Source organism: Plecotus auritus, assembly GCF_963455305.1.
Source record: "Plecotus auritus genome assembly, chromosome: 3".
Lineage (NCBI taxonomy): Eukaryota > Metazoa > Chordata > Mammalia > Chiroptera > Vespertilionidae > Plecotus > Plecotus auritus.
The window spans coordinates 156,049,208-156,172,658 of record NC_137772.1 but is presented as its reverse complement, the minus strand read 5'-3'; the positions used below and the strand labels follow the sequence as shown (position 1 = coordinate 156,172,658).

The 123,451-nt window shown below is 43.0% G+C and overlaps 1 protein-coding gene across 1 annotated transcript; it reads left to right on the top strand.

The window, feature by feature from the left end:
- Nucleotides 1-10,691: 10,691 nt before the first annotated feature.
- Nucleotides 10,692-115,941, top strand: TPH2 (tryptophan hydroxylase 2). Its single transcript, XM_080662702.1, has 11 exons — nt 10,692-10,855; nt 13,453-13,605; nt 16,439-16,622; nt 16,733-16,833; nt 21,721-21,788; nt 44,372-44,568; nt 47,829-47,964; nt 69,084-69,210; nt 105,288-105,383; nt 114,282-114,415; nt 114,561-115,941. Exons 1-11 carry the CDS (start codon nt 10,751-10,753, stop codon nt 114,733-114,735), a joined length of 1,476 nt encoding a protein of 491 aa, XP_080518828.1. The 5' UTR covers nt 10,692-10,750; the 3' UTR covers nt 114,736-115,941.
- The last annotated feature ends 7,510 nt before the right edge of the window (nt 115,942-123,451 follow it).

Sequence of the window (123,451 nt, the reverse complement as noted above, 5' to 3'; positions counted from 1 at the left end):
TACTCCCCTTCACCCTTTTGGCCTTTCCCTCCCTTCTGGCAACCATAAGTTTGTCTGACATTTTAGCATAATACCTTCTTGGTTCATACATGTTGTCACAATGGCAAGATTTCATTATTTTTTTATGGCTAATATTCCATTGTGTATATGTGTATAGTGTGTGTGTGTGTGTGTGTGTGTGTGTGTGTGTATAGTGTGTGTGTACACACACCACCTCTTTATTCGTTTGTCAGTGACAGTTTGTTTCCATATCATAGTTATTGCAAATAATGCTGCAGTGAACATAGGGACGCATATATCTTACTGAATTAGTGTTACTATTTTCAGATAGATATCCAGAAGTGGAGTTGTTGAGTCATATAATAGATCTATTTTTAATTTATTGAGGAACCTCTATAATGTTTTTCATAATGGCTGTACCAATTTGCTATCCCAACAGTGCATGAGGGTTCCCTTTTCTCCACATCCTTACCATCATTTATTATTTGTTGTATTTTAGATAATAGCCAGTATGACAGGTATTACGTGATACCTTATTTTGGTTTTAATTCGTATTTCCCTGATGATTAGTAATGTCCAGCATCTTTTTATGTGTCCGTTGGCCATCTGTATGTCTTCTTTGGAAAAGTGTCTATTCACATACTCTGTCCATTTTTTTAATCCCTGTTTGTTGTATATTTTATTATTTTTAATCGTCACCCGAGGATATTTTTCCATTGATTAGAGTGGAAGAGAGGGGAAGAGAAATATCGATTGGTTGCCTCCTGCATGAGCCCCCAACCAGGGCCTAGTCCAGGGAGGAGCCTGCAACTGGGGTATGTACCCTTGACTGGAATTGAACCCGGGACTCTTTGGTCTGCAGGCCGACATTCTATCCAGTGAGCCAAACTGGCTAGAGCTGTTGTATTTTTTTTGTTTGTTTTCTTTTGATGTTGACTAGTATGAGTTCTCTATATATATGGTGGTTCCCCAAAAATGTATACACACTGAATAATTATTAATTTCAGTGGGTTAAATCTGAAAAAATGAAAATAATTATTTGAAGTGTGTACACATTTTTGGGGAACACCCTTTTTTTGGATATTAACCCCTCATCTCATATGTCATTTGCAAATATCTTCTCCCATTTGGTGGGTTACCTTTTTCTTTTGTTGTTGGTTTCTTTCACCGTGCAAAGCTTTTTAGTTTGATGTAGTCCCATTTGTTTCTTTTTGCTTTTGTTGTCGAGATTGCTTGATAAAATCTTAATCAGGGTTCACAAAATCCAGTTAGCAAATATTTTGTAAACTTTATCTGAAATAGTTCAGATAAATTTGTTAGTCTTTTTTTTTTTTTAAATATATTTTATTGATATTTTACAGAGAGGAAGGGAGAGGTTTAGAGAGCTAGAAACATCGAGAGAGAAACATCGATCAGCTGCCTCCTGCACACCTCCTACTGGGGATGTGCCTGCAACCAAGGTACATGCCCTTGACCGGAATCGAACCTGGGACCCTTCAGTCCGCAGGCCGACGCTCTATCCACTGAGCCAAACCGGTTTCGGCTTGTTAGTCTTTTTAAAGATTTGTTTTTTAGTTTTAACAAGATGCTCTGTTCATACCTTGACAACATGTAAAATATATGCTGTATTATGTGATATTTAAAGTTGTTAAAATTCAGGTAATGTCTAATTTTAAAAAGTCTCTTCTGATATAAATCTATGGGAAACCTTTTTGCATTTTAGAATATCCCTAGTTTGATTATGTGTCTAGGATTCTTCATCTCTGTACATTAGGAACTTCAGCCTTGGTGATGACTGAAGTTTTATTGAGTAAGGAAAACATTCTTTTGGGTTAGATAGTGATTTTTGCTGAACCTGACTTTTCCAAGGGTTTTAATGGATGCCAACTAACTTTTATGGGAAATTCATGTAATTATGACCATTATTAAAGATAGTTTATATAAAGTAACCCAAAATGTTTATTGAAGAACCTAGAATTTCACCTGATCTGCTTGCAACTTTATAACAAGGTAATGCTATTCTAGCTTGGATTCCTGTACTTGGGGTTTCCAGAAGATGCGTGAACTTCTTACCGGATGTGAAGTCTTGTGTGTATGCATGCATATTTTGGGGGAAAGGCCACATAATTTCTTAAAAGGTTCTCTGGTTTTCCCAAAAGTTGAGAACCAGTGTTATAAGTAATGTGAGAATAACATGGCGGGTGCTAATAATTTTATGTGCTAAACCTCCATTAATTAAAATACCTTCTGAGTGCTCATTTCCAAACCCTTGGTTTGTATTATCAAAATTCATGCCCAGGCTCTACTTCAGGTCTATGGAATCAGAATCTGGCAGGTCAAGGGATCTGCATTTTAACAGGCATCCAAGTGGTTCCCGAGCCTCCTGAATGAGAACTGCCATTATGTATTGTATTTTATAGGTTAGTGTTTTGGCTATGGTCAGGTAGTCAAGTCCCTAAGTTTTTAAAAAGTAGTTCCTTGATTTTCTAAGGTGAATTTGCCCTAGTTCTGGTTTTTAGCGAAAAGTGATGTTAGTCATCTTAACCTGTTGTTTTATGTAGATTTCCCCTTTTCACATTGTGAAGATGAATTTTCAAGGTCTCTTCTAAACATGAAATGATTAAATTGAAATGATTCTGAAAGGTTTTCATCAGTACCTAATGTCATTACGTGATACTAAATATCCGTGCTTTTATGTGAGTACACTGCTATTTGAACGATGCAGTGTATTTGGCCTGTTCTCCCCTTGGGTCCTTATAATATGGGGATTTTCAATTGTAGTTTTTTGAAGATTGTTGGTTACAAATACTTTTCACGCTGTTTTATTATTAGACTTTTATTTTTCAGGCTATCCATCTTGTCGTGGAGAAAAACTGTGTGTTGCCCTTAGATGCAAAGGTAGGGTCGGGTAGGGCAGTTAGACTGGACTGACTTCTGTAACTTTTTGGCTATCCAAAGCACTCTTACAGCCCATGGAAAATTATACTATTTATGAACTCGCTGTAAAAAAATTATAATCAAAATCCTTTGCTAAGAACTGCCAGGAATCAGAAATACCATATTTGCATAATGTAGTTAAGTCCCTAAAGTTAGAATTAGAATGTAATAGTTCAGCTATTACATACACTCCTCTTCCTCAAATATCTATGTAGTATACTGCTCCTCACACATCTCTCTCTCTGTAAAAGGAGACAGAATGAAAAGACCAATTTCAGTCAGCTTAGCTATGATCAATGAGCAGTCCAGTTCTGGTTCAGTTTTTTTTTTTAAATTAAAAAGACTTACTAACCTCAGGGATGGGCTTTTGCTGTGATACCACACTAGTCTTACTGGACGTATACGACCCAGTGGGTTGTGGACTGCTGTAAAAACACAAATAGGGCCCTAACCGGTTTGGCTCAGTGGATAGAGCGTCAGCCTGCGGACTGAAGGGTCCCCGGTTCGATTGCGGTCAAGGGCATGTACCTTGGTTGCGGGCACATCCTCAGTAGGAGGTGTGCAGGAGACAGCTGATCGATGTTTCTCTCTCATTGATGTTTCTCTCTATCCCTCTCCCTTCCTCTTTGTAAAAAAATCAATAAAATATATTAAAAAACACACAAATAGGGCTGTGTTTACATTGCTTTAGATGTCTGGCCTAGAATGTCTTCAGTGGTGAGTCACAGGCTCACTTTGCAAAGCAGTTTGCTCTAGAAACCACTGACGTCCTTCTGAGTGCTCAGCAGTTACACTGCAAGCAGTTGTCAGTGTTGGACACAGTATGCAGGATGCACCCAAAGAAAACTGGGGCCACATGCTTTTTGTTAGCTGAGTCAAGTGCTAAATGTGCCAAAAGGAGTATTTGTGGATTAAAAAGTCAATAGTTAATAGTATCTAACCCAAGTAGATGATATAAAGACAAATCATTCAGTTTTCTGAGTGAAATTGTACTCAATAGAAGTAATGCTATTAAAATACATAGATGGTCCTATAGCCTCACCACCTTTCTCCCCCCAAATGACAAAATTCAAGATATGTTGTTCTTGAGCATATGTCAAGGTGTCAAGAAAGCAAGTTAGAAAACTGATTTTTTATTAAATTGCTCAGTTTAAATTCAATTTCTGGATAACTTTGAGGCAGATACCCTCTTTTGATTTACAAAGCTTTTAAGGATTCTATATACAAGCTACTGGACTTTCCAAAGGAGGAGACACCCAGCCTTGTGGTTCTCACTAGCTTCTTTCACATCCTATTAGCTAATAGTGTTTTCTAAACTAGCCTTTAACCGTTTCAGTGTAGTATGAGGTGCTGAAGTTTCAGTTGGTGAAGGTAGGGAGGAAAAGAAACCCTTCCATTGACATTTTATACCTAAGAGGGGTAACAAAAGAAACCCTAGCTTCGTAAACTATAACTTATGGAATGGATGGGTTAGTCCTGCCAGAGGCACATCTTAGGAAGGAAATTTAAGGAATAAGAATGCATCAACTGCCTGGCTGGCGTGGCTCAATGGTTGAGCTTCAATCTATAAAACAGGAGGTCACAGTTAAATTCCCGGTCAGGGCATATGCCCGGGTTTGAGATCAATAGAAAAAAAAACCCACTTTTTTTTTTTTTTTTTTTTTTTTTTAAAGAATACATCAACTGAGGTCCAGAGGTTTGAATTAGATGGCAGAATCCTGGAGCCGTTACTTGCCTTCAGCAGAATCCTTTTTCCTAATCTATTCGTGTGATCCTAACAGGACTATAACTGAATCATTCCAGATTTGAGAACCTACCTACCCTCTCCTTTAAAAAAAAAAAAAAGATTCTTTACCACAGAAATTGCCGACCACTGGTCTGGGGGATCCCTCTTATTCTCTTTTCTAAATTTATAATAAGGACTCTCACATCATCTGAGAGCATCACCATAGATTTAAAAAAATTTATCCTTTGTTAAACTTTTTAAAATCTTAAGAAGCTTGGCATACTTTTTCTCCCCATTTACCTGCCATCACTGCCTCAAAGTTTCTTGGTAACAGTTTAGAGCTCCATACCTATGTAAACATACATAATATGAGTTATGCTGATAGTGTAGCAGAGTGAAGTGCTTTATTCAAGCCTGCTTTGTTCCCACTGCCTTCAGGCTAATAGCTTCTGCTTTAGACATGCTAATCACTAGAGGAATTCTGCTTGGGGCTTGAGGTTTTAAAAGACAGCTCCTCCATATCCCCTCTTGACATAAAAGAAGCCTGAACTTGGTACTTTCTTTTTTTTCCTCCCAATATATCTTCAATGATTTTAGAGAGGAAGGGAGAGGGAGAGATAGAAACATCAATGATGACAGAGAAACATTGATTGGCTGCCTCCTCAACAGCCCCTACTGGGGATCGAGCTTGCAACCCAGGCATGTGCCCTTGACCGGAATTGAACCCAGGACCCTTCAGTCCATAGGCAGTTGCTCTGTCCACTGAGTCAAACTGGCTAGGGCCCCTGTACTTTCTTAAGATGTATTTTAGGAACTACTAGGGCTCCCAGCTTCATGGTTAGTGCCTTCTTGATCAATAAACCTTACCTTGTTCCAAATTCTGAGGTTCCTTTGAAGCCTCAGGCACACAAACTTTGGACTGGTAACAAGACGTGGTACTTCTGGGTAAATAGTAATGGTAACTGGTAATAGTAACCATTAACAAGAGGTGTTATTTTTGAACTAAAAATAATTTTTAAAAATTGTTTCCTCAAGGAGTTTGAGGTGGCTTAAGGTGGAGTGTGGATGCTTGGATCACTTTATGCTTTATGTTCTTGGCATAGAAGGAGAGTTTATTCTATGAGTTCCAGGAGTCAGATGTTGTTATGCCCAGATTTCGTGATCCCCAAATACCACCAGGGAGCCGAGTCCGATGCAAAAGCAAAGAGCCTTTAATCGAGCTAGCTCGAGCTCAGTCCCACACACACACACCAGCGCAGCAGCAAGGTGGAGAGAGAGAGAGCCCCAGACCCCAAACGCGCTGATTTATAGGGGGCCTGGGCGAGGTAGGAGGGGTGAGGTAGTGTGGCCTCTGCTGATTGGTCGGGGTCAGGTTGCACATGGAGGCAGGGTGCGACTTACTTTCCTCTTGCATTTCTATTGGCTAATTAAAAAGTGTGGGTTGGGCTCTTGGAGAGGTTCTAGGGCGGGAACCTGACTCCACGAGGTGGAGGACATGGAACAAAAGGAACATGGAGTCAGTCTCTCCCCGCCCTTTCAATGTCAGGGGTGGGGAGGGGGGAATTCAGTCGAATTGATGGAATTGTTTATGCCAGAAAATGTCTACTGTACTTATAAATGTGAAACAGAAGGGATAAATTATTTGGGTAAGGACACAGGTTATGGAGTCAGCTAGTCATGGATTTGACTAAGTTGCTTCTTAGTTTTGTGATCATAACCATTCCCTGAGCCCCTGGTTTCTCATGTGTAGGTGGGAATAATACTACCCTAGTTGTGAGGACTACTGGAGTACATATAAAATGTTTAATACGGGATGCCTGGCATGATTAAGCCTTAATAAATGCTATCATTATCTGATGGCAACCAAATAGATACTGCCACAGGCCATCTTTTTTAATCTAAAGCTCTGTGGTTTGTTTTTCTTCCCCAAACATTCTATCCTACAGAAACAGCCTTGGGGCACCATTTGGTTTGTTTCCTGTTGAAGGAGGTAATTTTGATTTCAAATCTGAACTGTGTATTCTGGTTTCATCTGAGCTTCTGGCTCACTGATCCCAAAATACATCATTATCCTTTTTGTGCTTCAGTTTTATATTCTTCAAATTGGGCTTAAATATGCTGGCCTTTTATCTCCCTTTATGAAAGTTGTTATAAAGACAATGACAGCACTAGTAGAAGATACCATATTTTGCTTATAAATGAAGTCTGATCATTCTCAAGTCAATTCTCTTGGTCAGTATAGCAAATAATCATAAAAATTAAAATAATCACAAGGCATGTCTGCATTGAGCATTTTTAGTAGCATGGAAAATTATAGTGACTATTAGTCAGTGGACATTTAATCCCATTACCTGGCTGGAGTCTAAATAGATGGCTTTTCTAAACACGTGGCCAGGCCATCTTCTCCTAGATGGACTACTTCAAGTCCTAAATGGTTTATGCCTTTCAATCTTGTAGTCCTCCTCCAGGCTGCTACTTTTAAAAAATACCAATATGGTTATGCTGTTGTCTTGCAGAAAACCCTTTCAATCATTCTTTTTCACTTAAAGGATGAGGCGAGTGCAAAGCCCACCGATGCCATTCAAGGTTTATCAGTATATGGACCCTGCTTTCCTCTTCAGCCTTATCTCTCACTGGACACCCCTGCCTCCAAACCATTCTCTACCATCGTTGAGCAAAAGCTGTGCTCTCCATATTTTCTTTTTTTTTCATAATTGAGATTTTATTGTCTGTTTTGAGGATCAGTACACAGACATTTCAATTTGTACACAATTCTTAACATATACACCAAAATTGTAGTCACCTGAGCTATTCATTTCTAAACAGTTACTCCAGTGACTTTCCAGCTTAAAACTTTTGAGGCTAATTTTCCTTAATAGAATATTAAGTACCAATATCTTTAAATGTTGATACACTGTTACATTAAAGCCCCACTAATTTACAATTTAATATATATACTACATTATCAAATTTTCAATCTTTCACAGCACATTAACAAAGTTACTAGGAAAATGACTACCACATCAAAGATGCACAAAATTCTGGAAGGGAGAACCAAGATCAAGAAGTGGTTTTCTTTAGGAAACAATTCTACCCAAAACATGTGACTAGAAGTAATTTAAAAATGTTCAAGACATAGCAAATGCACGATTGATTCTAAATTGCCATTTAGTATGCTTTGTAGTATAGGATATAGAACTGCCCCCATCTATGGAATGTTAAGCTGACACCCAAGACAATCAAAGCCTCCCATGTTCAATATCCCACTATTTTCTGGTTGTAGCAAAAAATAACCAGCAAATGATCTCACCTCTTTAAAAAAAAAAAAAAAAAAGCATTTACACTTAAAAAAATAGGATGAGGTAGAATTTCCTCCTTAAAAATGTTTCTAGAGCTACTAAAAAATTTGCATTTATAAAATAATTGATAAAAATATTCTTCTGGATTGTACAAGAAGGGAGACAGGGACCACTGATAAGACATGGTCTATGACATTAATCAGACTTGGCTTCTGCTTCATTTGAGGCTGAACTATCCTCGTATTTAGTTTCTCCGTTATCCGCAGGTAGATCTCCTTTTAGGTTCCTAGTCAGTCACTCCAGCCTGCTTTCCCTTTGTCTGCAGATTTATCCTTTCCTGCCACCTTTTTTTGGTTATGTTTCCACTTTTGTAGGAGCAGGTTTGGCTGACCACCTCATCAACCTCCTCTTGGGCTCCTCCTTGGCCGACCCTTTGGCAGAGCTGACCTTCCTCGTGGGCACTGTAGCAGAGTGGGGGCATGTGCTGGGTGCCTGAGGGCTGCAGCGTACCTAGTGACTTCTCAAACCTGGGCTGCCTGGCCGCTGCCACTTCTCCAGCTGCCCAAGCTGCTCAGACCCCCATATTTTCTTACATTATTTTCTGTAGATGAAATATGTCTCTGACCATTTCCCGTTCTCTTCTGACAACACTCACTTTTATTTTTATTTTTTAAAATATATTTATTGATTTCAGAGAGGAAGGGAGAGGAAGAGAGAGAGAGAAACATCAATGATGAGAGGGAATCATTGATTGGCTGCCTCCTGCATGTTGGACCGAGCCCGCAACCCAGGCATGTGCCCTTGACCAGAATCTAACCTGGGACCCTTGAGTCCGCAGGCCGACACTCTATCCACTGAGCCAAACTGGCTAGGGCACAAACTCAACATTTAAATATTCAGCTCAGGCACACCTCCTACAAGTCTCTTCTGACTCCCCTAAAATAGCATTAAGCACTCTCTCGTTCTTTAATGTCTTCCTATGAAGTCAGTATATTTTGTTCACTTACTTATTTGCATGTATGCTTTTTCAGCTAGTCTGTGATATTCTTGAAGGTAGGCACTGTTTTCATTCATCTTGCATCCTAGGATTCAGTTTCAATGCCTAACATAAAGTGAGTGCTTAACAAATCTTTGTTGAATTACACATCTTCCCAAACCCTGTTTTGCTGAAATAATCTATGTATGGTTTCTTGAGTGTAGTTTTTTTGTTTTGTTGTTAAGATGTTTTTCCTTGTTTGAAATATTCAAGAAGCTATATAATGTAATAGTTGAGAGCATGGATTTTGGAGCCAGACCGCATGAATTTATACACTGCCTCAATTACTCTTTAATTGTGTGAACCTATATTCTTTGTGCCTTAGTTTCTTCATATGTAAAATGTAAATAATAGTTTCTGTCTTGTAGGTGCTTTTGTGATGGTGAATCTCTATTTTACCTAAAAAATATGCTTAGAATAGAAATAAAAAAATTCTAAGCATTCAGGAATGTTAGCTAATGTTAACATTATTTCAGTCAATGTATTTAAACTTGACTTTCCTCTTAGCTGGTCAGAAGTGATTTTTAGAGAAAATGCAAGTCAAATAATATTTCCAAAGTTAGATAAAATAATAATGACTGTCCCTCAAGACTCCAGGAACAATGAAAATTCAGTTAATATTAGTCCATCTATTTCTGTTTTGAAATTTTTAATCTTCTTTTCTATGTTGACAAGCAGTGTCAGCCCCAGGCTTTGGTTAGTTTTGCAGTCAAACAACTGCATTTAGTCAAGAGTCTTTCATCCACCCCTCAAGAGCTTGGCAATAATTTTCTGTGACGTGAATTTTATGATTTCTGAAAGTTTGAATAAGTGTATCAATTGATAACATTTCAAACTGAATTGTTGGATTTGATCTAGTTACAAGTGGAGAGGAAAAATTCACTAACCATAGGTAATACCTTAATCAATAAAGAAAAAAATTAAAAAAATTCACTAACCATCAATAGCATCAAAAGAATGACTGAATGGGCATTTTGTTTCCTTCCCTTCCCACTGTGTGAGAAAGATTCTAGGGTTAGTGTCTCAACTATATCTATTTGGTTAGTCAAACATATGGCTAATCTATGTATGTGTGGCTAAATCAAAGCCTCACATTTTCTTTACAATTGCTTGACTATTACCACAAAACGGCATCACACAGTTGCAAAGCAGTGCCTTTATGAAAGCCATCACACATGCACATGTCTACACACAACACATCAGATCAGAAAAAGCTTATTCATATAAAATAAAATGGCTTTGGGATTCAGCAGTGCTGATTTTTCTCAAAAAAATTGTCCTTCTTTTGAAAAGAAAGCACAAAATCTTTGAATTCATAGTCACCTAAAGACTGAGGTTAACTTGCCAGTAGTGGGTTTGAGAAATGAGAGCTAACATCAGGGACAGATATTTTCTTTTACAAATAACACCCTATTATGTATTGTTCTCCATCACCCATGTCCAAACGGCTACTCGACCTATGAAACAAATCGCATCATGAGCACAGATAACCCCAGGCTTCAGGTCTGTAATCTGACTGTGGCCATCAACAGCCAGAAATGAGTTTCTTTCTTATCGGCCTTCCATCAGTCCCCAGTCACTCATATAAAGGAGCCCTGGGAGGGGAGGATTCACATTGCTCTTCAGCACCAGGGTTCTGGACAGCGCCCCGAGCGGGCTGCTGTTCTCACGCTCCTTTCTCAATCTCCACCAGCGCAGCTACTACCCCTCTAGTCCCCCCTGCTGCAGAGAAAGAAAATTACATCGGGATCGATGCAGCCGGCAATGATGATGTTTTCCAGTAAATACTGGGCAAGGAGAGGGTTTTCTCTGGATTCAGCGGTGCCTGAAGAGCATCAGCCACTTGGCAGCTTAACAGTGAGTACTGAGTATCTGGAACTAGTCTAGAGAGTATTTTCTAGGGTAGCAATTGTCTCATCCTGCCATATTGTCATATGGACACCTGGTGTAGAGTAAGCACACACACCTCAACTCCTTCCTCTATCTGTGTACCCTGCCTCCCTCCTGTCTGCCTCCAGTCTTCCTTCTCTCTCCATAAAGTAAAGCAGGTGTACTGATTGCTACATGCTAAACTTCTTTTCCTCAGAATGTATAAGTAGAAAGCAAAGAAGGTCCTGAACATCAACAAAAGGTTATATAGGCCAATGTGGTACATCCACACCCCCAAAAGTGTGTAGAATTTTGAAAGGCCATTTATTATGAGAAGGAACAGGGAGAAGAAATGAAATAGATTTTCAGGGTTCCTGCAAGATTACTGCTTCTCCTATACCCCATTCCATCTATAAAGACTGACCTTCAAACACAGAAGTTATCTTTTCTACTTTACTCTATGGGTGTTGGTTATTGGAATAAAAGAAAGATTGAGTTCCTTTCAACAGTTTCCTGCATTGCTCAGTACTCCATTTTATTCAGTTTAATTGATGGAATATGAAAGCAATGCACCACTTGTTTCAATATTTAAGATAGTTTTTATATTTAAAGATTAAGAGAATAAAAAAGTAACATTTTGCAGGATTTTAGATTCTGATTTGAGGTAACAGTCATGGGATTTAATAAAAAAAAGACACTGAAAGAAAAATGTATTCATATTTCTAGTCATTAAAAATATTAAATGTGCCCTGACCGGTTTGGCTCAGTGGATAGAGCATTGGCCTGTGGACTCAAGGGTCCCGGGTTCGATTCTGGTCAAGGGCATGTACCTTGGTTGCGGGCACATACCCAGTAGGGAGTGTGCAGGAGGCAGCTGATCGATGTTTCTCTCTCAACGATTTTTCTAACTCTCTATCCCTCTTCCTTCCTCTCTGTAAAAAAATCAATAAAATATAAAAAAATGTTATTTCATTATTGTACTATCAGACTTTATCAACCAATAATAATTCAGGCTGTATCATAGAAAAATCTGTTTTAATATTGTAGCTCCAACTCTGTGCTGGAGGGTTGTATTGTACTGGTATATTATTACTGCTAAAAATGTTGAAAAGTAATCAGGGCAAGTTTTGTAGAACTATTTAAATCAATATGCAAAAATAAGACCAAAAAACTTAAACATGGATTTTCTAACATTTAAATATCATGAATATTTGGATGAGATATTCCATGGAGAAATTTTGAAGTTATAATGTATTGCTAGAAGGAAAACTCAGAGTTATGCTACTTAAATATGTAAGATCTCTGTGTTAGGTGGTGAGGAGGAGGCAGATGGTGAGAGTACTACAACATTTGAACTTTTAATGACTAAACATACTATCAAACTCCAATATCTGCATAAACATTTTTTTCCTCAAGTCATAAGTAATAAAATATTTGTACTGATATACAAATCCAGTGAGTGAGACAATACTAACATGTGAAGATAAAGCCAGTAGAAAAACCAGAGGAAGACATGGCAAATTACTATCCACTGGGTCCCATGTCTAACGTACTTTCCTCAGTTTCATGAGGAACTAATAGATGGGTGAGATTGTATTGAATCCCTATTTGTCAGGGATAAAGTTCTCTGCTTACCCAGTTCCTCATTTGCATGTACAAAAGAGTACACCCTAGGTTTGCTTTGTCAAATTAAAGTTTCCAGCTTTTTTATTCTGCATTTCTGACAATGTGACTGAGTTTCTGGAAGCTGCCATTTGTATCTTTAGTCAAAAGGACTAATAGTCATTACTTAGTCATATATATAGTCTCTTGAATGGCTAATAAAGTGTTAGTCTTTTTCAGTTTCTCAGATTCTACTCTTTGTGCCTAATTATTAGGTAGTTCTCTCTCTCTCTCTCTCTCTCTCTCTCTCTCTCTCTCTCTCTCTCTTTCTCTCTCTCCTTTTCTTTTCTCTGTGGCTGAATTTTAGCAGCTACTTTTTAGATGTCATCTGCTGACACAGATGGCCTTGTATGAATACATACCTTCGTGCTGAACTTCTGTAGATAGATACCCATTGGCCATGTGGACCTAACTGCAGAAAGTGAGTTTATCAATGTCAGTGCATGTCTACACATATTTCAGAATGAAATGAATATTTTGTTTTTAAGATTTAATCGAAACTAAAATTATTGTGAAAAATATACATTTGGTCTCCTTTGTGTTGTATTTAGTAATAATATAGTTTCCATATGAGTCAACTAGGCTAACAGTTCAAATTTTATGCTGAAAAGTAAACTTAGAAAGGCAGGTATTATTCATATATGAGATTTTTTTACTTTATGATCGTCAGATGTTTGTTGCTCTTAAAGTGAATCAAATCTGGTCCCCCTTTAATTTCAACCACTGGATGATGTTTTAGAGCAGTGGAAAATAGTTTCCAAGAGTAAATTAGACCAACATTTAGGATCAAAAGTTATGAACTGACATAGCACCTTCTTGAGTTTATATGATTACTGGGCTTCCAGCATATGAATGGAATCTCTGAAAAAATATAGTGAAAGAGAACTCCTAACTAATATGTGTGTGTTTCTACCTTCTTAAAGCTAAATAAAGCAAACTCTGGCAAAAATGATGATAAGAAAGGCAACAAGGGAAGCAGCAAAAGTGAAACTGCTACTGAAAGTGGCAAGACGGCGGTTGTATTCTCTTTGAAAAATGAAGTTGGTGGATTAGTCAAAGCGCTGAAACTCTTTCAGGTGAATGTACACTATCATTACATACCTTTAAAAGTGACTGTGTGCCTGGTTACACATCTGTCGTCTGTTACAAAACATCACTGAGTCATTTCTGGATAATGTGTTGAAAGGTTCAAAGAAAACAAACTTCATCAGGCTTTACAAGGGGAGTTGGTCTGCCAAGCAATGAGATGAGCAAATATAAGTGGGAACTATGTTTTATGAATTCAGAGTTAGCCTACTAGTAATTCTGCAGACTGTTGTCAGATGAAGCAGTTAGTGATTAAAAAAATGTGAGCCTCACACCTGGAAATACAAACACAAAAAGAGCCAGGATCTCTTTAAATATTAAGAGCCTGCAGCCCGATTTGATTTAACATTTGAATCATGCCCATGTCTTGGAAGCACATTTACTGCATAAAATGAGATGCCTGAGTATAGGCATTTGGTATTCCCCTAAGCCTCCTTGTTTCATGAACTTGCCATTTGTAAAGATGAGTCACTCTCCTTATATCTAAGTTTTCTCTTTTGCTTAAGGAAATACAGTAGCTTTTTTTTTTTTTTTTTTTTTCTTCAGGCCCAAATGGGTGGTTTAAACACTGAAGAAAGAGCCTGGTTGAGAGTGAGGTTAGAAAAATCCAGAAAAACTACTGCCTGCTTGTCAGGGCATACCCGATGGTTCCTCTACTCTTCAGAAGGCACCCTCCTTTACAAATGCATTTTGGGGGGAGGCAATGGCTGCTAATTAGATAAGAGAGGGTGCCGATCTCTTTGAGGTGCCTGGGGCTCCTAGTGCAGTGAAAAGATGGAATTACAGTCAGAGGATTCAGACCTGTTCTCCTGGCTTGGCTAAATCATAGCTGCTTCCTACGTTCAATTTCTCCAATTGTGAAATAGCAATAATTCTTCTTACCTAACAAGGTTGTTGTGATGAAATAATATGAGTGAAAATGCTTGGTCAGGTGTACAGATATGAGGCATTATTGTAATGTCTCTTTGATGACTGTAGAGGGGGAATTAGCAGCCCGATTTGGCAAATATTTCCTTGTTCTCTTTTGACCTTGGAGAAAGGATCAGGCACCATAAACAGTTGTAATGGAAATCTGGGGAAATATTTTACACATAATTATATCATCCAGCGCTGTCTGCATACAGTGCCCAACGGCAGGGCAATTCAATTAGACAGCTGGGTGCAGTGGAGAAAACCCTGGAGAAGGAGTTAGCAACCCTGCGTTTTCACTTGGCCATCAGCTAGTCATGGGGTCTTAGCTAAACCACTTAATCCACATGGACCTCAGTTCCCTTGTTTAAAAATACATGCTCCGCTTCAAGCGGAGGACATTAAAAGTCCAAAGGGACACGATCCGCGGGAAGACTCTTGAACTTTGAACTTCATATTAGTCTCACCTTTATCATCGGCCAGTTTAGAAAATGTGGCATTAGCGCAAAGGTTAATCGAAACAGAATCATGGCATTTCGTTTCCTAGTCGCAGGACTAGTTTCTTTCTTCTTTTTTTTTTTTAATATATATTTTTTTATTGTTAAAGTATTACATGTATTAGTACATATATAGGACTAGTTTCTTTATACCGAGGAGGATGATGTTTGACTGGCCCTGGAAACCACCTCTCCTGCTCCTGTGCTGAGGATTCTGAGACCGCCCAGGACCGTGCCAGGAATCGTGCTGATAATCAGAGTGTGCCATCCAGAGCGATGCGGAGGGGCCTGCTTATTTGGGGGTGGGTTAGGGTGAGAGGAGAACTTAAGTCTTCAGTTAACTCAGGGGAAAGGAAGACTACATCCCCGGGGAAATTTAAACCTGAGGTTCAAGTATTAAATTGCTGCCATCACTCAAACACCTTATTGTAAGGAGACTTTTACTCCTGAAATCCATCATGGGGTGGTGATTTCGACAAAACATTCTTGTATGAAGCTAGCCTGGAGGTTGCTGAGAGAACAGTTCCTAAGTGGTCCCAGTTAGGGTATTTGTTTGTTTGCGGTTTGGTTTCTCTTGGCCTTCAGGGATCCACACTTGGCTGCCTTTCTTCCTTTTCTTTCCCTACAATATGGGCTACACTTTGGCCCATGTTTCCCAGACTTCAGTCATTTCATAACACCGTCCCCGTTTCTGCCTCTTGTACTATTTACTCATTTTTTTCAAAGATTATTTTATCTCTAGACGTTATAAAGTTTATTTTTAAACTTTAAATTACAATGGAAACTTCATACCACTATAAAACGAGGGTTTTGAGTTTTAGTCATGTTTTTTGGAAGCATATGAAAATAGAAATATAAATCTGGGTATTATATAACTTAATTCCCCTCCCGCTCCCCAAATAACCAGTGGGATGTGGACTGCTCTGGGAAATGCTGATGTTTGTAATTTTATAGGGCCCTTTATATTAATGTCCCCCTCTTTATTATTGATTTCAGAGAGGAGGGAGAGGGAGAGAGAGAGAGAAACATCAATGATGAGAGAGAATCATTGATTGGCTGCCTCCTGCACGCCCCAGACTGGGGATCGAGCCTGCAACCTTGACCGGGAATCGAACTGTGACCTCCCAGGTCATAGGTCGACCTTCAACCACTGAGTCATGCCAGCTAGGCCCCTCTTTTTTTTTTTTTTTTTTTTTTTTTTAATGAGACAGGAAAACTGATTACAGTCTCTAGTCCTATTAATAGAAACACTGGAGGAAAACATTCCCATGTTTTCATTAACCAAAGAGGGAGGAGAATGTCTTTTCTTCTTTTGTGGGCAGTGGGTGCCTTGTTTAAGAGTTGAAGGAGAGTAGCTGGTGGCATTCCTTTCATTATGCCTGGAGGTGATTCAGAGGTGCTGCTTATATCCCCACAGGAAAAACATGTCAACATGGTTCATATTGAGTCCAGAAAATCCCGGCGAAGAAGTTCAGAGGTGGAGATCTTTGTGGACTTCGAGTGTGGCAAAACAGAATTCAATGAGCTCATTCAGTCGCTGAAATTTCAGACTACAATCCTGACGCTGAATCCGCCGGAGAACATTTGGACAGAGGAAGAAGGCAAGACCAGTGTTTGCTTGTCGGGTGATTTTGCAATCTGACAAATGTTGCAAAGGGGAGCACACAATCTGTGAGCTAACATTTTTGATCCTGCACTGTGTTTTCAACAGAGCTAGAGGATGTGCCCTGGTTCCCCCGGAAGATCTCTGAATTAGACAAATGCTCTCACAGAGTGCTCATGTATGGTTCTGAGCTCGATGCTGATCACCCAGTAAGTGTCCAGTAAAATCCATTCCGCACGCGCTCTCCCAGTTCCATCCATGTGCCAGGCACTGTGCCATGTTCTGTGCTGTCAATGCTGTATTGTAGAGCAATTTATTATTTATTCCCCATAACTGTGAGCAGACTTTTAGATGAGAAAGCTTCCCTGTAAATATGTGTTGGCTGGAAGCAGGTTAGAAAGATGGCATTTCCACAAAGCATTCATTTTTTAGAGGGTTGGACAGAGGCGGAGATTCTAAACCTGAGAGATTATTTCTGTAGAATTAGACAGCCTGAAATATACTTGCAGATGGTGACCCTTGGAAGAATGACGAACTGAAATTGATCACTCTTTGGGGAAACTAGGGAGGACTTGGCATTATGGGGCTCAGTGAGAGCATAAAATTCTCCTTGCTATTTTCCTTGACTGGAGGTAGTTAGGAGTAGAGCAATGGAGTGGACTTCAGTCTCAATGGAAAGGCAGAGGGCATTAGAATAAAGCTGTGATGGAAGACGCATCTCTTTCCGCATCCGCCCAGAATCTATTTACCACCATCTCTCCCCTACGCCAATAAAAATGACCACCTTGAAAGAAATATGATACGTAGGTAAGCATTTCCCATTATTCCCTCCCTCCTCCTTTACATTCGTTTTTATTTAACACAAGAGACCGGGAACTTCTTTATGGCCAGAATGAAGTACAGTTAATAGTCTGGGAGAAATAAGCAATGTCCTCATTCATTACAAGCATGTTTCCCCCCGGTGCCCCTTGTCTATAAACAGGCAGATAAAGGGGGAAACCCAAGCAGATAGATTGTGCTTACTAGAGTGTTTGTGGTCTGAGGGTAATGTCTTATAGATACTCATTTTACTGAAGTGGAAGAAGTCTGGAGATCTGATAGTGGGACTACATGCAGAGGTTCTCGTGTGGTCCCGGGACCAGCTGCATCAGGAGCTGGTGGTAACAAGCCCACACTCAAGTCTGAGTGCTCTGCTTTGAAGAAAACGATGACAACTTCAACAAGAGGAAGATTTTCAATCAAACCAGTTTGAGTTACTGTAGACCAATTCAAACTAAACCATAACATATCATTCAGACAAATGGTCAAACAGATCTAATTCAATGGCATTATTTGCATTTTCCCCCCCAAAAAGTTGAATTCACTCAGACACAGAGTGTCATATTTGCCATCATAGCCTGATGTTTCAGGATAATTCACAGTAATTCACGGGTAAGACTCCTGAACATTAGAAAAACACTCAAAAGTGCCTTCAGCCATCATCCATTTGTCATCTTCCCCTTCCCCACCTCCAGAGAGTCAGAATTAGCACAGAGGTTTGATTTAAGAGGTTAGCAGTGAGATCACTGCCCAGACACCAGCTGTTAACTTGCAGGATGACCTTGGGCAAGTCTCCTGACCTCTGTGTCTCAAATTCCTTATGTAAAAGTGGAAATAAAATTCTTATTGACCTCAAAGGGGCATTTGAAAAGCATAGTTAATAAAATAAGTGGAAAGCATTTTGGCGAGTAAATACCCAATTCCAGGAATGGAAGTGCCGTATTAAATCATCCAGATCAACGCCTGGACAGTAAAGGATTTCTTGGTAACCTCTCTCCAAATGCTCCCCTCAGTCTAGTTTGAAAATTACTTACCTGGAGAAAGGGGGTCAATCCTTTTGATGGAACAACCACAGGAACCACTGACCTTGCTGTGAAAAAATGTATTCAATACTCAGTGTACATTGTCTTGTGCTTAATTTTGTTCCATTATCCCTAATTACACCCACCTTATGATGTCTTTTCTTATTTTCTTTACAGCCACTTTAAATAATTGCAAGTAGTTAGCAACCTCCTACCTCACTCATTTTTTTAAACCATACATGTTTCTTTTATAAGCACACCAAATGTTCATTGTGCACAATTTGATATTGGTAAGTTGGTGTTTTTTATGTCATTATTTGAGGAGGACAGAAATGTTGTCCAAGGCCTTTTTGTGCTTCAGAAGAATCCCGGTTCTGAGAGGGTTATTGCACAAGGATGGGCCTCCTAGAGCTGGGATGGCTCAGAAGGGGCTGGGGATGTAAGAGTCAGCCGTGGAGGCACCCCGGAAAGGGTTAACTATCTATCTAGGCCAGGGCCTCCCAAACGCTAATGGACAAACAAGTCACCTGGAATATCTTCTCAAAATGCAGATGGGGGTCCTGAGATTCTAGAGAGCGTCCTAGCATTTCCAGTGAGCTCCCATTCAAGGCTTCCGCCAAAGGTTTGGGACCACATTCTGAGTAGCAAGGATCTATCAGGGGTGGGCAAACTTTTTGACTCGAGGGCCACAATGGGTTCTTAAACTGGACCGGAGGGCCGGAACAAAAGCATGGATGGAGTGTTTGTGTGAACTAATATAAATTCAAAGTAAAGGAGCGGAGGGGAGAGCAAGAGAACCCTCCGCTCTTTCGGCTCCGCGGGCCAGATAGAACAGCTGAACGGGCTGGATCCGGCCTGCGGGCCATAGTTTGCCCACGGCTGATAGATTCTAGACTGGTTCAAGGTCCACCCATAAGGTGCTTGTTCATGAGCGCTAATGTTTGAGAACGAATGTCCCAGCTCTGTGCTTCTCAGCCTAGCTTTCCATTCAAATCATCTGTAGGGAATTAAAAAATAGACTCAAGCCAGAGCCTCATTTCAGGGTGCTTAAATCAGAACACCTGGGAATGCGCCTGGGGTTTGCGTAGTATTTAAAGCTCCCCGGTGACTCTGAAATCCCACCAGGGCTGACTTATGTGGGACAGCTCCTTGAGTGCCAGCGTACGGTGAGCTGAGCTCTTCGGCTGCCCGCCTGGCTTCAGTTTCCCTTGGCTGAAACTGAGAGAGGAAGGGTGGGTTGTCCAGCAGCTACTTGCTGGGTGCTAGGGTTGCCAGATTTAGCAAATACGTATACATAGGCTGCTCATTTACATTTTCATTTCAAGTAAACAACAAATAATTGTTTCTTAGAAGAATGCCCCAAATATTGTATGTGTCCTGTATCTGTATTTTATCTGGTACCCTTACCCCTGGCCTCAGTCCCGGGTGATGGAATGCTGTGTCTCTGATCCCCAGGGTAGCCAACATCCCCGTTTTATTTTGCGGGCCCAGGATTCAGTCCTGGAAGTTGTGGATTGCCCCCACGTTCATGTAATCACCGCCACCCGGGGCTAATGAGGCGTGATGAGTGAATCACTCTCCGCATGCCTGGAAAAGGTGCAGGTGTTCGCTGAGGAGAGACCATTGAGAGTCTTCAGGAAGCCCAGCAGATTATGATGCTGTTACCATGGTGTCCGGTTTGGCAGGAACTGGGGAACAGATGCTGTGCTTTTCACACGACTCTTTTCCTTTTGTCCCGGCCTGCTTTCCTTTTGAGTAACAAAGGTGCTTGGGTCTCTTCAGTTTTGCCCTCCCAGGTGGCCTGGCGTTCCCAGTGAGGGCTGAAACTCACACTCTCTCGCAGGGTCACACATCCCCTCTGCAGCAGAGGCCCCAGACCCCTTTGTGAATGTGGTAACGCTGGTCACGAAATTTTGTATACACTCATTTAAGGCTTCCCACGCCTGCCTATGAGCCCCAGTTTAAAAACTCCCAATTCATAGCAAAAGGAAAAAAGTGCTGGCTTCCAGGGCAGGAAGCTTCATGGCTGCAGGGTGTCTGGGGGATCTCAGGGCCCTCATCTCCCTCCCCATCAGTAACTCTCTTGTGCTTCCCGAGAGAAAGGCTGTTGGTGATTGAAGCTCTTCATTTCTGCCCAGTAGAGTCCTGGGAAGGTTTCTGGCTTGAAGGCCAGTTCTTCAGCCAGGAGAGAGAATGCAACGGTTTTCTATGAGTTTGAGTTACTGTTGAACAGCCCATTTTGAAGAAGTTGCAGCAGAGGGCGGCTGGGCCTGTGTGGGCCATGTGGGCTGTGTGGGCCTGTGTGGGCCCGTGTGGGCCTGTGGCAGCTCCCCTCTCAGACCCGTGATCTCAGTGGCCTGTCCTCTTTCCTGGCCTCCCTTCTCAGAGTGGCCACTGCTTCCTGCTTATCTTTTGGGGCTGCATCAATAGAAAGTTAAATAGAAATAATTCCTTCTGGGCTCCCAGAACTTTGAAGAAACACCCTCTGAAGAGAAAGAAAATGGAAAGCCTGTTGACAAGAGGAGAGATTTTTGAGTAAAACCAGAAGCCCTCTCAGAAGGATTCCATTTGACTGAAGAATGACAGACAGGCTGTTTAATTTCCCAGGTGTTATGACAATGAATAAAAGTCTTGAAGTTGCTAAAAACTCATCAGACTCATGGGGACTCAGGGTGGAATGGAGCGGACTTGCTATCCTGTGCATGAATCCCTTAAAATTGGTTTTGCATCGTGTGGCTGTACTCATAAGATACAGCAAAACCTCTTTAATTCATGCTAATTTGGGGATTTGATAATTATTGTGAATGAATGAGTTTTAAGTAAATGAACATTTATTGATCATTTATACAAAGAAATTAAATTTAGGTTAACTTACTGAATAATCAGGTTAAAGGGACCTGTTTTAATGGAAAGGATAATATTAATTTATGATGAAGATCAATTACATGCAAATGAAAACCAAAAGATATAGTCCACAGTATCAATTTGCTTAACTAAGCCATTCTGCCCACTTAGTGGAAAGGTAAACTTTAGCCTGAATTCCCACACATCCCAAATTAGTACAGTCCCGGTTTAATGAGGTTTTACTGTTGTAAGCACAGTTTGCCTCTGCCTATGTCATAAAGATGTCATGCAAGGATACAAATTTACATTTGAATTGAGTAGTCAGTCAACACCACAGCAATTTTCTTTGAGGCCTTCTGCAGCTCACTTTTTGGCTCTCTGTTCTATAACGTCATCTCTCTTCTGTTTAAGGGATTTAAGGACAATGTCTATCGACAGAGAAGAAAGTATTTTGTGGATGTGGCCATGAGTTATAAATAGTAAGTACCTGTGTAACTGTTTTCTGCAACTTGTCACTGGCTAGTTAGAAAAGCACATGCTGTGTTAAACAGACACACCTTCTCTTCGCTTTGACTTTTCTGAAGGCAGATATGAACCATTTTAAACACTCACCAACTCTGTGGGCATTAAATACCAACACTGATGTTTGACATCTGGGCACAACTGTGAAAGAATGAGACTGTTGGGCCTCATGCCAAGTGCTACATTTTCACCATTGTGTTCGCAGCTCCATGAAGGAGCCACTTTTGTCCACTCTGCAGGGCCCAGAAACAGTGTTTTTCATTTTGCTTTTGATTTGAGTTTTTTGTAACCTCCCTCAATGTCTAGCGTCCCCAATGAAAGTAGGGAATTCAGCAAGAATGGCGAAAGGGCTCATGTGAGCAGCTGTAATAGAAAGAGATGTGTTTGCTTTGTGTGGAAAGGGAAACTTCCTGGAAATTGGAGAGTTTCAGACCCAATCTTGGCTCAGGGTGGGGAGGAAATGAAAGAACCTAAGGATTGGGGTGAGGACCTTGCATTGTGCATGGTATTAGATGGCCGTGACAGGGTACTGCCACAGGCGATGATGTAGTGTGTTGACTGCAGGCCATGTCTAGAAAAATGGAGTAAACGTTAGGCCTCTATGTATTCTGCTCACACAATAAAACTTGTAGCCCATCATGGTGCTGCCTTTACTTTGTCTGGTATGTGATCAGCTACATAAATCTTGTCATCAGGACAAAATATAAATCCATACCTGGCAGGAAAGATTCTTTCTTATTTTAGTTGAGACTAGGTGAGAAACTCAACTGTCCTGTGGGGCAAGTTTGTCCTTGGTGAGAATTTAGGACATTACATGTGTTGTACAAGGTATCAGTATTTCCTTCCCACCCTCCCTCCCTACCTGCCTCCCTGCCATCCTCCTCCCTGCCATCCTCCTCCCTCCCTCCCTCCCTCCCTTCCTCCCTTCCTCCCTCCCTTCCTCCCTTCCTCCCTTCCTTCCTTCCTCCCTCCCTCCCTCCCTCCTTCCCTCCCTTCCTCCCTCCCTCCCTCCCTCCCTTCCTCCCTTCCTCCCTCCCTCCCTCCCTTCCTTCCTTCCTCCCTCCCTCCCTCCCTCCCTCCCTCCCTCCCTCCCTCCCTTCCTCCCTCCCTCCCTTCTTTCCTCCCTCCCTCCCTCCCTCCCTCCTTCCCTCCCTCCCTCCCTTCCTTCCTTCCTTCCTTCCTTCCTTCCTTCCTTCCTTCCTTCCTTCCCTTCCTTTCTTTTTAAGAAATATGACACACAGGTGCTTAGGCAAAAATGAGAGGATATCATATCACACCTGTGATTTGCTCATTTGTAATTTCCCTGGATGCTCTGGTGCTCTTCCTTCCCTCCTACCAAACCCCCTGCATCCTTCATTCTTCCTTTACTATGTTTTTAATCCTGAAAACCAGGACTACTTGGCACATGCTTTTCCACATGTGTCTTCTCCATTCTCATCTCTTGTGTTCCACGCAGCTCCTTGACCCTTTTTAAACTACTGTGACCTTCTACCCCCTCGCAATGTCAGTGTGCTGATGGCTTGTCCAGGCTCAAGCCCAACCTCCTGCCCCCTTAAGCCCTCAGCACTGTCACTCTCTAACCTTGTCTTCCAGTGTTTCCCCGTCAGGTTGCCAAGACAGCACTCTGATGGCCATGCTCACTTTTTCACATCAGGATCTGATCAGTGGTCCTGAGTGTTAAGATGAGCTCCCCTGCCAGCTGGCATGGCTCAGTGGTTGAGCATTGACTTGTGAACCAGGAGGTCACCAGGTTCGATTCCCAGTAGGGGCACATGTCTAGATTTCGGGCTGGATCCCCAGTGTGGGGTGTGCAGGAGGCAGTCGATCAATGATTCTCCTCATCACTGATGTTTCTATCTCTCCCTCTTCCTTCCTCTCTGAAATTGATAAAAAAATATTAAAAAAAAAGAAAAAGATGAACTCCCCTTGGTTCACAGACCCTGCCTGTGGAATCAGGCCATGCCTGCGGAGGTGGGTCCTTAGAAAGGGGTGGGCAGCCCTGACCGGTTTGGCTCAGTGGATAGAGCGTCGGCTTGCGAACTGAAAGGTCCCAGGTTTGGTTCCGGTCAAGGGAATGTACCTTGGTTGCGGGCACATCCCCAGTAGGAGGTGTGCAGGAGGCAGGTGATTGATGTTTCTCTCTCATCGATGTTTCTAATTCTCTATCCCTCTCCCTCCCTCTCTCTGTACAAAATCAATAAAATATATTTAAAAAAAAATAAAAAAAAAATAAAGGGGTGGGCAGGACATGCCTTTGGGACCTGTGGGGACATGGTCAAAGCTCAGGGCTTGGCAGAGCCTTTTCCTTTAGATAAAAGATAGATACAAATGTATTTCATATGCAGTATATTATATATACTGTGGTATATAAAGGATTTTGATAGCATAGTGATCAAGGAGCTAGCTCAGATGTCATTTATTTCTTCTTGACAGAGCCCAAGCTGGACAAAGGCAAGCTGTATGGTGATAACACTAATAGAATTGATATATATGAGTCAACCAGGCTTAAGAAGCATTGCTATGGGGCGTCCTTTGGTGTTAAAGGAAACATGTTTATATAGAGAGGAGAGGAAATGGTACATAGTAGAAACGATGGAGGGTGAGGCTCTCAAAGTATTCACAAGTTTGCATTTGCCAGTTTCCCTTAGCGCAAGAGGGACACGGAGATGTGGTGTCTATGGAAAACAAGTCAAAATTGGAGGCTGGAAATGGTGGAGATTTTATACAAAGGTGGGCTGGCTGGGGCTGTTCCAGGGTCCCAGTTTACAGAGTGGGGCTGTGCTCAGGGTCCAGGCCTGATTCTCCGTAACTGAAGATTCAGGAGGCCGAGGTAGGCAGGAGACCAGCAAGTCATCATTTTATAGGGAGAAACTACTCTCATAGGTCTCACGCATGCTCCCTGTTGTCATGACGCCAGAGAGGCCAAATTATAACCTGAAGGCTATTTTGTGGAGATACAGTCAAAACAGAAAACATTTAAGAGAGTTTGGGATCCAAGACCATTGCAGCCCTCTCCCCTGGGCAATGCTGAGTCAGGCTGAGTGCCCAGAATAACATGATGAAAAACTGGGCCATCGGAGCCAGACTATCTGGGGCTTGAGTCCCGACTCCACTGCTTCCTCCTGGGGTGACCAGCATCACCGTGCCCCAGTTTCTTCATCGGGGAAGAGTATCTAACAATAGAACCCATCTCTCGGGGCTGTTGTAAGGACTATGAAAGAGAACCCATGGCTGTGCTTTGCACAGTGCCCAGCACGTGATCTGTGATCATAACTGTCAGTTATTATGACAGCCTCCCCTGTCCCTGTGCACAGACTGTCTTCCATTTCCTGGTGACCTATTGTTTAATTCTTTAGCTGTATTAACACCATTGTTTTTGCTGCCACCTTAACAAACACTGCAGTTCAAGTGTCCCTAGAAGTAATCTCGGGAATAAAACTCCTTCGGTTTCCCACTTAAAGACTGTTGTATATACCGATGCATTTTGTGCTGATCAACATCCTTCTCTGTGGAGAGATTTCATAGAGAGCAATTACGTTCCCATTTGTGTGTGTGTGGGAAGCTGCAAATACTGATAACAATCGCCAGTTGCCTCGGGTGCTTCTTGCAGTGGACAGAGTGAGGAAGGTGCCCAGGGAGGGCTTCAATCAGGGACTTGCGGGACGGAGAGAAAGAGGTCATTGCTTAGTGTCCATCACGCCATCACTGCTGTGGATTCTACGGGTATGAATTTGAGGATGGATAAGGGCTAGCCATTTTTTTGTGTGTAAATACATGTGTGTTTCTGTGCAAATACATGTGTGTTTGCAAGCTGAGGGCAGGGCTCAGGCTTGTGTTCTGGTGCTGGTGGGGGTGGGGCAGAGGTACTCGCGAGTCCCTAGCGGGGCCTGGGTCATCGTCTCCAGCTTGCCACGCGGTAAGCAAGGTTTGCTTTTATTGGACAAAAAATAAAGCTCCAGTTTCTGGCTGAAATAGATCTTTTTCTAGTGCTAATGGCTTTCTGAATGAGCAAAGGAAAAAGATGTCAATACAATAATTACTTAAAATAAGCGCGTTTGAGTGGCTTCTGGCCGAGTGCTGTGATCTGATTTCCAAGCCAAAGCTTGAACCACAGGTCTGAGAAGCAGATCATTTGAAACTGGGTGGTGCTGAAAACACCCAGTGCGTGGGGTCCCTGCAAACATAGTTTGGTGATAAAATTAGAGACCATTCTGACATGGGGAGACGAATTCAATTTCCTGTTGATAGTTTGTTAAGGCTTTCAGGACACGGAGAATAAGTCAAATATATGGTCGGAAATATAGACAAAGATGGAGCAGAGATGGTTTGGGGGTGCTGCAGGGATTGGCAGGATGTCGTCTGAAGGGTGTACAGGGAAGGGGAAGAAAAGATATAAAGTACCGAATAATATCTATTGAAACATGGCCAGGAAGCCCTCTGGGGCATTTGTGTTGAATACTATATTTTCTGTGATAGTCTTGAAAGGATAAAGCAGGGGGGAAGAATCAACACATGCAGAGGAAAATGAAACAATTCCACTCTATGATGAGAAAACAGCAGGCTCGAAGCCTGTATAACCATGAGCCTGAGAGAGGAGAGGGCCCGGGGACCGTGTCAGCACACTGAGAATTGTCGATAGGTGCCACTCAGGTGCCTTCCTGATTGACAGCGCTGCCGAGAAACATGATTGATTACCCAGAGGCCCGCTGCCGCCTGCAGACATGCCTGAGCGCTGTGGCCACGAGTGTCAGGAAGACCTAACTGCCTCACCAATAACAGCGGAGGAAGCATTCATTAGTGCAAATATCAGTCTCCATAGAAGACCTGAGAATGAAGGTCCTGGAATGACAGGGCACTGTTTTAACATCATGGGTAATGGATGAGGGTCACAGCCTGTCCTCCCCAACCCAAAGAAAAGAAATTCTAGTGTAAACAAGCACAGAGGACCCCGGGTTGAGATATGTGAAGCGCGTGCAGACCTGCAGTCACTGGCAATGGAAGTGCGTGGGGGGCAGATGGCATGTGGAGGAAGGGAAAATGATGACTGTGCTGTTGTGGCTATAAGGTTTGTGTGATACTCTCCAGGTTTCTGTCATTGGCACCTTCATATTTTAAGCTTGACATTAGCTTTCCTGCATTTCTGTGGGTTTCACAATTGCTATATTGTTGGAGGAAAAATGAGTAATACCATTTTTTGTTTTTTTTTTTCCCGGTTGACTAGAAATAAACAGATTTTTCTTTGGGGGCTATTATAATGATTATTCCCCAACAATATGCATGCATATTTAATTTAATTATATTAGTGGTGTGTGTGTGTGGGGGGGGGCGGGGACGTGGTAGTTATTTCAATCTATCGTACTCTCCTGGAAAGAGGCCCCGAGCTCTGACTTTAATATGCCCTTCTGTTTGCTTAAGTTGATTTTGAATATTACTGTGATTGTGTTTGGTTACGAATGCACTTTCTCCTGGTTGAAATTAAGGTGGTACATGAACCTCATATTCTTCTCATTTGGCTGCCTCCTTTGTGCTTTCCTTATTTATTTATTTTTAGTCCATGGAATCTGAAATGCAAATAAGTAAAAGCAAATGTCAGTGGGTAAGGTAAACAAGGGCGTTTCAACATGTCATAATTTGCTTTAATTAAAATTGGAAAATTCCCCAATTTTCCAAGGAAACTCATTTGATTTCAGTCCCAGGGGTCCAAACCCTAGCTGGTTTGGCTCAGTGGATAGAGCATCAGTCCACAGACTAAAGGGTCCTGGGTTCAATTCTGGTGGGGGCATGGACCTCAGTTACAGGCTCGATCCTCAGCACTGGTTGGACACATGCGGGAGGCAACCAATTGATGTGTCTTTCACATCGATGTTTCTCTCTCTCTCTCTCTCTCTCTCTCTTCCACTCTCTCTAAAAGTCAATGGAGCCCAATGGCATGGTTCAGTGGTTGAGTGTCGACCTATGAACCTGGAGGTCATGGTTCGATTCCTGGTCAGGACACATGCCTGGGTTGGGGGCTCTACCCCCAGTGTGGGTGTGCAGGAGGCAGCCAATCAATGATTCTCTCTCATCATTAATGTTTCTATCTCTTTCTCCTCTTCCCTTCCTTTCTGAAATCAATAAAAAAATATTTTTTTAAAAAAAGGTCAATGGAAAAATATCCTTGGGTGAGGATTAACAAAAAAACAAAACAGAACAAAAAACAAATTCAGGGATCCAGATGGTTCCTTGACATCTCTCAGCCTCAGCGTTCTCCTCTGTAAAATAAAGATAGCAGTATCTCTCTGCCTCTCCCCTGGGAATATTTTAAGAATTAAATGAAATCAGTGGAGCATTGCCATGCAATGCACTTTACTATTAACTTTATCAAAACAATAATCAACACCTCCAGACCAAAAGTCTGGGTTTACTCAGACCCCTGACCTGCTTGTAAGGCTTCAGTTAGTTTCTCCAATTTCCCTTTCAATCTGAGAGGCTGTGTGTGGACTAATTAAGAATTGTAGAAGTTACAGCTGAACTGCCTGGGTGAACTCCAGCTTTATCACTACCAGCCAAGGGTCACCTGCAAGTTATTTGTCTTCTGTGCCTCAGTTTCCTTATATGTAAAATAGGGATAACCCTACTTCTGCTTTAGAGGATTATTATAAGGGTTAAATGAGCTAATATACTAACAACACTTAGAATATTGCACAGGAAATGCTACTTTAAGTATTTGCTAATCTGGAATAATAAAAGTGTAATATGCTAATTAGACCAGACTGCTGAATGACCTTCCAGTCATCACTCCAGACGTCCTTCCGGATGAAGCCACCGTGCTGCGGCTGAGGCAGAGGCAGAGGCAGAGGCAGTTAGGGGCAATCAGGCAGGCAGGCAGAGTGGTTAGGGGCGATCAGGCAGGCAGAGTGGTTAGGGGTGATCAGGCAAGCAGGCGAGTGGTTAGGGGAGATCAGGCAGGCAGGTGAGTGGTTAGGGGTGATCAGGCAGGCAGGCAGGCAAGTGGTTAGGGGTGATCAGGCAGGCAGGCAAGTGGTTAGGGGAGATCAGGCAGGCAAGCAGAGTGGTTAGGGGCGATCAGGCAGGCAGGCAGGCGAGCGGTTAGGAGCCAGCGGTCCCGGATTGAGAAAGGGATGTCTGACTGCCAGGTTAGGCCCAATCCCACGACATCCCTCGAGGGGTCCCGGATTGCTAGAGGGTGCAGGCCGGGCTGAGGGCCCCCACCCCCGTGCATGAATTTCGTGCACCAGGCATCTAATATTTTTATAACATTCGTTGTCTCATGTCAACTGATCTCGCCTTTTTCTCTACCATCTCCCAATCTTTTTATTACCTTTAATACCCTTCTCCACCACCTTGGCCAACACTTTCTATAAGCCCTGAAGTCCGTCTGATTATTATACTAATATTATTTATCACTGTGTAACAAACTACCCCTACACTGAGCAGTTTAAAACAGCAAATACTTATTATCTCACAAAGTTTCTCAGGGTCAGGAATCAGGGAGCAGCTTGGCTGGGTGGCTCTGGGTCAGGGTTTTCCAGGAGGCTGGAGTCAGAGTGTTGACCAGAGAAGCAGTCATGTGAGGGCTGGACTGGGGCTGGGAGATGTTTCCAACTTGGGCATGCACATGGCTGTGGCAGAGGCCACAGTTTCTGGCAACGTGGGCTTCTCCACAGGGCTGCCTGAGTGCCCTCAAATCAGGTGATCCAAAGAGATCAAGGAAGAATCCATCTAACCTCAGAAGTGATGTACCATCACTCCTGATGAATTCTATTGGTTTCATAGCCCAGCCCTGATATACTGTGTGAGGGGACTACACCTGGGCATGAATACCAGCAGGTGGGGCTCACTGGGAACTGTCTTGGAAACTGGTGAAGAAATACATTTAATTTGTGTTCGATATTGTTTCTTTAAGACCCTCCCTAATTGCTCTTCCACAATGGGTGCTCATGCACTGTCTACAGAACTAATCTACAGAAGGCAGGGGTAGCATGGTGTAGCAGAAGGTGGAGCAGAATGTATAGGCGTTGGAGCTAGACAGAACTGGGTTTGAATTTCTGCCCCCCTCACAAACTCTGTGGCCCTGAGCATTGACCTAGCTCTCTGAGTCTCAGCGCTCTCATCTTAATGTGTACCTGGTATCATTGGGAGGATTAGCAATGATTACAGAGCCCAGATGCGGACTGGTGCAAGCTGGTGTGGAATCTATGATAATGTGATTATTATCATCACGGTTAAGTTGCTAATGGTTCCTTAGTTCCATATAACCATTTGTTAAGCTCATTTAAACTGAGTAAAGGACTTTAAGGAGTGAATGCATTAAGGAATTTTTGACTCCATGGTGGGCTGGGTTAAAAAGGAGCTTTTCAAAAAATCTGTGTGTGTGTGCACACTTTCATTTTCACGTAACTCACGTACACAGCTTGCTTCTTCAGCCTGACAAAGAGACCGTCTGCAAGGCCTTCCCAGGTCAGTGAGTCTCAGCTACGGTTAGAGGGTCCAGGTGGGGGCTGCGCTGTGTGGGCAGTATCCATGAATGGCTGATGGTGGTAGAAATGTTCACCATACGTGGACCTCTTAGCTGGCTTATTTGGGTAGCTTCCTTTAGTTAAATTCTGGCCCCATGCTGGACCTGTGTTAAACACATTGCTTATGTTCTCTCACTTACCCTCACAGTAAGCCTCAGAGACAGGTGGCATTATCGCATTTGGTTTGAAGGTGAGGAAACTGAGGTTTAGCGACATTAAGAGACTTGCAAAAGGTGACACAGCTGATTGTCATCCACATAAACACCAGTTCTTATTGCTTTAATTTCTCCGAAACTGAGCAGTAAATTGAACACTAGAACCAAAGCAAATATCTATAGTCCTAGGTTTATTTCCCAGATGACCAGAACAGTTTCGGAATAAGGTCCCTCTCAGGGGTTTCCAGTGTGCCTCTCTGATGGAATCTAAACCTCTCCTTCGCGCAAGAAGCCAGATTGTTTCTTCCTTTTTTTTTTTTTTTTTTGGAAGTGGCTGTAACACTTCACTTGCATACGTGTTTTCATACACAAGTTGAAAATAACACTGAAACAACTAAGTAAGTGACTTGAAATTTTAAAAAGTCATTCGCTACACAGAATTCTCAGCATATTTGAGATGCATCATTCTTGTATGTATTTGATACACTTCAGATTTTATGCAGCCAGGACGCAAACCAGCCCTGTCTGGCTCCAAGGCTACGTGCTGTTTCTCGTGGAGTGTGTGGGACATCTGCCTGGTGCTGGCCGGCGGCCCCACCTCCTTGCCCTGCGCAGCAATTGCGCTCCCCTCTCAGGCCCTGTGCTCCCCTCCTGCGGGAAGCCTGACCCTCGTGGGGTATATCATGGATGGAAATAAACACAGCTGGGCTGAGGCTTGAAAAACAATGTTAGAGATTTGTCTTTCTCTGGCTTTTTTCCTAGTTGCTAGCCTATTTATTTCTTGATTTTTTGATTGACAAAATTGCACCCTTTGAGATTCATTTGCTCTGAGGGTAGGTACACAGCTAAACAGAGACTAAAACAAAACAGCCCCAAATGGAGACTAGCGTATTGAAAAGTGCAATCACCAGCCCAGCAGGCACATTCAATTTGAGTGAGCTTGTGAATATTCCACTCAGCGCCATTACGGAGCGCCAATATTCCACTCAGCGCCATTCTCTCGTTCAACAGGGAACGGTGATGAGATTCTAGCCTCCTCTCCCCATCAAAGCAGAGAAGGGCATTTCCCCCCTGTTACCCTCCTTCTTCTACCCACAGCCCCAAATACCACATGCTGTCATAACAAAGCCCTCCGGGACTGAGATTCAGTAATATGCCATGCATTTTAAGATGCTGGATAGACACAAATTATGGAACGGATGAGCCTTGGAATAAACGTATTGGGCTTCTAAGCCAGCACCTCACTTCTCAGCAGATATTCTCAGTTTCCTCTTTTCCTTAGATGACTCGGCAGGAGTCAGCCATAGGTTGACAAATAAAAGGAAGGAGGTGGGTGATCAGAGACAAAGGTAGGCTCCCTCGAGTAGAAGTGTTGGGCAGATATTGGGTAGAGCTGTTTGCTGCTCTGCCTCTAACTTCCCCATGCCCAGCGTTAAAACAACTCTCACAGCCGAAAGGTTTTCTGAGGGAAAGGGGGTCTGGAGCCCTATGCTGGCCAGAAAAGGACCAGGTGCTGGGGCCTGTGGACTGAACCAGCAGCCGCAGGGCACCACGGACAGGCAACGCGTGCCCTGTGCTGGAGCTGACGGGCGCTTTCACACGTTAGGTTTTCGGGAAGAAAGTTCTGAAAGAATTTACATTGGCTACAGATGAGGAGGGTGGGCGGGAAAAAGTGAAGCGGGGCAGTTCTAGGCTAGATGCATGGTCTGTAACAAGGAAATATTTGCTACTTTTGATCGGTGGTAGGCAGCAGTCCTGACCGTTCACCCGCAAGCAGGGTCTGGCGTCTAGTGGGCGGCTAATAGATGGCCTGGAGGGTGATAAAGAACTCCCACAGACATTCAGGAGTGTGAGCAGTCTTTTGTTAGTTGTTCCACAGCTACTAACTGGTTAACAATTCTTGTCTGTTTCTCCTACTCTTGGCCTTTGCTGTAATTTAATGTAGGACGCCTCAGAATTTTCTCTTGTTACCAGTTCTGTGCATATTGGGGCTTCCCAACTCCCAGGTAGCTGTGACCATTTAGCTTTTGTTTGGGCTGCAGGATTACCATTCATTGCAGAGTTTTTCCTAGGAGGCATTTGCAATTATTGCAACTTGCAGAAAAATAACGGGGGTGGCTCCACCTCTGCACCTTTCCAGAAATTTTCGTTGACCTTAGCATTTCTCATTTCATGCGAGAAGAGGCATGATTTATGGGTCCTGCTTGGTTTCAGAATGTAGCTTAAAGGAATACATTACTAACAGGAGTCCTGAGTGCTACATTACCTATTTTTAGATAGGCGAATCTTAATTGGAAACAAAACAAATATAAGGCAGAGGAAGAACGAAAGGGAAAAGTTATGCTTTCTTAACAGGGGAAGAAAACAACTTAATGGGGGGTGGGGGGTGGTTGCAAGTTTTTATCCTAACGACACGTTCCTCATCAGTTTCATTGGCAGTTGGTCACTTTGATGAATTGTGGGCTCTATTGTGTTGTGGGTCCAAGGTTTAATTTTTTATCTTCTCTGTCTTTTTGAGAAGAGGCACCTTAGAAGGCAAATATGTTTTCTTCTCGACCGAGCTAATTTTATCCCGTTTCATTATCCTCCATTGATTTGCTTTCCCAGGTTTTGAATGAAGCTGAGATATATGTGGCTGTTTGGGTACTTTGTGACTCCTGCGTAAACACTAGCTGTTGGTACTTTAATTTCTTTGAAATGGAGCGGTAAATTGAAAAGTAGAACAAAACCAAATAGTTGTAGTACTGGGGTCATTTCCCAGACGACTAGAATAGTTTCCGAAGAAGGTCACATTAGGGGTTCTAAGAGAATCTAAATATCGCTCTCTGCCCAAGGCCACACCCTTTCTTTCTTAAAAAAATAAAATCGGCATAGCAACTTCTGTTTGACACAGGTGGAATCAATCAAGGTGAAACAAGAGTAACAGAATTAAATGGCTTGGGTTTTTAAAAAGTTATTCCGCTCCACAGAATTCTCAGTGTACATGAGTTCTTGTCAGTATTTAAGAGATCAGGCTTTATGGGAGAACCATTTTCATGCCAAGTGTTTCTCTCTACCCGAGGTTCAGCTCGATGGTGGAAAGGAAGGGCGCCTGAGAGTCACAGAGAAAAACAAAAGGGAAAATTGGTTTGGAAAAGGTTTCTCCTTTTCATGTTGGGGGCTTGATGGGTTTGTTAGATGTGCACAAATGCCTCCGTGGGATGTTGTCTGATGACAGCATGGCTCCCACAGCTGTGAGAAACGTGAACGCAGGAAGGCCGGGTATTACTGGCAAGGCCAGAAGCTGCACCAAATTCTAACGTTTCACGGGGAACAAGGTATGAGTATTTTTACGGTAGAATGATTTCCACGAACTTGAAAGATTAAAATTACTTCCACAAGTCCTGTCCAAGAGCTGAGTGGATTTACCCGAAAGACCGCTGCTTTGTCATCTCCAGACCTATTTCTGGCCCTGCAGGGAAGTGATGAAATTTTATTCATTTCTGTACACCCGGAGAAAGAGACCCAACTGTACTGAGTACCCATTAGCTACTAGGCATTGGCCCAGGCGCTTTACGGATGACATGTCTTTGGATTGTGCAGTTGTCTTATTCCCCTCTGTTTCAAATGAGGAGGCCGAGGCCAAACTCAGTGCAGGATACTGTTAGGTACTCAGTCCCTTGCAGTGAGGTGTATTGGTTGAGTGGGATCTCTAGAGCTAGCCTTCCTGAATCTGAGTCCTTGCTATGCCAGTTACTGGCTGATTGATCTTGGGAAGATCACCAAGCCTCAGTTTCCCAACCATAAAATGGGGATGCAGACAGTCATTTAATCAGCCTACAGGCATCCTCAAACTACGGCCCGCGGGCCACATGCGGCCCGCCGAGGACATTTATCCGGCCCGCTGGGCGTCGCTGCCTGTCCTGCTTAGCAGCTGACTCGTCCCGGGCCTGCAGTGCGCATAGGAATTTGTTCATAGTTTTTTTTTTTTTTTAAACTATAGTTCGGCCCTCCAACGGTCTGAGGGACAGTGAACTGGCCCCCTGTTTAAAAAGTTTGAGGACCCCTGGTAGGAGGTGAGCAGCATATGACATAATCCATGTCATGTGCTATTATATTATTGTTATAGTTATAGTTAAATGGATGAATGAATGAGTGAGTGGATGCTATTATTAGGCCATGAACTGTAGAATAACTGCATTCCCACATCCACCCTTAAAAGAGGTGGGGCCCGGTAGTTAGTAATATTCTGTCTCTGAGTGTCCAGATGCAAGGTGTATGGGATTGAAAGTGGCTCTGGGAGACCCTAGTCTGGGTCTCTTCATCCTAGTGGCCTGAGACTGTTGACTGCTATTGAATTTAAACTCTTTTCTGGATGGCCTTCTTTGAGGGTGTTGAGCATGCACATTTTAATGGCTGTTTGACCCATTGTTGTTGCTGTTGATGTTTAATTTCATGGTAGTTTTGGCAGGAGAAAATCACTCCTCTGGAATGTGCAGAGGGCTTTCTTCAAGGTGAGAAAATGGTGAGAAGCCCTATCCTGGGGCACAGGATAAATAAAAACAAATAATTTCCCGGAGTTAAAGCTCCTCTTTCCCTGAGGCTCCCTGGGTACAGTAGTTTGTTTTCATTATGTCTCTTACAAAGGCAGCACCGATATTAACAATAGGAACAAAACAGACGCACATTTTTTGCTTTCTAACATTGGAAAGTTCCTTAGGGCCCATAGACTCATTTAGGAAAATTCATGTGCACAAAACTCATTTGCAAAAGCAAATAAAATATGTGATCACAAATGCTCTTTTTCTGACTGGCCTAGGGGACCCGCTGAAAATGAGTATGTGCCTTGATGGTTACTCACATAGCTGAGCTGACGCAGGCCGCCAGTCTTCTCATCGAATGAACCCTATTGAGCCACTTTATGTCAGACAACTTGAATGACTGGAAAGCTTGGTACAGCTCAGCTGGTTGTTAAATCACTGTAGTGATTCGTGAGTTTCCTTTTTGAAAAATAATATTCAATCATCATGCCCTATGGCTTTGAAAATATCTTTGCAAGTTCATTCATTAAGATGTCCAGCCAGCCCTGACCGGTTTGGCTCAGTGGATAGAGCGTTGGCCTGCGGACTGAAGGGTCCCGGGTTCGATTCCGGTTAAGGGCATGTGCTTGGGTTGCGGGCACATCCCCAGTGGGAGGTGTGCAGGAGGCAGCTGATCGATGTCTCTCTCATCGATGTTTCTAACTATCTATCCTCTCCCTTTCCTCTCTGTAAGAAATCAATAAAATATATTAAAAAAAAAAAAAGGATGTCCAGCCAAGGAAACATGTCTGTGTTTAATCAGGCTTGGCTTTATGTCCCTTTGGATTGTGTATGCTGCTTTCTTTCCTGATAAAATTTTTGGCTGCAAGTGTGATGGGTGACAGTGCCTAGGAAACCTGAGTTGAGATCATTAGAAAAAAAGGAAACCTTACTTGTAAACTATGTAGTACATAAGGATAAATGAAGCTACCAGCAATCTGATTAAAATCTCAAAGTCTTTGAGCTGCTTTTTCCATAGCAATTAAAGTATATGAACAACTACAATTTTCTCAACCTTTAAATCTGTGGTTTGTTTTGGCCTAACTGGTTGATTTACTTATTCCACAAATATTATTTACTGAATAGCTATGTATTCTGGGCTCTTCTCTGGGTGGCAGAGATATAAAAATGAGAAAACAAACATCCCTGTCTTCAGGAAGCATATATTGTAATGGGGCAATAGATTTAGCAGAGTAATACTTTAAGAAATGTTACTTCTTTTTTTACCCTTGGGTATTACTGATAGTATTTTGTTATAAACTAGAGGCCCAGTGCACGGATTTGTGCACACTGAAAGGAAATTAATTAGAAGGTGGCCAGTGGGGTGGGACTGGGTGAGACGGGTCGGACACACCCTGGAGCCAACCTCCCACAATTCCTCCCTGGCTGGCCGCACCTGGGGTGGCTCCGGGGCTCAAAGGGCATTTGTGGAATGAATGGGATCTCTCTGGCAGGTGGGGTCCCTCGGCCTGGCCTGCAGGGATTGGGCTGAAACCAGCAGTCCGACATTCCCCGAGGGGTCCAGGAGTACGAGAGGGCACTCTGCAAAGTTGCTGTCACTCGGCAGCTCCTGTGTTGAGCGTCTGTCTCCTGGTGGTCAGTGTGCGTCATACCTACCGGCCGGTCGGCTGGTTGGCTGGACACTTAGCCTTTTATATATATAGATTGAGTGTCCATTATGGTCTGAATTCTGAAGTGTAATTTTATCAAATGTGGGAGCCTTGAGAGTTCTCCCATGGACTCTTAGAAATCAGTAGAAAAAAAAGGCATTTGCTTTATGGTATAACTATAATGGAATCCATCCATTCCACTTAGGATATACCGTATATATATTTTTCCTGGCTTGTGGCCACATTAAAAAAATATATTTTTATTGATTTTAGAAAGGAAAGGAGAGGGAGGGAGACATAGAAACATCGAAGAGAGAGAATCATTGATTGGCTGCCTCCTGCACGCCCCACACTGGGGATGGAGCCTGCAACTCAGGCATGAGCCCTTGATGGGTATTGAACCCAGGACCCTTGAGTCCGCAGGCTGACGCTCTATCCACTGAGCCAAACAGGCTAGGGCGTGGCCACATTTTTTCCAGTCTTAGGGACATAAGCCATCTTCCTGTTGAACACTCACTGACTACATGGCTCCAATCTGGAGACGCCTGGCTGCAGGTGGTACTAGTTCATGATGGTGGTACCAACCAGCAGAGTACTGGGTGGCATTATGGTTCCCAGCTAGAGTAAGAGTCATAAAAACTGACTGACATTTTTGCACACTGCTGTGTCACCTCAGTTGTGAGACATGTAACAAACAGCAAATTTTGTGAATGCTAAGTGTTTCTTTTAAATTAGGCCAAAATAAAGATTATTCTATAATAATGTTAGAATAATGTTGCTGTTCTATACTCCTCTGTGCTTTCTTGGATGAGCAGGAAAGACAATGAATTACAGATAGCTCCTTGGGGATGGTGCAGAATTCAGGGTATGCTCATTGAGGAGCGTGGCACATTCGTCTCATAGTTTAAGGAGCAACAAAGATAGACACCTCCTACCTTCGTTTCCCCATAATCTTTCTCCAAAGGCTCTAACAGGCTAGAGTCCTAGACCCTTAGAGGACCTGCTAATTGTTAATGAGTTGCAAAGTTGATGGAACTTTACATTCACCTCCTCTCCGTTGCCTGCTGCCATCCCCAGGGGAAAATGTCAATCAAGAGAGAAATGTCTAAGATGGGGAAGGAGAGAAAAGATGAGGCAGAGATGAGACAGTCTATTCCAGGCAGATGAGCAGCTCTTGAATAAGTGAGGCGTCTCCTGCCCCTAGGAACACCAAATGAAATAAAACAGAAAATGAGTTCATTCCTAACTATTTCTATCAGATTCACCCGTCCCCTTAACCAATTCTCTGTTTACCTTCTGCTGTTTGGTCCTTGCCGCCAAGGAAATCCAGCTGTTTTCAAAGAACACACTCCACGTTGTGTTTCAGCCAGTCTTATCATCTTGATGTAAATACTATCAATTGCAGCCTGTCACATCTTCCTCCACTGAATAAGTGCATTGCTTTCCGACACTGGAGCTTCTCTAAAGATAACACAAGCAGCGAAATTGCATCTCACATTAGGCATGCTCACAGCAAGGGCCCCAGGAGGTAGCTGGGACATACCCCATAATCAAATCTTTCCCAACCCCACCAAATTAAAAAAGATACATATAAGGAAAAGAGCTTGCCTGGACCTGCTGGGGGAGAAGATCAAACAAATAGTCAAATCAAATGAAAGCATTGTTGCTTATTCACCTGGCTGTATTCAGAACCCCAGCATTTCTGTCTCAGCTGGGTACGTGTCCCTGGATTCCAGTGTCAGAATGGATTTGTTGAACAACTCTGCTCTAACAAGCTCAGGGCTTCCATAGAACCAGCTGTACGTGCCCCCAATGAGGTTTGTCTGTGCACTTTCCACTCTCTCCTCTCTGCAGGGACAAGACAGGCGTTTCAGAATCACTCCCCTGCCTCTAGGAAGAGTGGGGTTTAACCTTCCAGGCAGAAAGAGGCCTCCCACGGCCTTCAGTGTTTTCTTAGAGAGTTCTTAGTCATCTCTGAGTAACATCCTGCACCAGGGAGTTTTCCCCATTGTCAAGCCTAAATCCCCACGTGACCGCCTTCGTCCTCCTCCTAGTACATGTCCTCTTCCTAGTACATCTTCGTGAGCACTGGTTCCCTGTGGTGTTTATAAGGCCTTCGCCTTCTTGGCCAGGGGGCAGAATCTGCCGTGAGCAGAAACCTCTGAGAGTGACATCTGTTTTTCTCCGGTGACTTAGAGATCTGTGACTAATAATTTTGGTAATTGTTGAGAATTCCAGATCCCAACGAATTCCACTTAAATGGAAGAACCCCCTAGGGACCTAATGATAATGTGTATGTATAATGAGTTTGTTGAAGACTCTCATCTTGTTGGGGTTTAAACCTACATCAAATGGTTTTATTTTCTCTGCTCACTGCGTTCAACTGTATTGTGTTGAATCCTGCTTTCCTGCTGGGAAGCTAGTTTCTTAGCAACGTCAAATTTCCTGTCATTTTCAATTATCAGTGCTGTCTCATTTGGGTATTTAAGATCTAGTCCCGTTCATTTAAAAAAAGATTAATATCAAACTTGATTCGATGTGTATCCTCTCTCCCCCTTGTTATCTGTAGTGTGGGTGTGTGCGCTCTGCTAGGGAGACACCTGTTCTTTTCTTCCAGGACCTAGTTCCTCTGGAGTGGGGGTTCAGGAGGAAGGGGGGAAGTTGAGGGGTTTTTATAGGATTGTTAGAATGTCATGGGCCGGCAGGCCTGAGTCCACACTCACCCTGGTTCAGACAGACTCTTTCTGATGGGGTGATCTCTGTTGAAATGGTCTCTGTACAGTGTTTCATGTAGTTTTCTTGGGGCAAGACCATTCCCTCCACCCCCTCCCACCCCTGCAGATATGCGCCCCCTTGACCTTGTCAGTGGTCACACCTCCAGCCCCTCTCCAAGGCGGGCACGCCACAGCTGGGCACTCCTCACACACCTGCCCTTCAATGCCTCTTCTTCAGGTGTGATGGGACCCCTGGCATTCTGCCTCCTAAGAACTCACAAACTGGAGGGGTGGATCTCAAGATTTCGCTGGGCAGCAGGCTCCATGTTTACAGGGACATCAAATTTCAGATGACACGCGGCAGGGATCCCTCCTCCTCCCCACAGCGTGCCAGACTCCCAGGCTTCCAGACACACCCCCAGGACGGGCTCTCTACTGCTCCCCTCCGCGGCAGCACCAGGGGCCGCCTGTGCCCCTGCCGCTCAGCAGGAGTCCAGTGGGCCATGTGACGCCAGACTCCACTTCTAGGGCATCCGCCGTCCTTATGAAGGATTCTTGTGGCGCAGCCCGCCCTTCTCACTCAGGGAAGGGGAAAGAACCGACTTGTCCCTCGACCCCTGGCCTCCTCACCATCTTACACATCCCTGGTTCTCTGTAAAGACTTGGGTGGGGTCTGATGTGGGCAGGGTGATCGAGAGGACTTGGTGGGTGGTAGGGCCATTTCTGCTGCTGCTTAACAAGCCCTCCAGGGAGATGGCTGGCTCCAGCTGCTGGGGGCTTTCTCTAGAACATGGAGTATTTAAGTGACTTTCGTTTTGGACCAGAGGAGTGTTTTAGGACATTGAAATATATGCATTATAATGTGTATCTGCAGACAGGTGCGTAATGATACATGGGCATGTGTCCTAGGCCCTAAAAGGATCAGGACACTGCTCTGTCATCCTTTTCACAGCCGAGTCACAAAACCCCATGAATCCAAAGTACAAGAAAGTGCAATAAATTCTGATTTTCCCCATGACTACAAATCTCAAAGTTTAGAGGAAAATAACACTGGTGTTCCTGCATTCCGTGTTCTCTAAGCACAGGTTTATTCTGCGAGGGAACTCAGCACTTCATCCCTGTCTTTTTTTTTTTCTTTTTAAATATATTTTATTGATTTTTTACAGAGAGGAAGAAAGAGGGATAGAAAGTTAGAAACATCGATGAGAGAGAGACATCGATCAGCTGCCTCCTGCACGCCCCCCACTGGGGATGTGCCCACAACCCAGGTACATGCCCTTGACCGGAATCGAACCTGGGACCCTTCAGTCCACAGGCCGACGCTCTATCCACTGAGCCAAACCAGTTAGGGCTTCATCCCTGTCTTACTGAGAAGGTTCAATGAGTGAATAAATAGGAAAGTATCTACAAAATTATGTGATCTACAAATATACCCGAGCATCATGATTACATATCATTGTATATACGATTTTTACACATGAACACACATACCCACAAACCTTGTTTTACTTTGGTATGAGAAAGTAAGTTGGTGCCCGGAAAGCCTTTTTTATTTCATTGGTATGTACTAGTTAATCAAGACTTTATTTCATTGGTATGTACTAGTTAATCAAGACTTTATTTCATTGGTATGTACTAGTTAATCAAGACTCCAGCTAGTCTCCAGCCAGCCTGACTGGGTGGTAAACCTGGCCCTGTGATCCCAGGCAAATAGCTTAATCTCTCTGAGTCTCAATTTTCTCATCCGCAGATAGAGATAATAATAGTGTCCACCTCACGGAGTTGCTGTGAGAGTCAAATGGGTTAATTCATATAAAAACACTTAGCCTTAAAAAATTGTCTGGCACCACAGTCAGTTCTCAAAGATGAGCTAATATTATATCCCTGTATTACCTCCATAGAAAAATGGGAAATATCTTATTTTCCCCCCTGTATTTTGGATGTTTTAAATAGAAATTAAATGGATAAAACTAGCCTTTACTTTGTGGTGAAGCTGATTTTTAAACATTTTCCTTAAAGGTGACCTGCGGGGAGGGTGGGTGAGCAATCTCGTGATGTGACGGGCAGTCCGACCTACCTTCGACTGATTCAGGTAGCAGTGCAATTCTGCGTCGTCCATTCACTCAGAAGAGCAGGCTAGTTAGTTACGCAGGCAGGACAAACAAGCAGCAGCAAATGAGAATATACATGACCATCTGTATTTCCAAGATTGCAACTCCAGGCATTCATTACTAAGTGACAGATCTGTATGCCTTTCTTTCTCCCGCAACTCACACTTGTTTTCCTTCTGCTGCTTCCTGTGGGACACAGCTCGCTCCCCTCTGACAGGCTGCGTGTTTGCAGATTGCTATCAAAGGGAAAAGTTTGACCTAACGATTCTTTTCAAATGGCTTCTCAATATTTCATTTATCGTTTCAGTCTCATAGCTTTCTTACCTTCCAACTGTGCACCACTCTGATTAGCTGTATTGGCTTACCCGACTCAAATTGATTTTGTTGAATTTTCTGGACCGTTTGTGTATTTATTTCCTATGTCCTTTCTATTTTTTTTTTATCTGTCCATTTCAAGCTTTCCTTCTGAACTCATCCAGATGCTAAGTCTTAGCAGTCTTGACCTTCTCAGCCAATATCCACCAGGTTGTAATTTATTTGCTATCAACAGCCAAATTTAAACAATGCTAATCTTGTTCTAATTTGGTTTGTATCAGCCCTCCTCTTGGTAGTCAGAAAAAGCAAATGTTAATGTCTGGTTCTTTCTTCTGTGTGTGTTATTCCCTCATCCTTCATGTACTGCAGTTAATAAAAAAGAGAAATTGGGGCCCTGGCTGGTGTGCTCAGTGGTTAGATCACCAGACTGCACACCAAAGGGTCTTGGGTTCGATTCCTGGTCAAGGGCACATACCTGGGTTACAGGTTTGCTCTCCTGCCCCTGGTCCAAGAGCATGCAGGAGTCAACCAATTGATGTGTCTCTCTCACATAGATTTTTTTCCTCTCTCTCTCCCCCTTCCTCCCTCCCTTCCACTCTCTCTAAAATGCAATGGAAAAAATATCCTCAGGTGAGGATTAAAAAAACATTGGGGCAGTGGGACCCACAATTTTACCTGAATTTTAAACAGAAAACATTTTGACAAGAACACTGAGTATGCAGAGGGTTGGGGGCAGGGGGCAGTTTGTGAGCCTACTCTGACTATGGTTCTGTTTCCCCATTTTACCTCTGGGGAGGGGCTGAAGTGGTGGGGAGGGACTGAAGTGGTGGGAAGTGGGGATGGGATGTGGGGGTGGTCTCAGCTGGTGGAAGATGCCTCACAGCATCCCTGAGTGCCTGCTGCTACCTGGGCACAGGCTCCTGTGGTGGCTGCTGCTACAGGCGGGATTATGTGGACTGCTGGGATAGGATTCCTAGTTTTCTGTGTATATATTTGGGCTTCCATACATTGTGTGCGTATATTTGCTGACTTCAGGGGCAGAATTTCTGAAAAGTGGCCAGGGTAGGCAGAGGGGAGCACTGCAGGTGGCTGTTGAGCATGTCGTGAGAGGTTTTCTCAAACCCTAATTTCACTTTACAAACAGGTATTTTAATCAGAGGCTAAATTCAGATTCTGGACCCTCAAGCAATAGTTTGCCAAAGCTCATGTCTGTGTTCCCTTCCAGGTTGCAACAGGAGCTAAGCTCCCTCCTCATGGCTGCTGGCTACTGTTAGAGCAGCATTTCTTTCTCTCCTTCCTTCCTGTCGTGAACTTGCAGATCATTCCTGGCCAACAAGGCTCAGCTTATGTTGTGCCTCCTCCAGGAAGCTCTCCCTGACCACTCCAGTCCAGGGCCACCTCTCGATAGTCTAAACCAGGCATCAGCACATGCTGTTTGTGGGCCAGGTCTAGCCCACTGCCTGTTTTTGTACAGAAAGTTTTATTAAAACATATAGCTATGTACCTGAGACTAATACAAACTAATATTAAATGTAAACTGCAACTGAAAAATAAAATGCAAAAAAATATGGATAATATGTAAAGAAAACATATAGCTACATTCATTTGTTTAGTACTGTCTATGGCTGCTCTCAAGATCCAATGGTAGAATTGAACAATCGTGACAGAGACTATATGGCTCACAAGCCTAAAATATTTACTTTCTGGCCCTTTACAGGAAGTTTGCTGACCCCTCTCCTCCACTGAGGGGCTTAATGTGCACATCTCTCAGCATGATGTGTAATAAATGCTCCTATTTTGCAGTTTGCAAAACTCTTTAGTTTTAAACTTAGCATAGTCTTTTAGTATTTCTCAGATATTTTTCTCACTGAACAAATAATCTTAAAATTACACTTGGAGATTGGGGTGAGTTCCCCACACGGGACAAAGAGAACCCACAGGCAATTTTATTTTCAAGTGACAACATTCATTTGTTATTGTTGTCAGGTGATTGCCGATAAGGCTCCCAGAGCATAGCTTTGTACCGAAACTGTTCCTTCCAACCCAGAACTCTTACTTGTTACTGATCTCAGAGTAAGAACATAAATCTTATCAAATTTCCATAAGAATATGTGAAGCTGTAACTTAATCAAACCATTCCTATGGAAGTCTGAAAGCACACACAATTTTAGAAGGTTAGCACTTAACTTTAAAAAATAATACTGATGGGCCCGGCTGGCATGGCTCAGTGGTTGAGCATTGACTTATGAACCAGGAGGCCATGGTTCGATTCCCGGTCAGGGCATATGCCTGGGTTGCAAGCTTGGTCCCCAGTGGGGGGTGTGCAGGAGGCAGCGGACTGATGATTCTTTCTCATCATTGATGTTTCTCCCTCCCACTTCCTCTCTGAGATCAATAAAAATATATTAAAAAATAATAATAATACTGATGGGATCCTTTTAGACACTCAGGCGTCCCACTTTGTAAGAATCTGACTTGCGATAGGAACGAAGGTGAGCATACACTTAACTCAGTGACCCAGAGCTAGATTCATTCATTCGTCTTCTCTCCTGCCTAGTGGCCAGCCCATTCCCAGGGTGGAGTACACGGAGGAAGAAACTAAAACTTGGGGCGTTGTATTCCGGGAGCTCTCCAAACTCTACCCCACCCATGCCTGCCGGGAGTACTTGAAAAACTTCCCTCTGCTGACTAAATACTGTGGCTACAGGGAGGACAACGTGCCACAGCTTGAGGATGTCTCCATGTTCCTGAAAGGTAAGGCGTCACACCGGCTTCCACCCCAGCCCGCATCCTCAGTTGCCTTCACGGACACCCAGGTCCCCCTCTGACTCTGACGCTCCTGCCTCCCTCTTAGAAGAAGGACCCTTGTAACTACATCAGCTTGGCCTGAATAACCCAGGGTCAGCTCTGCACGTCGGGGCCCTTCACTCATCACATCTGCCAAGCCCACTTGGCCACATAAGGAAACGTATTCACAGGTTCAGGCTATGGATATTTTTTGAGGGCCATTATCCAGCTTACCATGGTCTCTTAAGTATTGCCACTTGGAGCTTTCTGACCCACTGTGAACTTGTCTTTCCTTCCCACTCCAATGCCACCACTCAAGTTGAAGTCCCTTCACTTCATAAGCTTGACGCCGGTGTCCTCTCCCCTCTACTCTCCTGTTCACTGCTTCCAGATAAAGCTCCCTATCGCATGCCTTTCTGCCTGGCATCTCTGCCCAGAAGTATCAGGGCCTCTCCTTTGTTTTTATTGGGGTTGGCAAACCCTCCCCCCGCCCCACCTGTAAAAGGCCAGATGGTAAATATTTTAGGCTTTGTGGGCCGAGAGGCAAAATGAAGGCTACTATTTAGGTACTTATATAACCATTTAAATATGATGGTTAAAGAATGTAAGGACTATTCCTAGCTCATGGATGGACAGAAACAGGCTGCAAGCGGGATTTGGACTACAGGCCATAGTGTGCTGAGCTCTGATTTACACGGTCAAGTTCTGAACCGCTCAGCCTCTATTCAAGGCCCTGACCCAGCTTTCCGAGTTTGTCTCCTGCTATGACTGAGTTGCCCACAGCCCTCTGTTCCAGCTGTGGGCCCTCCACACCTTTGCTCAGGCTCTGCCCCTGGCTAGAAAAGTCAGCTCATTTTCACCTACTCAGATTCAACCTACTCTCTGAGGCTCAGGACAAATCCTGCTCCTCTGTGAATCCTGATCGTAACAGCCTTCCTGAGCTCTCCTAGATCACGTGAGTATCAGGAGGGAAGTGGGTGTGGTCTGACAGCTGGTCCGCTGAGCACCACACCCAGCACCAGGGAGGGTGAGCATCACACACGGTGTGTGACTAGGGACAGAGATGGAGAGTCAGATTTGTTATATTGTTTAGCTAGATTACATTTCCCCTCATAGCCCTGCCTCTGACATGCCCCTCTGTTTCCCGCAGAGCTCTGTGCATATGACATAGTTACCGTGGGCCTGATTGCTCATATAAGGGGATCGCTTCCTACTGCCTTGTTTCTCAAACCCCTGGAATTAGAACACCAGCCCATGAGTTTTGCCATATCTGTCTCCCAACTTAGCATTTTTCTTATGAGAGGTGGAATAGCATATAGCACGGATTCCGGAGGAGCCTGAGTGCTGCCAGCTCCTAGCTCTGTGGCCTTAGACGAGTCACTTACCCTCTCTGTGCCTCTGGGTTTCTTCTCTGTGAATGAACATAATACTTTTATCTGGTTCACGAGGGTTGGGAGGGGAAACAAACCAATATAACTTAAAGCCCTAACATTATTGCTTGACACACATTAAATGTAGTGGAGTCTTAGTTGTTATCACTATTATTGTTGTTTTTATTGCTGTTTCTCATGACCCTTGGTGAACTGGATACTGGGGGTGTGGTTTACATCAGTCATTGGTTCATAGCAAGCACAATGTCACTGTTTTTATTGTTCTTAGTTGACTGACTTTTAAAATATCTAATTTATTTTAAAAGAAAACTTTTTAAGCAATGGTATCCACAAATTCAAAGTTCTTGCTGTGATAGATACATCTTTTTAAAAATTTATATAAAAATAAAATACATAATTATTAAAATAAAGACTGTTCCTCTGTGTACCACACTCATGTCCCACATGTGGGACACACTGGCTTAATGGATACAAAATAGAAAAAGGAGAAAATACACTTATCTTTTTGCTCTCCAGTGGGGAACAACCCACAGCGAGAGCTTTGGAAGGAGCATAATACTGTGAGAATGATGGGTCTGAGGAAGCCCGGGGACAGGGCATGTCCACGTAGACACCAGAAACTCCACGGAGACTGGTTTTATAAGCTTAATTGCTTTTTGTCTTTATCAACCATTTCTGGACATTCTAAGGTGCTCTCCTGATGCAGGGAGGTTTACAGAACGGGAGCCTTTGGTGTGCTGGTGTCCGATGGAAGACGGGCCTTCCTGTGGTAAACGCTCTGGGCCTTTGCCAGGAGGAAGCAGGAAGTAGCCCTTAGACCGAGACGCTGATGATCCATCCACAGCCTAACTGAGTTAGCAGCATAGAGCAGTTTTATAGATTTTATTATATTCTGCTTATTTGATTCCCTCTTACTATAAACCAATAAAGCATGTAGGGCTTTCATGTCCCTCTTCAAATTGGAGTAATTGGTGTGACTGTTTTCATAATACCACAGAAACAATAATACAGAATGAAGGAGTTAGGTGGTATTGACAGTAGGAAGCTGGGATGTGAATTGATTCCATGAAGCTAGTGAAGGGAGTGAATGAGCTGTTAACCGACCACATACTCGAAGGAGGGATCCCTACCTGGGGATCCCTACCTGGGGGACGGTGTGGTGGTGGGGGGTGGTGGTGGTTTAGAAAGATACCAGGTAATATGTGGTAAGCATCACTTTAGATTGTAATCCTCTCCTGTGTATTTGAACGTTCTTGTCCTAAATTGGCTTCTGTATTTAAATCCTTAAGTCTTTTTTCACCTTTTCTTTCCATTTTCATAGATATCTTGTTCCCCTGGAAACCATCCCTCGACAGTGTAGTTTAGTAATCGGAAGCCACTGATGTGATAGCTGTTAGCACTACAGTTGACCCTTGAGCAATCCAGGGCCCCCTGCACAGCCGAAAATCACATGTGACTTGACTCTACAGTTGGCCCTTCCCATTCCGGATTCAAACAACTGTAGATCAAACAGGATTTTTGAACTGTGGTTGGGAAAATGCGGCTGGGACTGTGAAAATAGGTCTTTTGATCGCTGTTACTGGAATCTGTGAGTGTGAAACCTGCGGATAGAAAGGGCTGACTGTATTTATTGAAAAAAATCCATGTGTAAATGAACGCGGGCACTCAAGCCCGTGTTGTTCAAGGGTCAGCTGTGTATGTCATTCACTTGTCAGGAGGTGTAGGACCTTGATTACTTTGTTTCCAGGACATCCTTATAAATCACAGGAGGCTCTGCGTGGCCCAGCAAGTCCTGTTGGCTTAGTATTTAGCTGGCTCTTTCTGTTGCCTCTTTAGAAAGATCTGGCTTCACGGTGAGGCCGGTGGCTGGATACCTGAGTCCGAGAGACTTCCTGGCGGGACTGGCCTACAGGGTGTTCCACTGCACCCAGTACATCCGGCACAGCTCGGACCCCCTCTACACCCCGGAACCGTGAGTGCCACACGGGAAGCCTGGGCTGGCGGGAGACACCACACTGTGAAGTAACCAACGCTCCCTTTCCTTGAAAGTGAGGAGGCCCTCTTTGCCCCCTGACTTCACCCTTTGGCCAGTGAGGGGCGCAGCACTCACCCTGGGAAGGAAGAGCTTCCTGAACACTCAGGCTCCTCAGCTGGGCACACGGGGCCTCTGCGAGTCCTGTGTAGCTTTCATAAAGCCATGGTCCATATAGACAATGTTTCACTGAAAGAAGCAAGACTCACGCGGAAATTCCAAAAATCGGGATAAATCCTACCTTGCAGGCTCTGCTCTCATCAACGCATTTAAAAAAAATATATGTATATTTTTTAATTGATTTCAGAGAGGAAGGGAGTGGGAGAGAGCGATAGAAGCATCCATGATGGGAGAGAATCATTGATCGGCTGCCTCCTGCACCGCCCCCCCCCCCCCCCCCCCGGGGATTGAGCGTGACCTCCTGGTTGATAGGCTGATGCTCAACCACTGAGCCACACCAGTCGGGCTCATCCACTCATTTAATCCACATGGCAATCCTGTGGAGTAGGTAGGTTATTATCTCCATTTTTACTGATGAGGAGACACAGGCACGGGGGCAAAGCAAACGTTGACATGCGTGCCTCTCGCAGGAGCAGGCTCCTCTCACACCGAGGAGGTTACACACGCCATGGCAGCTCCCATTACTAACCTCTCTCCTGTGGTCCTCACATCACCCTCAAACTCAGAACTCTGTGCCATCCTCTCCCTGCCGTCCTAGTTTTCTGCATGCTCCTTGGCCCTATCCACCACCGCTAGATTCATATGGTTTGTGATTCTTCTTGGGCTCTGTCAGGTTTCCTCAAGGGAATTCATCTTTGGGACTTTTATCCTTTCTCTCCTGGACAGTAGGTGGGCTAGGCGTGCAGAGAGATGCGAGTGATGATGCTGTGCTGCTCTATCATGGGGACCCGAGGGCAAGCTGTGAACCCCTTCTTGTTAATGACTTGGCCTCATGACACATGGCGTTGCACCGTCTCTCAGTGTGAAACACCGTAGGCCCTTTCCTCGAACTTTCTGAAATTTCTACTGCCTTCAAGGTGGACAGTGATTGTCTTCTCTGGCAAACACTCTCTCGCCGTCCTGTGCACAATCACTCCTTCAGAAAATCTGTCGTTTATTCTCCTTATTACCCACCTGTGACATGTATTCAACCATGCTAGCTTTAACATGTTAAACTGTGTCTTACTGCTTCCCTGAAAGTGTAAAGTACTTGAGTGCTCTGAATTATATATTTTTTTGTGCTTCCAGCAAACATTTATCGGAAGACTACTCTGTGCTTGGGTAGTCTGGGGACAAGACAAGGTCCCTGCCCTCCTGGGAGAATGGGAGAGACAACGGTCAGCATATAAACAGAGCAGCGATTTTCCACCTTTCCCACCTCATGGCACATGTAAACTAATGACTAAAATTCCACGGCACACCAGAAAATGTATTTTTTGCTGATATGACAAAAAATAGGTATATTTTTGATTTGTTCACAGAGAATGGCAATTGTTGTAGTGGCTGTCATCATTTTTTAAATTTGACAATCAACGGGCAGAGAGGTTGGTGCCCTTGACTAAATAGTCAGGCATTGCATGTTTTAAAAGTTCTTGTAGCACACTGGTTGAAAATTGCTGAGACCGGTAGATATTATGGTAGCAGGTAAAAGTGCGGTGATGTGCTAAAAATGCTATGAAGACAAATAAAGCAGGTGGTGTGAGATGCTTTTTTGGATTGAGTCATTAGGGCAGCCTCTTGGGAGATGACATTTGAGTAGAGACCAGACTGTATCCCGGGGAACATTCCAGGTGGAAAGAGAAGAGCAAAAGCAAAGACTATGAGGTTGGGAGCGGTCACTGCCCCCCCCCCCCCCCCCCCCCCCGGTGCTCCATTCAAATGAGTGCCTGATCCTAATTTTAACCTCATTTGTTACCCATTTGTAATAATGTGATTTATAATAAGAAATACACATTTGGTCTTTGTGCCCATTTCTAGTACAGAGCTTCTAAAACCTTTGAAAATTTCCTTGGTGAGAGAGATAACGTCTCTTGCTATATTCATGAGGCAGCTTTTGGAAAGCCCTTAGGTCATCTAACAAAGTAAGCTGGTTGTCAGGGGAAGCAACCCTGTGATTGGAGGGTTGGAACTTTAAGACCCACCCTCCTGGCCTCTGGGAGTGAAGAGGGTTTGGAGATTGACTCTATTGCCAATGGCCAATGATTTAACTGGTCATACCTGTAATAACCGAACAGTATGGTGTTCAGAGAGCTTCTTGGAAGCTCTTCACCCCACCCACATACATGCCCCACATGTCTCTTCAACTGGATGCTCCTCTGTATTTTTTATCATACTTTAAAAAATAATAAACCAGTAATCTGGTAAATAAAATATTTCTCTGAGTTCTGTGAGCTTTTCTAGCAAATAAATCGAATCTGAGGAAGAGCTCATGGAAATTTCTGGTTTATAGCCAGTCAGTCAGAAGCTAAGTAACAATACGACTGGTGTCTGAGACCCAAGGCAGTGGTTGTTGGAGCCTCCAATCTAAAGCAGGTTGGGCTAGAGCATCAGCAACAAACTGCACTTGTGACTGGGGTCTGAAGTGGGTGGGGAGGGCAGGCTTGTAGGACTGAGCCTTTACCTGTGGAACCCGATGCTAACTCTGGGTAGACAGTGTCAGCATGGAGTTAAATTGTAGGACACCCAGCTGGTGCCTGAGAATTGCTCCTTGTCTGCGGGAGTGGCCCCTTTCCAATGTTGGAATTGGGGCCAGGAACCCAAACGACCACTGTTCTTGAGGCCACTGGGGTTATCACTTTACTTAGGATGCTGTTTTACTTCAGTAATCTTGTGATTAACGGGCTGCCATGGTCTTCACTGGGAGCAGAGAGCCCTTGGAGGTTTAAGCAGTTAAGTAGCTGATGGTGGAGCACGTGGGCAGAGATTGGAGCTCAGCCTACGAAGTCCCCTCCTCCTTTTAGGTGGGCATGGAGCTCACTGACCAGGTGGGTCTGTACAGAGTCTCTACATTGTTTTTTTTAAGCTCCTTTCAGCTTCCCTGAAAGTGTTTTCAGGGTAAACAAAGGTTACTTATAGGACTCCAGACACTTGGAAAAGAAATGCTTCTTAGAGTGGCGTGTGGAAAGGCAATCTCTAAATCTAGCCCAGAGGGTTTACAAATGGCCCTGTTTACAAATAGTAGGCACTTTGTTAGTTCCCTTTGAATACCTGGCCCTCCTGAGACCAGTGATAGTGTGCCAATTGGTCTGTGTGCAGAGTAAGAGGGCAAATAAATGAGATTTTAGCCACAGAGGTCTATAAAATTTTGGGATAATGTGTTACATTTTTATCGAAGTACTTTTAGCCAATTCATTCAGCAAACATTTATGTGCAATGCTAGCAGGGAGGTGCAGTGGATTCAGAGATGAATAAAATATAGCAGGTGTTTTTTAAAGCAGCACACATTCTGGCAGAGGAGATAGAAGCATAAATAATTATAAGAGAGTGTGGCTAGAGCTATAATGGGGCTGTGTACAAAGTCTTAGAGGAGCACAGAGGAGAGAGCAGTCCCGAAAGGCTTTTCATAAGAGATATAAACTGAGTGTGTGTATGAGTGTGTGTTGGGGGCGCGTTCTGGAAAGGGAGATAGGAAATTATTTTTTGGACAAGGCGGGGTGTGAAGGGAAGGGAAAACTTTCAAGTCAAGGGAACAGTAAGTGCAAAGTTGTAAAAGCACACAGAGGCATGAATGATTGAAGCTCGTTAGATCAGAGAGGCCAGAGCACAGGTTATATATGAGGGATGAAATGTTTCTTCAGTCCTCAGTGTAAATGGTCATTTGTCAAACTAGGACCTTTGGGTTTAATTATGTAGACAGTAGGGAGCTATCCAAGGTTCTTAGGCATGATTGGATAATCTTGTTTGAGAAGAATGAGGTGGTGGTGGTGGTGGTAGTGGTGAGATGGGGTGGGGGGTGGGGACTAAGGAAGTGTGGAGAATGAACTGGATGGAAAACAGACAGGGAACTCACATTCCACTGAAAGGATCTAGTTTATAAGGTGTTGAACTAGAAAGGGTCAGTAGGATAGGACAAGAGGGCACCTGTGTGCAAAGAATCACTGAGATGGAATGAACAATATTGGGTGACTATCATAGGGTTGAGGAGAGGGGAGGGTCCCTAAGGTAATGCTAAAGGTTTTGGATTGGGAAGCTAAGTGGGTAGTTATTGCTAATAGTGACTGAGAATATTAGAGGAGGATCCTACTTGGAGGGAAGAGGGAAGGAAGAGGGAAAAAAGGGAGTGGGATTGGGGCATGTTGTTTTTGGGGTGCCCATGGGTGGGACCTCCAGATGTTCTGAGAAGCTTCTGGCAGCTGGAAATACTGGTTGAAATTCAGAAGTAAATTTAAAGCTCTCACTATAGATTTCAGTGTTTTCCTCTTCCCTGACTCCTACTATGACACAGACGAGAGGAAATTTGGGATTTGCTAATTTAGGGCTGTTTTTTTGAATTGGTGGGTTCAAATACCATTCTTTAAAAAATGTTATTATTTTATGAATAGGTAACCCATGTAGATGATTCAGAATTCAAAGCTACAAAAGGGTACAAACTGTGAACACTGAGTTTCGTTCTCTCCTCTGCTCCCTGGACACCCACTTGCTCCTCCCTAGAGGAGCTGCCACCAGTTTCCAGTGCATCCTTCCAGAAACACGCTACACAGACAGAATTCTCAGTACAGATCCCTTTAATCCTTACGTGTTGCAGAGTCCTAAGTTCCTCACCAGCCAGTTTGCATCGATGGGACGCTATACTGGAAGCGCCATTTCCTGCCCAAGCACTTCCATAGGCATTGTTTTGCAATGAAATTCCATTTCCTCGATTGAAAACCAACAAGAGGGCAGATTCTCCAATTTGTGAAGTTCAGCTTGGCTAATGCGCTTGGTACTTGTACTCTGCTTCCAAATAACTGGCCTCAATTGCCGAGCTGTTGCCGTGGAGGCAGCGCTAATGAGACAAAGTTGCCCCCTGGAGACGCAGGTAGAAAGGAGAGCGAAAGCAACAAAAGACATTATCTGAAAAAGGAATTTTATTTTCCTTTTCAGTCTGTGTAGAATGCATTTTGGTGTCACAGCTTTTAACACACGTTGGGTTTTAAACAGGTCTTTGGCCTGCGTTTGCATTTTAGACTCTGGATTCTCTCAATCTGGCCAGAGAATGGGACTTGAAGTTAAGAAATGATGGCAGGTGGGGTTGGTTTCCTGGGGGAAAGTTTTCTGGCCGGGAGGGCAATAGAGAAAGCCCTGGAGAATCAGGGGCTCCTGGTTTTCTTGGCGGGAGGAGGGGCCTTCTGTGTGCTTCTCCCTGGATTGAAGGGGCTGCTGCTGGTGGGAGTGGGGACATACTCTTGCTATTTCTCTCTTTATGCAGCAACCGAGGCAGTGATTCTGCACTTGGCTGTTGCATAGCTGCATGCTTTGATCAGCTGTGATCACAAGCAACTTTGTCACTAATTGAGTATTGAAATTTGCAAATGATTTCCTTAAAAAAAAATCCATTGGGTCAAATTCAAGGTTATTCCAATAATAGCATCGCTCTCACTCAGTGGGATGAGAGGGGAAGATCTAGAGTTCCCAGTTGTATGGGTGTGTGAGCATCACCCAGCATGTGGGTAGTGGCAGAGCAAAAGTTTGAGAAGGCCCATTATCTTCTGGCTTCCTCTTTGCCTCTCTGTGCCATATTGCATCCTCTGGCCACCTCATCTTCCCTTAGGATACGGTTTCCCAACCTCAGCACTATTGATATTGTGGGCCAGACAATTCTTTGCTGTGGGGAGCTGTCCTCTAGGATGTTTGCCAGCATCCCTGGCTTCTACCCACTAGATGTCCTGCAGATATGACAACCAAAAATGTCTCCAGATATTGCCTAATGTCCCCTGAGCGTCAACATGGCTCCCAGTGAGAACCACTGTTCTAGAAGAAGAAATTTGACAGGTCACATTAACACTGCTGCTCTATCTGCTAATTATTACACTTCCTCCTCTTAGAAGCAATCTGTAGACATTGTTCCCTTCTAAAACACAAATCTGAATGTAGCGTTCCCTTGTTTAACCCCTGTTGGTTCCCTGTTAATACAGGGAAAACATCTGATCTCATTAAACCATGTATTCTGCTTCTCTTTCTGCCCCTTCTAAACCTTATGCTCCCGCCACACTGACTTCTCAACGTCCCCATGAGCCTGCTGATTCATGCCTCCATCCCTCGCACAGGTGGCTCATTCTGACTGAATGCTCTGGTAAAATCCTTTCATTCTCTAGGATTAAAGCGCAGCCTCAACCTTCTCTGTGAAGACTTTTGTAGGCACAGTTAGATATTCCTGTAGCACTTGGCCTTACTTCGATTTCAGTGCTTACAGCACTGCATGGTAATTGTTCATGCGTCAGTCTCCTTCCTAGGGCTGTCATTACTTCAAGGCCAGCTGGCCAAGGCAATACAGAAACAAGTAAAAGCTGAGTCCAACGTGGGCTGGAGTCACGAACAGCACCACCACCGGGATGTGCCAGGTTTGAGATATACTCAGATCCCAGATGCCCCTGAAATCTGTGGAGTGAGGGAGCGTGGGGAGTCCTGGGTACACACTATGGGGCAGTTGGGCCTCTTTCTGAAGGGCTACAGCCATCTATTGGCGAGGGTCCTCCACTCACCCCAACAGCTTTACTCTAACTTCAGGGATCGATGCTGGACATCCCTCTATGAATAAGGCATTTTTGCACTTCAGTGTCTTCGGGCAAAATCATGAACCACTAATGGTGGAAATGTAGACACCAGTTGAAGCTATGGACCGCTACTTGAAAAATAGCCTTCTTTTCAAATCATGCCCAGCAACGGGAAACCTGTTTTGCTCATCAATTTTGTTTTTGGGATAAAGTTAGTTCCGGAATAAAAAAGTTGTTATTCATTGCAAAGCTGTAAAAGAGTTGGGAAAAGCAATGGGAAGATTTCCCCTACCTCCTCTTATTAAAATGAGAGAAAGAAAAGGAGAGAGGGAGGGAGGTAAAGAAAAAAAGAAAGTCCCAACCACACCTCACATGGTGCTAAAAATTGTACATTTTCTTCTTTTTTGGGTAACTAACCTTGAATATTATCCCACCTGAAAGGCAGGAAAGCTCATTGCCTTTCCTTTAAAACTAATGCTACTCTGTGACATGATCTAAATTATATTCGAACTACTTAAAATCCTGTATCACGAGGTAATTCTATGAGATTGGCGACTTCTGCCCACCATTAGCGCAGGTCCCTACAGGACTGTCATGTGGATGGATGTGTTGTCCGTGTCTGACGTGGGTGGGTGCCCCTCCCTCAGGGAGGAGAGTGGGTCAGACAGGTGGGAACATGTCCCCATTTGTCTGTAGAAGCTTCTTGCTGGAGGGTGGTGATGCTTCAGTTTAGGAAAGTCTTGGGCATCCTGGGAAGAGAAGCAAGTTGTTGACTGGGCTCTTTCTCTCGTTCCCTGGTCTGTTTTGGCCTGGTCTGGTCTCTAACATCAGGCTCTGGTTATCTGGGGGTGCTTTGAATTTCAGATGTACCATTTATCCTACTCTTCCCAGCTCTGCTTTGGTTCATTTGCCTTTTCTTCCCGTGGCACTTCCTTCTAGGGCAGTGGTTCTCCACCTTTCTAATGCCGTGACCCTTTAATACAGTTCCTCATGTTGTGGTGACCCCCAACCATAACATTATTTTCGTTGCTATTTCATAACTGTAATTTTGCTACTGTTAATGAATCGTAATGTAAATATCTGTGTTTTCCGATGGTCTTAGGCTCTACAGAACCGCTAGCAGGGTCACCTAAGACCATCGGAAAACACAGATATTTACATTACGATTCATAACAGTAGCAAAATTACAGTTATGAAGTAGCAATGAAAATAATTTTATGGTTGGGGGTCACCACAACATGAGGAACTGTATTAAAGGGTCGCGGCATTAGAAAGGTTGAGAACCACTGTTCTAGGGGATCTGTGGTTTCTCATCTTTGTGGTTCCTACAGACTTGTGTTTTGTGTGAGGTGGATGTTAAATAATTGCTAACTTAATGTTCATGTGCACACATACTTGGGTATACTCTTTGCAATTATATCTGGAGTCCTGATGGTCAGTGGTATCTTAGCAATGCAGCTCTTTAATTAGAAACACAGTTTAATGAAACCATATTTTCGTAGGGCCAAATTTCATGCTTTCATTCAAAGCTTAATGGACTGACTGAGGTCTCTGAAATGAAGGAGGTAGGACAAGAAGACCCTATTTTTAACACATTACTCCTATATATATGTAGGAAACTCCAGACTTATTCTCTTCAATATAGGTCAAACCCACTCTGATCTAGATTTCTGGTTGGAGACCAGAGGTTACCAGATGCCTGTGATTCTCTACTGATGCCCTTTGGAACATAAAACATTGCCCAAGGCAGTGTTGAAATACACATCCATAGCACAACCCCTTACCCCTAGTCCATTGTTCAGGGAGAAGCAACTGGGAATTTAAATACAAAATATACTTTTTGACATCAATTCTCTGAGGTTGAGTCAGTACAATATTTGTCTTTCCAAAAGAGCTATTGCAATTTTGCAACAGAAATCCCTTTTAAAAATGCTTTAATGAAAACATTTTAAAATATTGATTCCAGTTTATATATCAGATGCTGAGCTCTACATACTAGTAACAAAAATATACTTGGCTCAACATAGCATAAACTTACTTCATTGAGGAGTTCTAGATTCAAGGCTGCGTGGGGATGGCTGGTTATTCAGCCCATCTGATGTGGGCGTATCTTCTGCTCATTCCTGGTGGGCCACTTTTCAAATCAAAGAGTAAACTTTCACCCTTAGGAAATAAGTTAGGACACTAGTGACTAATATTGCAATGTTTATTGCATAATGCAACTAAATGCCTTTGCATCAAGGAAAATCTTGCTGCAGTTAGTGTTTTTAGGGGCAATTAATGTTACTTTATTAAATATAACTTTTAAAGTTTAAAAAAGGTTTTGCAGTGAGGTGATTTTTCTTATAATTGCCACCATGTTTCAATTTTACAAGAAAAAGAAAAGTGAATTATTCCTGACACTATTTTTCATCTCTTTTTGAAATAAATTAGATGAGTTTTATGCCTAGCCCTGCTCATTAGAACAGAACCCTCTCTAAAACTGGCAGGAGGTGCCGTTTCCTTCCTTTTCTTGCGGCTCAGATATTAGTCCTCATTTGTTAACTAACAATATCAGCAGGTAAAGACACAGGCGTTCAAATTTATGAGGGTTAGCTGTTCCTCTGTTGATCGAACAGATGCCTCTCACTAGGTCTGTAATGAGAGGAAGACATAGGATCTTTCCTTTCCCAACGTTCCCTGCTTGTTGACATCTGAGACTGGGTCTGTGAACTTGTCTGATTTAAGCCCTGGCTGTCCTGGGTGTTTTTAGAATCAGGCCTGGCTGGCTGAAGTCAAGGCTGGGCAAGGTCTTATTGCAGAGCTGGGAAGATAAGCCAGAGCTTCGTAGACTTTAACCTTCATTCCTAGGAGCTCTGTTCAGCTTAAACCTGCTCCTTCCCGTGGGACACCCGAGCCCGAGCCAACCTTCCTGCCCAGCCAACTGGCTCCCTCCACAGCGCTACTTTCATTTTTGCTGCTCAGGATTGCAAGCAGCATTACTACCACGATTCTCAGAAAATGGCATGTTCCTTAAAAGCCGATCCCATCTGACCTCTCTTTCCTGCATTTTAGCCCAGAACTCACAACCCCAGCATCACAGCCATCTTCTCCCTCAGGAGAAGTTTGGTTGGGGCTACACCCAAGGTCAGTTAAGATGTTTCAGGCCCTAAGGCCTAAAAATACTGTCATCTCTTCTATCTTTCAACTTAGATAATTTCAACAACAGCAACAGCAGCAGCAATATATTTTTATTGATTTCAGAGAGGAAGGGAGAGGGAGAGAGAGAAACATCAATGATGAGAGAGAATCATTGATTGGCTGCCTCCTGCGTGCCCCACACTGGGGATAAGGCCTGCAACCCAGGCATGTGCCCCTACCAGGAATCAAACCATGGCCTCCTGACGCTCAACCTCTGAGTCAAGCCGGCCAGGCAGCAATATATATTTTTTATTATTAATAACAAACATGCATATATCAACTATTATGTACTAGGCACTATTTTAAGTGCTATATGTGGATGAACTCAATATAACAACCATTTGAATTGTTACTATTATTATTGTGGATAATATTATTGCTTATGGATGAGGAAACCGAGGCACAGAAAGGTGAAGTAACTTGCCCAAGGTCACACAGCTGGTCTGTGACGGAGTCAACATTTGAACTTAGGAGGCAGTGCCCACATCTGTGGGAATAAGCACTGTTGTATGTGACACAGTAGTACTAAACAGAAAAACTCAACACTTCTATGTGTGCTAAAGCTGAATAGCTCCTTTCTTGGTTTTCTAGTTACAAATTTTGTATAAGATAGTAAAGTGACACTTTCTTACTTTAATTTAGTGGCCCTGCCTTGCCAGAACCCCGAGTACTGCATGTGCCTATGCGGTGGTCTAGTGCTATGCTGCCCTGTCCAGTCTTTGGTCCAACTACTCGTCTTGTTAGACGCATACCCTCTCCTTTGATCTTCACAGAGCCCTGTTAACTTGCCCCGTTTACCAAGAGGGGGCATCTCCTATTTCACTGGGAAAAAGGAGGGGCAAGTGTGTCACTACCATGTAGTAATGCAGAGGGGAGGCTGCTGTGTTCTCGTCCTTGGGCAGAAGACCTACGACTTCATGCCCCCAAACCCAGGCCCCTCTGTATGACTGGCAGCAAACCGCTTAACCGCCCAGCATGAGAGATGATGAAAGAACGCTTTGATCTTTGGAGAGAAAAAGCTTTGCGTTAATACCAAGTAGGTCCACTCTTACTTGGCACGTCTAAATTCACGTGGAGGCTGATGTGCCTCATAAATTCCAGTGCATCCTCAGTTACAAGCCACGTTCCTAGCGCTGGACTCCCAAGTTTTCAGTCATAATATCGTGTCTAGTTTTGTGAAGTGCCTAAAAGCAAAAATAAGACTTTTTACAGAGACTTTTGTCTCAAGAGCTCCAAGCAATCTAACAATGGATATTCTATAAAAACAAAACAAAACAAACACCCTATACATTTTTAAAAACCTTTGCATTTTCAAACCAAATATGTGTCCTACGTGTCTGCTGGAGTCCTGTTTTTGTTCTTTTAGGACTGTTATTGGTAATGGCTTGGGATAAAGCTTTCAAATAATGTTTAAAATTTTTATTTTTTGACAGATTCAAAGCAGGTTTCCTTTTTCCCGCTGTTCCAAAGATTTGCCTTCCTTGTGTGATGCCTGTAATCCAAAATTAGCACTCATAAGCACCTGCACCTACCTCATAATCCACAGTCCCTCAGCGTTACGCTGTTGGGAGGAGCACACTTATGTACCTTCAGATGTGGGAGACGGAGATGACCTGGGAGAAATATTTTCAGGAATATTTGCATTTAAAAAAATCCTCATCCGAGGATATTTTTCCATTGATTTTTAGAGAGAGTGGAAGAGAGAGGGAAAGACAGAGAGAAACATCGATGTGAGAGAAACACACAGATCAGTTGCCTCCTGCATGCACCCCGACCAGGGCCTGGGCTGGGGAGGAGCCTGAAACCAAGGTACATGCCCTTGACCGGAAGTGAACCCGGGACCTTTCAGTCTGGAGGCCGATGCTCTATCCACTGAGCCAAACCAGCTAGCTCAGGAATATTTGCATTTTTAAATTGCGAGTTCAGAAGAAGCAATTAAAAATGATTGATTTTTTTTTAGGCGAGGAAGCGGTAACCACTGTTCATTCCCTTCACTACTGTGTAGAGAATGACATCTATTGACAGGCACAGGAGCCACCACAAGAGAGAAGGAAAAGGGACCTGACATTTCCCACACATGTTCTGTCCGTCTGGTGGGATTGTCACCATTTTACAGATGGCAACTCCAAGGTTCAAAGAAGTCAGGTGTTTTCCCTGTGGTCACACAACTAGGAGATGGCAAAACCAAGGTAGAGTCCAAAGCCCTATGCGACACTGAGAATTAGGAAAACTATACTTGGGTTTCATTTTACCTCTGTAGGGAGCAGCAGAGCCCCACCATCACTACTCTATTCAGTTGAGTTCAAAATGTAGCCCTTGGGCATCTATGATGTGCCAGGCTTTTCTGAGCACTGAGAACCCCAAGATGAACATGGCATGGCCTCTCTCCCAGAGAAGTTTACTGCTTCTTGTTCAAGCGATAGAATATCCCCCAAAAGAGCAAAACTATGGCAGTACTGTAGACTTCAGTGTAAGTATAATTGAATGTAATATGATGAATAATACATAACTTCTTGGGAGCTTATGTTTAATGCATTATCTTACTACACTGTTTAAGAACTCCAGGAGATAGGGACCCTTACAGTCTCCATTGTATAGCTGAGAAAACGGGACAGCTGTGGCTATTTGAAATGATTAATTAAAACGAAATCCTAATATATAAAAACCCTGGGTCTGTCACATCCACAACGACTGGAGGAAGTCAGTCCTGCAGTCAGCGCTGGGTTGCCGTGGTGACCCAGCACTGACTGCTATGACTGCAGGCACAGTGACCCTCGGGAGGGCAGTTGGGGGTGATCGGGCCAGCAGGGAAGCAATTAGGTGTTAATCAGGCCAGCAGGGGAGTGGTTAGGGGGTGATCAGGCAGGCAGGCTCGTGAGCAGTTAGGAGCCAGCAGTCCCAGATTGTGAGAGGGATGTCCATCAGCACTGACTAATGAGGGGGCTGCAAATCAGGCCCGGAGAGAGGTTTGAAGAGAGAAGCAGAGTCTGATCCGTAGCCTCTGTGGCAGCTGTTGATCAGCACTTGCCTCTCTCTTTCTCTCTGGGCCTGGCCAGCAGCCGCGTCTCCATTTCTCTCCAGGCCTCCACCGGGGCTGCTGATCAGCCCTGCCTTTCTGATCAGGCCCCGTTGTTAGGCCCAGAGATGCTGACTGGCATAGAAACCGGCCAATCAGAACCAAATCTTGGTGAAGTGTGAGGAGCCAATGGCTGCCAAGGAGACGGAGCTTTTGGTGCTGACTGGCATAGAAACTGACCAATCAGAACCAAATCTGGGTCAACTATGAGGAGCCAATGGCTGCCTAGGAGGCAGAGCTTTTGATGCTGACTGGCACAGAAACTGTCCAATCAGAACCAAATCCAGGTGAACTGTGAGGAGCCAATGGCTGCCTAAGAGGTGGAGCTTTTGAAACTGACTGGCATAGAAACTGACCAATCAGGACCAAATTGGCCGGCAGAGGAGGGCAGGAGAGCAGTTGGGGGCGAGATCAGGCCTGCAGGGAAGGGCAGTTGGGGGCGACCAGGCCAGCAGGGGCATGCAGTTGGGGGCGAGATCAGGCTGGCAGGGGAGGGAATTGGGGGTGAGATCAGGCCAGCAGGGGAGGGCAGTTGGGGGCGATCAGGCCAGCAGGGAAGCAGTTAGGTGTTAATCAGGCCAGCAGGGGAGTGGTTAGGGGGTGATCAGGCTGGCAGGCAGAAGCAGTTAGGGGCAATCAAGCAGGCAGGCAGGTGAGTGGTTAGGAGCCAGCAGTCCCAGATTGTGAGAGGGGTCCCAGACTGGAGAGGGTGCAGGCTGGACTGAAGGACACTCCCCGCCCCCCCCCCCCCCCCCCAGTGCATGAATTTTGTGCATCGGGCCTCTAAATGTAGTTACTCAGTAGTGCCAGCCACCTTTCAAGTGCTCGGTAGCCACCTTTGCCAAGTGGCTGCCATACTGGATGATGTAGGTACAGAACATTTCCATCAGAGAGGAGGCTGCTGTGCCCACGTCCTTGGCAGGAGGTCCTATTGCACAGCCACCCTTGAGTCATTTGCCTTGGGAGGGATGGACTTAAGTCTGACTCCAGGGTATTAGCTTTTAACCATTATGTTATATTGTCTTCTTAATAGAGAGTGTTCCCCCAAATGTATACACACTTTGAATAATTATTAATTCCAGTGGGTTAAATCTGAAAAGAAAGAAACATCAATTGAGCTATCAACTGTTACATGTGTTTACAGTTTTGGGGGATACCCTGTATGTTGTGAAATTTAGGAGGGGCAAGGAAACTATTAAAAGTCTCGTATTTAAGAAATAAGAAATAGCTGAGATGGTAGGGAACTAGAGACATTGAAAGTTTTCTTTACAGTGTTTGTGTGTGTGTGTGTGTGTGTGTGTGTGTGTGCGCGCGCGCGCTACTTGCAAGAACTGGTAACTTTCTTTCACTGGTCAGGAAAGTTAGGACTTGCTGTTTATGCTTTTATGGAAACACTAGAGGCCTGGTACACAAAAATTCATGCACTGGGGCAGGGGACGGGGGTGGGCGGGGTCCCTCAGCCCGGCCTGCACCCTCTCACAATCCGGGACCCCTCAGGTAGGGTCCCTAGGCCTGGCCTGAGATCAGGGCCTATCAGGGCTTTCCTTCCCCAGGCTGCAGGCAGCTGGCCCCACCCCCACTGCTGCCACTGCTTGCCATCTGTGCAGTGCTGGCCCCCCCCCCCCCCCCACCGGTGGCCTCCCTCTGTGGGGCGATTGCTGGCCAGATGCATACCTGCCACAGAGTTGCCGAGGGTGGCCTGGGCCTCCCCCTTTTTTTTGCTGGGGGGCAGGGCCAGCCCTGTGAGGGGCCGTTTGCCTACCTGATCACCTCTAGCTGCTGGCCTGCCTACCTGATCGCCCCTAACCACTTGCCTGTCTACCTGATCACCCTTAACTGCTGGCCTGCCTACCTGATTACCCCTAACCACTCTGCCTGCCTGTCTGATTGCCCCTAACCTCTTGCTTGGGGGTGGGGCCAGCCCGGTGAGGGGCTGTCTGCCTACCTGATGGCCGCTAACCACTGGCCTGCCTACCTGATCACCACACCTAACCACTCTGCCTGCCTACCTGATCACCCCTAACCACTCTGCCTGCCTGCCTGATCACCCCTAACCACTCTGCCTGCCTGCCTGATCACCCCTAACCACTTGATTGGGGGCGGGGCCAGCCTGGTGAGGTGCCGTGGTGGTTCTGGTCTCTGGTTGTTCCGGTCGTTATGCTTATGGTGGCTAGCCTTTTATTACATAGGATAAGGTGACTTTTGCTAAGAGTTACATTCAGAAATGCCTTATTTCCTGTTAAACCTCAGTTCCTAACATAGTACCTGGTCCATAATAGGCACATAGTATAAATGCTTCTCGAACTAAATTTCAAAAAAGATAACTATAGTATTTTCTGCCAGTCTCAAAAGAATTGTAGTGCAGAAGAGTAACATCAGTGGCCTTACTTACAATTCCTAAGGGGAAAAAAGTAAATAAGACTTTCTCCAGGGCAGAATCCAGGTGCTCGGATTCATAAAAAGAGGGTCACAAAGGTGTTTATCTACACTGTGGTAAGGATAAAAGAGGGAATGATCATAAGGGCTGCCTGTAAACTGGGCTGGATTATACAGTACGGTATTTTAAACCTAAGCTAAAGAATCTCTGTATATGGCTCCAAAGAGAACACTGAAAAATTTTTTTCTCAATACTAAATGAATTTCTGTTATCATCTCCTAGTGCAGTGAAAACAAACCAAGTCACCCCCTTTCCAATGCATCCGGGTGTGTTATCCCAGATGACTTGCATTTACCCACCAAATGTTGTGTGACAGCTGAAAAAAATACCCTATTTTGGCTCCCAGCTCGTCTACTTTCTTTTCATCAATGTGAACGCCCCACCCCTTCCACACCTCTTCCTTTCTTTCTCTTTGTGATGTAGCTACGTGTTGGCTTCTGTGTCATTTAGAACAAACAAAACCTGTAGAAATATGGCTTAAAAGACAGTTGTGCAGATTTGGGATTGGAAGCCAATGTTGGGTGCCCACTCACTGCTTCTTAAAGGTTTTAATTTACAGCAGGAATTGAAAGAAGTGTTCAACACATCCTTCGTATCCGGGGGAGTCAGCTTTGGAAACCGATAAGAGGGGGAAAATGCCAGACTCGTTTTGAATTTAACAAGCAGGACCCTTGTTTCCCGATGCAGCAAAATGATGGCAACTTTCTGAGAATGATTTAAGAATTCCCTGGAGGCATTTTGCCCAGGCCCCTTTGTAGGCCCATTTCAGCAGGCTTTAGAGTCCTTCTGAAGGGCTTATCAGAGAAGATTCCAATTTAGAGCAGCCAAAGTTTAGTGTCTGATATCAGCTCTAGCTTTTCGTTCTTTTTCTTTTCTTTTTTTTGGTCAAAAGGAGACATGATGTTTTACAGTGTTAACAGTTTTGAAAGGTCCGACATTTTCAGTGAACAGAGCGCTATTGTGTAAAGGGCTCTGACAAGCATTATTCAGGTGAAAATACATCAAAGGAATGTGAGTTAAAAAGAGAAAAAGTTTGCTGATGTAGAGATTGGAGGCAGCATGTGCTGACAGGTGCAATTATGGCCAAATAATTGGGTCTTTTAAGAAGGATCTGGTGAGATAAGGCAATAGCTGTGGACTCACATCAGAAACCTGTTCATAATTAGACACTCAGGGGTCCAGCAGTGGATGCCGTAACCGAGGCAGGGAACTACTTTACCTGCAGGACATGAAAGCTGTTGCACTTTGTAAAATAGGGTGAAATAGCATGATTCAGCCCAGTGCAACTAAACTGATGCAAAGACTGGAGAGAAGGCTTAGTCTCCCCCCTCAGGCTCCCGATAGTCTGCCACCTCTTTCAGCCGCGGAGAGTTGTAGTCAGCCTAGCGTTTAAGTCCTTCAGTCTCAAAGACATTCAAGAAAATGTCAACTTCTCAAAGTTAATGAATTGCTTTTATTAGTTAACATTAAAGATCTTTCCACTGCAGTTTCCCTGGTCTACACCCCGAAAATTATTGGAAGACACTGGGATAGAGAACAACCTGGTGTTTCTTTCTGAGAAAGTTCCACTCATGTCAGAACAGGTAACCACCTTCTTTCCAGTGTGAAAATACGGTGCTCACAGCCTGGCTCAAGGACAAGCTGGTTCCTATACCGCCTCTCCACTGGCTGGGGAATCTCAGCGGCATTTCCTCCCGGGGTCTCTGCCTGGACGCCAGGCTGAGAGAGGGCACAGAGTAGCCAAGTCCTGAGCGATCATTTCTGCTTCTAATGGGGCAGAGGGCACCCCTCACGTGCCATTAATCCTTCTGTTAGACATCTTGCTTCAGGCTTTCACTGTTTGTTTGTTTGTTTTTGGAGAGAAAGAGAGAAGCATGGATGTGAGAAACATTGATCCGTTGCTTCCCAAACCATGGCCAGGGATTGAATCTGAAACCTAGGCATGTGCCTGACTGGGAATCGAACCCATGACCTTTTGGTATAGGGGTTGATGCTCCTACCAACTGTGAGCCACACCACCCAGGGCCAGGCTCTCACTCTCAGTGAAACAATAGAACTTAAACTGCTGGATTGTATGATTTCTTTTTCTTTCAAATTTATAATTCCTCTTCTAGGTATAGTTGGATTACCTTGCCATTATAATGCTGTTAAAGATTCTTAAACTGGCTGTGAGGTACAGGTTTCTGATCATGGCATGTTCACTTAAAATCCAGGTGACAGCTCTCTTCCTACCACAGAGAACGGACTCCTTAATGTCTCGGGAGCTCTTGTATTTCCCTTGTTCTTGCCTTTCCAACCACCAGCTTTCCACTTTCCTTCCTACCCTTTAGACTCCATTAGGACCTAGGTAGATGGAAGGATGTCTGCTGCAGCAGCTTCCTCAAGTACATAAGCTCAAAAGTAAATCCCGTACTGCACCAAGCATTCACCGGCACAGTAGGCACAACTTCTCCTCTGCTCACATTATGAAGCACTTAGCTCTGTGCCTGACCCACAGCAAGCATTTAATGTGTGTTGGCCACAAAGTTAGTTTTGTTTCTGCTCACTTTGCTTATCTATACTGGGAGCTAATACCAGCATCAGTATTTCCCTGGAGTTTGATATCTGGTCTAATTTTGGAGTTATTGTCACATTTTTCTGCCTGGGTCACCGGGATGCTTTAGTATTTACAGTGGCGTATTCAGATTTACCCAGGGTGGGCCACTTGATCCTAATTCCAACAGTGGTGCAGACAGCATGACCTTTTAAAAAACTGATCACAGGCGTGAGTCTATGAGGTCCACTCCTAGCATGGAAGTATTAGACATTTAACTGAATCAAATACACACAAAGGAATAATTAGCTACCTGGTGACCTTTCTGTCACCTCCTTTCATTATTCTCCAGTATTAATGATGTGGTTCTAGTGAAATTAAATTTGAACAGCTCAAAAGTACATACTCACATTCAGCTTCAATTTCAGGTACTAGTTGCTTGAAGTTTGCTAGAAGAGCTCCTAGCATCATCAATTATGTATTGGGTCTCCACTCTGGCTGTGTCTCATTATCATCCAGAAAGTTTAAAAAAAATGTAGATGCTCAGCCCTGGCTGGTGTGGCTCAGGTGGTTTGAGTGTTGTCCTGTACACCAAAAGTTCGCAGGTTCAATTCCCAGTCAGGGCACATACCTAGGTTGTAGGTTTGACTCCCCATTGGGGTGCATATGGGAGGCAACTGATCCATGTTTCTCTCTCTCTTCCTCTTCATTCCTTTCTCTCTAAAGTCAATTAAAAAACATATCCTTGGGTGAGAATTTAAAAAAATACAGAGGCTCAGGTCCCAAAGAGTCAGCCTGAATTGGTGTTAGGTAGGACCCATTCACTGGTATCTTTAAAAAGGCTCCTCAAGTAATTGGGAGGATTGAAGACTACTGACTAGTTGGACAAGAGACTTTGGATATACTGAGCACATTTTTACTTGGGCTAACTAACTTGGTTGAACTCTCCTCCTCACAAACTAAGGCCTACCTCCCTTCTCATTTACTCTACAAATGCAAGTTAGAACAACAGAACAGAATGAGTATAGCTTTAAGGCAGAGGAATATTATTTCAAATCTTGTCTCTGTCTCTTATTAACAGAGTAACCTTGCAAAGATGCTTAAATTTACTGACGTTTAGCTTGCCCATTTGTTAGGTGGTAATAATAAGACTTCTTTGTAAGTGAAGGTTAAATTAACAATGTGATATGAAAACATTTTGTACAGTACCCAGGACACAGTAAGAACTCAATATATGCTATCTTTCCTTTTGTTTCTTTCTGTTTTTATTTTATTCATGGGTAAAATGAGAGGCTTGGTCCCCAATTCTTTGCCTTAAGCATTGTGATTAGAGAAAAAACACACAACACGTATTATTCTCCACAAATTCAGTTTATGTGCAAGAAGAAAGCTTTTGGCACACAGTTGACAGGGAACGAATTTGGAGTTTCTTTTAGTATCATGTCCACATATGTCATTTGGCTGCCCTTTCACTTGATGTGTCTCTGAAGTGGCTGGCCAGTGGGGATGTGGTTTCAGTTGTGGGAACAAGATTTTTTGATTGAGTAATGCCATCTGTTTTATGTGGGCATCAATCTTGTGTCTTTGACCACCATTCACCTGCTACAACCACATAACCATCCAACCTACTTTATATTTGTAATAGGTGGTTGCACCTGGCATTTATATTATAGCACCTGTTTGATGTGATACACTTCAGAGGAGCCCAGGTGAAATCAGGAAACATCTTTCAATTACAACCTGGCTAATTGGTTTTTGTAAAGAAAATAAAATATTGCTGCCTCTTGATCCATTTCCAGAGAGGCATAGGGGACTTCGTTCCAATATAGTGTGGTTTCAGGAAACAGTCTGTAATTCATGGAGATGACTCAGTAAGTCATCTGCCTTGATAAATTGTGACACATATTGCCTTTGCCTGATCATTTGGCTCCAAATGGAAGCTCAGGCAATGAGTGAGGCTCTAAGCTTCTTTTATTACTTAGTTCAGGCGAACCAAAGAAGAGGGCTAGGAGGGTCTTGCATTCTGCAGGCTCAGGGAATTGCTTGTGTTATAGGCAGATAAATTGTCTGTGGGAAAGCCACTTTGGCGACGACAATATGATCCTCTGCTGGTTCCCAGAGCCTGGCAAAGTGTAACATGAGATGCAGTGCAACTGAAGGAATGGTTAGGAGCAAGAATGTGGAAATCATAACAAGCTGGATAAAACCATATTTTGGGTTTATCACTACCTATAGCAAGAGTCAGCAAGCTTTTTTTTCTGTAAAGGGCCAGCTAGTAAATATTTCAGGCTTTGTGGGCCATATGATCTCAGTCACAACTACTCAACTCTGCTGTTTTAGTCAAAAGGGGTCACAGATAATACATAAATGAATGGGCACGGCTGTGTTCTAATAAAACTTTATTTATAAAAACAGGTAGTGGGCCAGATTTGGTCTATGGCTGTAGTTGGCTCACCTCTGAGCTACAGGATCTTGTACTAATAAGTTACTTTAATCCTCTAATCCTCTCAGTTTCTCTTGAGGATTGAATATATATATACACACATATACACTGAGTGACCAGATTATTATGATCTCTGAACGCATAATAATCTGGCAACTCAGTGTGTATATATATTAGGGGCCCGGTGCATGAATTCGTGCATGTGCATGGGTGGGGTCCAGCCAGCCTGACCAGGGGGAGGGGACATGGATGGTTGGCTGGCCTGCCTGCTGGTTGAACTCCTGGTTGAGGGGACAATTTGCATATTAGCCTTTTATTATATAGGATATACATGGAGTGGCCAGATTATTATGCGTTCAGAGATCATAATAATCTGGCCACTCAGTATATATATACATATATGTGTGTGTGTAATAAAACACTTATCATGTGCTTGGTATAAAGTAAGCACTTGTAAATAGTAGTCGCTATTATTTTACTAAAAATATTATATATCATAATTTAAGATGCCATTGACTGTAAGGTACATCTGGATTTCAGAGTTGTTAAAATGTGATAAAAGTCTTAGAATTGATGAAATTAACAGGAATTAATTAGAGTAAACATATCAAGGTTATGTTTAGGATTTTAAGTCTTATTCTACCAGTGATAGTTAAAGCTTCTAGCATAACATTTCTTTGTGATGTTTTTCTTGTCAGAGACACATGTCATGAACTTCTGGGACATGTTCCACTACTTGCGGACCCCAAATTTGCTCAATTTTCACAAGAAATAGGCCTGGCATCTCTGGGAGCATCAGATGAAGATGTTCAGAAACTAGCCACGGTCAGTTTATTTTCAACTTAAAAACCTATTCTACTTGTGTTCATTTGTAAGGTAAGGAAAGCTTTAGAATTATCAACTATGGATTTTAAGGCAAAGATGCTGGATAGGGCATGGTGACTTTATCTTCTCCCGTGTTGTGTTCTTTTGAAGCAGTGTGCTTTTGGCTTATTAACCACCCAAATACTTGTGTTTGATTCTTCTCATTCAGGCTTTGGCTAAGTAGTAAACCTTTTAGTTCTGCAGGTCATAAGGTCTCTGTCACAACTACTCAGCTCAACCACTATGGTGCAGAGGCAGCCACAGTTTGTCAATGAGCGAGTATGGCTATATTCCAAGAAAACTTCATTCACAAAATCTGGTGGTGGGCCAGGCTTGCTCTGTGTGCTGTAGTTTTCTGACTCTCATTTTCAATGTCGATTTCCTAGAAATATTAATAATAGTAAAAAGTACACATTTATGGTGAAGTAGGGGTTGTGCTTGGGATTATGTCTTTGGTTAGTTGCTATGGTTGTACTCAGACACAATTTGAGTCAGCAGTTAGAAGCTCAGGCTAAACAATTATTATATGTACAAAACCAGAAAATTTTTATAGATTCTATGGTCTCAGCAAGGTTCTTCTCAAAACATGCAGTATTAGAGGGAAGGTGTAGTATTGGCAGCTACCTTGAAGAAGCTGATGAGCCAGATCTGACAAGTTCATGTGACTTATTTTAGCCCCATTTCAAAGAGCCCATAAGAAAGAGCAGGCTTGGCAAACTCGCTTACCTACAGGGATTAGTCAGGTAGTCTAGATGAGCAAAGCTCCAAGAGAAAGAAAAAAACAGGATCTTAAGTTGTGTGTATTTGATACAGATACACATTTAGGGCATATTAGACATGCAAGAATATTCTTCACTTCCACTAAGAAGTAAGTTTTTTCTTAGACTTCTTAAGACACACAGCCCTTTCAGTATATCTTTTGTATCCTACTTTTGATAAAGATATGGGAGCTGGCAAACACTTCTCTACTAAAAGAGGAACAGCAACGCAAAAGCCACACTGTTGGTGTAGTGTGGGCATGAATAGGGGTTAGTGGGACTCCAGTGCACTTCGGGAGAGCACGCGTCTTCTCCAGCAGAAGGCTGGTCCTCTTCCCGCTCACGGCTGCCAGATGGAAATGCAGGCTTTGTGTGCCAGATCTCCACATTTTTGAGTGAGACTGGCAATCTAGATTTCTAAATAGAATTGAATGATTTTTAAAATTTGGCTCATAAAAAATCTACCATTTTGAGCTGAGAAAAATATATTTGTAGACATTTTTAGGTTCTTGACTTTCCAATTTGTCACCTTTGCCCTAGGGCCGTGGTCGGCAAACTGCGGCTCGCGAGCCACATGCGGCTCTTTGGCCCCTTGAGTGTGGCTCTTCCACAAAATACTACAGCCTGGGCGAGTCTATTTTGAAGAAGTGGCGTTAGAAGAAGTTTAAGTTTAAAAATTTTGGCTCTCAAAAGAAATTTCAATCGTTGTACTGTTGATATTTGGCTCTGTTGACTAATGAGTTTGCCGACCACTGCACTAGGGAATGTATCTCATTTATATTGACTATTTTACTGCATAATGAATAACCCCCAAACTTAGAGGCTTCAAACAATGAACATTTATTACCTCATTGTGTTTGTGGTTGGGACTTTGGGAACAGCTCAGCTGAGTGGTTCTGGCTCAGGGTCTCCCCTCTGGTTGCTGTCAAGATGTGGGCCTGCGAATGTCTGAAGGTTTGGGATCTTATCCCAAGATGGGTCACTCATGTGGCTAGGAAGTTGTAATGCCTTTTTTGACTTGATCTCATGCTGTTCACATCAGCCATATTCTATTCATTAGAAGGGACTCACTCCTGCCCACACTCAAGGGAGGGGAAATTAGGCTTCACTTTTTTGGAAAAGGAGTGTCAAAGTGTTTGTGGATATATTTTATTTATTTATTTATTTATTTATTTATTTATTTATTTATTTATTTAAATTTTCAAGTGTAGTGTTTATTAGTGTTATATTCACATTGTTGTTCAACCAATCTCCAGAACTTTTTCATTTTGCAAAACTAAAAATATAAAACCCATTAAAAAACAAACACCTCCTTGTTTCCTTCTTCCACAGTCCTGGGCAACCATTATTCTACTTTATGTTTCTTTTTTTTTTTTTTTTTTAATAAATCTTTATTCAGATTATTACAATTATTTCTCCTTTTTCCCCCCCATAGCTCCCCTCCACCCCTTTCCCACCCCACATTCTGCCCTTACCTCCCCCGCACTGTCCTCATCCATAGGTGTATGATTTTTGTCCATTCTCTTCATGAACCCCCCATACCCCTTTCCCCCTGAGAATTATCAGTCCACTCCCTTTCTATGCCCCTGATTCTATTATATTCACCAGATTATTCTGCTCCTCAGGTTTTTAATTCACTTGATTTTTAGGTTCGCTTGTTGATAGATATGTATTTGTTGTTCATAATTTTTATCTTTACTTTTTTCTTCTTCCTCTTCTTTAAGAATACCTTTCAGCATTTCATATAATACTGGTTTGGTGGTGATGAACTCCTTCAGCTTTTTCTTATCTGTGAAGCTCTTTATCTGCCCTTCAATTCTGAATGATAGCTTTGCTGGGTAGAGTAATCTTGGTTGTAGGTTCTTGCTATTCATCACATTGAAAATTTCTTGCCACTCCCATCTGGCCTGCATAGTTTCTGTTGAGAAGTCAGCTGACAGTCGTATGGGTGCTCCCTTGTAGGTAATTAACTGTTTTTCTCTTGCTGCTTTTAATATTCTCTCTTTGTCTTTTGCTCTTGGCATTTTAATTATGATGTGTCTTGGTGTGGTCCTCTTTGGATTCCTTTTGTTTGGGGTTCTGTGGGCTTCCTGGACTTGTAAGTCTATTTCTTTCACCAGGTGGGGGAAGTTTTCAGTCATTATTTCTTCAAATAGGTTTTCAGTATCTTGCTCTCTCTCTTCTTCTGGCACCCCCATAATTCTGATGTTGGTACGCTTGAAGTTTTCCCAGAGTCTTCTTACATTATCTTCAACTTTTTGGATTTTTTTTTTTGCTTTTTGCTTTTTCGGTTGAGTGTTTTTTGCTTCTTTGTATTTCAATTCTTTGACTTGATTCTTGTGTTCCTCTATTCTGTTTCTGGGTCTCTGTATAATATTTTTTATTTCAGTCAGTGTATGTTTAATTTCTAGTTGGTCCTTTTTCATATCTTCGAGGGTCTCGTTATATTTATCGGCCTTTTCTAGGATATTCTTAAAAAGTCTTTTAACGGTGGTTTTGAATTCTATATCCAGTCGTTTGTTTTCCTCCATTTCTTTCGTTTGTGATCTGATTCTTTGACCCCGCATTTTCATTGATTCCCTGAGTTGGTAAGGTAGATATTTGTGCTAGGTTTCCAATATGGCCCAGTGGGTCTGCTTCCCCAGTTAACCTGAGGTGGACACTCTTGGTGCACCCCTTTGTGGACTGTGTGTACAGCCTTGTTGTAATTAAGTCTTTATTGTTGTTGGTATCACTGGGAGGAATTGACCTCCAGGCCAGTTGGCTGTAAGGATCAGCTGTGTCTATGCTGGGAGAAGTTCGGTGCTGGAGACAGCCTTATAGGATTAGACTTGCCAAATTGCAATAGCCTCTGTGCTCAGCTTGGATGGGGTGGAGCCTCAGTCTTGGCTTCCTGTCAGCCCCGCCCCTGCGCGCACGTGCGCTTTCAGTCCTCCGCCTTCCCCGGCTCCCGAGTCTCCGCCTGAGAGTCCAGACTCCCCCCACAAGAGCGTGGGTCCCCAGGGGCTCGCCTGGAACCGGGGTTCACTGCAGTCAGAACTGGGGCACAGTGCCGTCAGGAGCCTCTGACTCCCCTCCACCAGGGAAAGCCCGCGGCAACCTCCGCAGCCCTTGTGCGCACTGGCGCGGGTGCACTTTCAGTCCTCCGCCTTCCCCGGCTCCCGAGTCTCCGCCTGAGAGTCCAGACTCCCCCCACAAGAGCGTGGGTCCCCAGGGGCTCGCCTGGAACTGGGGTTCACTGCAGTCAGAACTGGGGCTCAGTGCAGTCAGAATCCTCTGACTCCCTTCCACTAGGGAAAGCCTGTGGCAACCTCCGCAGCCTTTGTGCGCACTGGCCCGCGTGCGCCTTCAGACTTCTGCCTTTCCCAGCTCAAGTCTCCGCCCGAGAGTCCAGACTCCCCCCGTAAGAGCGTGGGTCCCCAGGGGTTCGCCCGGAACTGGGGTTCAGTGCAGTCAGAATTGGGGTTCAGTGCGGTCGGAGGCTTCCTTCCCCCTTCCGCCAGAGGAAGTCAGCCAGGCTCTCAGCCGCCCTTCCTCTCTGCACGCACAAAGCCCCTTTGCCGTACCTCCAATTCTCTGTGAGCTTTTCTCCTTCCTTCTAGTTGTAGAATTTTCACTCAGCCTGCTTTCCTGTGGTTCTGGATGGTGTCCGTTCTGTCTTTTAGTTGTAGTTTTGAAATTGTTGTGCGAGGCAGCAGTTTAGGTGTTTACCTATGCCGCCATCTTGGTTTTTTTTTTTGTTTGTGGATATATTTTAAAAACTATCACCGATGAGTCCTGTTATTTAATTCTCAAATCTTGGATCTGGGTTTAAACTCCACGTTTTGAAATCTTTTCCATGCCTTTCAAATTTTTCTTGAAATTTTCTGCTTTCAGCCTTTGACCTCCAACAGCTCTTTTTTTTAACAGCTCCTTTTTTTTAAAAAAAAATAATATATATTTTATTGATTTTTTACAGAGAGGAAGGGAGAGAGTTAGAAACATTGGTGAGAGAGAAACATCGATCAGCTGCCTCCTGCACGCCCCCTACTGGGGATGTGCCTGCAACCAAGGTACATGCTCTTGACCGGAATCGAACCAGGAACCCTTGAGTCCAAAGGCCGACGCTCTAGCCACTGAGCCAAACCAGTTAGGGCTACATTTTTTTTTTTTTTTTAATCAGGGATGAATGTATTGCTTACTTGTTTGACTCTGAACAGCCACCAACTGGGATTTAACTGCCAGGTTGGGTGTGTGTGTGTGTGTGTGTGTGTGTGTGTGTGTGTGTGTGTGTCTAAAGAGAGGAGGAGAAAGACTAAGGTAGGACTTGATGAATGTGAGTGAAAGTGGATCCTAGTGAGTGAGTGATCATTTTTCTTAAAAGCAGTGACAAGAAAGCAGTTTGATTGTTCCTTATTTTTTACACTCCATCAAATGATTAATTAATTCCATCTTTCAAACTAACATGAACAAAGAACACGACATGGTCCCCACTTTTCAGACCTTTATAGCCTATATAGAAAATAAAACAAAATTTTTCAGAGGAGAGAAAGTTTGTACTGAGTCTTGAAAGATGAGAAAAAGTCAGCCAAGTGGTAGAGAGGAAAAGGGGGCAATAGAAGGATAGTTTCAGCTGGAATAAGAAATCTCTCTGGTTTGGGGGCTCAGCAGGGAATGCCTGCTCCCCAGTTTTGAGGGCCATGCTGAAGGCCAGGGTTGCCTTTTGTGTTCACTTTCTGTTGCTGCTGTAACCAATTATGCATGGCTTAAAACGACCCAAGTTTGTCTTACAGTTTCATAAGGTTAGAATTCCAATAGAGTTTTCACTGGGCTGAAGTCAAGGTGTTGGCAGGACTGTGTTCCTTTTGAAGGCTCCAGGGGAGAATGTTTCCTTGCTTTTTCTGGCTTCTGGAGGTTGCCCACATTCCTTGGCTCATGGACCTCTTCTTCCACCTTCCAAGCCAGCATGTTGCACCTTTCTGCCTTTTCTTCCTTTGTCACCTCTCTCTCCCGCTGACTATTGCTGGGAATGGCCTTTTCCTTTTAAAGACTGATATGACACATTGAGCCCACTGGATAATTCATGCTGCCCTTATCATAGCTACAAAGTTAACGTATTTACAGATTCTGGGGATTAGGGCATGAACATCTGTGGGCGGCATTATTCTTCATTTCTATTTTGATATTTATAAGAAAAAAAGCTAATACATGTACCTTGAAAACTACTTATTAAGGCCAGTAAGTCTGTAGGATGACCAAGTTTCTTTTGGAACTTATATTTCTTAGCATGATTCCAATACCCTTGGCTGTGGATTGCCCTGGCTCTAATAGCTGAAAACACTTTCATTTGTTAGAGAGCATTAGGTCATTAATCATGTTTCTCTCTCTCTTTCTCTCTCCTTTTTCATTATCCTTTCCCTGGAATGTACCTACCTTTCTGAAATAGCCAATCAAGTCAACAGACATTCTTTAAGAGGCTAAAGAATCTCAGGTACCATGAAAAAGGGATAAAAAAAGACTAAAAGGTAGTAGTTGCTTCAAAGAACTAACACTCTAGTACACAGTAATACAGAACACTCCAAGTCAGTGTCAACTTTTATTGAGATACATGAGCAGATATGTAGAAGAAGTGGATTTAAGGTAAATCTTCTAAGTGTATGTGAGTTCTGAGATTGGAGACTGGAATTCACAATGGGAGCAGGGGCCAGCAGAGAGGTTCTTCTCTGTATAGAAAGTGACTGGTGACAGGTGAGGGAGGATCAAAGACCTCCCAAGGGAGCCAACCTGCCTGGAATCTTGCAGTTAAAAAAAAAAAAAGCAACCAGAGTGTAAACTTGCAAAAAACTTTCACCTGAAAGATTTTGGGTCTCTTCTAAATGCAGTGGAGATCTGGGGTGGAGAGGTGGTATCTCACCAGGGTTTTGCCTGATATTATTTCTTGTTTCCCCATATTGCATGAGCCCCACCCAACTCTCTTTGGTTTCCACTCTCACAAGCTTCACAGTTCTGATCCTTTCCAATTTTAGAGATTGCCCACTTACTTTGAACAGTGTTTTGCAGACCAAAGAGAAATTTGGAAAGCCTTTTTCGTGTGACGTGGAGGCTATGGAGGATAAACTCACAATGGAGGAGGTCAGGGCGATTTTTCCTGAAATGATGCTAAAACTTCCTTTGACTTCTCGAACCACATGCCATCCCTCAGTTAGAACCAAAGTGAATGAAAAACTGCTGGAACGTGGTCTTAAAAGAAAACACAGATTTCAGCCAGACAATTTCAAAGTAAACCCCGGAATAAATAACCTATCAAGTGACATGCATATTAATGACCCTCAAGCCAAGTGCGAAGCTAGAAGCTCAATTTAATGACCCAATTGCAAAGGCTAAGAGATTAGAGCAAAGGCCTCACTAGGAGGGGTGCAATGTCCAGTGGTGGGCGATAGTGGCGGCTAGCAAGTCCGCTTAGCTGTCTAGATGAGAAATGGAGGTATTATTAGCTGATTTCCTTAAAGTTGTTCCCATTAAGGCCCCTGAAGAAATCCTAGAATAAAATGAGATGAGATGTACCGAAGAAGAAAAATCCATTGAGAGGGCAAATGGAAAACCACGGAAATCACATTATGCAGGCCAATGAGACAGGCCGTATTACTCTCTTACTCTAGGTGAGATTTATATTATTAATGACTTTGTTTATATTGTGCCTGCTTGTCCTTGTTTCGTGAATTTAAGCACCGATGAAAAAGAGAGTCATGCCTGGTGAAAGCAGACACTTAATAACTTTCTGTGATGTGCTGTCAACGACGAATCTATCTAAGGAAGAAAACAACCCCCACTAGGACTAATTGGCACCGCCAAACTCTGTCTTGTTCCAGCTGCTTTTGAACTTCTGGGTCTGATTTCAGAGGGGCCAGGCTATTGTCTGGAGCTACTGCCTTCCGTTGCTATATTTCTGCCTGTTATTTATTTTGACATTTTAATAATGCTCAGTTTTGAGAATGAAGCTATCTCCGCTGTTTTATGTGGGCAATGGTTTCTACGCCCTGAGAACCATTTAAATGAAACTCTCTTGTATCTGAAGAAATTGATGCTGCTGCTTGGTAAATGTATTTCAAATGAATTGTTATACATGTAAATAATTTGCCCTCTGGTGGGTAATGAATAAGGCCACTGGTTTCGGCAGCTGCACTCTTTTCATGCTCATCATAGCAGTCCTGGGTCTGTGTGTGATAGATATGCAAAAATCCTCTCAATAAGGGCTGCGCAGAGTGTGCTATAATTTTGAGACCAGCCATTTCCCACTGTAGTGCCGGCTTAAGTGGATTTAATAGATTAGTGTCTTCTCTAAAGGTTGTAAACGTAAATGCCTTCAGGGACCAGATGGGTAGCAAACACGTGTGAAACAGCCTGATATAAGATGATAAGGAGTATTGGAGCCTGTGGAGAACTGAAGAAGGCACATTACACCTTCCAATTAAAAAATTAAAATAAGACTAAAGCTCTTTGGCTACACATTATGTCTGCAAGCTGAAACATATAGGCTCTCAGTTGCCAGCCCTTGTATCTAGAGCTAGATTATATGCTAGACTACCAGCCGGCACTAGATTCATCTTCATATCATATTGAACATTCTCAGTGCTTTTTTGCTGGACAATGGCTACTTTTTCTCTAAGAAAAGATGGCTATTACAGTGTTCACTAGAAATAAGTATCTCAGTGTTGTTTGAATTATAATTTATACTTTTAAGCAGCTATAAGCAAGACTGTCATACATATATGTTGAGCACGTGTCAAAGATTGATTTAACTCAATAATGAGAGAAAAGCAGGGTGGTCAATCCAGCTCTGAGAGGAATTGGGGGATTGAGACTATCTAGTCCAGCGGTGGGCAAACTACGGCCCGCGGGCCGGATCCGGCTGTTCTATCCGGTTCTCTTGCTCTCCCCTCCACTCCTTTACTTTGAATTTATATTAGTTCACACAAACACTCCATCCATGCTTTTGTTCCGGCCCTCCGGTCCAGTTTAAGAACCCATTGTGGCCCTCGAGTCAAAAAGTTTGCCCACCCCTGATAGTCGCTGAAAGAAGGAATAAGGTGCAAAATGGCTTCTGTTTTACAGGACAAGAAACTATAACCTTGAAGTTATCTTTTCTACCAGGCAGAGATCATTTATGCATCTAGTGAATAAAAATAACGTGCAACTTATCAATCTTCACAAGTAGCATCTAACTCAAAGCATGTGGGTCCTGATCATCAGTAAATAGGAAGTCAGACAAAGGTTATGTAGCTCCTCGATCAGTACTTTTTTTCTGTAATATAAAGTGACCAAGATCTCAGGTAATGCTGATGCTGCTGGTCCAAGAGAAACCAGAGACCTGTTAGGTGGGCCTGTGGGACAATGCTCAAGTATGTCTTTGAATAGGCACATGGTAATCTTTTATTTTTTTTAAAATATATTTTTATTGATTTCAGAAAGGAAGGAAGAGAGAGAGAGAGAGAGAGAGAGAGAAACATCAATGATGAAAGAGACTCATTGATTGGCTGCCTCCTGCACGCCCCCAATGGGGATCAAGCTGCAACCTAGGCATATACCCTGACCGGGAATTGAACCGTGACTTTCTGGTTCATAGGTTGACGCTCAACCACTGACCCACGCTGGCTGGGAAATCTTTTAAACTCATTTTCATGTTTGATACTTTCTTCTAAGAATTGGATTAATAAGGCATCAGCAGATAAATTCTGTGTGGCGTGAGATGAGTGTATGTAGGACTTATTCTGGGCCTGAAGATGGACCCTGGAATCTAGGAGTGCCGTGTCGTTGGTTCTGTTTTACATGTCTGCTCTTACACTCTCCTGCCTCCTGCTATTTTGCCATACGTCTTCTATCATGGAATTATTCAGGAATATAGAAACAGAAACTTGCTGATAAGGTAAATTTAGGAGCCAGTCCTAGGAAAATATTGATTTCTCTTCTCCCAAGTGTTAGGAAATGTAAGGGGCTCCTTTCACCAGACGGTGAATTCCATCCTATGATGCAGATGGCTTCAATTCAGTCTATTCATTTCTCACATCAGAAAGGCATTTGAACAGAAAAAACTGTGCATCACTCCTAGGAGAAAGCAATCAGTATGCATATACCACAGATGTTTCCCAAGCAGAACAAATCAGCTCGTGGCCCAGTTGGAATTTTCCCTGTACTGAGAGTTTCAGGTTATCCATTCAGTTCTGTTGACCCTGACACATGTTTCTGTTCACTTTCTGATGGGAGGAATTCTGTCACTGGGTCTTCCGAAGGTGGTGAGAGAGGTGTCTTGGCCAAGGGTAATGAAGGAGTAAGCAAACTTTCCCAGAATCTGTTCTCAGAACTGTAGTCTAATGAAATGATATTATGAGTTCTGTAAAAGGAGGGACCCATGGACAAATATATTTGGGATACACTGAGTTAAAGTGAAAAGCTTTGTTTATAAAGTACAGGACTTTTCAGAACCTTTAATAAGATAAGGTGCAGAACAAATCTCCACAAGTGAAAAAAAAATATTTTTCCAAGTTTACCATGCTTTCTCCATTTTAAGATGGAATTGGTTGTAAAACACACCCTTAATTTAATAGTTTTATTTTTTTAGGGGGAAAAAAGATTCAGCTAGTATGTATGTATGTATTGATTTCAGAAAGGAAGGGAAAGGGAGATAGAAATATCAATGATGAGAGAGAATCATTGATGGGCTGCCTCCTGCACTTCCCCTACTGGGGATCGAGCCTGCAACCCAGGCATGTGCCCTTGACTGGAATCAAACCCGGGACCATTCAGTCCGCAGGCTGATGCTCTATTCACTGAGCCAAACCATTGAGGGCCAGAATTTTTTTTTTTACATTGTAAAATGAGGCTCCATGTTGGAAATGTTAAAAAAAGGTTAAAAAGTAAAAAAAAAAAGTGAACTTGAGAATTGAGAAACTACATTATATGGTCATAGAAGTCTATTTTTTATGAATGTGTATTAGCATCCCAGACTATTAATATTTCAAGGAGCACAGTTTAGGAAATACAAGTCTAGAATATTTTTTGAAAGGGTTGAATTCATATGAGTAGAGACCAGCTAATTTTTATTTTATTTTTTTGCAGGGAAGAAATGTCATAAAATAAGTAATACAGGATTCTGTTTATACTTTATCAAAACAAATAATTTATCTGTTCCAAGTGAAGTTGTTTGCATTTATTGGGGCTTTTGATGGCCATGAATGAAGTGTGTTTGAATTTTCAGGTATAACTGGTACTTTCTCATGCTGAGAGTGGTAATAAAATGTACATTCAGTCTTAAACTAATAATCAACTGTAATTCATATTAGAAGTGTAATTGTAAAGGCAGCCTTAGTTTATGAATTGCCCATTAATGTTTTCCTGCCTGGCCGCCAAGGACATCAGTTTGTTTCCAGATCTCTCATGTCTTTGCCTACTTGGCTGGAGGTTGGGAAATTTCAGATGTTTTTAAAAGAAAGCTCTAGCCCTGGCCAGTGTGGCTCACTTGGTTGGAGTGTTGTCCTATACACCAAAAGGTGGCAGTTTTGATTTCTGGTCAGGGCACATACCCAGGTTTCAGGTTCGATCTCCAGTCAGGCCGTGTATAGGAGGCAAAAAAAAAAAAAAAAAAAAGAAAAAGAAAAAAATCAATTAAAATAAAAACCTGGGACTTCTTTCCAATCTAAAAAAATAAAAGTAAAAGAAAGCTCTAGCTCCTTCTGAAGATGGATGGCATTAGAAGTGATCATTTTAGTTTCTCTGCAGAAAGCTTGCGTTAATAAGCCTCAGGCTTACTTAGTGCATGTAGCACCTTTGAAGTAGTTCAAGTGTTTGGATCATTTGATACAAAGCTAACAAAAGGCTGGAAGGAATGTACTTATATATATTTTTAATTGAGATGTCTGGGTAGATGATCAGTTTGTGTGTTATTTCCAAGAGTAACTTAACTAAAAGTTAGTATCTATTCCGACTCATTGCTTTCACTTTTATGTCTTCTATGCATATAGAAAAGTAGTAACACGGGTAAAGAGCGCTGTATTTCTTTAGCTAGCTCCATAGAGCTTATTCAGGTCTTTTTCAGTTTTCCTCATTTGCTTCCCTTGGTCTCTTTCCACTAGGGTGCTCCAAGGCCACACCTCCTTCTGATGACAGCTGTCTTCTGAGAATTTTGATAGAGGAGCTAAGACTATTTTGCTCTGTCTGTTTGTGTATTTTTCATGTATGATATCCATTGTTGCCATTATGAGGTGTGTGCCATCTATTCACATCATGATAAGAACACCACCATTATTTGGAATTTAAAAAATGAGCTCTAGCCTGCCTGGCGTGGCTTAGTGGTTGAGCATCCACCCACGAACCAGGAGGTTACGGCTTGATTTCTGGTCAGGGCACATGCCTGGGTTCCAGGCTCAATCCCCAGTGAGGGGTGTGCAGGAGGCAGCTGATAGATGACTCTCTCTCATCATTGATGTTTCTCTTTCTCTCTCTCCCTTCTTCTCTGAAATCCATAAAAATATATATTTAAAAAGAGCTCTAGATTGCCCACTGTGTTTAGAAACAAATCCATTTGCAATCCAGAATAGTTGTATATTTTTGCAACTCAGATCTTTCTTCATCATTTATAACTATGTCCTAGGGGCTTCAGAGAGCTATTTTATAACTGCAGATAAAAAACAAACAAACAAAACAAAACCCCACAACCTACTTTAAGTATGTGGAAACTCATAAAAATGGAGCTTCTTTGGTAACTGTTCATTCTCTGTGTGCTGAATGAGCTCTGTGCCCACTTAATTTTATCCACATAAATGCCACAAGTCAGCAGTGGGGGTTCCCTCAGTACTTGATGAAGCTGCTATTCAGGATGTTTGATTGGCAGTGTGTGGTGTGATGTGGAAAGGGTCTGAATCTGAAGTTCGCTCAATGAGGCTCGAGTGCCAGATTTTTTATCCCCAGATTTATTGACATACTGGAGGCCCGGTGCACAGATTTGTGCACTGGTGGGGTTCCTCAGCCTGGCCTGCACCCTCTTGCAATCCAGGACCCCCGAGGGATGTAGTAGTGCTCAAAGTGGCAGGTGGCTGGGGAGGAGCCCGAGCCCGGGCCAGGTGCTGCTCCCGCTCATCCCAGCCCTGCTGTGCCTGCCACTACCACTCAGTAGCGCTGCCGCGGAGGCAGGAGAGGCTCACGCAGCCACAGCTGCGCTCACCAGCTGTGAGCCCAGCATCTGGCACCATCAGTCAACTGAGTGGAGCTCCTGCTGTGGGAGTGCACTGAACACGAGGGGGCAGCTCCTGTGTTGAGTGTCTGCCTCCTGGTGGTCAGTGCGTGTCATAGTGACCGGTCAAATGGTCTACCGGTTGCTTAGGGTTTTATATATATAGATAATGGACACATAACAATGTGTAAGTTTAAGGTAAACAACTTGATATAATACACTTATATATTACAAAATGATTAGTTAGCTAACACCTGCATTATGTCACATAATTGCCATTTCTTTTTCTCTGGTGAGACATATAAAATCTACTCTTTTAGAAACTTTCAAGTATATAATATAGTATTATAATCACCATGCTGTGCATTAGATTCCCGAGAACTTATTTATTTTATTACTGGAGACTTGTACCCTTTGACCAGTTCTTCCTTTTATGAGTTTGGCATTTTAGATTCTACATACAAGTAATATCATAAAGTAGTTGTCTAGTTGTCTTCCTCTGTCTGACTTATTTCACTTAGCATAATGCCCTCTAGATCCATTCTTGTTATTGCAAATGGCAGAATTTCCTTCTTATGACCGAATAACTAACACACACACACACACACACACACACACACACACACACACATCACTGATGGACACTTAGTTTGTTTCCATATCTTGACTATTTGAATAGTTCTGCAATAAACATGGAGTGCAGATATCTCTTCGAGATCCTGTTTTTATTTCCTTTGGATATATACTCAGAAGTGGGATTGCTAGATTGTATGGTAGTTCTATTTTTTATTTTTTTGGATAAACCTCCATATTGTTTTCCATAGTGGCTGTACCAATTTATATCCTTACCAACAGTGTAAAAGGGTTCCCTTTTCTCCACATCCTCATTAATATTTATTATCTCTCTTTTTTTTTGATGATGTAAGTGCCAGCTTTGTTACTTCCTAACCTTGTACTCAGGGACAAATTACATGATCTCTTTGTGCCTCAAATGTCTTCTTAAAATGGTGATGTTCTTCCATCCAGTGCTGAATGAAGAGAAAATGAGATGAAATACTTTAGTGATGTATGCCATGCCATTATCTACCTCATACCCAAGTACCATAGTACTTGATCTTACCTTACCCAAGAAATCCTAACCGCACCAAAGGAACTGTATTATAATTTAAGTAAATTTAAAGTCATTTTAAGACCTGAAATCCTCTAGGTCTTTATCTAGAGCTAACTTCTTCCTGTGATTTGAAAGCCTTGACATTGAGCCTTTCTTACTTTTTCTTCTCAAAGTATGCCAGAACACATTCATCAAGAACAGAAGACTTTTGCAATCATTTCAATTTCCATAAAGATGTACAAAAGAAGGAGTTTTCTGGTTTAACTACAATGGAGCAGGCTCTCAAAAATCTTACACTTGTATTAACAGAAATATCTGTGGTATAATTCCATTTCTAGCAAAAGCAGAGAGAAGATGGCTGGGATTTTTTTTATGAGCTAGAATAGCAGAGGTAACATTATATTAAACTATAGGAATTTAATTACCCTATTCCACAAATGTAGTTTTCATATAAAAGAGTCAAAAGGATTTTCAAAGCTATTCTTCTGAACTGTGATATAAAAACCCAGAATGCATTTAGCAGATGTAAAATGTATTACTGTCCATTATGAACCACCACAATGAATGGAAGCACAAAGGGGAACACGGCATGGCATTGAACACACAGAGATTAAAAATGTCTTTGCTCCCTTCTCAGAAATATTGTAAGTTGCTTAGAGTTTTATATGCTTGCCACTGCAAGGATGGCATTTTTGGGATATTTCTGATGGGTGGATTTCATACTGAGGTAAGGTTTCGCAGAAAATGGAAATGCTGTCATTTGAGGGCTTAAATCTAGGGTAGGTGTAAGTAAGAATGCTCGGAGGGTTGGGAGGAATCAGTCACCCGGGGGCCTCATCATTCTTCCCAGGGTCTGCAAGTCTGTCTTTATAGTGTCCATAAAAAACCATTCCCCGAGCACTGACGGAAGGCTGAGGCAGGGCGACTGGGGAACTCCTTTACTGAAAAGTCTGTACAAAAACCATTGTTTCTCCTCCTCATTACAAAAGTGACAGATGTTCATTGTAGAAAAAATATTAAAATGAATAAATAAGGAAAAGAACATAAAGATCATTTACAACATCATGGTGGTGATAACACTGTTAACGTTTTGGTCCATAGCCTTCTAGTTTTCCTGCAAAGTCATTTTGCCAAGTCAAGTAAGAACTAAGTAAAAGCGAGTCCTGGCTTTGGGAAAAGGAGCAACGAGGTGCTCTTCCACTTCCCAAAGACTGGTGCTGTCAGGAGAGGCTTTATCTTTTACATCAACAGAAGGAAGAACAAGTTGGAAGTTCTCTTAGGAATATGGGGTTTATGACTTTTCCTCACATAAGTTGCAGTGTTTTAGTGACCATCATATGTAGCTAATGAGTTTCATTTGCTTTTTCTTTTCTTTTTTATTTTTTGAGTTGTCCAATACAGCTTTTTTATTTTAAATTAAAATGTTGGTTTCCATACATATTTTAATCTTCGGTCTTGAAATGTTGCATTAGTCTTGTCACCATCAGTGAGGGCTACTTTAATCAATATTCACCTCCTTTTGTTCTCTTTTTGAGTAAGATCGTAAACAACTTTCCTCATAGCACTTGATCTCAGATAATCATACCACAGGGAGTAAAAGAGAAAACTGGAATAAAATAGAGTGAACCCTACGGTACACTACACTCTTGGTTTTCCTCGAGCCTGCGTATCTGAGGGAACTGCTAGTGAGGCAGTATGTGTAGTGGGTAATTCAGAGTGCAGACTTTATGGTCAAATGACCTAGGTTCACATTTAGGTTCTATCACTTACTGGCTGGGTAACCTTGGGTAAGTTAATTAACCTCTCTGTGCCCTAGTTTCTTCATCTTCAAAATGAGAGCAATGATGCTATCAGGTCTTACAGAACTGTTGGGGATTAACGAGATAATGCATTGTACAGCTGCCCAGCACAGCGTGAAGTGTCCAATAAATGCTAGCTAGTGCATATGACATGTCTGTGCTCTTCGGTATCTAGTGGCCACATCAGTGAGACTCAAGTACAGGAAAGGCGCCTGCAGAGAATTTCTCCTCTTCCGTGTGACCTTGGGTAATTCTCTAACTTTCAGGAACTCAGGTTTTCTCTTCTGAAATGCAGACTATGCAGTTGATAATACAAAGGGGTTTTAGATGGAGACAGCATGCTACCTTGCAATGGGAAGGGCTTTAACCATAAATAATAAAGGGAAGACCTCCTTTAAAAGATGTCAAGTTTTTCCCTGGAGATGGAGGAGGCCTCCCCTGACTTAATTAACACACCTCCCTTGAGTGAACATAAAGAAAGGCAAGTCGCAGAAAACAGCCTGGGAAAAACAAATGAATAAATATTGTTTGTGCCAGCGAAAGCCCATGAAATATGAAATGCTGACTTAACTTTTCAAGCAGATTAGGAGTGATGCTGTTCATTGATACATGCAACCCTCCCTTAATAACTAAAGAAAGCAATAAATTTGGGTTTTCAAACCTTGGCTGCCCCTCCTTATGAGTTTGTTTCTGAGACTTCAAGCCAGGTGTTTGCACTTTGGCTGTAAGATGGCTGCATCAACATAGAAGTATGCAAAGAAGCTATTGGAAGAGTTCCAAAAGATGTCGTTTGCTCTTGTTTCGATGCATTTTTTGGATGTGTCTCCGTCCATGTTGGTAACAGGGGTCCTATGTTGGTGTCTAATTAGCAAGGTTTAAGAATTCTCTGTAATAAAACAAGGGTATATACCTTAAAATGGCATGCTTTAGAAACATTTAAATGTTTTGCTTTCACAAAAACCTTTTTTGGGATGTTCACTTATTCCTCCCTCGAATATAATTGGGAAGACTTAGTTCTCCCAAGATAAAAGTCAAGACTATAATCGGTAGGAAAAGGAGCATTGGATTCTGCTTCTTTGCTAAGGTGATCTAGCAAAGGTATGACCTTGTTGGATTCCTGCTAAATATCGTTTTTACAACTCTGATAGAATCAATTATGGCCCATTCATTTACTCATTTGGTAATATTTACTGAGCCTCTACTATGTGTTGGGCATTGGTAATTCAACTGTGAAATAGGTAGACATGGTCCCACTTCTTGGGGACTTAGAGTCTAGTGAAGGATACTGATGGGGATTTAAATATAACTTGATAAATGCAAAGATAAGGGAAGGAGGGCACTTACATCTGTTTCAGGATGTGGGATGGATGATCAAAGGTAGTTTCCTAGGGGAATACTTTCTCAGCAGTCAAATTGGTAATTTTTAATTTGCTGTTATATATACTTACTGACAGAGCAGAGGTTAATAGTTTGGGAAAATTTTACATCTAAAAGAATTATCTGCATATTGGAGAGCTCCTTAGGTTGGGTTTCAGGGACTGTTGAGGTGTAATTAAGCCCATAATCTTCTACCCAGATGGAATTTCTCTATAGAATTTGAGCCAGAGATGAGATGAGTCAGCCACGAAGACAACTATGGTCTTAATCACCTCAGAGCAGGAAGTGAGTTAGCATTTGAGTCTCATAATGCCCCTTCAAGATAAGCAGGACTCTTTATGGTCCCCTAGCACAGTCCCTGGTATCCAGAGGGTGCTGGACACACAATTGGGGCTCAATAAACACTTGGCAAGGAAAGGGATCCTCATTTTATAAATGAATAAAGGGAGGCTTGGATAAGTGAAAAGACTTGCTCAAGTCCATACAGTAAATCATGGCAGGGACTGAGCGATTCGATTTTCTGAGTCCCAATCTATTATACCAAACCACTTCTCAGGAGTTTAAGATGTCAGGGCAAGGTGTGACCAGGCGAGGCAGCCAAGACAGGCGCTCAGTGTCCTGGAGGCAGGTTATGGTTACAGAAGTGGGATTCAGACTCTTTAAGTCTTGCTATCCCCTGGGATTACAAATCAGTGCCTTCTGTGCTCACTAATGTCTCTGGGGACAAAATAATTACATATTTAGCCTATGCTGTGTTACTTGGCTGATTCAGAGGCCACAAAGGCAATGAAGACACTTCCCCAGGGCAAGCTATAAAAGGATGGTTTCAGGCAAGCTAGACAGACCCCTGTCTTTTCTGACACACAGCTCAACTGTCAAGAACATGCCATGAATTCCAGGGGTCTGCAGTGTCCAAGTCACTGAGGGCTCTGAGAACAGAGGGAAAACCGTGTGGTATAGTACAAACAAGATAGATATTGGGGGTCAGGCACAACTGATTCCAATCCAGCTCTATCAGCCCTAAACTTGCCCGAGTTACTCAATCAAGTCTCAGTTACCCTATCTGTAAAATGGGGGATTTACATAGTGAGCATTTCATACATGTTAGTTATTCATTTTATTTTCTCCATTTTATGGACAAAGGCACCTAAGACTGAGAAAGGCTAAATAACTTTCCTAAGGTGAAGTAAATGGCAGAGCCTGCCCTTGAACCATTGTTCTTTCACTCCACGGTCAATGCGCTGAAACCACCATATTATATCACCTTCATAGCACCTGCCTCTCGAAGCGTGAGCATGAGGTAAAGTGCTTTGCACTGTGCAAGCATGTAGGTTTCAGTAACTGGCAGTGATTATTGTTAGAGACGGAAGCTCAACAGAGCTGAAATGCTGTCTAGTGGTTGAGTCACCCATGGACCCCCATTGTGACAGGGACCCCAGTTTATAGGGAAATCTTTCAGCTCCATTTATACATACAGACGGTAGTGTCGACTCTGAGTGTGAGAGATGATGATGGTAGTGGTGATGGTTAGTGACTAGAAAAGAAACATGACTTCATTAATAAAAACTTCAAATAGAAGAAGGCTCAGTGCAATGGAGCAGTGAGAATGGCTCTCCCCACTGAACATACCTTTCTTGTCAGTTTTTAGACATATGATCATCCTTTAGGATTCCAGGTCTTGCCTGGAAAGAAATAGTTGAGAACGTTCAAGCTCTGTAGCCCAAATGTTGAGGAGGGCGTTGCTTATCGTAATGCAGAGATAAAAATAAAACGACCCTCTAAAGGCAGTGGTGACTACCCACAGTTTACTAGGGAGTCAGTAAAAACCTCATTTCTCATACCAGCATTCAAGAGCTGACCTTTAAAATCACCACATCTGGGGAGAATGTGTGATTTGATGCAGAACATTTTAGGGCATGCCGAAAAATGAATGGCCAGGAATGCGCTCATCAGTTTTCTTCTCCTTCAAGGAGCTCAGAATTGCTTAGGTTATAAAAGTCAGTTCTTGGGCACTTCTGAATCTATAGCATTTGCTTAAGTAGGTCTTCTGTGCAAAGTAGATTAAGCACATATATAAATGGAATGCTAATCCATGTACCTGGTATGAAATGATGGGTGTGTGTGCGTGTGTGTCCTCAGAGGGAAGTTTAGCCATTTCAACGTACTTAATTATATAAGTTCAGCAAAGGGTCGTTTGGAAGAAGATAGAATTGCTTTTTTAAAAGAAGAGACACACTATGTGAATTGTTTTGTTATGGAGATGTCACATTGAGGCTCATGTACTACATCTATGGTCCAAGGAATAATACTGATGAATATAAAACCAGCTTTTGATTTGTGAAACTCAAAGTACCTGCAGGTCCAGAAGGCATTCGCAAGAAGCCTATTTGTATTCATAATACCCTTCTTAAAGAGCCACAGCATTATGTGGAAGACAATTGGAAGGATGGTCATCTCACACATTCATCTCCAGGTGAAATAGCGTTTGTCTGATCTTGTGTGTCATCATCTGCTCAGTGAAGGTCTGGGCAGTGATGCCGACAGAAATTCCTCGTAGCTGCTAATTCTGAGCAGCCTGGGCCGTGAGGCACTTCAGGGCCTGGATCTATCACAGTCAGACTCCGCTATACCCTGACCGAGCAGTGAGCGTTTTCCCCGGCTAGTCTCCAGCTGGCTCCCACGTTCAGAAACAGCAAACTGAAAAATTTCCCCCTGACATGTTCTGATGAGGATCCAGATATCGGAATCAGTGGGTTTTCAGAGTCGCAGCTTGTAGTAATGAAGGAGGCTAGAAGCCACTTAACCACAAGATGGTTGAGCTTCCGCAGGAGATACCTGCCAACCAACCTTCCTCCTGGCTCCTAACAGCCCGGGAGGAGGCCGGCTCCTGCCTTCCTCCTGCAGGGAGGGCATTGGCTGTTATTGAGGTGGCCAATGAGAGAGGAGTCAAGGAACAGATCTATTTCTGAAGCCATAAGTGAAAACTGATTTGATGGGTACAGTAGGAAGGTTTTCATCTTTTTAGAGCCTGTAATATTAGAAACTTTGCTGATGGTAATAACTACTGGCCTGGAATATCAGCACTGACCCTGTTGTCTTGGGCCACTGGGAAACTCTTCTTGTGTAACCATTTCCTCCCTTCCTTCAATATTTGCAGAGTATCTGCTACATGTCAGGCAGGGCGCTATCAACCAGACATTAAACGATAACAGAAAAACCAAGTCAAACACTGTCCCTGACCTCAGGGAGTTCAGAGTCTGGTGGAGAGAGAGGCAAGAAGACAGGCGATTTCAGTTTGGATTCATAGGCTACACCGAGGGCGAGAAGAGGACCACCTACCCCGGTGCACAGGCAGGGACTGGGCAAAGGTGATGGTCAGTGAAAGAGCACTCCAGGCAGAAGGAAGCTGTGTGCAAAGGCCTAGGCGGGAAGCTGGAGAGAGCGCCGTCAGCTGCACGGTGGCAAACAGTCCCCGAGTGGTGGGCAGAGGGAGGAAGGGGGCTGAGAGATGGGTCTGGAGGAGGCAGGGGCTAGGTCCTGGTGTTGCAGGCAGTGGGAATGGCACCAGGTGTCTGACTGGTGGGGTCAGACCAAACCGGGGTTCAGCAATCTTGGTACTTGGGTTCTGGCTAGGAAACCAAGTACCAAGACTCAAACTGTAAGAGAACATTTATTGGGTAAATTATGCAGGTAGAAAAAGTAATTCCTAGAAGAAATGGGCTTAGGACACAAGTGATAGAGGTAAAGGAAGAGTTCTTGGAGCTTGGGAGGGAGGAAGCTGATGGTAGTGGGTGGGGGAGGCGGGGAGAAGGGAGAGGGAGAAAGGCAAGGGACAGGCAAGGGTGTGCTTCTGGGAGGGAGAGCCCACTGGGTCCTCTGTCCTAAGGATTTTAAGGACAGAGATTTTAGGGGAGGGCCTAGGAAAATTCCTAACAGAATACTCAGCAGTTTTCCAGGTGTGTCTTTTCAGGGTTGTGATTGATTGGCCTGCACCAGAGCAGGGGGTCATTATTCAATGCACATAAGTTCTGACATCAGCAGAGGCTGTTTTTGTTGCTTATCTGGGCCTGGAGCTGAAATACAATTGAGGCATAGATGTTATTTCTAGGGAGGAAAGGTCAAGGGGTCCAAACCTCATGACCAGTGATATGCTAGGGGAGGAAAAGTCACCCTGGGGGGCAGGTTTTCTCACCCTACAATTGATTGTCCATTGCTAGGCCCCTGGGGCTTTCCACGCTGGTGACCTTCTGTACCTGGACCATCGTCCTTGCTCTGTCATGTCTGTCTATCTGCCTACAACAAGAGGGTCTTTTCTGCCATATAAAGAAGCTTGGACCTTTACTCTACGCATGGGTCCTCAAACTTTTTAAACAGGGGGCCAGTTCACTGTCCCTCAGAAGGTTGGAGGGCCGGACTATAGTTTAAAAAAAAAACTATGAACAAATTCCTATGCGCACTACGGGCCCAGGATGAGTCGGCTGCTAAGCAGGACAGGCAGTGGCACCCGGCGGGCCGGATAAATGTCCTTGGAGGGCCGCATGTGGCTCGCGGGCCGTAGTTTGAGGATGCCTGCTGTAGGGCATTGGGGACAGTGAAGTTTCGTGATTGGCATTGTGACCTGCCATTGAGCCCTGGGGATGAAGTGTCTTGCAGTGAGTCTTGTCAGGGTTTTAGAGGTGGACCAACTGCTGGGTGTCACTGATGGAAAGTGATAGTTTGTTACTCCTGTTAGTCCATAAGTGAGGAGGAGAATGAGGGATGTTTCTTTTTTTTTTTTTAGATAAAAAAATACCATAAAAAAACTAGTAAATGTTGAATGATAATAAGTCAGGTGGTCTCCTTTGAAACTGAAAATGCTCTCAGATAAGCTGAAGAAGGGGCAATAAAACTGAAATGGCCGGAGGGCATTTAAACAAAATCCATTTGTTCTTGAAAGCAACCTGAAAGATATAGGAAAGAGTATTAAGAACCACACAGAAAAACCTCGACTCACACAGTACTGCTGGAAATTGCCTATGCCGATGTATTCTTCAATAAAAGTTGTTTTCTGCTGACGCTTTTTTTTCTCCTATGGACGATCCTCTTATATTTGATGATCAATTTTCCACAAGGTTTGCCATAATGTTTCCTCAGAGCTTAGGTTTTTACATTTTAATTCATTTGATGGCTGTTCTTAACCTAAGACAATATTTGCTGTTTGCACAATTCAGGTCATTGTTTTCTAGCTGACAAGACAAGTTGCTCAAATCCCAGACCTCTTCTTTTTCTTTACTTGTTTTTGTCTGTCTTGCTTTGAGGAGAATCACTGTCCAAAGAGGCAGTCTCGACCAGTTCAAGTGGAGCTTGATGGGATATCCCATCACTTGACTTACCTCTACCACCAGATGATGTACACTTTGGGCTCTCTTATCTTACCTTTTCCCCCAACCCCTTGACCTTATTATTTCCAGTCACTTTCCCTCTTTCCAAAGCCCTCCCAACATTCCATTTATCTTTCAAAGTCCAACACAAGCTTCATCATCTTTGTGTTCTGAGACTGATAAGTACACTGTGATTTCAAGACAGAGAAGTTTGTGGCTGGGTGAAAAGAGCAGAGTTAAATGATTAGTGTTATATTAATAAGACTCTGGTCTTCCCATCCATAATGGCAGGTTTCTCGAGCATAGAACCGTATCTTTTGGTACTTCTGTAATCTTAACTAGAGCTTAGCACAGAATTTAATAAATACAAATTTAAAATGTATTTTGAATACGTTGTGACTTGGCAAGAGCTATGGTGATTTTTATTTAGAGGCTCATGGTAAAATATGAGTCTAGATATCTAGGTGTAGCTGCAGTGGCTCAAGGCATTCAGACGGTGGTGCCTGGAATCTATGCAGTGACTGGCCCCCATATCTGCGAACACGTGAGGAGTGGCTTCCTTGTGCCAAGGGGAGGCTCCGAGAGTGGGGTGAGTGGTCCGTGGTTACAGAGCGGCTGCAGCCCCAGGACTGCAGATGACTAGTGTCTTTCGGCATTTCTTACGCTCTTATTTCACACAGGACTGGCGCAGGGAAAAATCATGAAGCATGCAAAATCTTCCTTTCTGCTCCCTCTCAAAGCCCAGTCCCAGAGGGCTTTCCCGGCCAGGAGCCCTTCTTTTGCTGCAAATAAAGCGCGGAGGGTCGTCATTGTACCTATTGTGGTCTGGCTTCATGCGTGACTCTTGGGAGTATTTGCAGTTTACATAGTTAGTGTGCTGAAGGCCGGGGGAGGGGGACAGGTTGCATGACTCTCAGGAAGAGATTATATAGTTATTGCCTGGACTCAGGGAGTGGGGAGAAGTGGGAGGCAAAAGGTCCCTTTGAGAGGGAAATTGGAACAGTAAATTTCTTTTCCATCAAGCGTTCTTTGAAAAAAAAAATTGTTCATCTCTTTACCTGAAATATGTGTCTTAGCAAAAGCTTCAGGCACCTCACACCAAACATAAGAAGGATGTGGCATTGTGGGCTTCTGTTAGTCACCGTGTGGGACCAGTGGTATTGTGTTGGTGTGTTCAGTCTCTATGGACTGTGTTTGCCCAAGCTCTCTCTCACCACTGCCCGTTTGGCTCGCCAGAACTGCTGCAGAAGTGGTGTGCTACTGGCAGTGACCTGACGGTGGCAGCATTGGGCGACCTAGCTCAGTCCTGCAGCACCTGCTCTGTGGAAGCACGTCCTGCAGCCTGTTCCACAGCAGGGTTTGGATTTCAGACTGCCACTCAGACTTTCTTCTGCTTAATGACTCTGTGTATGCAAATGACTCTGCTTTCTTTTTGTGGAAGAGGTCCAGTCTATCATTCCTGTTTTGGTTTCCAGTTAATGATTATATGTAATTATATTCAAATGAAATATTTATAAATAATTACATATAATTAGTGGTATGTAAAACTTGGAATTCATGAACTTCAGGCTTTGATGAAAGGTAACCTTCAATTTGGGAGGTGCTACTCTTAGTATTATTATTTGTTTCTGTTTAAAAGACATTAGTGGCCGGGGGGAGGGAATAATGGCGGCGGAATAGACAGACGTGTTCCGAGCCTTGTCCCGGAGCAGAAAGAAAGAACAGCTGAGGGACGCACAAGGAGTGTTTGTTGGCTGGTTGGGAGACAGCTGAATTCCAGAAGGAGGTGGGGGACTGCTGAACGGGGTTCCCCTGACCTGGCAGCACCAACTGCGGCTGGGTCCCCTCCCGGAGCTGCGGGCTTGGACGCGGAGTCTGCGCCATCTTGATCCGGAAAGTGGAGCTTATCTGAAGCCTGAGAATCCACAACTGCGGCACCCCAGGAACAGCTGCGAGCCCCAGAACAACGCTCCCCAACTGGCGCAAGCACACGGGTTCAGAGGAGCTCTACACTCCACCAGGGAAAGGTCAGATTTCGCCTGGGATAAGGTGAGGTCTCTGGTCCCGGCGGGAGAGAGGAACGCGCGTTTTGCGGGAGCTGGAGGACCAGGGAAGTCTGTGCCTAGAAAAGTCCGTGGCTGTAGGGGCTGGCGTGATCTGTGATTGTGGAAAGGGGTCCTCAGAGCTGCTAAGAGAAGGGCACTCTAAAAAGCAACCCATTTTGATCTGAAGTGCAGGGACACCCTAAGAATTTCAGGCTGTCCAGACTTACGCGCAGCCCGTGCGCTCCCTTTGTGCCTGGGTTTACTCGCAGTCCTGGAGTTCGCACACTTGGGCTTTTTCCTCTTCAAATCCTTGCTTCTGATTACTAAGCCCAATACATAGGATCACCGAGTTGGGGACACCCTGGGAGACTGCAGGGGAAAGTTGTTTTTCTGGAACCTGGGGATCTGAGCGGGGAGTGACCATCAGAGAGTCAGCTCTGAGACAGACCACGCCCACAGGCCGGTGGCAGTGCCACAGGGAAAGAAGGCTCTAACACTGCCTAGAGAGGCCATAGATAGACCCGGAAGTCAATCCAGAAACACTGCCACCCAGGGGCTGAATCACAAATTGACTCTTGCGTAATCAAAAATAAAGGAATACGAGAAATTAAGACACACCGCCTGCTTAAAATCAGGACTGGCTTACAACACCGAAGAGCAGTGGATCGCAGGGAACTGCAATACTGTCTGGACTGAGAAACAGGCGTGCCAAACAGAAAAACAGAGGAAGTGAATGACCTTCACTACTTCACATTTTATTTTTACCTTTTATTTTTTTATTTTTTTATTTTTTTTTTATTTTCATTTTTTGCATCTTTTAATCAAGAAACTTTTTTTTCTTTTTTCATCACTTGATTTTACCTTTTTAATGATTACATTTTTATTTTCAATCCGTATTATTACTACTGCTATTTTATCTTTTTTTTTTTTTTTTTTAAAGTGTCATTTTATTTTCTCTTCATTTTATTTTGGGATTAGGGTTCTACATTATATTTTTTATCTTTCCTTTAGCATCGTTTTACTCTATCTCAACTCTACCTTTAGGCCATCACTCTCTTCCCAACCTCCCCCTTTTCAGTGTCCTGTTTGTCTTACCCTTTTACTGCTTTAGATTTTCACTATTCTTTCTGTTTACCCCTTGTTAAAATTTCACCCTACTTACATATCTAATCTCTAATCCCCTGCTCCAAGTCCACATACACCTCTCCCTTCGCTGTCTGAGCTATCCATAAACTTGTCCTTCTCTCTGTCCTTTTGTTGTTGTTTGCTTGAATGTAGATTATATCCAATTTTTATGCTGCTTTTGTGAGATTGTTTTGCTTATTCTTCTTTTGTTTATTTTTTTGTTTGTTTTGTGCTTCAGCTTTCCCTTGCCTCAATCCATATTAGTTGGTGTTGTAGTTTGTATTAATCCCCAGGCACTTGTTGCTGGCATTTGCTGGGATTAGTGATTGTTCTATTGGAGTTTTATCCCCAATATATATAGTCTGTTCCCCTTTCTCTCTTAGTCACTTTCTTGTCTCTCTTACTTTTTTTTTTCTCTTTACTTTCCCTTTTCCCAATTTCATTTTCACACTCCTTTTTTCTTTTTTTCTTTCTTTCTTTCTTTTTTCCTCTTCTTCTTTCTCTCCTATCACCTAATTTGCCTTTCTCTGGTGGTCACCTTTATTGGAGGTTATTAATATTGTGAATACATTCCTGTTCAGTGCCTTGTGAGTTGTACCTGGTAGTGCTGTATTTTGTGCCTTTAAATCATCCCAGGAGAGAGAGAACTACATAACCAGACACCCAGAAAAGAGAGACCATGGGGAGACAAAGAAGCAGCCCGCATATGAAAGAAAAGCAGGCATCACCAGAAAAGGAAGTAAACGAAATGGAGGCAAGCAACCTTCCAGAAAAAGAATTCAGAGAAATGGTCATAAGGTGGCTGAAAAGAATGGAAGACAAATTCGACAATATGAGCAAGAACCAAGAGGAAATGAAGAAGAACCAAGAAGAAATGAAAAATGACATCGCTGCTGTAAAGAACTCAATAGAAAGCATCAAGAGTAGACTAGAAGAAGCAGAGGACCGCATCAGTGAGCTAGAAGACAAGATGGAAAAAAATACCCAAGAAAAGCAACTTCTAGAAAAAAAAATTAAAAGGCAGGAGGAGAGTCTAAGGGAACTTTGGGACAACACGAAACAAAACAACATCCGCATAATAGGGGTTCCAGAAGGAAAGGAAGCTGAGCAAGGAATAGAAAACCTCTTTGAAGAAATAATGACAGAAAATTTCCCAGATATAGGGAAGAAAAAACCCACACAAATCCAAGAAGCTCACAGAGTCCCAAGCAAAATGAACCCCAAAAGACCGACGCCAAGGCACATTATAATTAAATTGGCAAACACCAACGACAAAGTAAGAATCTTAAAAGCAGCAAGAGAGAGACAGAAAGTTACGTACAAAGGAACCCCCATCAGACTAGCAACTGATTTCTCAACAGAAACTCATCAGGCCAGAAGGGAATGGAATGAAATATACAAAGTCATGCAAAGGAAGGGGCTGAATCCAAGAATACTGTACCCAGCAAGGCTGTCAATCAAAATTGAAGGTGAAATCAGGAGCTTCACAGACAAAAAAGGACTAAGGGAATTTATTACCACCAAACCAGCAATGCAAGAAATGCTAAAGGGTCTACTGTAAAAAAAAAAAAAAAAGAAAGAAAGAAACAGGAAGCGAAGAAGTAACACAGGGGTAAAGAATAGGAATGGCGACAAATAAGTACCTATCAATAATAACTTTAAATGTAAATGGATTAAATGCCCCAATCAAAAGACATAGGGTAACAGATTGGATAAGAAAACACGACCCATATATCTGCTGTCTACAAGAAACCCACCTCAGAAAAAAAGACGCACACAGACTGAGGGTGAAGGGATGGAAAAAGGTTTTCCAGGCAAATGGAACTGAAAAAAAAGCTGGGGTAGCAATACTTATTTCTGACAAATTAGATCTCAAACTGAAGGACATAACAAGAGATAAGGAAGGCCATTTCATAATACTAAAGGGAGCAATCCAACAAGAAGAAATAACTCTGGTAAACATATATGCACCCAATACAGGAGCACCCAAATACATAAAAAAACTCCTGGAGGATATTAAGGGAGACATTGACAGCAATACAATCATAGTAGGAGACTTTAATACCCCACTATCACCATTGGACAAATCCTCTAAACAAAACATCAGCAAAGAAACATCAATCCTAAATGACTCACTAGACCAGATGGAATTAATTGACATCTTCAGAACATTTCACCCCAAAGCCACAGAATATACATTCTTCTCAAGCGCACATGGGTCATTTTCAAAGATAGACCATATGTTGGGACATAGGCAAAGTCTCTTCAAATTCAAGAAGATAGAAATCATATCAAGCATCTTCTCAGACCACAGTGGCATAAAACTGGAAATCAACTACAATAAAAACAACCCAAAGAAATCAAACACATGGAGACTAAACAGCATGCTATTAAACCATGACTGGGTTACCAGAGAGATCAAAGAAGAAATAAAAAACATCATGACAACAAATGACAATGAAAACACTACAATCCAAAATCTATGGGACACAGCGAAAGCAGTCTTGAGAGGGAAGTTCATAGCTCTACAAGCCTACTGCAAAAAACAAGAAACAGGGGTAATAAATTACCTAACCCAACAACTCAAAGAGTTAGAAAAAGAGCAACAAGAAAAGCCCAGTGTAAGCAGAAGGAAGGAAATAATAAAGATCAGAGCACAGATAAACGACATAGAGACCAAAGAAACAATACAAAAGATCAACAAAACCAAGAGCTGGTTCTTTGAAAGGATAAACAAGATTGATGAACCTCTAGCCAGGCTCACCAAGAAGCAAAGGGAGAGGACCCAAATAAACAAGATCAGAAATGAAAGAGGTGAAATAACAACAGATCCCGCCGAAATACAAAGGATTGTTAAAAAATACTACGAACAACTCTATTCCAACAAACTGGACAACCTGGAGGAAATGGACATATTCCTAGAAAAATATAACCTTCCAAAACTCAATCAGGAAGAATCTAAACAGCTCAACATGCCAGTAACTATGGAAGAAATTGAAGCAGTCATCAAAGAGCTTCCGGCAAACAAAAGCCCGGGGCCAGACGGCTTCACAGGAGAGTTCTACCAAACATTCAAGGAAGAACTAAAACCTATCCTCCTCAGACTATTCCAAAAAATTCAAGAGGAAGGAACACTTCCCAGCTCCTTCTATGAAGCCAGCATCACCCTAATACAAAAACCAGATAAAGACAACACAATGAAGGAGAATTACAGGCCAATATCCCTCATGAATGTAGATGCCAAAATCCTCAATAAAATTCTAGCAAATCGGATCCAGCAGTACATCAGAAAGATCATACACCATGACCAAGTAGGATTTATCCCAGGAATGCAAGGATGGTTCAATATCCGCAAATCAATAAATGTGATACATCACATAAACAAATTGAGAGATAAAAATCACATAGTCATATCAATTGATGCAGAAAAAGCATTTGACAAAATCCAACACCCTTTCTTGATAAAAACTCTCAACAAGGTGGGAATAGAAGGATCATACCTCAACATCATAAAAGCTATATATGATAAACCCACAGCTAACATCATACTCAATGGGCAAAAACTAAAACCATTTCCCCTAAGAACAGGAACAAGACAGGGATGCCCACTCTCACCACTCCTGTTTGACATAGTACTGGAAGTATTAGCCACTGCAATTAGACAAGAAGAAGAAATAAAAGGCATCCAAATTGGAAAAGAAGAAGTAAAGCTGTCCTTATTTGCAGATGACATGATATTGTACATAAAAAACCCGAAAGACTCCATCAAAAAACTAACAGACTTAATAAATGAATTCGGCAATGTAGCAGGATACAAAATTAACACCAAGAAATCTATGGCATTTCTATACACCAACAATGAACTTACAGAAAGAGAGACTAAAAAAGCAATCCCATTTTCCATCGCACCAAAAAAATTAAGATACTTAGGAATAAACCTAACCAAGGAGGTAAAAGACCTATATGCGGAAAACTACAGGACACTGAAAAAAGAGATAGAGGAAGATGTAAACAGATGGAAGAACATACCATGTTCATGGATTGGTAGAATCAACATCATTAAAATGTCCATACTACCCAAAGCAATCTATAGATTCAATGCACTCCCCATTAAAATACCAACGGCGTATTTCACAGACCTAGAAAGAACTCTCCAAAAATTCATCTGGAATAAAAAAAGACCCCGAATAGCCACAGCAATCCTGAGAAAGAAGAATAAAGTAGGAGGGATCTCAATACCAGATTTCAAGCTGTATTACAAAGCCACTGTCATCAAAACAGCCTGGTACTGGCACAAGAACAGACATATAGATCAATGGAACAGAATAGAGAATCCAGATATCGACCCAAACCAATATGCGCATTTAATATTTGACAAAGGAGGCATGAGCATACAATGGAGTCAAGACAGTCTCTTTAATAAATGGTGTTGGGAAAATTGGACAGATACATGCAAAAAAATGAAACTAGATCACCAACTTACACCATACACAAAAATAAACTCAAAATGGGTACAGGACTTAAATATAAGACGGGAAACCATAAAAATACTAGAGGAATCCACAGGCAGCAAAATCTCAGACATATGCCAAAAGAACTTTTTCAGTGATACTGCCCCTAGGGTAATGGAAGCCAAACAGAAAATAAACAAATGGGACTACATCAAAATAAAAAGCTTTTGCACAGCAAAAGAAACCATCAACAAAACAACAAGAAACCCCACTGTATGGGAGAACATATTTGCAAATGGTATCACTGATAAAGGTTTAATTTCCAACATCTACAGGCAGCTTATACAACTTAATAAAAGGAAGATAAATGATCCAATAAAAAAATGGGCAACGGACCTAAATAGAAGCTTTTCGAAAGAAGACAGAAGGAAGGCCAAGAGACACATGAAAACATGCTCAAAGTCACTAATTATCCGAGAGATGCAAATCAAAACAACAATGCGATACCATCTCACACCTGTCAGAATGGCTATCATCAACAAATCAACAAACGACAAGTGTTGGCGAGGATGCGGAGAAAAAGGAACCCTCGTGCACTGCTGGTGGGAATGCAGACTGGTGCAGCCACTGTGGAGAACAGTATGGAGTTTCCTCAAAAAACTGAAAATGGAACTCCCATTTGACCCAGTAATCCCACTCCTAGGAATATATCCTAAGAAACCAGAAACACCAATCAGAAAGGATATATGCACCCCTATGTTCATAGCAGCACAATTTACAATAGCTAAGATTTGGAAACAGCCTAAATGCCCATCAGCAGATGACTGGATCAGAAAACTATGGTACATCTACACAATGGAATACTATGCTGCCGTAAAAAAGAAGGAATTACTACCATTTGTAGGCACTTGGATGGAATTAGAGAACATTATGCTAAGTGAAATAAGCCAGTCAATGAAAGAAAAATACCACATGATCCCACTCATTTGGGGATAATGAAAAACATTATAAACTGATGAACAAAAAGATAGTTACAGAGGCAGTAAAACATCAAACAGACTGTCAAATTACAGTGGTAAGGTTAGGGAGAGGTGGGGGAAATAAGAGATCAACTGAAGGACTTATATGCATGTATATAAGAGTAACCAACGGATGCAAAACATTGGGGGGTGAGGGCATATATGGGAGTGGGGTGGGGGTCGGGGGCAATGATAAGATATGTACACATATAATACCTTAATAAAAATTTGAAAAAAAAAAAAAATAAAATAAAATAAAATAAAATAAAATGAAAAAAAAAAAAAAAAAAATAAAAGACATTAGTGGCCAAGAATCTGTAATTCTCTTTTACTGTTTTTATAAGGTTCGAGGTTTTTTGTTTGTTTGTTTATTTGTCTTTTAAATAATAGGTAGGCTATTTATTTGGTAAATCTCTAGGGGATATATTATAGATCCACATCTGGAGAATTCTCTGAGGAAAACAAATGATAGTTTCTTAACCGTTTCAGAAGCAATTAGTTCTCCTTGAATTCTGAAAGGTCGTCACGGGGTCACCAAGTTCAGTGCTACACAGGCCTTGCATTTAACATCAGGAGAAAGAAATGTGCAGTCGCCCCTCTTCTCCATTAGTGACCATGCCCAACCAGGGCAGCTGGCATTTTGAGGGCTCTATTGCTGTTGAAAACAGAAAAAGAAAATTATTCTGAGCCAGTCCGTAATTGAAAATTGGCCAACACCAGAGGTTCAGGTACATTTTACCATTTCTCTTTACCTGGTAGCCACCTGTGGAGCTGAAAATGGAAAACTGTCTCAGAGCAAAAGGTCTTAATTTTACGGGGAGAGTGGGCTGTAGAAGCAGCATCTAGGTGCCTTTCATGGTTGAGGACAACAGGAAACCAAAGGGAAAGGTAGATAAAGGGAAAGAGCAGACGGAGCTGTGTAAGGTCAGAGTTTCTGGAAGGACTCCCAGATGAGGTATGGGGCCTGAGAGTACTCCTAGTGATGGGAAGGACACACTCTCTCCTCTGGGGTTGTCCTGATTCTAGAAGCACAAGGACTAAACACATACTGATAGGTATAGCTTTGAATCTTTAGTTGAGTTGATGCAGACCTTTTAATTTGTCTTAAAATTAGATGGGATGCCAAATCCACGTGAAGACTGTGTGCACAGTGCACCATATTTTCTGAGGGGCTCCCTCAGCCTGTTTTGGTTTAGGCCATAACCATGAACATGCATTATGTATGCAATGATGTAGCGTAAGGAAAACGGAAGATGCTCTTAATAGGCTGACCTAAAGCCTCCTGTTCCTGGCTCCATATATGTATTTTGGAGGCTTTAAAGCATGACAGCACATTTTCTTTCTTTCTTCTTCTTCTTCTTCTTCTTCTTTTTTTTCTTTTTTTTTTTTTTTTACAAACGCTTCTGTATGCAATGTTAAGGTTCCAAGGATTTCACATCATGTGCCATAAATGCAATATACATTGGACAAGTCATCTTAAAGACACGCTAAGAAGATGCTATGAGATTCTAATTTTCCTGTTTGACTTTTATTTCTCCATTTTTCGGTTGTAAGGGAAAATCATGCATTTATTAATCTTTTACCTGGAAACTTTAAAATACTGAGCTATAGATCTCTTAAATGTCACCATGTAGACTGGTCCTGGGTAAATCACTTAATCTCCTTAAACTTGAGTTTCCTTTTGATAAAATAGGAGGCTGAACTTTCAGTCTTCTTGTTTTATGAGTATACTAGAAGCCCATTGCACGAAGATTGGTGCAAGAATAGGCCTTCCTTCTCCTGGCTTCGCAAGTCCTCGCTCCCGGCCGGAGCACCACTCCTGTAGCTCCCTCCACCCCGCCTCCCCCTCATAGCAGGCATCCTGCCCTGCTCGGCTGCTCCGCACCTGCATATGCAAATTAACCCGCTATCTTTGTTGGGTTAATTTGCATACTCACTCCTGATTGGCTGTGGGTATAGCAGAGGTACAGTCAGTTTACATGTTTGTCTATTATTAGGTAAGAGACGATAGTTTTTCTTCATTGTATCCAGTATTGTGCAGTCTGACACAGTACATGGTTTTACTTATATAGCATATTCTACCTGAAATTATCCTGTGTATTTTCACTTTTCAAAACATATTCACATCTCTTATTTTGGTTCTTCTCATGAGAGGCCTATGTGATATTGCCTTCTCCCAACCCCCTGCTACCCCTCACCCAAGTAAGTCTATTCTAAGTCACTCAACTCCCTTGTCTCTTGGCTGCTGCTTCCTTCTAACCGGTCTCTTTGCTTTTACTCTTGCCCCCTGCAATCTATTCTTTACCCAGCACCAGCATGATCGTTTGAAAACTAAATTAGAACATCTCTCTCCAGGCCTAAAGCCTTTCAATGCCTTCCCATTGTCCTTGGAAATACAAGTCTATTCCTGCCACAGGGCCTTTGCACTTCCTCTGCTGGGAACACGCTTCCCTAGACCAGGAGTGGGAAACATTTTTCTGCCAAGGGCTATTTGGATATTTATAACATTGTTGGAGGGCCATACAAAATTCTCAGCTTAAAAATTAGCCTGCTATATTTGGTCAAACACTTAATTAACTCACCCCTAATGCCTTGGCAGGGCCAGACCAAGTGATTTTGCGGGCCTCATACAGCTTGTGGGCTGGATGCGCTCCATTCCTGCCCTAGATCTTTGCACAAAAGGCTGTTTTTCAAGCAGGTTGCAGTTTAAATATTTCTCCCTCAGAGCGGACTTCCCTGACCTCTCCATCTAAAATAGCCATGTCTTTTGCTTAATATCTGACACATCACATGGTTTTATTTATATAGCATATTCTACCTGAAATTATCCTGTGTATTGATTTTTGTTGTTGTTATTGTTGCCTGTCTCATCTCAGTATAGCATATATGCTTTATGGGGATGGGGACTTTGTTGCTTTGTTCATTGCATATTCTTAACAGCAAAAGCAGAGTCTGGCATATAGGTACTCAAGGAGTGTTTATAGAATAAATGAATGAATGAATGGATGCCACGGGCAGAAAACTACATGCTAGAGAGGTTGTGATCATATAACTAATTAAAAGCAGGGCTCACACTTGAACGCAGGCCTCATTATGTTTCTTTCCTCCAGGTCATACTGCCACACAACAAGCCTCATTAACTTAGAGATAATTCTTTCATTCACTGTTTATTTATTCACCAAATATTTATGGAGCTTATTGTGTTTTAGACACTATTCTATATTAACGGTTCTCAACCAGGAGTGATGTTGCTCCCGTGGGAACATATTTCAATGTCTAGTGACATTAGTGGTTGTTATAACTGGGGTGGGGGTGCTACTGACATCTAGTGAGTAGAGGCCAGTAAACATTCCACAATATGCAGGACACCCACCCACCCATCCACCCAATAGAGAATTATTCAGCCTAAACTGTCAGTAGTGGTGAGCTTGGGAAACCCTGTTCTACGTGAACAGATAGAACCCTATTCTCATAAAGTTTATAATCTAGGGTGGGGAGACAGATGACAAATGGTACATACCAAACATAAATAAAGTGAAGACCATGTCAAAACAGTGGTGTGATGGGAAAAAAAGAGAAGTTAGAACACAGAAGGAGTGCTGGTGGGCCTGATGGGTGATGGGGGTAGGAAGGGCTATAATCTTAGCTTCCTTGGGAGGTGAACCAGGAAAAGAAAATTTGCTTCTAGAGGTTCAGCTGCATGATCTGGACTAACAGTCCTTTGGGTCCAGCCCAGTGCTGCAGGGCATTAGCCCATGCAACTTCAGATCATCGTCACACTGAAAAAACAGAAAACCTTCCTGAACCAAGAGGCATGTCAACCTCCAAATAAAAATAGAGCAACTGGCATGGGCTAGAAATATTATCTTCTGCCCCTTTCAGGAGTGTTGAAATTCTCCTCTTTCTCAACACCTTCAGCACTCTGTCATCACTAATGCAGGACCGTGTTAATTTGATGCAAGTTTTATTGCTCATTGTCAGCTTCTCACTTTTTTCTAAAAGCAAAAATAGTGTGATTTCAGCTTCTCTTAAGAGCTTTGTGAGTTTTTGGTTGTACAGGGGTTTCTGTCTGTCTAGGTTAATTTCCTAAACTCAACAATTGTAGATTTTAATATCTTGGGAAAGCTGTAGTAGTTGATGCTGATATACCACAGGTCAATGAGATGATTCTTACTATATTTATTTAAGTATATATGTGTGTATATACACTTAAGTTATCACTAAAAAACATACTAAAATTGTGGTTTTGGTAATTTGGTTGGTATGTACTTGCTTTATTGGTCTCTCTCTTGTGTCTTTACCAATCATTGGCATCCCGAAGGTACTCAACAAATGTTTGTTGAATTAATAAACAAACTGCAAGAATCAGTTTGGGATTACTAGATTCTATATTATGTTTTCACATATGCATGAACTTATTGATATCACTAAAACACAACTTAGTAAACATAATAGCATATTCTTACAGCATTATCACAATAGCATATTCATTTATTTCTAAATCTGTTTTTTTACTTTTAAAATTATTGCATGGGATCTGATTTGACTCACAGGGTTTCTGAATGTAGCAAGCATAAGACTTCTAGTGGTTGATACCTTTTCTGTATATCTTTTACCTAGGAAGGGATTATTAAACAAGAAAATAGATTTCAATAAATATTTTTGATTGTAAATTGACATGGTTGAAGAAATTATGCACAGTGCACCATTTTATTTTGGGTGCCATTTTATTCTAAGGAAGAACTTGTTGACCAGTTTACTGGATGTGTGTTGATTTTTTTTTTTTTTTAGTGCTATTTCTTTACAATTGAGTTTGGCCTCTGCAAGCAAGAAGGGCAGCTGCGGGCATATGGAGCAGGACTGCTTTCTTCCATTGGAGAATTAAAGGTATGAAGCTGTGAACAAAAGTATCCTTCCCAAACAAACTGGTTCAAGGTCATGGAAAATATTGATTTGTTTGCGCATTTCTACTTGCAGATACTCCATAAATATTTAACACAGAGGAGTTGGCACCTCACCATGGGTGCTAACCTAACTTTTTGCACTTCTGAAAACGGGTCATGCCTTTCTGGGTTTGTGGCGTGACTCAAACAGATGAGCAGCGATGTGCACAATCAACAGGAATGACAAATGTATGCTCAAACGTTGGCTAACAAATGACTGCCCTAAATTTAGTGCTGCAAAGTGGGCAATGAGCTAGCAGTGCTTCCACTGATGAAAATTTCCTCATAAGTGTGCCTTGGCTGCTCGCACTTCTGTCACCCCCGCGGCGCCACCAGACTCCCCAGCATTTATTCCCAAAGGGGAATTTGACATTATTTCAACTTATTCAAAGTTAATGAGTATTAAAACATATGTGGACATATATAATTTAGAAAAAGACTAAATAAACATATGGTTATTTTACTGAGTGGTATCTAAAATGTGTAATGCTGCCTAAGGAATGCTGTTTTTTCCCCCTTAAAATACAGTAAATTATCATTTATTCAGAAATGTTGGGGCCTGGGGCATCTGATAATTTAAATATTCTGGTTCCTGTAGAATTACTATCTATACCATTGGGGGAGAGTAAGTTTTGATGAATTTAGAATGAGATGTGAAATATAATCCAGAAATGGTACTGAAAATAATTTAATCTTTATTTGATTATTCAGACTAAAATCAGGATTATGGGCTATCTTAGGGTTTTTATTTTGAGTATTGATTATCCTTATATAATATAACTAGAGGCCCGGTGCATGAAATTCGTGCATGGGGTGGGGTGTCCCTCAGCCCAGCCTGCACCCTCTCCAATCTGGGACCCCTTGAGGGATGTCCGACCTCCCATTTAGTGGGATTGGGCCCAAACGGGTGGTCAGACATCTCTCTCACAATCCAGGACTGCTGGCTCCCAACTGCTTGCCTGCCTCTGCCTGATTGCCCCTAACTGCTTCTGCCTGCCAGCCTGATCACCCCCTAACCACTCCCCTGCCAGCCTGATCGACGCCTAACTGCTCCTCGGCTGGCCCGATTGCCCCTAACTGCCCTCTACTGCAAGCCTGGTCCCCCCCAACTGCCCTCCCCTGCAAGCCTGGTCCCCCCCCAACTGTCCTCCCCTGCAGGCTTAGTCCCCCCAACTGCCCTCCCCTGCAGGCCTGGTCCCCCCCAACTGCCCTCCCCTGCTGTCCTGGTCTGCCCCAACTGTCCTCCCTTGCAGGCCTAGTCCCCCCAACTGCCCTCCCCTGCAGGCCTGGTCCCCCCCAACTGCCCTCCCCTGCTGTCCTGGTCTGCCCCAACTGTCCTCCCTTGCAGGCCTAGTCCCCCCAACTGCCCTCCCCTGCAGGCCTGGTCTCCTCCAACTGCCCTCCTCTGCTGGTCCGGTCACCTCTAACTGCCCTCCCTGCTGACCTGGTCTCCCCCAACTGCCCTCCTCTGCCGGCCCCGTCACCCCTAACTGCCCTCCCTGCTTGCCTGATCGCCCCCAACTGCCCTCCCCTGCAGGCCTGGTCCCCCCATCTGCCCTCCCCTGCAGGTCTGGCCCCCCCCCAACTGCTCTCCCCTGCAGGCCTGGTCCTCCCCAACTGCCCTCCCTTGCTGGCCTGGTCTCCTCCAACTGCCCTCCTCTGCCGGGCTGGTCACCCCCAACTGCCCTCCTCTGCTGGCCTGGTCACCCCTAACAGCCCACAACTGCCCTCCCTGCAGGTCATCTTATGGTGGCCATCTTGTGTACACATGGGGGCAGCCATCTTTGAACACATGGGGGTGGCCATCTTGTGTCTTGGAGTGATGGTCAGTTTGTATATTACTCTTTTATTAGATTAGGAAATATATGATAATTGGAAGTTTTTGGTTGTTTCTGTTCTTGAAAGATGCAATTTAACTATAATTTTATCAAGTCCTCTCAATTTATGACCCCAATCATTCATTCTTCAAACATTTGTTGAGCACCTACTATGTACCCTGTACAGTGCCAGTCACTGGAAGATACAAATACAAATAATGAGGAAGAATAAGAATAAAAAAAAATAACAACTACCTTAATGGACACTTAAATAGACCTTAGTATTTTAGATACTTTAGCCATATAAACCCATTTAATTCTCATAACAACATAATGAGATAAGCATTACAGATGAGAAAACTGAGGTAAAAAGACATTAAGGAACTTGCCCAAGGTCACACAGCTAATAAGTGTTGGAGCTGGGCTCCAGACTCTGAACCCTTAACCACGAGGCTACGTTGCCTGGGATCCCTGTTATTAAGGAGTTTACATTCTAGTGCAAGAGATAACCAATCAGATAATACAGACAGTGTGGCAAATGTGCCTGGCACAGAGTGGGCCATGCCTGGGAAGGCTTCCTGAGAAGGGCCCAGCTGCCCAAGCTGATTCCTGGGGCACGGAAAGGGTGAATACGGGGAGGACGAGATAACACAGATCAGCCATCGGACAGCAGTGTGAGTGCTCTTGCCAAGCCTGCCCCATTTAGGCAGCTGCCTGAGGTTTGGCATGGCTGCAATTGATGATAATATTTAGCACAACAAAAGCCTGATGTAATGTGGTGAAATATTTTTTTACTAAATTCTCAACAAAAATAGTCCATTTGAGGTTAATCTCAGCACAGTGGCCAGAGCCCACAGCAATAGTATGATGTCATATACCTGAAAGACTCAGGCCTTCTATAGAGTGCTTTTTGATTTCTCCGAAAAAAGATTAGTCAGAAAACCATGTAGCTCTTGAGCTACATCTATTTACATTCTCCTCAGAGGGTTTATAAATCACACCAGAAACAAAAGAAACAAATCTCTCTTATTGCCTCAACTTTCGACAAGGTCCTCTGATCTGGTTAATGAGGCATGCGTAGGCAGCATTGGAGTGAATCTGTTGGTTTTGTTTCTATTGGTGTGGATGGAATCTTCTGGAAATGGAAATCAGCCAGAAACATGTACTCCGACCGAAGGGCATTGTCAGCCATGAATCTTCCTGTTCTGGTCCATCACCTCTGGTCATTAGCATTCTTCCATTCTCAAATTTCAACACTCCAACATCCCTATGATTGCTACTGTGGACCATTTTTACAATTCAGGCATTCTTTCTACAAGAAAAATTTGATAGTTCACAGAGAATACATAATGTGATGCAGATGCTCTCGAAGCAGCCTCCCTCACTCCATCCCTGCCCACTCCGCACCGTGCAGAGCCCTTTCACACACTTCTCAACACTTCAGCCTAACTTTTACTTAGATGGTCACTGATAGTCCTTGATCTAAGTAGGGATAACTTTATTAATAGGATTATAATAATTCCAATGTAAACACGCTTAAATTTTGGATCCAGTTACCTTATGTGGTAAAATATTTTTGTGTTCCAACTGCAGCCCAAATGTAGGTCCCAGCTAAGTTGTTGGAGGTTTTGGTGTAGTCTTTATAACTTTCACATAAATATCTACAACTCACCTCTGTTTGAATAGACATGTTTTAAACTTTGTGCTTTAAAGAGGCTAGATTTTTCTGGGCATAGATGTTGCACTTCAGAACTGAGCAAGTATTTCCAAATGGTGTATCTATGGTTTGGAGGATAACTTTCATTTTTCTGTCTTATTTTTTTGATAACAACATTGTCTTTTTTTTTTTTTTACAATTTTGATAATGCTTATTTTTATCTTTAAAGACAGAAACAAAAATATGAAAAAGCTTGTAAAAGCTAACATTAATCTGATAGTCATAAAATCTGTGTGTGTTTTTTTTGAAATTTCAGCAATGGTTCATCTCTCTTTTGTTCCAGTTATCTGTTTTGTCGTGAGCTTTCAGAAAGTCTAAAAGTTTGTTTATCAGAGAAAGATAAGTACCATGTGACTTCACTCTCATGTGGAATTTAATGAACAAACTGAACTACCAAGCAAAATAGAGACAGACTCATAGACAGAGAGCAGGCGGGCAGGTCTGGTGGGGTGGGGTGTTAGCGGGGTAGAAGGATTGAGCAAAAAAAAAAAGAGAGAACTTAGGGACATTGTCAACAGTGTGATGATTGTGGGGGAGGGGGAGGGGGTTGGTTGGAGGTGGAAGAGGCATAGAGGGGATAAAAGGTGATGCAAAAAATAAGTGTGTTTAAATAGGGCCTTTTCTTACCATCATCACTTTAGAGAGCAGTTAATATCAGCTATGTCATCTGGAAAACTGACTTCAAAAAAGGTTGAAAATAGGACAATGGACTGCCATTCACCCACAGTCTAGCATGTGTCTTTCCTTTCATGCCCCCTTTCCCCTCTTTATCCCAGAGTATAAACACATCTGTTCTGATTTGCTGGTTTTAATAAAGCTGATGGTTTAAAAATTTTAATAATAATTATTATTTTGGCTTTGGTGTTAGAATATCCTTGCACAATAAATTTATTGTACTGTTTTTTTTTTAAAAACATATATTTTTTATTGATTTCAGAGAGGAAGGGAGAGGGAGAGAGAGATAGAAATATCAATGATGAGAGAGAATCATTGATCAGCTGCCTCCTGCACACCCCACACTGGGGATCGAGCCTGAAACCCTGTATATGCCCTGACCAGGAATCGAACAGTGACCTCCTGGTTCAGGGGTTGATGCTCAACCACTGAGCCATGCCAGCCAGGCTGTACTGCTTTTTATAGCTGTTAATCAGCATTCATAGAACAGGTTCATATTTATTACAGTCATTTGTATTTACTACCATGTACAGCGACTCTGTGAGGTGGTCAGGATTACTGTCAGGCTGTAGAGAAGAGGGTTCTCTGAGGTCATTTGGTATAATAGTGGTGAGAGACAGGGCCAGAGTTAGGACTTACTGCTTCTGAGCTCCCACACCTGTACCCTGCTCAGCTGGTTCACACCTCCCATCTTCTTCCTCCTTCCTTTCCTTTCTGGAAGCCAGCACTCTTAATAATAATGACAGAGCAAATGCCGGAGCATTGGAAGCTGGAAACTGATCTTCAGCCTTTATGAGAGGATTGCTTGAAGAGAGTTGATTCCCTCACCCCTGTAGCTTATTCAAACTGATGAAACTTTGAACATCACGAATACCAAAAAAGCAGTGTGATGCCATCATCCCCACCTTTGGCAATAGGGGTGTCAGTGCCAAGTTGTGCTTGGTCAGCAGGAGGAGCATTTGAGGGAGGTTAAAAAATATAGTATACATACATATGTGCACATACAAATGTACATATTTGTTATTCTGATGTGGGAAAAGATGATTGTAGTGTGAGTGTAAAGGCATTTGCAAATTTATTTTTCTCAGAATCTAAGGCCAATGCCTACCTGTAATCCCGACTTCACGCTGTGTTTTGCCCAGCTTTAACCAGTCCTAATACAGAGGGTGAGGATCACAGGGTTTACATCTAGAATAGTGGAGATAATAACGCTGTGTCATTACAAAGGCAGGTGGCTGTGAGGGAGGAACTCAGGGCAAGGCTGGATGGCAAATAAGTCTGAATTTGTACACGAAAACCAATTCAAAGGTAATGGCCATCTCTGCTGGGAAAGTTGGGAAGGCCATGCCCAGGCTCAGGGTAGAGGCTGCTTGGGCAGTTCATGCTGGTGGAGGTGGAGGGAGGGGTTGGTGGTATGAGTGCAGGCCCTGTTCAAATTGCATTGCAAAAAAGCTTTAGAATTCATGGAGTTGCTCAAAGAGGAAACTGTGCCCCAACCTGAGGATTTTTCACCCCTGTTTAGAACCCAGGTCTCCTGGCTCCCAGTCTTATGTCCTAGTCTTTAGCATTATGGGTAAATCCAGAACAGTCCTGTTAGAAGAGGGGAGGTGATTCTCAAGCTTTCCTGGGCTTTTAAAATGGTTTCAGAATAAAGGACTGTCAACCAGATCCTGTCAGCATTATCAGGCCCCTCTCTATAGAAAGCTGGATTAATTCTTGCAGACTTTAGCATACCTGAAGAACACTTCAGGAAGGATTCACCACGGAGTTCCCTGGGGACATGCAGCAGTCTGGCTTGATGTTTACAGAAAATCCACTGGGCACAGAGGAGAGGGAATGATAGCTGTTCTCCAAGGCCCAGCAGCTTAGAGAGGGATATGGGTAGTGGCTGAGGAGCAAACTCTGTAGGACCTCACTCCAGTGGGCAGTGGGCTTTGGAAGCAATGAGACATGGATACTTGACATTCTAGTATTCAGAACAGAGGACCTTATGGGCTGCATGGATATTCCTGGCAGTCATCACACAGGGAACTCCCCGGCAGGTAAAGGAGACCATTTATAGGTGTATCAAAGCTTCATTTGTCGTCCCCTCTCACTGGCTGCTCGCCCAACTCTAGGCTCTTGTCATTCTCCAGGCTGATCCTTGGGTACCATTATCATCCCATGTTCATAACAGCCCAGGGGCAGCACTGGTCCCATTCTCCATGGATAGAGGTCCTCAGCAGGTAACCCGCGTATTGGACACCACAGGCTCCTGAGGATGGGCTGCATTTTTGAGATCAGAGAACAATCAGCTTCCAGTGTTTCCTTGAATAGTGCACGAGGCAATCATGATATGTATTGTCTAGTGGTATGCTGTGAGTCCACTGACTTTTCTTGAATTCTGGGGCAGAGCACCCTGCGCCTCTGGAATTTTCCTTGGTGTCCTCTCATCCTCTTTACCAGTGAAAATAGCTGAACAAGTTCATCTGAGTATCCAGTGAAGTCATCCCATGATACACTTCTCTAAAACTACTCTGATTCCAGTCTCTATTATTGCCTTCACACTTCCCGGAGGCATTCTCTACACGTAGGGACTGTTATGGTTGTTAATTTCCTATCAAAGCATTGCAGACCCTAGTAGATGAGTTTCACCCCTTTTTTGTGCTTATCCGAGACCCAATGAAATGTCCTTGGCTCAGCAGGGATACCCCAGGGGAGCCGTGGCTTAAATGTTCTTATAGGCTGCTCTGCCCTGACTCTGCCCATGCTCCTGAATGTGGGGCTGAGCAAAAGACCAATGAACGACAGTGTCAGCCACATTCCTTCCTTTCGTATGTACTGATGGGTGGATGGGCTACAAAGCAACATACTGAAGTAAAACGCTCCCAGATATGGCTGCAAAGAAAGCAACTTCTAATTCTGAAACCGGGGGCGAGCCAACAGGAGGCCTGTTCTTTGCAGAGGAGCAACAGCTCTCATAAGAGGACATTTTGTTTCCTGAAGCTGAAGTTGTTTCAAAAATGTGGACAGAATTATTAGTCACAGGGAACCCAAGTCCCCTGATACTCACTGCACTGCGCTGAATCTGGCACACATGCATTTGCAGGTTCAGTGACCTTCTCCTTATGATGAAGCTGTTTGTGGGCCAAGAAAATGAGTTCACTTCGAGATGTCCTCCGCGTCCCCTGATCCACATATGCATTGCCCTGGACTCGCCAGAAAGCAGATCACAGGGGAGGGCCGTGTGCCCTTTCTCTTGCGTGTCCGTCCTTTGGTTCACAATTATATTTTCAAACTTAGGGAACCACAGCCCTCTTCAGGCTGCAAATCATTCCACGTGTTTTGAAATTGTTGGGGGAATGCACCAAGAATACTGAACAGGAAAGGTTTTTCAGCATTTCTCTTGCAAACCGTAGCAGTGAGAGACTGAGAAGGGAAAGTGCTTTGGGTGGAATCCAGAGGCTGGAATGGAAATCACATAGCCCAAGCCTCTCTTTACAGCTGAGGAGACTGCGGCCCAGGGAGGTGAAGTAATTGGCCAAGGTTACCCGGTCAGACAGCAGCAACACCTGGACTGGAGCACAAGTTGCCCAACTCCCAGTTTAAGGCAGTTACTGCTTCCCCTTGTCTTTCTCTCCCAACCGACTTACCCTAGAAATTAAGAGACAGAATCTAGTGGAGTATTTATCAAAATATACTTCGCAACCACTTATGTCTGGGATTCATCCAGACCTACCAAATAAAGTTGAGCCCTGGGTATCTGCATTTTCATGAGCTCCTTAGTGGTTCTATGCCAATTCCGTGTGAGAGTCATCGATGCAGGGTCTATAAATAGGAAGGTGGCACATGGCAGGAAGTGACCATGAACTTTTAGCATCACTGAACTTATCTGGAGACTCCAGTCCTTCATTGTTCCCTGCTGTTCCTCGGCCAGCCATGTAGTGAGCCGAATGGAGCTAATGAAGGCTCAGAGAGTAATTGCCCTTCCTCTCCTGTTTTCCTAATGCCTGCTCTGGGCATACCTATAACTATTAATATTAGCTCTTTTGTTCCCACCTGGAAATATTTATCTGCTGTGTATTGCTCTGCTGCACGGGGTGGAAGGTAAATGAATGCTTTGTAAATTTCCTCAAATTGGCAGGCCCACTCTAGACTCTGTTGATACCTGGCCTCAAAGTGTCTCTCAGTGAGTCCACAAATAGTTTGTTCAGAGCCCCTGTTACCTCTCCACGCAGGTAATTATTACTTCTGCCATTTACGTGAAATTTCAGTACATTGCTTAGAGCAGTAAATTTAGGACCTCATTTATGCTATCCCTGCTTCTATTCATAGCATAGATCTGAAATTCCATTTCTGCTGGGATACAGCTCTGAACCGTTTTGCCGTATGTATTTGGCTAATAATAAATAAAATAACACCATCCTCTCATTGCTCCCCTTCGGCACTGAACAGACTTAAAATCAACAACACTGACAACTGCAAACCCCCCTGACACTCAGTTGACCCCACACATGGGAGAGTTCCGTGTTCCGGGTGGGACTGGTAACTGAGCAGTCCTGTAAAGTGATGGAGCTGAGTTGTAGAAATGTGACGTCCTGGCACGTCGGAAGCCTCGCTGTGGAGTTTCACGGTCTTGCGGTATGTTTTGCAGCACGCTCTTTCTGACAAGGCTCGTGTGAAAGCCTTTGACCCGAAGACAACGTGCCTACAGGAGTGCCTTATCACCACCTTCCAGGAGGCCTACTTTGTTTCTGAGAGTTTTGAAGAAGCCAAAGAAAAGATGAGGTAAGCTTGTTTTTTCTCCATACAGAGAAAATAAAAAAAGGTTTTTTTTTTTTTTCTTTTTTTCTGGCTCTGTTTCTTCCCTCTAGCTATCTCTTATACCAGTGAGGGCCGATCACATATCCTTCCGTGTCTGTTTATTTTGCAGGGATTTTGCAAAGTCAATTACCCGTCCCTTCTCAGTCTACTTCAATCCCTACACACGGAGTGTTGAGATTCTGAAAGACACCAGAAGTATTGAGAACGTGGTGCAGGATCTCCGCAGCGATTTGAACACCGTGTGTGATGCCTTGAACAAAATGAACCAGTATCTGGGGATTTGATGCCCAAGACCAGTGTTGTTGCCAGCATGATCTTGTGGGCCTTAGCAGTCAATGTCATATAACACCAATGACTTTCTGTGCCATTGCTTGGCTAGTAGGCATGCAATTATGTATATCTCTACCTGCTTGTAACTTACTGTGCTAATGTGTGGAACACCATTAAGAACCCAGTGACAGGTAACCACTCATTGTAGGAAAGATTGTAATATATTTAAATATCTTAAATCGATTTGACACCCCTGCTTAGTGTCTTTAACCAAACTGCATCTATATAAACTTTGTGGCAAATAGCCCTCTATGATTCTAGGTTTTGACCTTTTCTTTCTCAGATCTGAGCCCTTTCCTCTGTGTTCATTAGATAAAATGAAAATAGCAGTGAACCTGTTTCTACTTTCCATAGAATCAGGACTTTCACAGCATTATTTGAGATAAACCCAGAATTGTATTAAACTTCCCGTCACATTAAGAAGGATTCAATATTCTGTTTCAAAGATTGTTGAGGTAACACACTAGTTTGAGTGACTTTTAGGTTGGGTATTTATACAATGGAAGAAAAGAAAGCATTTTAGAAATGGGATATACAGGTTGCACTGACCTTGTAGAAACTGGGTTGTGGCATGCTCCCCAAAACATTTCGGAAGGAAACACTTTCAGAAAGGACACGAGGAAAGACTAAACAATGGGTAATAAATCTTGGGCCTATTAATTTTATGCTGGAATAAAGTGAATTATCATGCTCAGGTGTTTAACCCATTTCTTTTAGAGGGCAATAAAATCATAGAGCTTTGCTTTCAAAGATGTGGAAATTGAATCTCAGAGAGGTTAAGTGATTTGGTTGAAGTAGCACAGTTAGTTGTGCACCAATATTTATAGCCCATTGCATATTGCTTTTGAATTGCTAAGAAGCTTACCTTGGTATATGCATGTATTTATGTGTAGTCAGAGAAGGGAAACTAATGCTTATCAAAACTAATGTTCATCACTAAATAGGGATTGGTTTGAGATTTAGACTTGCCAACAGTACAGATGTTTCCTCTCACAGGCCGACACCAAGCCAGATCTCTGGGAGTCTGTCTATGTGCCCAAAGTTTGGGCACATTAGGGTAAAAATTAGTGATAATACCACAAATCGCTGGTCATGCTTGCCATAAGAGGTGTAATCAGGTGATTAAGTGAAAAAATAAAAAAAATCCTGCGGAATAAGTGAATGAATTTCATCTTCTTCTGATTTATTCAACAAACACAACACTGTTCTCCTCATTCTGCTTTGGGTAGAGAATCCTGGGGGGAGGAAACGGGAGATGAGAAAAAGTAGAGAAGGAAAAGATGATGAAATGAATTTTAAGTTAGCAATTCTAAAATATTTACTAGAGCAGTTTCCTAGGATGTTCTCTTAATAAGAAATTATATATATAATTTCAAAATCTTATATGGGTCCATGATGAGACAGACTATTTTGGACTAAATATGTTCAGGGAGAACACGAGGAAGAGTTAAAACATACATCAGAGAAAGGGAAAATTAAGACAAAAAAAATCAGAGGTTTGAATATTGGTTATCTTAGCTATTGAGACTCTTTCATTTCTGCAGGATTCTCAGAATAACTGAATTTTTAAGAAAGGATTTGGTGCATAGAATGTGAAAGTCATGCAATTTAAATGCTATTCTAAGTGAAAGACATATTAGTTTAAAAATTATTGGGGGTAGAGAAATTATGAGTAAGCTGTACCAAATTAAAAGGATCTAGAAAGATCAAGTAGTTGTAGTTTTATAGATCCATAAATGCCTAGTTTATTAGACCTTGCTTTGCTAAGTCTAGATAATCCCGGGTAATTATCCTATCTAATAAAGAGGTAATATGCAAATTGACCATCACTCCAACACACAAGATGGCCACCCCCATGTGGTCAAAGATGGCCGCCCCCATGTGGACACAAGATGGCCAGTATGGGAGGGCAGTTGTAGGTGATAAGGTCTGCAGGGGAGGACAGTTGGGAGGGACCAGGCCTGCAGGGGAGGGCAGTTGGGGGCGATTGGGCTGGCAGGGGAGGGCAGTTGGGGGCAATTGGGCTGGCAGGGGAGCATTTAGGCATTGATCAGGCTGGCAGGGGAGTGGTTAGGGGGTGATCAGGCTGACAGGCAGGCAAGCGGTTGGGAGCCAGCAGTCCCGGATTGTGAGAGGGATGTCTGACTGCCGGTTTAAACTGGCTGTCGGATATCCCCTGAGGGGTCCCAGACTGGAGTGGGTGCAGGCTGGGCTGAGGGACACCCCCCCCCCTCACCCCAGTGTATGAATTTCGTGCACGGGGCCTCTAGTAATCCTATAAAATTTAATAGCCATCATTGGAAAAACGTTGGTAGAAAAAGTTCCCAAATGAAAACAGTACAACAAAATAATCACAGCCAGTTTCTTGTCATTGCTGATACCTGCTCAGTGGAACCATTTATCTCAATTATGACTCATGACTTAAAGCTAAATTAAATAGATCCAAGGGCAATTATAAATTTAAGTGCACGTGTTCACTGTCATCTCACTATGAATCACTACTTTATTTTGGCTTTGCTGCTGACTTCAGTAATCAGCTCATCAGAAATCAACCCAAGGTTCCTAGCAAGATCAGATTTCTTACATATCACACTTTGCCAAAGACAGCCAGAATCTGATTAGTCCAATTTTCTTTTAGGACCATTTTTGTCTGTTATGAGTTAGAATAAGAGCATAATAGATTGTTCATAAGTTGCATCTTTTACAAGTAGGGAACTTTGATCCAAGATGGTTAAAGAAATTTTTTTTTTAAATATATTTTTTATTGACTTCAGAGAGGAAGGGAGAGGAAGAGAGAGATAGAAACAACAATGATGAGAGAGAATCATGGGTTGGCTGCTTCCTGCACGCCCCACACTGGGGATCAAGCCCACAACATGACCAGGAATTGGACCGTGACCTCCTGGCTCATAGGTCAATGCTGAACCACTGAGCCATGCGGGCTGGGCAAGAAATTTTTTTTAACTATAGTGGTAAGGGTTAGGAAAGTTGGGTTTCTCGCTTAGTACTTACTTACTGTGTAATTTAGAAATGATGTTTATGGGGATGACATATCTGTGCTTGTCTCACTTGCACATAGTAAATGGGCCTGAGCCTAATGAATGTAAAGCATTGCAACATTTACCAACATGGAAAGTCTAAAATGGAAAACAGTGTGCTTTAATGTGCAGGCAAATAGAAATACAAAGTTTCATTTTCAAATAGAGTCATGGCTCACATCATCTCATTTTCTTTCTTCGAGGAGGAAAACATTAACACGAGATGTAGTTGCCCTCCAATTCATTTGATCTAATTTTCAACTTCTGAAGAATCTGGCGCTGGTGCTCACTCTCATGAACCTTGTCTTACTTATAATGAAAAAGAAGGCAGCCCAGAATTTTCCAGTGTGTCTGAGTTTTTTCTTCTTCTCCTCCTCCTTCTTCTTCCTCTTCTTCTTCCTCCCCTCCTCCTCTTCCTCCTCCTCCTCCTCCTCCTCCTCCTCCTCCTCCTCCTCCTCCTCCTCCTCCTCCTCCTTCTTCTTCTTCTTCTTCTTCTTCTTCTTCTTCTTCAGTTCCCAAACACATTCTTTTATTTTGGGACATGCTTCTTATGCAGATTGCTATATTCTGGGAAGTAGTAATGGGATACAGCTTCTTCTAATATAAGATTTGTGTGTATTCAAAATAAACCAGTTCTGGAACATGAAATGGTGATTTTTAAAATAATGTCATTTGGGGTCATAACATTCATTCAATGGTTTAGACACTATCAAGAACTGTATTAGGCACTGTTCTAGACACTGAGGACACAGTGGTGAATAAGACAGAGGACTTTTATGCCCATTTCAAACTTACATTCTAGTGGAGAGACACAGGCAGAAAAACTAGATTATTTTATGGAGATCCTGGTGACTTTTATCAAGAAAACAACCAGAGTAATGTGGTAAAGAAAATGGGGGAGTAAGGTGGGTAAGAAAGACCTTCCTGAACAGATGGTATTTGATGAAGAAGGACAGGATGAGAAGAAGCCAGAAGCCAGGTATGAAGAGAGATGTGGAGAGAGTGTTCCTAGAAAAGGGAACAGCAAGATCAAAGTCTAGAAGGCAGAAATGAGGTTGATGTGTCTGAGGAAGACATAGATTGCCAGTGCGCTGGAGAGGCAGGATAAGAGAGCAGCATGGGGCAAGGATGGATGGTACAGGGGTCCAGAGGGGTCAGGTATACTCTAAATGCAGTGAGAAGTCTTGGAGGGCTGTAATCAAGAGAGTGACAAGATCTAGTTTACATTTTTAAGAGATTATTCAGGGTCCAGGGTGGAAATGAATTGCAGGGGGAGGGGGTTTGAAAGGTGGGTGTGCGGACAGAGTAGAAGAGGTAAAACCAAGTAGGAGCCATCATAATACTGGGGATCTGCAAGGTCAATATCTTGCTGGTTCATGGTGGGCATTATTAGAAAGAGCTGTAGTTACATAAGTTACAAAATTAAACGGGTAGCTCATGACTGTCAGATGAAGCACTGAGGGAAGCTGGAATAATCAGGGTGGGTAATCATTTGGCTGGAAAAGCAGACATGCAATAATATCCAGTGTCTTTCTCAAATACTTCAAGCGTTCTTTGACAAAACAGCATCATGCTAAACTTGCCCTCGCCATCTTTTAAGGACAAAAAGCCAGACTGAAAGCAAATGAAACTGAATGCAGTTTTGGCTGCTTACCATAATGAGAGCCAAGCTCATGGGACGTGTGCTGGTGAGAAGGGAAGAAGTTAATCCAATTGCCAGCGACGTGAGAAGATAGCCGATTCCTGTCCTAATAACCATATAAACACCTCGTATGAAGCCAGATTGTTTTATAAGGGGAGAGGGGAAATGTGGGTGTGCAGGGAAAGGGGTAGATGTGCAGTCAGTGTTCTGGTCAGTTTCAATAAGGATCTTGGTGACAGTCAGTTTCTTGTGATCAGACTGCCCCAGGCCCAGGCAGGATCTGGAACAGTTGGTTCCTGCAATATGCTTAAAAAAAAGAAAAGAGAAAAAAAAAAAAAAGCTGTTGGCATGCTATAGGCATGACAAACCAGGCCTATATTTTAAGGCATACATCCTATTTCCTGATCTGGGGAGAAGCATTCCTCATTATATGTTATTTAATCAAGAAGATTATATTATTGGCTAGTATAAGATTTCATACATCCTTCATAACACAAATGCATTTTTTCTTGTGACTCTCAGATACTAACTGCATAAGCAAAAATGAAGTAGAGAATAGGGTGTTTTGGGTGAAACTTGGTAGTGCTGACATATAGGGTGATTCAGAACAAAAAAAGCTTCCTCACTTCTAGGCAAACTAAATAGTTGTGTTCACTCTGGACATTTCTGTAGGAATAGGCCACATAAATGTAAATAAATCAGTTAAGTCTATTTCCATTCTTCTAGCTGCCTCCCATCTCACCAAATGTACATTTCAGATACCCCAGAAAGGTTCACTTTCAGTGATTTCTTCTCTCCCAGAAGGATGGGTCTGGTGCAGCAGTTGGAAACATATTCCCTCTTTGGGAGGATTGTAGTGAGCCTGATGTTCACCCAAGGCGTCTGCAGTTATGGTGCCTGCAAACAGCATTCTCATAATCTAGTCTAGATACAGTTTTTATAATTGAACAACAAAAACATCTGACAGATGTGGGAGGGTAATTTGAAAGCTAGATGGCACAAAGAAATCAAGTTCATTTTCTTGTCAGTATCACATCTTTAAAAAGGTGCAAAGCTCTTTTGCATGGAGTTCTCACTGTATAGGTAAAGAAAGATAATATTAATATAGGAAGGTGGTAGGAGTTTCCCAGCCTCTCCTAAACTTCTCCTAGGTCTTTTGCAATCTCCCTTTAGCTTGTTAATTCCCAGGGAACTAGAATAATGCTGATTCAGTCAGTCTATTATTCCTAAAGGTTTGCAAACCACTGAACACATCTAATGTACAGCTTGCCCAATTTTAGTGAACAGCTAACTTCACAGACGTTAATGAGGCCAATTATTGGCAAGTGAATTTGAAGTGAAGAACACATTAGGTTTGCCACTATAGCAGTTATTTGTTTATTGGGATTGATTGAGGCAAACTTCCTTTTGATCATTACATCTGATTGATCACTGCACATGGCATCATGAGAGAATGAGGTTCCCAAATCAGACAGTTACTTGGAAGAAAAATCTCCACCTTGCAAGGGCAGAACATGTTCCCTTATCCATTTCAGTGTGAAAGCCTAGCCATTAAGTTGGAATGGATCCTAATTAGCCTCCTCACAAATCTCTAAAACTTTTTGGTCTTTCTTGTTAAGCAGAACTTAAAAGAAACCTATTTTAAAAAAATAAAAAGAAGCCTAAATTTCTGCCTTGCCCACGTATAGTCAATATCAAAGAAAATAACTTGCCGGGTAATGCTTACTGCTGAACATGAGTGCAGACATAGCAATCCTGATTTGAAGTGGCATTGGAAAGCATAATTTGATTCACCCAGCCAAATGATTACTGCAAGTACAGATCATCAGCACGGCCTACTCCAGCACACTTGAATTGGTGATCAGCTGACAGCTAATTGCCAGACTGAGTCTGCCTCTTGAGCTTCTGCCTGGGAACAGAGGGAAAAATCCTCATGACTCCTACCAAGCCCGGACAGAGGTGTTTTGTTTTTTTCCTTTGAGAGTGGGTGTCATTTTGCTTACATGGGTAGCTTTTATTTACCCATCATCCGTACCCTCTCTGTCTAGTAACTGTATCCCCCTTCTCCTTTTGTGAATCACCGCCCACTGTTCTTTGTTTATATCTTAGTTGCAGAGGTGGGCTTATGAGAGCCAAACTCATAAGACAAGTGCTGGTGAGAAGGGAAGAAGTTAATTCAATTGCCTGCGATGTGAGAAGATGGCGGATTCCTGTCCTAATAACCATATTAACATCTCTTACCAAGCCAGGTTGTTTCATAAGGGGAGAGGGGAAGTAAGGATGTGCAGGGAAAGGGGTAGATGTGCAGTTAGTGTTCTGGTCAGATTCAATAAGGATCTTGGTGTCAGCCAATGAGATGTATATGGCCCTTCCTGCAATGATTGCTGCAGGAGTTGGGGGGACGATGCTGTAAGGTGGGCCAATGAAGGTCAAACCCTGGACCTTTCTGGAACCATTGGGAAAGAGGTGTGCTGCTTTTTTCTGTGACTGAAAGGTGGTAGTATGTGAGTCTGGAATTTCTGGGGGCCACCATGTAGAGACAGGGACAAGAGTAAGAGAGAGGCAATAACTTTTTTTTTTTTTTAACTTTTTTTAGAAGAATGAGTGACATTTATTTGCATGGAGTTAAATCCCTGAGTTTCCAAGGTCCATTTCCCTCTGTCCCCTCTTCCCCCAACCCCAAAAGAAGTCCAGCTATGCCTTCAGCAGGGCTAGGATTAAGGCCATTGTCCAGAGTTTCTGTTCCACATTGGAGCACAGTCCAATCCAGCATCATGCTAGGTGAGTTTGTGTTCCCAGCTGCAGTCCATCGGTCCACTGGGTGTGGTGTCAGCAGGGCCACATGGCTGCAGAGGCAACATGAGCAGGAGGAAAAATAGAGGAACAAGAGAGCCACAAGAGAGCCAAGAGCCTCCTTAGTCTTGGGGATTATGTATTCCCAAATTTTCACTGGCTTGTAGTGGCCCCACCCACTATGGCTAATGATTTCTGTTCCCAGATTTGATTGATCGGCATTTTCCCTATGTCACCCCAAATTTACTGCACATGCATCTACCTCCCCCTTGTTGGACTCCTTTCCCCAGTGGTCTATAGGGAATGGGCTGGGGAGTGTTAAATTGCAGCTTCCTGATGAAGATGCCCAGATGGCCATCTATAATAATAAAAGCGTAATATGCTAATTAGTCTGGACAGCTGACGACCCTGCAGATGAAGCCAGGACTGCGAGGGCTGAGCCCCTTGCACGAATTTCATGCATTGGGCCTCTAGTCTATCTATATAAAACCCTAATATGCAAATCAACCGAACAGTGGAATGACCTGCAGAACAACTGGTTGGCAGGGGGTGGGGCCAGTGAGCAGGTGGAGCCAGGCCAGCCAAAGTGGGTGCCAGGGGGCAGAGGAAGGCGACTGGCGGTGGTGGGGGGGTAGGACCGGTGAGCGGACAGCGCCAGGCCACCAGCCAAGGCAGGTGCCAGCAGGGGCCCCCCAATTGCCCCAGCAGTTGTCCCACAGATTGGCCCTGATCACTGGCCAGACCTAGGGACCCTAGCCTATATATTGGGAACAGTTTCTTAGATTTAAAAATTAAAACCTGGCAAGGCTTGCCGAAACCGGTTTGGCTCAGTGGATAGAGCGTCGGCCTGCGGACTGAAGGGTCCTGGGTTCGATTCCGGTCAAGGGCATGTACCTTGGTTGCGGGCACATCCCCAGTGGGGGGTGTGCAGGAGGCAGCTGATGGATGTTTCTCTCTCATCGATGTTTCTAACTCTCTCTCCCTTCCTCTCTGTAAAAAATCAATAAAATATATTAAAACAAAACAAAACAAAACAAAACAAAACAAAACAAAAAAAAACCAACCTGGCAAGGCTACTCTAACACTGAAAAAACAGGATGATGCAGTGATGACATGCATGGACTCTGGCCTGCACATTTTGTGGTCAGCCCTGATTCTGACACTTATAACTGTGACAAAGCCAATAACTTAACTGCT

Coding starts and splice junctions, on each gene's coding strand:
- TPH2 (XM_080662702.1), top strand. CDS start 10,751: ATGCAGCCGGCAATGATGATGTTTTCCAGTAAATACTGGGCAAGGAGA. Junction 10,856..13,452: donor AGCCACTTGGCAGCTTAACA/GTGAGTACTGAG, acceptor ACCTTCTTAAAG/CTAAATAAAGCAAACTCTGG. Junction 13,606..16,438: donor AAGCGCTGAAACTCTTTCAG/GTGAATGTACAC, acceptor ATATCCCCACAG/GAAAAACATGTCAACATGGT.